This window comes from Ornithodoros turicata, chromosome 10, assembly GCF_037126465.1.
Source record: "Ornithodoros turicata isolate Travis chromosome 10, ASM3712646v1, whole genome shotgun sequence".
Classification (NCBI taxonomy): Eukaryota; Metazoa; Arthropoda; class Arachnida; order Ixodida; family Argasidae; genus Ornithodoros; species Ornithodoros turicata.
Genome location: NC_088210.1, coordinates 21,060,050 through 21,167,762, shown reverse-complemented (window position 1 = coordinate 21,167,762; position 107,713 = coordinate 21,060,050). Strand labels below are relative to the sequence as shown.

General features: G+C 44.8%; 7 protein-coding genes across 17 annotated transcripts; 5 read left to right on the top strand and 2 right to left on the bottom strand.

Moving 5' to 3' along the window:
• Window positions 1–3,730: 3,730 nt before the first annotated feature.
• LOC135370981 (rab GTPase-binding effector protein 1-like) lies at window positions 3,731–25,457 on the top strand. Of its 3 annotated transcripts, none has more exons than XM_064604934.1 (18): window positions 3,731–3,913; window positions 4,501–4,611; window positions 5,175–5,357; window positions 6,246–6,369; window positions 7,596–7,635; window positions 10,468–10,680; window positions 10,771–10,906; window positions 11,574–11,801; window positions 11,876–12,027; window positions 12,285–12,558; window positions 14,187–14,311; window positions 14,792–15,013; window positions 15,077–15,316; window positions 15,919–16,108; window positions 17,878–18,044; window positions 18,101–18,217; window positions 19,485–19,595; window positions 20,740–25,457. In XM_064604934.1, exons 1-18 carry the CDS (start codon window positions 3,859–3,861, stop codon window positions 20,905–20,907), a joined length of 2,856 nt encoding a protein of 951 aa, XP_064461004.1. In that variant the 5' UTR covers window positions 3,731–3,858; the 3' UTR covers window positions 20,908–25,457. The 3 variants fall into 3 exon arrangements, with proteins under 3 accessions (XP_064461004.1, XP_064461003.1, XP_064461005.1); XM_064604933.1 differs by having other exon boundaries at window positions 7,515–7,635; XM_064604935.1 differs by lacking the exons at window positions 17,878–18,044; window positions 18,101–18,217; window positions 19,485–19,595; window positions 20,740–25,457 and adding an exon at window positions 16,461–16,713 and having other exon boundaries at window positions 7,515–7,635.
• A 1,590-nt stretch (window positions 25,458–27,047) lies between these two features.
• LOC135370977 (uncharacterized) lies at window positions 27,048–46,281 on the top strand. 2 transcript variants are annotated; one of them, XM_064604926.1, is made up of 19 exons: window positions 27,048–27,230; window positions 28,375–28,500; window positions 31,097–31,246; window positions 31,309–31,574; window positions 31,909–32,103; window positions 32,267–32,614; window positions 33,209–33,242; window positions 34,107–34,205; window positions 36,215–36,442; window positions 36,507–36,681; window positions 39,137–39,206; window positions 40,730–40,849; window positions 40,921–41,025; window positions 41,447–41,527; window positions 41,650–41,733; window positions 42,075–42,252; window positions 43,165–43,332; window positions 44,404–44,538; window positions 45,884–46,281. In XM_064604926.1, the coding sequence occupies exons 2-19, from the start codon at window positions 28,414–28,416 to the stop codon at window positions 46,046–46,048; spliced, it is 2,688 nt and encodes an 895-aa protein (XP_064460996.1). In that variant the 5' UTR covers window positions 27,048–27,230; window positions 28,375–28,413; the 3' UTR covers window positions 46,049–46,281. The 2 variants fall into 2 exon arrangements, with proteins under 2 accessions (XP_064460996.1, XP_064460997.1); XM_064604927.1 differs by lacking the exon at window positions 41,650–41,733.
• Window positions 46,059–65,313, bottom strand: LOC135370978 (rabphilin-3A-like). 4 transcript variants are annotated; one of them, XM_064604928.1, is made up of 17 exons: window positions 64,960–65,313; window positions 63,375–63,452; window positions 62,465–62,608; window positions 62,271–62,400; window positions 61,643–61,729; window positions 61,436–61,580; window positions 60,893–60,991; window positions 60,688–60,828; window positions 59,940–60,097; window positions 58,223–58,370; window positions 53,519–53,598; window positions 51,755–51,969; window positions 49,919–50,039; window positions 48,723–48,865; window positions 47,995–48,073; window positions 47,442–47,535; window positions 46,059–47,381 (listed from the first exon to the last, which is right to left on the bottom strand). In XM_064604928.1, exons 2-17 carry the CDS (start codon window positions 63,440–63,442, stop codon window positions 47,263–47,265), a joined length of 1,971 nt encoding a protein of 656 aa, XP_064460998.1. In that variant the 5' UTR covers window positions 63,443–63,452; window positions 64,960–65,313; the 3' UTR covers window positions 46,059–47,262. The 4 variants fall into 4 exon arrangements, with proteins under 4 accessions (XP_064460998.1, XP_064460999.1, XP_064461000.1 ...); XM_064604929.1 differs by having other exon boundaries at window positions 65,044–65,313; XM_064604930.1 differs by lacking the exon at window positions 64,960–65,313 and adding an exon at window positions 64,308–64,327.
• Window positions 65,314–65,694: 381 nt separating this feature from the next.
• Window positions 65,695–71,066, top strand: LOC135370980 (leucine-rich repeat-containing protein 47-like). Its single transcript, XM_064604932.1, has 7 exons — window positions 65,695–66,466; window positions 67,056–67,175; window positions 67,333–67,491; window positions 68,358–68,474; window positions 68,554–68,672; window positions 68,759–68,861; window positions 70,337–71,066. Exons 1-7 carry the CDS (start codon window positions 65,759–65,761, stop codon window positions 70,592–70,594), a joined length of 1,584 nt encoding a protein of 527 aa, XP_064461002.1. The 5' UTR covers window positions 65,695–65,758; the 3' UTR covers window positions 70,595–71,066.
• A 3,765-nt stretch (window positions 71,067–74,831) lies between these two features.
• On the bottom strand, window positions 74,832–84,701 carry LOC135370975 (flotillin-2-like). The gene is made up of 9 exons (XM_064604924.1): window positions 84,375–84,701; window positions 80,452–80,533; window positions 79,510–79,724; window positions 78,630–78,862; window positions 78,436–78,555; window positions 77,852–78,066; window positions 76,960–77,143; window positions 76,750–76,896; window positions 74,832–75,957 (listed from the first exon to the last, which is right to left on the bottom strand). Exons 1-9 carry the CDS (start codon window positions 84,421–84,423, stop codon window positions 75,925–75,927), a joined length of 1,278 nt encoding a protein of 425 aa, XP_064460994.1. The 5' UTR covers window positions 84,424–84,701; the 3' UTR covers window positions 74,832–75,924.
• Window positions 84,702–84,832: 131 nt separating this feature from the next.
• LOC135370976 (serine/threonine-protein phosphatase 4 catalytic subunit) lies at window positions 84,833–89,772 on the top strand. The gene is made up of 8 exons (XM_064604925.1): window positions 84,833–85,097; window positions 85,417–85,575; window positions 86,931–87,083; window positions 87,150–87,323; window positions 87,786–87,912; window positions 88,309–88,498; window positions 89,268–89,346; window positions 89,439–89,772. The coding sequence occupies exons 1-8, from the start codon at window positions 85,095–85,097 to the stop codon at window positions 89,487–89,489; spliced, it is 936 nt and encodes a 311-aa protein (XP_064460995.1). The 5' UTR covers window positions 84,833–85,094; the 3' UTR covers window positions 89,490–89,772.
• A 1,711-nt stretch (window positions 89,773–91,483) lies between these two features.
• LOC135370971 (zinc finger protein 628-like) lies at window positions 91,484–107,489 on the top strand. Of its 5 annotated transcripts, none has more exons than XM_064604919.1 (3): window positions 91,484–91,561; window positions 96,203–96,303; window positions 97,962–107,489. In XM_064604919.1, the coding sequence occupies exon 3, from the start codon at window positions 97,997–97,999 to the stop codon at window positions 99,632–99,634; it is 1,638 nt and encodes a 545-aa protein (XP_064460989.1). In that variant the 5' UTR covers window positions 91,484–91,561; window positions 96,203–96,303; window positions 97,962–97,996; the 3' UTR covers window positions 99,635–107,489. The 5 variants fall into 5 exon arrangements, with proteins under 5 accessions (XP_064460989.1, XP_064460991.1, XP_064460987.1 ...); XM_064604921.1 differs by lacking the exon at window positions 91,484–91,561 and adding an exon at window positions 91,568–92,016 and having other exon boundaries at window positions 97,965–107,489; XM_064604917.1 differs by lacking the exon at window positions 91,484–91,561 and adding an exon at window positions 91,568–92,016.
• The last annotated feature ends 224 nt before the right edge of the window (window positions 107,490–107,713 follow it).

Here is a 107,713-nt window from a genome sequence, read left to right as displayed (position 1 = left end):
ATAGTATTTATATATTTATTTATTTATTTATTTATTGCAAAACCCAAGGGACCACTAAGGGTCATTACATGGGTAAACGATAAAGAAAAACCTAACAACAGCCTTTGCACACTTTAGTTTAGAAGGAGAACAAACAAGAATTATAACAGTGATAACAATAGTAATTCAAAGCAATAACGATGATACACTGGCCAGAGTAGACTGGCAAAGAAATCTATGTGACAACAAAGTTATTAATGAAACAAATGGGAAAGTAAATGCCTTGCGGAAGGTTAGGGGATCTGCGATGTCAACAGTGTTCTGTGGGAGTGAGTTCCACTCGGTTTCGGCGAGCAGTATGAAAGAGTGTCTGAAGGACTCGGTGCGAGAGATAGTACGTGATACTTTCTGACTGCGATGAGAAATATACGCCGAATATTTGCCGAGAAATAATGTCGAATATTTCAACACACGTGCGCGTTCAAGTGCTTTTAAAACATGGAACGGCTTTCAACGAGGAATATTTCAAATCCTGCTATCTCGCTTTTGCGCGAAATCCCCTAATGAAAGAGTTAATTAAGGAATTTTAGGTAAGTAGTGACCTTGTAGTTATATACTTTCTTTTCGAGAGAATGTTCGCCTGGTCATACAGGGTGTTCAAAATTAAGCTTTCACGAGCGCCACGCAAACACAGCGATGACCGGAAACCGGATGATAACTTTACGCTACTTGTGTAAGAAACAGGTGCTGCTAATTATGTAGCACCCGTTTCTTACTCAAGGAACAGAAAAAGTAGCACCAGTTGTCTTTTGTTCGCCTATTTATAAAGTGCTAGTGAAAGCTTAATTTTGAACACCCTGTATAACTCAACTGCAAAAAAACGACGGCATCTATTTTGCTCCGCTAGTTTTTTTTAAACAAAAATCCTGTAACGAATAATAATAATAATAATAATAATAATAATAATAATAATAATAATAATAATAATAATAAAACACCCTGTATATGACATACAAACAGGCATAAAGATTGAGACTGAGGACGTATTCCCAAATCAGTTATATTGCAAATGCGGATCCTAAAGTTTTAGTTCGCGTGTTATCCGCCAAATGCGTACGGGTCTCTATGCGACGGCTCCGCAGCCGTTACACCACTGGCGGTCAGTGACACGCGCCGCTAGTTGTTTCACCAGTCCACAGGAATACAATAGCGAACTTGGGCAAAAGCAAATGCATATCTCGTGCAGACATGCACCGACCTCCGGTGACACCGCCACAGCGTGGAAAAAATGACGGCCGTTGTACAGTATGCTTGTTGTGGACCTTTTGCGCATTGCTGGTATAGAATCGTTTAGTTGTGTGATACCTCTACGTGTGTTCCTGCAAAGTGTACACTTTAAGAAAAACCGGCCTGATCCCGAGATCGCGGGTTCGAACCCGGCCGAGGACGCCAGCAACTTGGTGGCGGGGTACAAGTTGTTTAGACACGCCGTCTTCCACGAGGGACGTTAAATACGGGGTGCCGCATGATGAGCTTTCATCGCACGTTAAAGAACCCTCAGGTGGGCAAAAGCAATCCACAGACCAATTAACCGCTGTGGCGTCGCTCACGATCTCAGTTGTCTCGCGACGTAAACCCCCAATTATTATTATTATTATTATTTAAGAAAAAATGGTGTGAAAAGGCGGGAACTTCTACAGTTATCACCTACACTCTTAAAAATGAACTTCACTGCATAGCACGCGCCTAGCCAACCATTATCTCGAATGATATCGTTATCTGCCCTGATTGTTGAAAACACGGGGTGTACGCCTTTCCTGTGACAATTATGAACAGCATAAGTGTCACAGAAATGGCGTACGCCCCCAGTTTTCAACAAATCAGGGCAGATAACGATATCATTAGAGATAATGGTTGGCTAGGAGCGTGCTATGAGGTGAAGTTCATTTTTAAGAGTGTAGGTGAACATACACTCTAAAAACTGAACTTCACCTCATAGCACGCTCTGCGCCAACCATTGCCACGAATGATAGGGTTATCATTTCTGATTCGAAGAGAGAGGGAGGCGTACGCCTTTTTGTGTCAATTTGGATATACGATAATTGACACAAAAAGGCGTGCGCCTCCCTGTCTCCTCGAATCAGAAGCGATAACCCTACCATTCGTGGCAATGGTTGGCGCAGAGCGTGCTATGCGGTGAAGTTCAGTTTTTAGAGTGTAGAGTCGGATAACGGGTGTAAAAGGGTGGTAAAAGCAATTATTCTATATCCAAATTGCTACAAAAAGGCGTACGCTCCCCTCGCTTACCGAATCAGAAGCCGTAACCCTATCATTAGTAGGTAGCAGGTAGAACTTTGCAACCTTTTAGGCACAACATATGCGACAAGTATTACCTCCTAAAAGGTGTAACTGCTCCACCCTTTTTCTAAGAGTGTACATGCGTGCGCTTCGAACTTTGCATGCTTCAGTTGTGCACCAATCCTCAGACCACTGTGGTTTATGATTATTTATTATTATCATAGTATGCCATTCCGGATAAACATTTAGAATCGCAAATACGGGAGCGGGGATTTGTAAAAAATATGGAGGGTCATTATTACAGTTGCGTTGTAATAAATTTATGTATCATAACAGTAACCCTTCTGGACGGGGTGCAAGGGAAAAAGTTTAGGGTGTACTATCTCCAAACATTTGGGAGTTGGGCGGGTGTAGGTGGGGGTGGGGCGTGGGGATCCGAAAATCACTGTGCGGGATTTAGGATACCGGCAGCGGATACGAAGAAGCGCCTACCGCGCAATATTTACGCCGTCAAACACTGCATCGCGAACTGTGGATGGTAAAACTTGTCGTTTGTTTGGTGATTTGATGAAACCGACATTGCACGTGCCAGTGGTGCAAAGCAGTTCGAATGCTTACCAGTAACTTAGTCGAGGCGTCAGGCTTACTAAGTAGCCAGGCTTATACCAGCAACCTGCATAGCTGATTATGAAAATAAACCCTGCGATCTTAGCTTCGTTTTCGAAGCCTCGATTATTGCTCGAAATTTCCGCATGCCATTAAATTCGCCACTTTCTCAGTTCGCAAAAATTGTGGTCTCGGGAACATTTACAGTGGGTTTTACAGTGATGTGGAGTTACTGTTGGAGAATGCCGTGTGCATCACGACCTGTCCGAGGTTCTGTAGGGCAGACACCAGATAGCGTGTTCATGCACTTTCAGAGGTACGACATTGGAAAATATATTGTTTGAAGCGTCTAGCTTTACGTTAACCATACACGTTCATTTATAGTATATGGATTCGCAATGTATTTGTAGTGCATTTCACGGGTCCAAATACAATGTCTGATGCAACCACCCAGCAATATACGATGAATTTTATTCTTTTGAAATGTTCCTGTTCTGTTTTGTTCAATAATCTTCATTAAAATACTGTTTTTGTTTGTTTGTTTCTCTGCCTTATGTGAAAGTGCTATTGCTTACTGTGGAAGATGTATTCACCTCTGCACACGTTATAGTGTAGTATATTTGTTGTAGCAAACAATTCAATTCAATTTTTATTTTATGGTGCGCATGAACACTGGTGATATCGGACAATAACGCAAATAACTGCACATGCATATTTATGGTGTTTAGGTGACATAAATATGCGTTTGCGGTGTTCGAGCCGATGGAGAATGAATGGGTCGTCAAAACGAAACCAGAACTGAAACCACAACGGACATGAGCGGAACTAACGAGCAAGATGGCGCTGGGACTTTTTTTTATTTTGTGCTTTTGATTTCGGCCATGGAGGTTTGTTTAGGCTGGTTTCGGCAAAGAAGAAGTTTCGAAATTGTATTGCGTCAAGTGATTCGCCGATAATGTTAATTTTCTACACATAATGGAAGCGTCCGCGAAAAACACTGATCATGAATCTGCGAACGGAAGCACAGACAGTAAGTGCTGGGCGAACGATTGTGACAGCGACCAGTGAAGGGCTTAGGCTTAAACATACTCTTGTTATTATGATCCAGCACACTGGATCACAATGATCGTGGCGTAATGAATGGGACAAAAGACCCCCTGCACAAACCTGTCCTGTTGTGTCGAAGCACAGGGCAGGCACGGTCTATAGTTTATCTTATTACATAATCTGGCAAGTGACGGGCTATCTTCACACACTCAGCAGTCACTTACCTCACGACGCCGTGCATAGTAATTCCCCACTTGATGTCGAATTATAGGCATCAATAACCCGCACAGAAAATAAGAAATAGTCCGTGCTGTCTTAAGCAAACCCTACAACAGGTTGCTTCGCATGAACATGGGCGTCTGACAGATCCACAGTTGCAGCTCAACGTCTTGGTTTTGTGTTTGCTTGCCAGAGGCGTGTTGAAGTTATATTGCAGGAGTTATCAGCGCACCCCGCTTTCTTTGCATCGTTTCTGCGGAACAATATGTGAAAGCATTTCTGCGCGGGACTATGTTCAGAATAACATTTTGTCAATACAGGCGCGTATTGCTCACTACAAACATATTACAGATGCTCAGGAGGATCAGCTACTCACGCAGCTGCGAAAGGAGAAAGAAAACATGGAAGCCGACTTTGGACAGAAGAGGGCGAGGTTCATGGAACTGTTCATGCAGAAGGAAGGCGAGTGCATACATTATTCATCAGTTCTCCAAGACAATATAGGGGGATACAAGTATGGAGTCTGTAACAAAGACAAAATGATCGAAAAGAGCCGCTTGGGAGCTAAAATATATTGAAGAGCAGCCTAAACTTTGACCACAGCAGTCGACCTTGCTCCCGTGCTGTAGCAGACGATTCTCGGCAGCCAATGAAAGTGCTCGGATGACGTGACATCACAATGGGCCAGCAGCAGCCGGGAGAGTTTTCCGCCGCTATGCACATTCTTATTAGTTTTATTATTATTAGCTTGCCCATAAAACGGCGCGATGGCCTTCTAATATGGTACAATGGTTAGTACAAAACAGTGGAAAATTAATTAGTTAAACATTGTACAATCAAAAACGACAATGTCACTTATGGCTTACGAAGGAAATGTATTCCCGAAGGAGATATTTTGTGTGGCAGTTCCTACATGCAGTGTGTTCATATAGCGTGGTAAAAAAAAATTATATTCGAGAGGCCTTTCATGCTCCTTTAAAGCATATTACGTCGTCGTGTCTTAGTGTTACATGTTTCTTGTGCAGAAGAGCTCAAGGATGAGCAAGAGAAGCGAGAAGCCTTGGAAGAAAGCTTGAGAAGATTGCAAGCGGAGCTTGATGAGGCACGATCTCTGGTCATGGTTGCCGAATGCCAGAGGGAGAATGACCTCGAGGCCGAGAGGCGGAAATGCAACGAGGAAGTCGCCAATCTCCAGCACATCATGAAAGGTGAATTTCTACACCCGATGCTATCCAGAGCGCATGAAGAAGTTTAAAAGTAGAGGAAGAACTTTTATTGGATACAAATTGGTTATCCAGATCACGACCTACCAGCTTATAGCGACCATGTCATAGGAATCCCTTCCCAACGCTGCATTTGGAGGATAGCGGTGGCGCTACTCATCGGCCCGGTTATTGCTTCTTCAATTTCTACAATACTTTGTACTTCATCTTACCCTAGTATTTTTGTACAAGCGGACAATGTACACGGGATATACTTCTTTCTAAAGTTGATTATCATCATCATTGTACGCTTTTTTCTACGAGCTGTTGCTGTCGTCTGCTAAGTACGTCCGCTTCTCCGCGTTCAAAATTCAAATTTCCACTGTCCAATCACGATGTAGATCTCGCGGGCCGATGTGTAGCACTCCTAGCGGATCGTGCGGACGGGCTCCTCATAGGGGTTGCTGATTATGACATGGTTGTTATAATCTAGTGGGTCGTGATCCTGATACAACATTATGTAGTAATTATGAGAGGAATATAGCACTTGTGAACTTTTGTGTCTGCAACAAAAGTGTCTTTATATTCGGCTAAAAAAAGAAAGCTTGCAAAAAATATTGAAAATGCATCCGTGAAAATGCAGAGTGAAAGGTCTCCGCAGACGTTCTCTCCAGGTGGAAACAAAATGCTACACAAGGTGAACTAATTAGGCTTATCTAAATAATTAATTAGGCACGATGGAAAAAGTACTGGTGACTACGATGCAAGACTGGTAGCAACGTGCAGTTGTCTTCATTCACATTGAGCGCTCCGTCTCTCTTTAAATAATGGTTCATGTTGGTTGGCGCACTTTGTACACACCATACGGCTCATTCAAGGTTTTATGCATTGCAGAGCACGTACAAGATGCGACACGGTCGTCAAGTCGGTACGAGAAAGAGATCGCTCGTTACAAGAAGCAGGCTGAGAAACTAGAACAGGAACTCACAGAGCTTAGATCACAGCAGGCTCGGGAAAGGTAGGGAAACCAGCAGAGACCACTCTTGGGCAATACGTTTGTTTGCTTGGTTTTTGGGTGAACCATTTCTCTGCGAGAAGAATTCAGAGACTTGATCTGCGTTGACACTGTGTTGTTTTGTATACACATACGAGCAGCCTTTGGACTAAAATACTTTTCAAGACATAGGGAGTTAAGAAATGTAAATAAAATAAACTTCAGACTGCTTTCCCTAAAAATTTGATTATTCTCAGCAGTTATTATACATACTGCCATGCACGTTGGCAAGAGTGCAGTTATCCAGGGCAGAGCTATGGTACACGGCCCTATTATGTACTGTAGAAGAATGCATAGAAATAATAACGCAGCACCAATGTAACGCCCATTTATGGGCATTTCAGGTATTGTCATAAGTAAATAAATAAATACATAAATAGAGACAGAGAAAGTTTAGAAAAATTCTGCACTGCCTTAACCCACATCCTTTATGCACTGAAGCAGTTAGGTATGTGTCTGAAGTTATACCAACTACCACAGCCATGTAGATACAGCACTTGGAGACATGCATGTTTTTGCTTCTAGAAATATACATAAAAAGTACATCGTTCCCGAAAGATCAAGTAACACTGCTGCGCAGTTGTGCATGGAACATTCTGTTGGGATTGAGATCACTTGGGCCCGAATAAATCACGTAAAATGAAGGACGTGAAAAATATTGGTGCGACATTTGTCGTTCCTTGCTGGCAAGTGATGAGTAACAATATGTGCCAGTCTTTTGAAAAATATTGATGTACATGTGCATGTCAACACCTCTTACAGCTACCTTGTCCAGGACGGCAGCCATAAATGAAAAAGAAATATAAATTTGAATAAAAATCCATGCTGGCAGTGACTGTTACACCTCTTGGCCTTAAATGGCTTCAAAAAATATAATGAATATCATGCTCTACCTGACATTTTATTTCCATAATCCATATATCGCTTGCCTCTCTTATTTTTCCTCCCGTAACACCTTTCACGAGTCTTCTACTTGGCCTATTTGCACATTTACTTTAGACGTACCTTTCTGAAGCTTCCATACCCACTCCTGTATGCCACATGCATGCATGTTCATAGTTTTTTCTCTCTTTCTCTCTTCTCTCCCCATTCTTTTCCCCACTGTAAAGGGAAGGCGTGCTTGCGGTGGTGACGAAGTCCCTAAAGCAGAAAGTGGGCAATCTCTCCCCTAACCCGTTTTCCTCTTCCAGCGACAGCTCCGTTGAAAACCTGGAAGAGAGTATGCGCAAAGTGAGTCACCGCACGAGACGTTAGCTCTACATTTGATGAAGTTGGTTGTGTCATACGCTGTGGCAGGGATATTCCCAGGATTTTCATCTTGGTGGGTGGGGGGCACCCATATTTGCAGCTTTTCTGGCTTTAATGGTCTTTCTGGCGGACAGTTTGGAGGGGTGTTCCAAGATTTTTTGGTGGGTGTAGGGGAGTGCTGGGAAAATCCCTGCGGTGTGGCATGCAGGTCAGTTTTGTGTGCATATGTGTTGACAACCTTATGGCGTATTCCATTGGGAGAGCAGATTTTGCCCGGCGCTGGTTGGGGTTTGAGTGCATGCTCCCGGCGGGGTCAGACGGGTTTGCTTCGTCAGTGGAATGCTACCAATCGTTCGAGGTACGAAGCATGCGCTGTGCATAGCGCGTGAGCCCGTGCTTTCCCAGTTTAGCTTTGGTCTCGTGGACCAAAAACTATTGCTCTTTCGAGCAAAGGTTTTGCCCTTGCTCCGCCAATGAAACATTCAACGTCTGACACGATTCTGCCAATGGGACAGTTTTTGTCCCTTCCCTGGGCAAAAATTTGACTCAGCTCTGCCAGTGGAATGTGCCGTTAGAGTAGAGTGCGCCCTCTTAAAGTGCCACTAGGAACTAAATCTCGTGTCTAGGGAATCTCATCGAATGTACGTCCCTGCAGTGTACACGTGTCGCACTCTACTTCACCAGATTATTGTTTCTCTATGCAACGTGGAAGCATCATAAAGTGAATTTCTAGTTTTGAGAAATGACCTTATGGGGTGCCACATGAGCTGGCAATAAAGTGTAACTCATGCAACTCCTGAATTTTGACGTCGAAATGAACTCATATGCACGCAGACATGTTTTGATCTACTGCATGCAATTAGTAGGGCAGATGTGTAACGTTAACACTACCATCACGAGTCACATCCAGGGATCGGAACCGGAACTGAACCCGAACCGAAAACCGGAAAAAACCGTTATTTTCTGACGAACCCGAACCGAACCGAACCCGAACAATTTTTTTGCTTGTCCTGAGCCGAACCGGAACTGAACCGAAAAAAATTGATACGGTTACCGGTTCGGGAATCGGTTCAGAGGTGAATTAATTGTACTACTGACCGACCTTTTTTTTTTTGCTCACCTGAAACGGTTATCTCACACCTTTCTCTTACAATCGTGTACGGTGAGCATAAGCTTGCTTGCATGTGGCAAAATTACTGCCCGTGGACCGGTTAAACCGAGGCCGAAAACAGTAACTGTTCCAATCCCTGTAAATGCCCCGACCGCTGACAGATTTTTTTTTGTGTCTGTGTATGTGTGTGTGGGGGGGGGGTTCCCCTGAGTCGAACCCGAACCGAACCGAACCGATATACCTGAACCGGTTCAAGCTGATAATTTCGGTTCAGCGGAGCTAAACCCGAACCGAACCAATATGCCTGAACCCGAACCCGAACCGGACCGAAAAAAATACCGGTTCCGATCCCTGGTCACATCCATCATCAGTTACGTGTTTCAGCGTAACCATTACCCAAGCATTGTCTTGCGATGAAAATGATGGCTTTGCATTTTAGATATAGTAATTTCGTTGTAAGGTTAGAATGGATCATTTGCATTGTGAATTAATCACCTATGGCATGACAACTAAAATTGTGTCGTGTGTTCCCTAACAGTGGCCTTGCGTAAGTGTTTTGTGCAGCTTTTATGCGTACTTATAAGTGAACAGCATGTTTCTGTATTATCAGGGTGTCGAACTCGAGCATTTTTCGTTACGCTTTCCAAGACAAGACCAGTTTGTCGAATCTGGCTTGGCTGCAGTTTTCTTTCTTTTTTTTTTTCAGTTTGATACTAAGTAGTAAAAAGCTTTGAACTGTTAACAAACTGCGTGGAAAAAAACTTCAGTTTTCAGATTACGATGTTCTCTTTCATTTTTTCTACCTGTATTAGCAGACAAAGCAGCTATGGAGCACTTCATGATTCTGCAAAAGTGAAAATGGTCATCTGTTCACTGTCACCAGCTCGACATTAGCTTATTTATGTTTTTTTTTTTAATTACATTATTTTTTATTTATGACATTAGCTTATTTTAGATAATTTTTTCGGGCAGGCAAAACCTTTTGCTATGCTTGCAGGGTTATTTATTCACATTCTTGGGCTTTATGGCAGGCGAGACTCCCCGTGTTAGTCCCGCTAGTTAAGCAAAAGCTAAGCAAACTGGGAATAGTGAAACTGGGAACATTAAACAAACTTACCCATATCTGATTTGTGGTTTTTAAGTATACACTGCTACTAAGATTTGTGGAGAAATCACATGCATTTCAAGTGAAGTAAGTGATGAAATGGATAAGTGGGCCTTACTGGTTTTAGTTCACCTCAAAATTGTAAAACCAGAGTTCCATAACAAATGGACTCTGATGACACGTGAACTCGAACAAAATTCAACTTCAAAATTCAACTTCAAAGTTGATACGCCACGTTGCTTTTTGCTGCGACCATTCCAGGTGCCTCAGCTTGAGTTGGTTGAACCATAAAGTGCAAAACTGTTGTTTCTGTGTTGCCTTTTGAATAGGAAGTACCAGAATATTTTGGTTCACACGAAACAGAGAGAGAGAAAAAAAAATTGCGGTTCCAGGCTCAGTTCGACACCCGCTTTATCGTAGCACAAATGAGTGAAGCCGCATTGTGACGTCCTCCAGAAGTTCCATTGCTTCATCACTTGTTTTGTTTTGTTTAAGTTTTATTTATTATTATTATTATTATTTCCGAGTTAGTCATTGACTTCTTATTATATTTCAAAAGTCTGATGCAGAACATCACACGATGCATTTACCCCACTAGGCTCAGGAAGATGCTGAAATGCTTCGGTCTTTAGTGATACCCTTAGAAGAAGAAATCAAAGCCCTTAAAGACAAGTTGCGTTCTACAGATGAGCAGCTGCATGTGTATGAAGCTGCATTTGCGGGCCTCGTGCGAGGGCTTGGTTCAGGAAACCTCAGTGACGCTGTGCGTGGAAAGACTCCCGCTGAAGTGATTGGACACTTGGACGACAAGGTGAGCTCCACACCCGGTGGTGTCTCCAAAAACTAGAGCCGCGCCCTACACTTTGAAAAGCGCTGGTGCAGAAGGCAATAATCCTTTCAGTTCACCAGTCTGTGTCAGGGACTACAAGCTGAAAAGGCATCCCGAAGTGATCTGGAGATGTATGTGGCTGTGCTGAACACTCAGAAGGCTGTGATGCAGGACGATATGGACAAACTGCGTAAAGAACTGCAAGAAGGTATGTTTTGGCGCAGATACAGTAGACTCGCGCCAATTGAAGCTCGTGTATGTCATACTTTCGGTTAATGCAAACACATATCCTTTGTTTAGCCCGCTACCCTTTCGGTGTATTGAAATGTCGCTGAATTCAGGCGGAACTCTCGCCTAGTTTTAACTTGTGGGTCCCTCGTAAAATTTTCCTGACAGCAGAAGAGAGCTCCTGCGTGTTGGTGATGCTGTCTGTTAAGGCTCCCGCCTTTGAACACATTGCTCACTTCCAGAGGTGTTTGTCTGCTGAAGAAAAGTCTACTTGCTTTGGCTGGCATTGAAAATGTTATTTTGAGGACAAATGTATTGAGTAAGCAGTCAACCATAGATAGGTTTCTTTTAAATACCTCCACATTTGTAGACTGTTGAATCAATAAATTTCGTAGCAGGCCTTTACCAATGCTTTGTGTGCGTTCCTACTTAGTCAGGCTTAGGTAGAGAGAAGGTCAGAAAATGTGCTTTGTAGGTGCAGCTGCCCATGTAACAAACCATAATTTTGTCTCGCAACATGTATTTAAATGAATTAATGAATGAGTTTCAATTAGCTAGAGTCGGCTTTACGTATTAGTGTCTCAATGGCAGCCTGGCTAACCGAAGCCTAACGCCCAGCGTATGATTTGTTCCGTGTGGAATGTTAGTCTGCCAGCTGTTGGAGCGTGAAAAACGGGACCATGCCAACTTGAAACGGACGTGGCAGCGGGCAAACGACCAGTTTCTCGAGGCGCAGCAGGCGCATGTGCGCGACTTGGCCCGTCTCCACTCTGTGCTGTCCCCGGAACAGCAGAGACGAGCTCTTGCCATGCAGAAGGAAACTCAACAGGCTCTTCCTCCTCTCCATATACAAGTGGCACATCAGCCATCCAAAGGTGCCCTATTGGTCGCTTATTTCTTTGAAGTGCCACACTTTTCACATTTAATCTTTGCTGTTCATTTTTCACAGAGCAGGAACTTGAAGTGTCCGCAGCACCGCAGCAGCAGAGGCGTTCCATTTCTCCGTTGCAGTCAATTAGCCCTATGATCAGCAAGCGCTTCAAGGCAGTTGAACCACGCTTTGCACGGCTATCCAATCTCCTCGATCATTCTTTACAAAATGTGAGTACTACATAGCAAAAATGCGTACGTATGTGTACCACTCTTGTGAGGCACCTTAAAGAGCATGGAAGAGCTAAAAAAAAATGTCAGGAGAGACAGATAAAAATTACACTTATAGCCTGGTTTCATCGTACATCATAGCCCCGTTTTGTCGTCCTTTTGTTATTTCCACATTCGGATAATTCGGACGCTGGTCCTAGGTACTGTGAGATCCGAATTAACGAGGTTTTAAAATGCAACCTTACTTTCTCTTGCAGAAGATGCATAGTTCCCCAGCACACCTGAACATCAATGACCCTGATGCTGCCCCACTAATGACACGACGGAAACATCATCGATCTCTATCGAGTTCCGACCTACCCTTGGAACGTGACACAGCGGATTCGAATGACGTGGTGGACTGGTGCAACAGAGAGCCCGACACACAGTCGCTGATTGTGGGGATCAACGGAGGAGGTGGAGAAACAGTTGACAGAAGAGCTGCTGAGACGTCGGTGATATTGACAAAAGATCAAGTCAACGCATTATCTGGTAAGCACTTTGGGTGAGGGAAGTATAGACGCATGGATAGGAAAGAGAGAATAAGAAAGCATGAAAGAGAAGAAAGCTGTCACTCAGCAACGTGCACAAAAACGTATGTTTGCTCCATTTGCACTGTTCAAACTCATTCGACGGGCTCGGAATTTCCGGATACTTCTCTCTATGAAATGCCTTCTGTAGTAAAATGCTGTCAAAACAATGCCGGTATTACCTTTCAACCGGCAACTGGTACAACCAACAAATAATCGGCCATGCCGGTTAAATACCCGCTATAACCTTGTGAGATAAGTTTGCCGCTACCAGCCACGGCACGGCTACTACCGCTTTACATGCAGTGTTCTCTGTGCAGTCACTGAGCTTCAAGGTGCCCTGAAACTCTGATAGATAGATATATATATATCTCTATATATATCAATACAGTCGCCGACCGATTTTTCGGACATGCTCGATTATTCCGACTCGTTCGCGGAACGCCCGCGGGTCCCATAGAGTTATGTACAAGAAAGTCCCAAATTTCGGGGCTGCCGTGCAGCCCCGTCACTCGATATTTCGGACTCTGTTTGCCCAACCAGCTAATTTCTCTCTTGGGGCGACGGAAAATATTGGTATCATCCGAAATTCTTATCAGAAGAAATCAACCAACTAAAATATTGAGGGGGAAAAAAAAGAATAGGCAATGATTGTTCATTTTCCATTCCTCTGAGTAGAAGAGGTCTGTTGTAATGCTTTTGCGTCTTCGTGTTTGGCCAACGGCTTGATTAAAAAGGCCCAGCACGTGCTGTCCGCTCGCGGGTAGCGAGAGTAGCGCTGTAAAGAGAGCTTCACCTAAAGCACGCATGCATTAGGTGAAACCGACTTGCGGACTTGATGACGGCGGTGCCTCTGTTAGTTGTAGAGTGACGAAATGTCACTTCGGGAAATAGAAGCTGATGTTATCAGGCAGAGCTGGAAGCGCGCTAGGAAAGCATCGACAAAGTTTTCCAGCCTGCTAGTACTTAGTAAAGTTTTGTTTTGAGGCGGAATTCGTTTTTTCGGACTGCTCGATTATTCGGACTTTAGCGCGATGCCCGACGAGTCCGAAAAATCGGACGGCGACTGCGATTTCTATGTATCGTAGTTTGATGAGATAGATACTCGAAACGTCCGCATCAAGATTTCACATTAGGAATGAGATCCTTGGTCATTGCCATTGGTTCTTGGAAGCATGTGACCTCACCCATGGTTGCCTTACTGCCGTGATGACAGAGCCAGATGATTAGTATTAGTATGATGATGGCAGATTAGTATTCGCTGTGGCAATTTTCTACACGCCAATTACTCCCTTCGCTGTAAAACATGGAATGCAGCTTCACATCAATGCAAAGAACTGTCTTTTACACTTACCCAACACAACTTGGGATCAAGTGTCACTACCCCTTTAAAGGGTCACTAAAGTGCAAAAATTTACCCTTGTGGAATGAAAGATGTCGTTACTTTGACAGAAACACAAAAAAATACAGGATTGGTCTGTTGCGTTGTTCATGATTTAAAAGCAGGTCCCACAGGTCCCACACGGGAGGTGTGGTTCTCAGTTTGCCCGTATTTCTCGCACCATAAACTGTACAGGATGCCGATTTCAGGTTCCACATCAGACATGGAAGCCAGGAAGTCCCTCCTGGACACAGCACGTATGGAACACGAGCAAGGGTACTCCGTTGGCAAACGGGTGGTCAGCGATAAAGAATGGTCGCAGCTGGAAGAGGAGGTGATTTATACTTTCCTTTCACTTTCTGCTCTGAGATTGTATCCTAACCACGACCATGTCATAATCGTCAACCCCTATGAGGAGCCCGTCCGCACGATCCGCTAGGGGGCTCTATTCATCGGCCCGCGCCATCTACATCATGATTGGACAATGGAAATTCGAATTTTGAACGCGCAGAAGCGGACGTACGACTACCGTAGCAGACGACAGCAACTGCTCCTATGAAAACGCGTAGAATTATGACGATAATCAACTTTAGAAAGAAACATCTCCTGTGGGACATGCATCGCTTGTACAAAAACACTAGGGTAAGCTAAAGTACAAAGTATTACAGAAATTGAGGAAGCCATAACCGGGCCGATGAGTGGCGCCACCGCTAGCCTCCAAATGCGGCGCTGGGAAGGGGTGCCTGTGACATGGTCGTTGTAATCTAGTAGGTCGTGATCCTGACTACCCTAACTTGATGATAACTCTCACCAGCTGAGACGGACACGAGAGAGGCTATGCCAGCCCTGCGAGATGTGCCACAACTATGAGCTGCAGCTGCAGCAGGTGCAGCACAATTTGGAATGCTGCAGGAAAGACTTGGCGACAGCACAGCATGAGGCAACCAAGCGCAGTGAGGAGCTCGCAAAAGAGCAAGCCATTTGGCAGGACCACGAGCACCGCTTTACCGATGCGGCCTCCGATGTCAGGCATCAGGTACGAGAGTTTCTTTTGCGCAACTTCGTAAGTTTATCGTTAATTTTCGGCGGCATGTTCTAGGTGTCTGAATTTCAAGATAAGCTAAAGGTAGCGGAGACTGCCCTGGAGGAGTTGAGGTCGCTACATTTGGAGGTTCTAGCAGAAACGAAGGACGAAATCAAGCGCTTGGTTTCCGAAAAGGATCGTCTGAAAGCTGAAGCCTTACGTCTTCAAGACGAGAACCATCGTCTCCTTGGGCGCTACGTAGCGCGGGCGCAGCAAATTCTTGATGAGGCAATTAATCTTCCGGATAATATTGAGGCAAGTATGCCCACTTCTCCAGTATCACAGAATGAGTACTGCAATACTTTGAGAGCCAGTGTGATCGTGTGTCTCAAGGGCCCACGACCCCATTCCATCCCTCCCTAATGCCAGGTGTAGGGAATAAACAGTATGTGTATATAATAGTTAATAGTAATGAAACTAAAAAAAGAAGAGTAAAATTGAGTGTGTCTAAAGCAATAGAAAATTAAGCTTATAAATGCACAACAGGTGTGCAGTGATGCCCCGCTTACCCATATTTAAAGAATTTGATGGATTGATTGAATTAGATTTTTTATCCAAGCTGAGCCTTTAAGTATACGGGCTTGTCATTTATGTTGCATTATACTTTCTATTTTGTGTCGTTCTTTGTTACCCAAACACAGTTGACGACACAATGACTAGCATCACCGACAAAACATTTACAAACAGGTACTAATGTAACCGCGAGCTTATGTAAGAAGGTAATAAGGTAATTTTTAAAAATTTCTTCAGACACAATGGGAAGGGGACAACGAACACTCTTTACAGATTGAACACTCCTCATGAAGCCAGAAAAGATGACTCCCTTGAACTTTGCACTGTGACCACTGTACATGCAGGAGCTTAGGTTTCAGTACCTGAAAATACATGAGGACCTAATCAAGGTGCAGTTGGATAAAGAAAGACAGGAGGAATCTCTACGGAGCGAAATACTGTTCCTTCGAGAGCAAGCCACTTCAGAGCAACACTACAAACGGAAGCTAGAAGAAACGCTTACACAAGAGGCAGACATGCTTCGGCAACAAATAGGTAAGGTGTATCGTAAATCTTGTGTTTCAGGGTTAAGCCCGGCAAAAATCACATTTTTACTCCCTGACGGTGCTCACCTGAAACGCGAGGTGCACTGTTTTACCATTCTCCACATAGTATTGTCCGATTTTACAGCTCCTGCAATAAAACCCAAAAATACAAGGGTCTCTGTACCATCTCTGAAAATTAATGAGACGTAAAATGTCCCACGACGTTTACGAGTTCAGCAGTGAAGCCTGTTGATCATTTTGCATTTTGTGGCTAATGCATCGATTGTGCTCCTCAGCACGTATTCAGGTGATGCACCTTTCCCTCAAAATCATCCTAATCACTTCGTCCTCTTCACGTTTAGACCTTCCGAGTGACTGGTACCTTTGGTCAATATGAAGGCCACAACCTCCCATGAACTGAGTGTGATTGTTGGTGACTGCAGCCATGAGAGACTGAACTGTGCACATGTGGCCTCTAATTGTTTTCATTATTTGTTCACCGTGGAAAGGATACATATATGTCAAGATTGCGTCATGAACGTGACGAGCCTTTGTAATTAGGAGAGCTCTAAGTTACGTTAGTAGAGCACAATAAATGTGCCACTATTACATGCATCTGTGAGAAAAAAAGAAAACCGTTGGTATCATTGATAATGTTTTTGTTACAATACAGGGTTCAGTGCTTACGATACAGGGACAGAATCCATCAGGATGTTCCACTCTACAGTAGTCATGTCTCAACAACTTCATGAGAACACACTATATTTAGTAGGAGGCAACATTTTCCTGCATCTGGGGAGTACGAGGGTTGGGACAGCGAGGGGTTGAGACTCAAACCAGCTATGATGTTTATTCTCGCTTGCATTCTGTCATTATGTTTTACGCTATATTTGTTCTCAACACTTGAGTGTTACTTAACGCATATTATATGTGGACAACAGCAGAAGCAGAGTTCACACAGATATTCGACAAACAATTTGCTACATTCTGGTAGAAAACTTCTGTGTTGCTGTTATTGGTAATGTTGATATCGTTGAGGTAGCTGCTTTCCTGTGCATGTACAGCTCTCGTCGACCTTAATAATAACACTGGAAAAAATATGGTCTCGTTCCCGAACGTGATTACAGCAACCCTTGGGGACGTAAGGAAATCTTAATTGAACAAAATTATTGTGTTAGTTTAACACAAGGATTTTGTTCACTTAATATTCCCCTAGTGCCCCCGGGGTGGCTGCTGTCGCGCTCGGAAATTAGACTGAATTTTTTCCAGTGTTATTATTAAGGTTGACGGGAGCTGTACATGCTCCAACCGGTTAAATCTGAGAAACATAGGTTTCAGTGGTGATAATAGGTAGTATTCCCCTCATATCCTTGTGCTGTAGCAGGAAATTATGTGTGCTGTGCTTGCTAGGCCGGATGTGTCAGACATATTAGTTGCCAATGAAGAAATTTTATCTGAACCAAACAAATAAGGCTGCGTGATGGTAACTGTCGTGTGGTACGATTCAAGAGCTACAGTAACGCACACCAAAAAAATTAAGATTACTGTTTGTCTTTACTTGCTAGGTCAAGTTTGAGGTACCAATCAAAGTTTTCAGTTGTGTTTTTCAAATACGTACTACAATTTCACTCTGCAAGGAGAAGCTTGAAATTTAATATGCATGCTTTGTTTCGAGTTCCATAGTATTCAGCAAACAGTGTCGTAAGTATGAATGAGTGTGCATACTTTCCAATAGATGCCACTTGAGGCACTGATGAAAGAATTCTTATCTCTGGGTAGGAGATATAGAAGAAGTGAGGCAACTGTATGAAGCTGAAAAGAAGGCCCACTGCGAGAAAGACGCTCTGCTGCGGAAAACAGAAATGAGGCTCAGTCACGTCATCAGCGACACTGACGAGAGGATTCATGCGCTCGAGAAGTCAGCGGAGCAGATGTCAAAGTTGAAGGTATGTGTTGCATCGATGGGCTTTTATAGCGTGAGCTCACTAGTGGGACATTACAGAGCAAATTGGAAGAAGAAGTGCAGACATTGAAAGGACGTGTGCAGACACTCCAGGCAGAGCTGGACAACAGTGAAGCTGTCCAGCGGGACTTTGTCAAGCTGTCTCAGTCACTTCAGGTGAGATGGAAATGCAGTTGAAGGCACGACCTACTAGATTATAATGACTATGTCATAGACACCCCTTCCCAGCACCGCAATTGGAAGCTAGCGGTGGCGCTACTCATCAGCCAGGCTATTGCTTCCTCAACTTCTACAATACTTTGTACTTCAGCTTCAGCTAGTATTTTTTGTACAAGCAATGGATGTCCCATGGAAGACGTTTCATTCTAGAGTTGATCATCATCATCATCATTCTACACATTTTCATATGAGCCGTTGCTGTCGTCTGCTACGGTAGTCGTACGTCCGCTTCTGCGCGTTCAAAGTTCAAATTTCCATTGTCCAATCATGATGTAGATCTTGTGGGCCGATGTGTAGCGCTCCTACGGGCTCCTCATAGGGGTTGCTGATTATGACATGGTCGTTATAATCGTAGGTTGTAGGTCATAATAAGTAGGTCGTGGTTAAAGGGGCACTAAAATGCAAAAACAAGTTCACTTCAAATTACATTACACGCAATGTTAATATCGTACTTGTTATCACAATTCGAAACTTTGATTCCATTACGAAGCTACAATCAAAATTATACCGGACTCTTTCTTGCTTCGGCGCTAAGCAGTGTAGTGAACGACGCTTCAGCTTGTGCATTGGTGTTTTTAGTCCATGCTGCGCGTGCCACCGCCACGCCATGGAGCAGCCCCGGTGAAAAACCTAGTGCACGTTGCGAAGCGGACTGGCGTCGCTGTCCGAAGGACGTAAAGATAAATGTTGTCGGTGCAACATTCGCGAGAACTCTTGTAGGCTACAATTCGGTGAATCGGTATTGAAAAATGCAGCAGTGCGCATCATGCCGCGCATATGCGGAACACTTCGATTGGACCCGTTCCAAATCCACAAGCCCACGATAGGTATGCGCGCGCTTCTTCTGCTGTCTCATTGGATGCTGCCAATCTTTGCCTCCTGGGGATCCCATTCGTTGCCGCCAAAGGCGGCTCTGTTTTCATTGTGTTCTTCTTCTAAACAGTAGCGTTGTGTGAACTAATTTTGTTTGAATTGTACTAATTGAAACACACTTGCATTTGAGAGCAAGTTGTTTTTTAATTTTAGTGCCCCTTTAAGGGCCACTAACAGTAGGAATGGTCAAGGCTCCTCTAATGTCACTACTTGATACTGTGTGAAAGACCATGCATCTCATCTATGTCATATTGTGGAAGAGCAATGTTTACTAGTTCTTCTGGTATAGAGTGCAATATCTACATGATTGAGTTTGGCTGTGAACTTGCAGGTGGAACTGGAGAAAATACGACAGTCTGACAGTGAAGTACGGTGGCAGCATGAAGACGACGTCAGTGAGTGCAACACTTGCAAGCGATCCCTCCATGTTAGGAAGGAAAAGGTAAAAATACCACGTCCTAAATCCATGCAAGTATCAGCTATTGTGTACCGTAATTTCACGCGTATAAGCCGCACCGCAGATAAGCCGCAGGTCCCGTTTTTAGGAACGTTTTAAAAATTTTCGGGCAGATAAGCCGCAGGCAATACGACGCGACTGATTTGTGCGACAAAGGAGACGATAGAGAAGGCCATGAGCCCCGTGGTCCATACTCCGGGATCGGCATGGTGTACAGCAAAGGAGGTCATTTCTAGTGTTCTACCAACATCGGATTGTGCCCTTGTTGCGTGTTTTTTGTGGATCGACGGGTCAGTGGCCTTCCAGAAGACACGAATCACTGTCACCACTTTTGTTAAAGCTGCTCGGGGGAAGTCACCAGGAAGGTTAGTCTACTCGAATGTGGACGCGCCCCTGTTACGCACTGTTCGTGCATCGGCAGAGCGGTGCCGTTTCAAAGACACTGTCGGCCCTTTCCTTAAAACCGGTGTGTGGGGAAAATACCAGGGAAAAATACTAGTCATCAGACATGCCGCAGAGTGCTCGTGAGGGAAAAAAAAATCACATATAAGCCGCGGCTAATACCCGTGAAATTACGGTAATACAGTGGACTCTCGTTAATACAAACTGCAGTGGACCACATATTTTCATCTCAGCATATGTTGCGAGACAAAATTAGGGTTTGTTACTTGGGTTGATCCACAAAAAAAAAAAATTACCAGGTTTATTAATTCAATTACCTACGGATGGCAAAGTATTTAACAGAAACTTATCTATGGTTGACTGCTTAGCCTATACATGAGTCAACAACACAAAAAATTACCAGCCTAAAGAAAGCATTTCCTTGTGAGATTCTTCTTTAGCAGACATATGCATCTGGAGATGGTGCCACCAGTGTTTTCTGCAGAAATTTGTTTTACGACGCAGCAGAAAAGTATGAATTAGCCAGTTTTTTCAATGCACTGAAAGCATAGCGGACTAAACAGAATTTTGAAATCTGTTTGAATTATCCTAAAGTACGAAATATCTCAGTTTGAATTAACGAGAGTCTGCTATAATGCCTTTTGTTCAGCAAGGCCCATACTTTGTCCGAGATAAATAAAAGCCAGCTGGATAACAGCAGTACAAGCCGACTGCTTCTGCATTGCAGCACCATTGCAACCACTGTGGTAAAATCTTCTGCGGGGAGTGCCTGAACAAAGTGGTGCGCTCGGGACCCAAGATGCGCCCGTTTCCCGTCTGTAACGTCTGCCACACACTGCTGGACCACGAGACAGCCCCCTACTTCAGCAGCGAACCCCCTCAGAGTCCTAGCTAAGTCCCTCCCCCAATCGCATGGTATTCGTTCTTCCCTCTTGCTTCTAGTCAGGTGTTTTTTGTTTTTTTTTTGTACATTGACCATTTCTGTGCTGCGCTGTGGAGTACATGAAACAGACATGCAGTACACTTTCATACAGGAAACGACACTCTTTGCTATGCTGTACGCTGTACATAGTAGAGGCTGCATGATGTGCAAGCCCCTGTACAGGATCTTTTTTTAAGACTCACTGATGTTGGCACACGCTCGTACATGCTGCTGTGAAACGGGGAGTGTGACGAGAGCTTGAAGTGCACGCCCGTGGTGTTAGTGAGCTCCCCCCGTTTTCTCACCGACATCATTGTACTTATGACTGTACAGTTGATACTTTGTTGCAGGCTGTAGTCTGATATCACGTGATCATTGCCTGATGGTGTGATGTGAGTTATCGTCAGCCTTTGTACTTCGTGTGAATGAAACTGTCCCAGCAAATTTTGCTCTCAAAATATGCAGCATCTAATTCATATCAATTTGGTAAGCGCTGAGGAACGGTAGGACAGTAACGTTTCTTGCAATTTTCTGTAGTTGTGAATTATTTTCCTTTTAATGTGAGCAGTTAGCTTCTTGACAAAAGCATCCGTGCTAAGAAAATGACCATCCATATCTGACACCCCCCTGCATTTTCCCTGTGGATGAAGCTTGTTTTCAAACACAAGCTCTGTGCTGTGCAACCTGGAAATGTTTTACCCTCATGAATTACATACACAATTTAGTCTCAAGTAGCGTTCATTAAATAATGTTCTTAGTCAAACATTGGTACTGTATCCTATCCAAGTGGCAATGAAAGCGAAACAAGCATTGTGGATTCTTGTACATCTTTGAACCGGCTGTGTAGATGGGAGACGGAAGTATTGGTCAACGTTAGTGTTCGTATGTTGAGCGCTGTAATGTATGTCGGCTCGTAAGATACGACCTGCACACACTGTTAACTTAGCCACTGTTGGTGCATGTCGATAGCTGGAGCACGATGAAAAAGTGAGAAAACAAAAGTTTATGCCCGTGTATTTTGTGTTTTTGCTAGACAGGCTTAAAAAACAGTCGAATTTTGTCAAATATGCGGAAGGCATGCAGTTTTACTTGCATTTAACTGCACATCTTCTAGCAGCTTTGTCCATGCCATATCTAACGACTCAGAAGAAATCTTTTAAATTTGACCGGCACCTGTATTCTCTGTGTTGTTATCTATAGGTCAAGGGGGTCCCTTGTCATTTAAATCTTATACAGTCGAACCTTTTTGCTTGTAGAAGGGATCTGTGCCCACTTATCTCTCTTGCAGTCGGTAGCCTTCTAATCTTTTGCAATCCTTTTTAGCTTTGAAATCGATTCACGACTGATTCAACTCAGAAGGTGGTTTCCTCTTGAAAAATCATAGTTTTCTTTTTGATATAGTATAATCAAAGCTGCCTTCAATATCGATGAGTCATTCCAATGCATTTTCAATCACAGCTAGAGCAATGTGTAGCATGTTCATGAAACCGCTTGACCGCTTTACACACTGTTATGCCTTGGTACACCAAGCAAGCATACAAATCCACATTGGTTCCTAGCTGCCTTTTGAAGCTTCAGGGTGGCCGCACATAATCACACATATGAGCTTATATCCCTATGTGCAAATTTTGCATTACCATATGTAAATCATATGGGGAGCTTCAAAAATACATGGCAGATTTTCTAGGCTTTTCTAGCATATACCGCACTATTTATCCAAGTTATTTCTCATCACCATGTACTCTTTCTGTATTCTGCAAGTCCAGAAGAGTTAAAACTGTAATTTGCTGAAACTTCGGGGCTTTTTTTATTTTTTGTTTTTTTGTGGATAGTGCTGTCCTTTGTATATGAACAGCCTCATGCACAGTTAATTAATACTTTGGATATGCCCAGCCTCAAGTGAATGGGCGTGTAGTAACAGTGCTAGAAAAAAAATTGGGTAAGGGTGATGTTATGCTACCATGTACTTTTATCTAATATTTCGTGCACCCTTATTCAATGCCATCTCCTGGGCTCCGAGATCTCGGGCATGGATCCAAGCAGTCTGACCTAATTGTGCTCCGTGATTTTCACTTTCTCTCTGCCACGTGTTGCAGCGTACAATGGCCAGTTACCTACCTAATTATGCCATTGTGTATGCTGCATTTCCGAGCATCTTCCTTCAGCTTGATGTCACTGGTGCATGCGACATTCCCATCCTCACATAAGGAACCAAACCATGGCATCCCTGACATCGCAGATATGCAGGAATTACTTTTCACAACTAACAGTACCCCGCGTTAGGAAAAGTGAGGTACGCTGATATCAATAACCATGTTCTGCCACTTTGTGAACTCACTCGCAGCATTGAGATAACCGCAAAGCTTTCCCACAATATAGTCTGTACGTGTGCGTTCAGAATTGGGTTTCAATTGTCTCAAGTGTCCAGAACAGAATGCTATGGGGATATTTGGTGTAGCAGCACTGCTACTCAGGTATGTGGTCTGGATCGCTGGAATCTGCTTCTAAGCCTTCAGGTTTCCTACTGGCTGACAAATAATCAGCAGCATTTCCGAAGCAAAGCTAGGGAGCCATCTGTTAGCAGACTTGTTGTACCTCAAAAGTACGCTCTTGCAAACAAAACACTGCAAAAATGCTCATTCTTCAGACCTGGTAAAAGATTGTTTCAAAAATGGCTACTGACTACCCCACAGTGTTTTCTGCAAAGCAAAACTAGCTAGGATAAGCAGCCACTTCTGAAAAGCCTACACTGCTATGTGTTTAATAATGTGTTCAACTCTGCTTATGCTAGCTTATTACTTGCTTATACTCAATTCATTTGGCTGAGATTTAGGTCTTACAAGGGTAATGGGAAGAAGCTCTTCCAGCAGTTCAGTGCTGTTTCTGGATATTGTATTGTATTGTCTGGATTGTTTTACTGTATGTGGACCCCTTTTTTTACATGTTTTTATTACATTGAAACAAGCTGTGACTGACAATGATCTGTGATCATGGCAACGTCTTTGGCATGTTTATTGCATGCCCCTGTGTGAAATGGTTTGTTGAAGAACCCATTAGTGTCACTGACACATGGTTTCGAGATACTGAAGTAGTAGGCACCTTGGAAATTAGGCTTTGTGCTTTTTACCTGTGACCTTTTATCAGTGCACAGATGATGCTGACACCTCTTTGTACATTAGGTATGTAGATAAATTTTTTGACAGTGCAAAAGAATCGAGTGGGGACAGCTACCATGGCACTCAATAGATATGCATTTGTGGGATGAGGTATGCGATGGAGTGAGATGCAATGTATTATAAAAGAGTACCGAAGACACCTTGAACAATTCTTTTGCTCTTATCTGCTACTCTTGTGGTGAATTCTGCTGGTATAACGGGAAATTAACAAGACCTGAACGCTGTCACATGATTTGTTGCATGCAAACGTAACAACCCCTGCGTTTACATTTTGTATCCATACTCAATTTAATTGTCGTCTGCTTTAGTAATGGCCCTTTGCTGCTTTCTAGTTCCTCCTTGGTTAATCAGTACCTCGTCACTTATACTTTTAAAGCTGAACAAAAAAAAAAGAAAAATAAATCATGGTAGCTGTCAGGTCCATGCCTCACAGATCTTACGAGGACACTCCATCCTGGGATCATGCAGAAAAGATTGCTTAATGATGCATAGATACACCATTAGTGTGGTATGTAGCAGCTTTGCAGTTGGAGTTCTTTGTCTTCACTGTCTGTTGATTGTATGATAGCCGTCCAATAATTTTGGCAGCTTTTGGTGCGTGATTGTACATGTGTTTTATGCCTTGCTTGTAAATGAGCAAAGGCAATCCTGTATTGGTAAACACGAATATGTACACATGCTGTGCATGTGTTCAAGGCACTAGCATCCACTTTGATTTAGTAAGTCTGGGATACTCGAGGGCAACAGGTAGTATTGCCAGACCCTGTTGGTTTATATAACCACAGCTGCACCGCTCTTCTAAGGAAGGCTCTGAGGTGCTGCATTTTATCATTAAAGTGTTAGCTCTGCTTTCCTTTAGTGAAGGAAGAAAGCTGATATATTATATGATATGGATATGTTGTTAATGATTAGCACAGGAACACATTAATGTTGACGTTATGGGCTTACACATGGGCACGCAAAAGACAAACGGGCAAGTGGTTCTGTTCATCTGGCATGCTTCCTTTCAACAGTGGAACAGCATCAGGAGCATCTATAATACCTGCATTCTGGCTATACAAGCTAAACAATGCATGTGTTACGAATACAAAGTGAAATGGGGGAAGCTGGTTTGTAGTAACGTGGCATCTCACATGGCTCTTGCTCAATGCATATTGGCAGTGTTGCTCTCTAGAGCTGTTAATGTTTTACGAGCATGTGAAAGTGTGCATGGTGCAAAAGTATGAGGTTGTACATAAAAGTCTTGTTATGGAATGTTCCACGCTATGTGAATAGTAAGTTGTCATTCCCCCTTGTGGGACACATGATCCAACAATAAAGTGTCTTCTAGGACAGATGGTGAATTGATATTGGTTTGTGTCTGAGTACCATGTAGGTTTCACTCTCAGACATTTAGGCTTTCCGAAACTGCACAAAATCCAAACAGTGTGTCCGGGATAGGATGAGGTATCTCACGGCGTATGCATCTAAAAGCAATTTGTAAAGGAGCACATAGCATGTAATGAAAAGTTTAAGCTCTTTTTTTTTTCTTTTATAAGGAGAATAATCTGCTGCAGGTTATATGGTAGATCAATTGGTGCATTTCTATCCCCCCAATTAAAGGAACAATGCAAGCCCCTACCAAAAAATTCTTCGTTTTCAGTTGCTATGGATTGTGCAGGATAAATATGCCTTCCTGTGCAAGAACAATGAGGAAAGAAAAATAAAAAACGGTCGGAATTTCTTTTTCATGACATCTTGTTGTACAGTGCAGGTTTCTTTTTCAGAATGCAATGCAATGGCGAAAGCTCGCCGTTGTCATTGTCCAATTGCACTTACATGTTTTTGTTGCAAGTTGTTCATCCGCGGGACACTGTCCAGAACTATTCCACCATATTTGAATCGTCGACTCCAGGCTCAAGGGCAAGCAATCTGCTGCAGTCGAACTGCTTACCAGGTGGAAATTCCGCCGCATCTTATGTTGAGCATTCGCACGGCGGCGCAATATCGGGAGTGGTGTACTGCCGGCACTGCGCGCTTAGCAGATGACACCATCGGCCCTGTCGTCTGCTACCGAATGTCTTGTTTGGTGGTTTGGTCTGGTGGGTCAGCCGCAGGATATACCAGATATACGCCCTGCAAGTAGGTCACGCTTCCGCGCAGCTACTCAGTTCCCCCCTTTCCCTCAGCCTCGGACGTAACCTAACGCGGCACATGATTGGCCGCCCCCCAGCACAACAAACTGGACGCGGAGAGCCCACGTGGGTCGGTTCACGTGGGAAGGTACGAAGGGTGCGTTTTTTTATTCTACTCGGGTAACCCCCGGGTTACGCACCACGTGACCCGAGTGAGATGTCACTCAGATGTCAGATGTCATGTCAGAAATAAACTAAATAAAAATAAATGAAATATTTTTTTTTAGTTATAAGAGCATGAAAAGATATGACGGTGAGTGCTCGCGCGGCAACAGAAAGCGACGTTTTGCGCATCTTCCACTGTACTATTTCAACAGCACATAGATACAGAAAGCCTGATTACTCGTCGTGAAGTAACAAGTACGAGTCAGCCAATTAGGATCGTGTTTTCAACGGCCGTAGCCAATCACGAACGTGCTTTCAGTAGTCCGTAACCATGCAGACGAGCCACCGTGGGCTTCATGCGCAGCAACTGTCGTCTGCGCATAAACGTCCCCGTACTAAATGGGAAAACAAAATGAAGCGCGACATGGTTCCATATTTTTCTCAAGACTGATTAAAGCATGTTGCACTTTTAGTGTACAGGTTCAAATTTGCGAAGTTATCTGCAATCATTTGCGAATTTCGCAGAACAGCGAATCGCAGTAGCCGACGAATTCTGACTTTATATGTCGACGTAGCGAAGGAGGGCGAGGAGGCATTAAAGAGGCCTTCTGTATCTAGGTGGCGCTCGTGTGGAAGAAGAAGAGCGGTATGGTCTGGTGTTCCGCACGTAGTAGTGTGTAGTAGGCCGTGGTTCCGCATCGATAATGTACGCTCTACTTGTCTCACCAATATCTCATTCTGTGTATAATGCCACTGCTTTCGTCTGAGGAGTCCTTTTCAAGTACCAACGCTGCAGATATCAAAAGGTTATATCGCCGGAATCCATCATATTATTCACACCGTAAGTATATGTATAAACATCCAAGCCCCAATCATTCTCAGTCTGGTAACGCCTGTGGAGCAATACGTTTTGGTCACGTACTGTTTGTGGCAGTGTTACTGTCATTGACACTCTTCTAGAAATCAATTCATCACATCACATAATGGTGGGCCTTAATCAGAGCCCATCACACCATACCAATGTCTTCACATATAATTCGACATGAACGGCACAATAACCCTTCCCCAACTTCAACGCCCATTCATTCGACTTCAAATTCCGAGCCCATCATGCAGTTCAAAACCCATTGTTGGACATCAAGTTGATAAATATTGCGTACCGAGACAAGCGCATGCCGAAAATGGCAGAAATTGGCGTGCAAATACAATTATCCTATTTTCATAATTTTGACGAAACATTTATTTCGTCGAATTCGCAACTTCCCCAAATGGTGTCCCTTGTGCAGTGACGACTTATGGTGTCGTCACGTGTTGATGTCCAGTGATGTGCAATGATGGGTTTTGAAGCTCAATACCAATTATGGCTTTGTAATGTATGGTCACTTTCAACGCATGCAGGCTGGAGTAACACAAGAGTAGTTCAATTTCATTTGAAGAGTAACCGATACTGTAATTACATTTCAGTTTCAGTAATGCTTCCTGTAAATTAATTACCTTCAGTGGGTATACACTTGGCGAGCACAGGGAGTAAAATGTAAAAAAACGCAGTCAAGAAAGGTGATTAGTAGTTATACGTACAGTGCTTCCTAAGGATGTCCCCTAGATGTACTTATGGGTCGTTGTTCTACGAAAAATAAAAACCATAAAACATCGTGCGGCTCACTACCTGTCACATATTTTCAGCTTCGCAGAGGTACCACGACACCCGAACGTTGAGGTAGAGATGTTTGAACGACCGGTACACCGTTAGTGCAACATGTACAACTTCACAGATCCGCCACTGACGGATTTTCTAAGTTTTCGCGGACACACGGAAAGATACGAACGTTCCTCAAACGTTCCTTTGTTTCCCAGATTCATTATTATCAACATTATTACTATATTACATTTTCATTCCGCTACAAATAATGGCGAAAGAATCTCATTAACCACTGTGGCTGGTTGCCAATGGCGTGCTAAATAAACGTTGCATGTTCTTTGGACAGCGGTCACGAAGGTCCCTTGGCTGGATCGGCCTTATCAAGATGCGCAAACAAGTTCCAAAGACCCACTACGAATACGTGGCTTTCTTAATGCCCATTTATATGCTGCCAATGCTATATGGTGGGAAGGTAAGCATTCCTTGCATAGTTTCTTGTCCGGCAAGCACCGGTAGGTAGTCGATGAACCTGAAAGTTCCACGCAGTGGTTTATCCAGAATCTCAAGCACGGGGAGGTGTTCAAAAAAATACTGGGGGCGGGGCATTATTACAGTGACGTCATAACAGCTTAAAGGGACGGTTGCATCCGGAAACCCGTATATGAAACCGATACCACTATGTTCGTTGTTATCTACCCCGGTATTTTTTTTTCTTCTGAAAAGTGCTTATATATTAAATAGACGAATTTTAAAGGAGTACAGAGGACGTTAAAAAAAAAATCGGATTAAGACGTCCGGTGAATGTGTGTGTGTCATTTTGCCGAATGCCGCTAAATGTTTTGATGTCTGTAATTTGTTTCCCAGAAAAAAACTCACATAAACATGGGTCCGCGCCTTCACCCTTAACTCGCCACTCCGGGTATTACGAGGAGGAGAAGGTATGATGCCACGTCACCGATGACGGTATAAGGAGAACTTGTTCTGGTTCACCGGTCAGTTGGGGTCAGCGCCTTGTCCCTTTGCCGCCGTAAACCAGTTTTGCCAGTTCTCCCGGAGAATTGAGGATAGAAGGAGCGGCCGAATCATTACCGGGCCAGGAGAAAGGCTTTTTCAGAAGTAGCAGACGACAGAGGAGTAGCAGACAACATTTCTCTAGACCAATCAACGCGCGTTCTCCTTACAGCGTCAGCGCGAGGTTCCAGGCAGATCACAGGCTGGTACTGCTCTTCACTGCCGTTGCGCACGGTCGCTTTCTGCGGCGTACTTTAAATTCAATTTCTGCGATAATTATGACTCTGTGGTGTGAATTACTTCGCGTGGTGCACCTTACTGGCCTACTTAACAGTTTTATGGGAAGAAAACAGGGCGTTAAAAATGACTTCTGTCCCACTTTAAAGATCAGCACTGCTTCTGCGGTCGCAAAAGCTCCGGCGGCGTAACGTCACCCCGTCACGGGATTCTCCCGTGTCCCTTCGTCCCTCAAACTCAAGGATGCTGTCTTCGACTCAATGCGACGCGCGCACAGCCGCGGCATTCCTTTTCTCAAGGTCGCGCCCTCATTGGTCCTTAGGGAGTGACGTTTTCTCGTTTTGCCAGAGTGGGAATTCTGGCATACTCTCAACGTCCGTCGTCTGCTCTTGTTATGTATTCCGCCGAATAACAGTCAATCTAGAACTAGTCAACTGTCTGCGCAGCTCCGCACTTTCCCTCTTTCGCCACGTGCTTGTGGAGCGACCTCATTGGTCCTCCTAAATAAGGAGATAAGGGCACAGCGTGAGACGCATCTGGTATTTCCTGTGAAGCGCATCTTGAAGCGAGACTTACGAGTACCCCCTTATCGCTGCCCTGTTAGTGGACAGACGCTTCATCACGTGGGATCTCCACAATTTACCTCCTCTCATGAGCATATTTTCAGCGGCAAATCATAGCTCATATCCCTGCCACATCACGGTAGCGCTTCGGCCGCGTACCCTCTAGTAGCGATTTATCCAGACCACCTACACCCCCCTAACACCTCCTAAATGTTCAGTGACCCCGCATAACGTTTTCAGCTGTGTATACCCCCTACAGGGGGTGCAGCTTTAGTCACATGTCGGTAATGATATGTTAAGGTATAATGACGTAAATATAATAATGACCCCCTTCCCAGTTTTTTCTAACATCTTGCTTGGGATTCTAAATAAATCACTTCCCACTAGAGTCACTAAATATAGGTACAGAGCATCGCATTCGTTCTCCGCGCCGGAGCCGCCATTCGGTGTCCGCGACTGGGCCGATCGAGTCACGTGATTTCTCCTTCCAAGAACGTGCCGTCCATGTTGAGTCAACCTCCATCCAAAACCGGTTTCCTGGGTTGCAGCTGTCTCGACTGGGCGCTGTTCTCCGGCGGAGAATGGGGAAATTGGCGTCCCGTTGCTAGGCGACGCAGCCGCGCAGGACCCAAGATGGCGTAGTGTAGTGAGTACTACTCTGCTCCCGATTTAGTGACTCTAGCTCCCACATGCGGAGAATGCGCGCGGAAACGCGAGCGCAGCGCGGTAGCGGGGCCGCGTGCGGCATCGCGCATTTGCGATTGCTCAGGGCATTTCTTATGTTGTTTGTTTTGTAATTGATCAATGGTAGAACACCATTCAGCAATATATTTTGCATTGTCGCTGCTGATAGACTGTAGGGCCTGGTGCTATCCTGAATGCCATTTAATAGACTTATCCCTGTTTGTAAACAAATGGTGTCATAGTGTTCCACAGCGCCACCAATTTGGTAGAGTTGAACTACGCTCAAAGCTAGAGGCGAACAAGGGCGCGCCCGAAAGCCTTCGGTCTCGAGGGATTACGATGGCCCCTGGAAAGGACGCGACCTTCGGTCCTACTTTTCTTTCAATAGGAGGCAGCGAACAAGTGTCCATTCGTGGAACCCAGCCCTCCCCTTCCGATTTGTTTCGGTTTCAGTCTGTCTACCAACGTCATGATTACGTTTCTCGGGTAGAAGTCTATTCCTTGGCCCTTTAAAATGTGCATGGAAAATCCCGAGGTACGAACAGTATGACGGTGGTTTGTCTAATGTTGCAGGAAGGAATATGCATCTACTGCGTGATGCTACCTCTTGTTTGGTTCGCATTCAACTGCATCCCTCGACCGCTGGTCGCATTCCTCCACGTCGTCACGCTGCCCGCTTTCAGCATTATGGACCCTGATGTCCTTTCCTCGGCGTTCTTCTCGGTAACGCGGTTCCCGGCTTATATGTATCTTTACACTAACTTGGAAGGGCTGCACACTTTCAGGTGGAGGTACTGACAGTCGTTGTGTTCCTGTGTGTGATGATGGTTGTCTACAGCAGGACAACACTGATACCACGCGCAAGCTTCTACGTGTGTGGCTTCTTTGGCCTGCAGATGCGTTACTTTTTTGTGTGTCTCTTCTTCGTTACCTTCGTGTGCACGCAGTTCATATCCAACGGGTTGTTAGCCATGGGGTTGTTGCTTGCGCTGGAGAACGTCCTGCACTGCATAGAAAAGCAACAGCTGCGCACCCGCAACATTCCTGAACAGTAAGTCTCGTTTGCTTTATTATTAAAGTGCCGCTATGTGCTAAAAATGTGGTTTTCACGCCTACGCCCACCTCCGGCACTGCTGCAAGCGCGCTGCGACCTATAGTCTCAAACCCAGTAGCCAGCTCTACGCGGCGCTGCATTCTGCGCACTTAACGCTGTCGCGCATTATGGTTAAGTCTGACAGCGGCTGTCCCTAGGCGCTTTGGCAAAGAATGCCTGTGCGCCTTGCCCTTCTACAAAAGCGGGATGCGACCACTGAAGTACACATGCTGATCACAGTCTGTATATTTGTGATTGATATATAACTATAACGAATGTTTTGGGCTCGCAGGCCAGACGTGTTGGGTCTGCTTGATGTACAGGACATGATATCTGGAGTTGAAGCCTCACGTAAACGAGACGCGGACGTACTGTTCGAGAAGCTTTCCAGTGCAGTGCATGAGTTCCGAAGGCGGAGCCTACTACCTCCAAATAAGCCTGGTAGCCCGATAGGTGGTGCACCTGAGTTGCCATCTTCTCCATCCGAGTAGGTACTCTGTTTGTAGTTAACTATAGTGTTCATGTGCTCAGACCTCTCCTGAAAACGGGGACCCTACAACCCAGTTACGACAAAGTAATGGGCCTTGGAAACGGCATTTGTACTAATACGCCAAAGCAATCGATACCATTTACAGCACTTCTGTTTATAGTGTCGAGCGACCTGCCTCTACTAGTACACAAAGCAAACAACAAGCGCCGTCTAGGGAGGCAGGAGCTACATCAACTCCACTCAGTGACTGTGTGTCTCAGACTGGCGGCCCACCACGTGGTCTGTCTTCTCCTGATGCACCAGGAAGTGGCAGTGCAACTGCTGGCACACCTTTAGACTCTGACACCAAGAAGCACAATAAGAGAAAGGAGAAGACTGGTACGAGTACTCCACCGACTGCCGTCTCCTATTCAAAGCTGCAAGTATCCAGAGGAGTATCACTCGAAAACGAAAACAAAAAGCGCAGAAGAGAGGCAACTAGACAATACTACGAAGCCTCTTCTCCTAGGTTCGTCTTTCTTTCACGTTTTCTAGTGTAGGTTGTGTTTCGTGGAACCTCATCATCGCTCCTTCTGTCATACACTTCCCCACACACCCTCATTTCCCTTCTCTCACATTCGCGTCTGGATGGCACCCACAGCCTCATCTCCCTCATACCCTTCCCTCATATTCGCATCTGGAGGATATCCACATCCCCATCTCCCTCTATACCGTTCCCTCACATTCACGTCTTGAGGACATCGGTACCCCATTTCCCTCATACTTTCCCCTCGCATTCTCATCGCTGGAGGGCATCCACACTCTCATTCCCCTCTACCGCTCCCTCACATTCACGTCTGGAGGACATCGATACCCCCCTTTCCCTCATTATACTTTTTCCTCACATTCTCATCGCTGAGGGCATCCACACCCTCATTTCCCTCATACCGTTACCTCACATTCATGTCTTGAGGACAGCGATACTCCATTTCCCCACTCTTCCCTCATATTCGTGTCTGGAGGACATCCGCGATGTCACTTTGGTTATACGCTTCCTCCACGAGACACACCTCTATAAGCCATAAAGGAATTCCAATTTCCATGGTCATGTTGTTCTTCACAGCTCAAGACGTGCCTCCAGGGCCTCCATATCAAGAGTGAGTACACTCCATTGTCGTCGTAAAAATTACAATTGAAAGGAACATGGATGGAAGTGACATTTAGCTCTGCTCAAAAACTTGCGTCATTCATCAATAAGTCCATCAGGAGTGACCATGTGACCAACCATCATCATCAGGACCAAGCGTCAAAAGTGCGAAAAAAAATAAATAAAACCTAATACCTGAAAAGCAGCCATGAGCGGTGCAGCTCCACTTTGGAGGCCCGGCCCGATCCCTTCGGGTGACGTAATCAAATCCGTGTGACGTAAAGCATCAGCATTGCGACCAACCGCGCGAATGTCTCATTTCTCACAGAACATTCCTCAGCTGTGGAAAGCGCGGGTCACTATATACACTATAGTGACTATAGTCATAGTGTATATATGACTATAGTGTAGTGTATAGTATGACTATAGTGTATGTAGTCACTATATACACTATATACACAAGAAAAGAGATTATAGGTTTAGTCCTTTTCGATACTATTTGTCACAATCGTTAGTCCCTTCCGAGACACAACGCACGTAAGTTTATGCGAGGAATATACTGAGGAGTGAATGTCAAGGCCGGGGGAATCTAAAATAGGGAGTAATTGAAACCTAGGGGAGTAGAAGCTGTAATTTCTCCTTAATACTGTATACCTTTTTTTTTAGAGTGCATTGCGAGGGGATTTCTCACATCATTGAGTGACGTCAGCACCACTCTAGCTCTCTGAAGGAGTTGAGTGGTTTGCTACAGGTCAGCTAGGATAATCGCAAGAGCAAATGCTATTTGTATCGCACTATGCCGTAGCCCATAAAGAAAAATTGATGGACGAACCTTCACTGCTCCTTTAATGTGCGTTGCCCATAATATGTGCAGGGGAGGAGACGTTCCGTTCTCTTCGCTCAAAAGCCTCTTCACTCTGAACGGCAGAGCGAACCCCAAGACAAGGAATATAAAGCAGAGCAAGCGTACAAGGTGAGGATAGCTCTCAGGGCGACTCGCTCTTGGTGTGCAAGAATGATACATAAGATTGGGTCTATAGTGCTAAAGATGTATTAGATGCAGTTTCAGTATTGGTGTGAGCATCACGATACGGCGAAAGCTGTAATGTACAAAGTTTATATAATAAGGAAAATTCGAACAAGGCACCCTAACACCAATGCACTTTAAAGGGGGACTTCGGAACCAAATGGATTTCAAGCTTGCGGTATTCTCACAATCATTTACACGAACTGAACACAGTTGTGAAATATCTAACTTGAAAACGAAGGTCGAATCATAAAAAACGACTTTCGAAATTTGAAAAAGTCTGGCTCCCACCGAACGTCCCCGATGGAAGTACTACTATACCTTCCTTTCTCTTCCCGGCCAACGTCGTCGTGCATTAGTCATACCATTCCTGCGCTGTTTTCTGACTCCCAGGGAAGCAGGTGACCGCTGTTTCTTTCCATCTGTGTCTGAGTGGTCTGATCCCCAATCTTCGTTCATTGTTTTGTTCCGGGAATGCAACGCAGCGGCTACGAACGGCGTGGTATACTACTTGTCCGCTCCATGCAGGGTGACGTAACGCGTTGGCCTTCGGAAGGGGAAGTTTTTGATACTCCTGTCCACATTCCTGTTTCGGTTTGATTGCTCGCTTATTTGAGGCATCATTCGACACACGAGAAAGAAACAAAGTTGATGGCAGGTATACTGTGGATGTTACGCACCAACTACGATGAGCAGCAATTTTTTTTCACCGATCGTTCCGAGGTACCCCTTTAACGAGGCAGCATACGGGGTAACTTATATTATATCCAACTGCTTGAACCTATGTGGCGCTGCTGGATAGATTATTTCACACAGCGAAGTTGATGTCGATGACGGAGGCAACTCGCACAGCGGTGGGCTCAATGTCCATTGCTACCAAATGGAGTACAAACCAGAACGAAGCAATGTGCCACAGGCATGTGCGCCAGCCGCTTTGTAATCAGACGCTAATGGGTGAGGAGTTTCGGCTGCAAGGTATCAGCGACGATTCCAAGTCTGTTCTACTCACTCAGCCTCAAGATGACAGCACACCACGGGCGAAGCACCTGGCACAACTATCAGCCGAGGACCAGAACAATGAGCTCACATTCAGTTGGGGACTAATTAACCAGGGGCACCGTCGTGAGACACATGGGACACATCATGGAGTGTAGTCATCGTGGGGTCGCTAACCTGGAACTGTTTCGGTACCCATAGATTACTTGTGGACGTGGGGTGTCAGGCTAGAGGTGCTGTTCCACATACATACTTCTAAAACGGCCTATACTCAGAAACGGACACGAAAGATGCTTGCGTTCATGTACAAGGGGTGCATGGATACGTGCTATTAATTGCGGTGGGACAGTGACCGGGTTGAGGTGGTCTAGTGCTAGAACAGTAGGAGTATAGTGGAGTCTATTTTTTCGGCATTCCTCGGACCCTTGACGCTTATATTATAATGAACCGCAGTTCAAAAGAGAAACTCCTGAAGAGTTCATGGACCCCAACGATATTTTCCATCTGTGCTCAGTTCCTCGTTATGTCCAATGCTCAGTTATGCTCAATCAAACCGGCTGGCAGAGAGGGTCGCACACATCATTGCAATTAGCATCAAGGAAAACTTCAAGGGAACCGTTTTGCTTGCTTAATCCTTGGAGAGAGCCCTCCGCGACTAGGCAATGCCCTCACAGGGTGACACCCCGCTTGTAGCAAAACCGTCTGGATGCGTAGCATGGAGACTAGCTGTATCAAATCTTAGCACGCCGAAGAAGAATTGCCGACGGACCTTGGGTCGTGCCTTGGGTCGTACCTTGGGTCGTGCGGGCTCCTGCTGTGGCGGGGGACCCTGCTGTGGCGGGGGCCCCGGCTGCCCCCTCGCCGTCCCTGGTCTGTGTACCATAACTATACCCTGTCACTAGAATATTATGTCTGTTTATGCTATTCCCAAAGTTCTCTGGTTCACTTTCTGATTTCAGAATTGCCGTTTTTCGGAGATCGCACTAGTTGCCGACCATAAGGTCTCTGTTGAGGAGAGCGAGAAGCGCGTGAGCCCAAAGCCAGGTAAAGACGGAAATGAACCGAAAGCCAAGAAGAGGAAATTGGAAGCAGCTAAGAAGGTGCAAGGATCACTGCGGCGACCATCTATTCTTATAACTCGCGCAACAAGCACAGCTTTACCAGACCATCTACCTGAAGAGCTTGAGGTCAAACTGAGTTTTTCGTCTTTGCCTTTCAACGTATACTGAAGGTATAACGCGCTTTGTCTAGGTGGTGGACGTTGGCAACATCTCTTGTCACATCTCTGGCGACTCTAGACGTAAGCACCGTGCTCTAGAGGGATTCAAGAAGCATATCAAGGAGTCGTGGGGAGGTGGCAAGCGTTTCTCTGCAGGGCACATCGCTTTTAAAGACGGGAAAGCAGCACTGAGATCGCCCCCTCCGTGTAAGCAAACCTTATATGGTCTATAGGCCTCTAGGGGCTTCAGTGCACTGATGTCCGGTGCGTTATAGCCAATGGCTGTGAGCAAGGTGGATGATATTGGTCTAGTTGGTACACATTCATACCAGAGCAGCGCAAAAGGACGAGGACAAGACCAGACAATGACGAGTGCTAACTCGCTCGAAGTTAGCGCTAGTCTTTTTGCGTTTCTCTGGTGTGGCTGTGAGGAGGGAAAGGTGTGACCCTTCGTTCATCCTGCAGAGACGAATGCTCTTCTTCATAGCAAGTATGTAATAACCAGGAGGACGGCGGGCTATAAAGGCCGTGCTTTCAGGACAGGACTGTGCCAGCACTAGTGCGTGACGTGTGCCTGGTGCGTCGTATCTTCTCTGACATTCGCGTACCGTTACAGCCTTACAGCGTTACAGCCTTTCAGCAAAAATTAAAATTCGGAAATAGCTTCATTGTGTTCAGTGATTTATCCAGGTCCCCCCTAACCCTTCTAGCTACACATCATTGTTGGTGGATTAATGCAATACTTTATACACGTCCTCATAGAAGGCAAATAGCGCTCTATGAAGTTGTGGTACCCAGAGCCCCGTTTGCCAGACTCGTCGTTATACGGACGAGCCCGTTGCCCGGCTCCCACCACGAGGAGGTGGGGTTAGGTGCCACTTATGGGAGCCTGTACCCGCGATGGGCTAAATCCGAAGTCAGAAGTCTATGGACGTTCAGTCAAAATGTATTCGACAGTCCGATTTCGAGAGAATCACTCCAGGTTTCGCCACGGGACCTCGATGGTACCCTTAGGCATTGGTGCGCCACCGTCCGATAGGAGGATTGCTCGGACGGTGATTGGAATGGTGCGAATGGCATCAGCACGTCCCAGGTGGGCGTGGTACTTGCGTACAACGTGTCCAAGGCACTCGAACAGTTCTTGGCGCACATCGACGCACGTTACCTCGAGGGCGTCGCACAGCACGCCAATCACACCCGAGACATAACCTTCCGCCTTATGGAAGCGTTTGAGGTCCTCGCGGGTGACCTCAAACGTACCTGGTAAGCGTGACAAAGCACCTCATATAAGAACGATCATCTGAAAGGGCACGACATCAGGCCGGAGCCTTCTGCTAAACATCAATGCCGTCAGGAGTGCCATCAGGCGACCCATACTTAAGAGAGCTTTCTTCTCACTGTCAGCGAGACAAGGAAGGTGTCGGACTCAATGACTTAACCGGCAAGAAGCCATCCTGAAGCGTTTTGTTATTTACATTTTTTATTATTGATTCATTTATTTCATTAGTGTGCTTCCGTTCGTGATTGTACTAACACAGGAACACGATTGAAATTATAATGTAAAAACTGTTACCTATAAATCTTGCCCAGGCACACTGTCCTCTTTGGGGGGTGTCAATGGGACAGTGTAGCTGTCAATTAGTTGTTGTGTTGGAACTACAAGTTATCCATGTCCCAAATTTCATAGCTCAGAGGATCCTAGTAAAAAAAAAAAGAGACAGAAAAGAATGAGCAGCATGTCCACATCCGGTTCAGGTTTCATGATGACGTAAGCGTTAGCTACCGTACCATGGCGGACATCACAAGGGAAGGGTGACCGAGATATGGAGGGTTGAGAACTGTTTTGAGATATCGTAAGACGTAATCAGCTAAGTTTTTCCCAAATCCGTGAATTTACTGCTTGGCATGATAGCAGAACCAGAAGTTACCGACAGTGGCGCCACCGCACCGAAGGCGCGGGCTATATACATTAGATTATAAATAAATGGACGAGAATGTAACTGCATTACTTTGCGCGCTGTCTCTTATTATGTCTTTTTCCTTGTGTAAGTATCTTATATCTTGTATTGCTATGCAAGTAGGTCAGCTGTCTGCGCAGCTCTTCAGTTTCCTACTCTATTTTTGATGGAGCTCACTGTTTGGTCCCTCTCCCAAATAAGGGGGTAACAACAAATAGCTCATAGTTGCGAGGCACATGAGCCTTCTTCTGTGGACACATGCGAAGGACCACGCGGCCTTCTGCTTTTGTCTTCCAGCTTCCAGCTTCTGCTTTTGTCTGCGGAGTTGCTGCCTTCTTAGTGGACAGACACCTTGTCACGTGGTTTCTGCAAACTTTGCCGTCTCCACTGGGCAGAGGCAAAAACGCCACAGCCTAATACTACTGCCTATTTTCGTAGACTTTTTTTGGTGCTTTGCCCGTTTCGTTCTTCATAGACGTTTCAAGAATACACCATTCTATTTTCTGTTTTCTTGTGTTTTGGTCCGTTGTACTCCGCTGCACATTATGCTAGTACATGCAGGATCGCACTGGTGTCGGACGTTGAACATATCGCACATTTTGCAAACCTGGTTTACTTCGAGAGAATGAGAAGTGTTCCATACTTTCGAATATGCCGCGAGAGCGAGAATCACGTATATTGGGTTCCTCGTTGTACTTTTGCAGTTGCATCCGCACTTGGAGAACTAGCCATGCTACCACCTTTACAGGAAGACGAACAGCTCAGAAGACTCAGGTAAAGTCGGTGACGATCCAGACACTCGCTGTGTGTAGGTGTGTTTGTGTGTGGGGGGAGAGGGGTGTCAAAGCGCGTAACTAGGAAGGGGGAGGGAGAAAACTGATGTAAAACATAGCGTTCTGAACAGGGGCGATCGCACAATCGCCCCCACCTCTCGGATCCGTCACTGGGTAAAGTAGGTTAAACCACCTGGACATAAATTTGCTTGGTCGTAGTTCGTCATATGAGTGTTTGTACTGCTTGCGACACACTTGTCTGAGATCTTCATTCTCAAGTACTGCAGCCCGTGTTGGAATTCCCTATTCGATACGAACTTGGATCAATATTCGACGATACACATATACCAAATTAGATTATCGATGTACAGGCTTTCCTGCACACGGAAACTTTCATGGTAAGAAAGTAACCAGGACCAGCATTAGAACAAAGTATTCCAGTTTCCCTTGGAGGCAAATGTCGCAGCGAGATTAGTACGTCATAGCGGCGCAGTCCCATCGCACGAGGGACAGAGCCAACACCACCTACATACCCTAGCGTATATGAAGCGACGTACCCTGTTACTGAAGTAGTGCAATGTACGAGCAACGCAGCCCTAGACCTGCCTTTTACTCTTATTGAGCTGGATGCTGCACTAGGTGCGTCACCACAGCATACCTCACCAGGGGCGGACCAGATACCGTACGTTTGCCTCATACGTTTCGCTACGTGTTCGTAGGTTTGCTTGAGTTTTTCGGGGAGTGCAAGGAACGTCTTTGAAATCAAATGTATTGGTGAGGCAACCTACATACTGTCAGGCTTACCCTAGATAAAGACTGCTTACTCGTCGCCATGACGAAACAATGAGTCAGCCAATGAGGATCGTGTTTTCAACGGCCGTAGCCAATCACGAAAGTGCTTTCAGTGCAGCGGCCGATCTAGGATTTTCCCGAGGGCCGGGGGGCTCCGCTATGGACAAGTGCCACGTGCATGCTGGGATTGGTCCATTGAACCCTATGTTCAAGTCTGAAATTGAGGGGTGTACGGACCCCTGGATCCCCCCCCCCCCCCACTAGATCCGCGCCTTGAACGTACCCGCGTACTAAACGGGAAAACTTGGAAATACAGCGCAAAAAGGTCTCAATCTTTCTATAAAACTGATTTTCTGGGGAACGTCTCGCACTTTGTGTCTAAATATTTAGGTCTGCAGGTTCCAGGTGAGCTGCAATCGTTTTCGAGTTCTTGAATTCCCAGAACGGTGAATCGCAGTAGCAGACGAATTCTAACTCTTAATCGAAGGAGGGAGGGGAGGCAATGAGCTGGCCTTGAGGCGCAACGTCACTCTGTCGCGAGGAGTATACGTCACATAGGGGTGGAGTCCAGTGAGGGGGGCAATATTGGGAGCAATATCCGGAAATAAGGCAGGAACCACTTGTTGGGTGCAAGTCCTGTCCTATAGTCATCCGAGGTGTATGTTTTCTTCGAGTGGTACGTACAGCATTCTGGAAGCATTTCAGATATTGATGTTGCTCTGATTTCTTCAGGAAACAAGAGTCCCGAAGGACTGTCTTTCTAGTTACATCAACGCTTGTCACGGTCACTGGCAGCTTAGCAAGTCTGTGGACCATTCCAGCACGAGACGCTTTGCATAAACATTTTCCAAGGTGCGGCCGCTTAGTGACATATTCTGGTGTTGATCCGATGTTCTCTAATGCTATAATGTACCCTACGACAGGGATGGAATCACAATATTCACGTGGATGGCAGTGGCTTTTCCCACTTCCTTTCTCGCCTCACTGGCCTGCTGCATTCCACTATTCCTTATACACCTCAGGGAAAGGTACAGCTCTCTTACAAATACAGCTTGCTGCAACGTTAACTTCAACGCGGCAACGGCTGGCGGAGCAGTTGGAGAGCCACCCTATCGGCGCTAAGTAGGAGTGGGATAGCCCGCAACCGCAACCACCGCAACGCTCGACGCTCAGAGAGGGCGTTGTGGGCTATCCCACTCGTGCTTGGGAGTGTTTGTCAGAGAAGCCTCCTCCTCCTTCGCGCATTCGGAGCGAACCGTCTGTTTCTCAACAAACACCCCCAAGAACGAGTGGGACAGCCCACAACGCCCTTTCCCTTTTGTTCTACTTAACGCCGATAGGGTGGCTCTCCAACTGCTCCGCCAGCCGTCGCCGCGTTCAAGTTCACGTTGTAGCAAGCTGTACAAAGACGTGTTGTACACGCAGCAGTCTGAATATCCTTCTTTGTAGTGATGTTCCCGATGAAGATGAAGACCAGCGCGAGGTCTGCACAATAGCTATTACTAAGCTGAACAACCTGGGTCCCTACAGGTCAGCAGCTCTTGGATGATTGAAGAGGCCCCTTACATTTGTTCCCCTTCAACGCGAACCATTGACTTCCTATGCTAAAGCACTTCCCATGTAGGTCGTGCACTTACTGAATGCCTTTGCAGGATTTGGGATTTGATTTTTGTTCTCATCGTTGCATTCTACGTCTTCTCTGTGTTGCCTACATACTCCAGCAGCTACCACCCGAGGTAAAAAAAAATTAAAAATTGAGGGCGATAAATGTAATTAATGCGATGACAAAGCGTCAGCATTAGACGAGACACGTCTTAAGACGTGTCAGTTGCGCCGCGCAACTGACGACGGCTGCGCCTCCTAGCGGCTCCGCTTCACGGACTCAGATTGGCTCCGCAAGCTGATTCGCTGTTCTCCGTCACGTGCCGCGCGCCGCTCCCTGCCGTGTATGGACACCACACTCACCACGCTGCGGCGCCGCCTTTTCTTCAAAATGGGGCTTCTAATGCTAACGCATTAATACATCCAATCGTGGTTCGCAATGATTCGTTAAATAACGTTGGCCATCCGAATTCAGGATCGTTACGCTGGTCTACCTATGCTTTCTGATGATCGCCTGTGCCGTGGTCCCTCCGGACGTGAAGCAGCCACTTGCTCAGAGCAGACATCTCCATTGGCGCAACTTTATCCATAACCTTCCGTGGGAAGTGATCTTAATCTACGGCAGCATGCAGGTCTCTAGCAAGGCCGTTGAGGTACGTAAAGTGTCTTCACATGTCTCACGCTGCATTATTAATTAATTTCTAATTTATAGAAGTATGGCGTCATAACCTGCACAGCAGTAGCGCACAACAACTTAGCCAATAGTACAAACTACAAAGTACAAAGTAAAATTTTCAGCTAGAATGACGCTGTTTTAAGAGAGAGGGGAGCGTACGCCTTTTTTGTGTCAGTTATCATACATTCAAATTGACACAAAAAGGCGTACGCCTTCCTCTCTCTTCGAATCAGAAGTGATAACCTTATCATTCGTAGCGACGGTTTGCGCAGAGTGTGCTATGCGGTGAAGCTCTGTTTTTAGAGTGCATCGCTGAATTTCGCTATGCAAATGAGCCGAAGTAAGAACTACGTACTCTTCAAGCACAGAAAGAGCCACAGGCAACCCACGTGAGAGGGCCACATGCTTTGGAGCGACGCAGCTGATTGGTGTAGGAGCTGATCTGTTGGCCAGACAGACAGGTCTTCGACCCAGATGAGGCGAAGGTCGCGCCATTTCTGCGCTCGAAAAGTGCGTAGTTCTTGTTTGGGCTCATTTGCATAGAGAAACTCAGCGATGAATATTTCAACGCACGTGCGCGTTAAAGGATTTTTTAAACATGGAATGGCTTTCAACGAGGAGCACCTCCCGTCGTCGCTTTTGCGCGAAATCCCTTAATTAAAGAGTTAATTAATTTTGGGGTAATTAGTGATCTTATAGTCATATACTTTCTTCGCCTGGCCATATAGCTCAACTGCAAAAAACGGCATCTATTTTGCTCTGCTAGTTTTTAAATAAAATTCTGTAACGAATTTTTAAAGAAAACACCGTGTATAGTAGCTGTGTTTTGAACCGAACCTTAATCGCAGCTGCTTTGCCTTGGTTTCTTTGCATGTATGTTTGTTTGCAGGCAACCCGCTTGCTACCTGCCCTATTTGAAAGCATGGGAAACAATTTTTGGCTGTTGAACTCTCCCCTCAGCAATCAGATAGCTCTTGCTGTGTTCGGTTGTGTCCTGGCCGAGATCATGAACAATGCCGTGCTTTGCCACCTTGTGGTTCCTATTGTACTTGAACTCGTAAGTACCACTATACAAAGATCGCGCAAAAGTGCGTACCCAATGTCTGTGTTGCGGTGTTGATGGCAATGCTCCCTTCTTTGTATTTGTTAGCGCCGGCAAAGTATTTTCACTGACCCGTGCCTTATCACTGCGTAATTGAATCATTGTGAAAAATGATTAACACTCGGCAAAACTTTGGAGATCCGATCCTGCTGCCATGACGTCCGGGGAAGATGAGCTCTCATTGGCCACTCAAAATCCGTCTGTTAAGGAGACGGCACGGTGCTGACCACATATTTTCCTCCCGCTTCGCCTGAGCCGGTTGACATCGCGTCACGAGTCACTTGATTGGCACTCCCACAAGCGTCAACGTAGTTTGGAATGTAGGTGGTATTCGCCCCGAGATCGAACGGTGACGGCGTGCTGCGGAGAAACGATGAACTATCGTAGTGTGGGTAGCTTCCTGGCGTCGCCTGCTTTTACACGTTTATTTTCCGCGTTCATTGTGCAGTGGGTGGGGAATCGGAACAGTATCGTACCATAGCGCCACAAGTGATCTTCCGGTGAATATACACAAGAATTACAGGAAATAACCATCAACTCCTCCGAACATCGGCCGGCGTGTTATCCACACTAGAAAAGTGACGGGGTCGCCCCCTATAGCGTACAAAGCGTTAAATCCGTTATGTGTCTGTATTTTTTCTTTCTGTACTGTCACTGATGCTGTATCTCGACCCTTGCGAAGCAAGATCTTGACTTTCAGATTTACTTTCTGGGTCGGTTGTCAAACATTCCACTTTTAGCCCTCAATTTGACACAGCATTATGTATCATCTCTGGCAAAAAAAAAAAGAAAAAAAAGAAAAAACGAAAAACAAAAAATAACATCCCTCCATCAAATGTGGCCCACGGGCTAACTCGCTTTATAGGAATACGTGTATCCACACTCAAGTGGTTGTGTAGCAATTTTTTGACAGGTTCAGTTAGTTACTATGTAGTTTGTCGTCTTTGGAGCTGTAATGGGAGTAATGAGGGTATTTAAATACTGCATTTCTATCTACCGTTCCCAGCAAAAGTATTTTTTCTTCAGGCATATCAAACCAAGACTGCCCCCTTGACTTACGCAATTCCTGCTGTAGTGGCGTCTTCTTCCAACATCATCCTTCCCATTTCGCTGCCTCTGGTGCTTATGCATCAGACGCTGCATGTGGACATGTTACACCTGGTGAGTAGTAAGGTCCTATCAGACGACATGACCACCCAAGCAGCACAATGTACTGAAAGTCGAGTGCAATAGGGGTGGACGGGTAGGTGGAAGGCCTTGAACAGGCTCGTGAAGCTAAAGAGCGCTGATAAGACACATACCGACAACCCCTATTGCACTCTACTTTCAGTGCATTGTGCTGCTTGGGCACCGTCCGTGTCGTCTGTACCATATCTGCTACGGAACGCCTCATGGTTAAGCCACAGGATGTTCCTATGGTGATAAGTAGAGCACGGAATGACATGACGTATTTTGTCACGTCTTCTGCTGGAATATTCTGGGGAATATCGCTCGTGTGAATACACTAGTGTCGTCTGTCGAAAAGGACGGCTGAGAATTGTACCACTAATGAAGTCTACGACGCCCTTGTTTTGTGCTGGTTCATTTTATACAGAGCGTTTCAATTAACGCTCCGGGCTAAATAATTCGCGAACGGGTGCACCAATCGAAGAACTTTCTTCTTTACGAGTATCAGTCCGATACGACCTAAAGATGCGCACAGTGTGAATGAGTGGGGGGCGCTCATTATTTAAAGAAAAATTCAAACGAGTTTCGCGAAATAACGTCCATTTCTAAAGCAGTCTTTCTACTACCCCTTTTGGGACCTTCAGTGGACACCCTTTAGAGAAAAATCTGCCAGCGAAGCGAGTCATCTGTTGAAGTAATTAATTGGTTTCGGTTTTCATAGTCTTGTCGCGGTGAACGCAAAAGGACGTAATTCATTGGTGGATAAGGGAGTGGATAAGAGGGGGTGGATAAGAGCGTCCTTTTGCGCTTCACCGCGACCAGCCGCGACAAAAATATGTAAACCGAAACCAATTAATTACTGCCGATTTTTGTCGCGGCTGGTCGCGGTGAAGCGCAAAAGGACGCTCTTCAACTCCCTTATCCAACAATGAATTATGTCCTTACACTAATGAATTACGTCCTTTTGCGGTTCGCCGCGACAAAAATATGGAAACCGAAACCAATTCATTATTGCAACAAATGATCCGCTTCGGAGGCAAATTTTTCTCTAAAAGGTGTCCACTGAAGGTCCCAAAAAGGGTAGTACCCATTTTAATGCCGACGGCGCCCTGCTTTAGAAGTTATGTTTTTTCACGAAACTCATTTGAATTTTTATTTAAATAAATTACCGCCTCCCACTCATTCACACGGTGCGCAGCTTGTAGGTGGAATCGGATAGATACTCGTAAAAAAAGTTCGGCCCGTTCAAGAATTATTTAGCCCGGGGATTTAACTGAAACACCCTGTAGACCGTTTCCCACCCTATGCGCCATTGTGATGATTTATCGATTTCTCGCAGCTCATGATCGGTTTTATGGCTAAAGTCATAATCGTGGTCACCATCATAACATCAGTGAACACCACTGGCAAGTTCTTCTTTGGCATTTCTGCACGCAACACCAGCACGTCTGCACAGCCCACAATGCTGGCTCTCCGTGGGGCCGGCCATCTTACTATATCATGAATAGCTGTAGTGATCTCGTATAATTTTATTACACGACATTCAAAGCAAACTTTATGGTTGTATAAACAGTAGTTGAATAGGCAAGCCACACAGCAGGTCATATGCAACAATGTTACTAAAAATAAATATGTAACTTCAACGCTTTTAAGAGAGTTTGTATCCCATTGTAGTCTGTAACTGTGTGTGATTGTACATGGCACTGCAGCGTCAGTGTTTGTGATCTTTGTTGCGGTTGACACACGCACTTGAGGTTCTGTGTAACGAAGTAAAGAAAAATTCTCAAAATATATTAAAGGGCACTGTAGTAGCACTGATGTAGCACTGTAGTAACATATTCTTGATATACCGGTACCTTGAAACCAAGACAAAAAGAAAGCGATTCGTCCGTGATTGATTTATGCTTTCCCTCTCTCTTCAAGAACGCTGACAATGCGGAGCGGGCTGCCATTGGTCTGCTCAAACGACCTGTCCAATCATCGGGTGTTGTAGGAGACCAATCCGACGCCGCCTCTCATTGTTCAAAGACTCGTACGCAAAACGTAAATGCTGTCAGTGAGCACTACCAAAGCCACCTAGCTACAGAAGGCCTGCCCTAATTCTTCCTCACACTCCTTCGCACGTAGACGTACAATGTCCGCCAATCCTAGCAGTCAGCCAATCGTCGCAGACGATTTCGAGACACAGGCTTTCCCTGGCTTCCAGTGGCTCCCAACGCGGCTAATGACGGTTCGTTTCCATAGCTACGGCCAGTGAAAGCGACGTCGTTATTGGCGGGCCCTCCAGTTGTTACATCACGTCGCTCAAGCGACGCGCTTCCACAGAGATCGAAAGAACCCGCAATACTCGGTAGTTTCGGATTTTCCGACAGTAGATGACGTCACCATGCTCTCGAGCGTCTGTATCCTAGCGACCAGCTCACGCACCTTCCCGTTCTCCGCTCTCCACTCCACGACGGAGCCTCGATGGAATTTTTAATACCGTTGGGTTCATATCTACTACTTTCTTTTGTTGAAACTGGCCTCTAGGATGTTCAGTGGCACTTTCTGTGCCTTGACATTTCGTCCACTTGTACAAACGACACTTTGTCGTACAGCATCCGAGACAGTATAACTGTATATAAACACGCACATACACACACACATGTATATACTGTAGACAGCTATAAGTATACCCAAGAAAAATGCATGTTGGCGAGTAAGGCAAGTTCTGTTGTATCACGGGGGTACCGAAGCGAGCGTATGCCATCGCTCGAACCGCTGCTCGGGATATTGTACCACGTCGAGCCAATGCTGTAGCTGCTCTCCCTTACAGTGGACACCCAGTTCAAGTCCACCTGGGGATATAGGAGACGCACTGAATGCACTGGAACGAAACTACAAAGTGGGATATATACCTATGTATTCGTCCATTCTGCCGTAATCCCATACAGACACCTGCAGGAACCTTTTCTCCAGTGTAAGATCGTTTCCCAGTTTGAACGCGAATTCCTGAAGATGATGAGACGGGCGAGAAGTCAGGCATGTTGGGATCACGACCTACTCGATTATAACGACCATGTCATAGGCACCCCTTCCCAGCGCTACATTTGGAAGCTAGCGGCGGCGCTACTCATCGGCCCGGTTATTGTTTCCTCAACTTCTACAATACTTTGTACTTCAGCTTACGTAAGTATTTTTGTACAAACGGTGGATATCCCACGGCAGATATTTCATTCTACGCGTTTTCATAGGAGCTGTTGCTGTCGTCTGCTACAGTAGTCGTACGCCCGCTTCTGCGCGTTCAAAATTCAAATTTCCATTGTCCAATCATGGTGTAGATCTCGCGGGCCGATGAGTAGCACCCCTAGCGGATCGTGCGGACGGGCTCCTCATAGGGGTTGCAGATTATGACATGGTCCTTATAATCTAGTAGGTCGTGGTTGGCATACGCCGTAATGAATACGTTACCTCGTTGAATTCTGGGTTTAGGGTTTTCCTCTTAATCGATGTCTTGTGCTTCATCGGAGGAATGTCTGGCTTCAAGCATCTAACAGAAGAGAAGGCACTTTACAGGTACGTTCACTGGCAGTATATGGTTTATTTCCATGACGTCACTTGCATGGACGCGTCACAGTGGCTAGCGGGTTTGCCGCCACGATGTATAGCGGTCCTGCTGACCCTCTGCTCGCATTCGCGTTTCATTTGGTATTCCTAGGTGTTCCTAAGTTCAGGTACCGTGTGAAATTTATTCGTGCAATACCCCTGTAATTTTCATCTCTCCGACATTAAAAGGGTTTTGACACGACTGATGTTGTTTCATTGTGCCCTGCAAGTATCGTACAACACGTCGGAGTACGTAGGAAAAAATTGTCTACCATTCCCATTGGTTGTCGAAATCACGTGACCCTGCCCACGGCCGCCTCATTGGCGGAGACGCCTGCCGTGACGTCAGAATCGTACGAGTTTCGATTTTCGGTACTAGTCGTGTCCACTCGTCTATTTCCCCTTGTGCTGTAAAACTTGACATGCAGGTTCAATAGACCCGCTTTAACCCCTATAACCCCTTCTGAATAACGCATGGCAGTGAACGGAAAACGAAACCAAATCTCGCGGGGTCCGTCCACATGATGGAGGCAGTCTCGCCTTCTCGGCGCCAGTGACGTTCCGAGACCTTGTACTGAACGAAGGGTACTAACATTTTCACGAAGGGGTCCGAGTTGCGATCCTTCTCCGGCAGATTAACACATCTTACGATCCCAACAAAGAGCATGTTCCCTTGGCACGAGTGTAAGAGGGAAAGGAGGATGCGTGGTTTCTCGCAGTATAACAGTTCTTCGTCCTGAAATGCAGAATTTTTTTCAGTGATTGCAGCTATATAGGACGGTCTTATATGTGCACTGTTGAACCATACCTACACCATGGGGCAACTACAATCGCGAACGATGCCACAATTTATTTCGCCAAGGGTCCTTTAAAGGGGCAGTTCTGTCCCCGAGCATCAATTCGTATACAGGGTGTCCCAGAAAACTGGGTTTCCAACCTCCTTTCGTCGGACTGACAATCATTTCGCTGAAAAATTCGTCGCGCGCTATCCTCTGCGAACTCCGTAGACCATGATTTTCGGCTATTTTTTCCCGATACGATAGCTCCTCAATAATCCTGTCAATTATCATTAATTTGAATAAATTCGGCACGCTCTTCACATGGGTTGGCAAAGTTCCGAGTTCGGTCCGCAAAAATTTACGTAATTAAACTTAGGTTACATGACATGCACATCAGTATTAGGCAAAAACCTAGTAAGAACAAATGCCGTTGACCGCATGATTCTATGTGGTGTAGTTTTTTTTATTAAAATTCAATGGCACGTTTTCTGTGGACCCTGTATATCTTCCTTTCCACGGGTAGGGCATTCCCTAATTTACCGAATCTCGGCTTCAAATTTGCCGACGTTACAAATCATTGGAATACACATGCTTTGAAATTCTCACGCAGAGCGGCGACGTGCGCGACGTCGGTGTGACGACATTGTGACGACATGAGGGCGTTCCCCTTTGCGTCGTTCTCACGTGATCTCATCTCAACTGCGGGAATGATTTGTTTCGGGCGCTCCTGTTACAGAATTCTTCGCGTCCCGCTGCGGGGAATAGAGGAGGAGGCACGGGCGAGGAGACTCACACGTGACCATTCTTGCGATGACGTCACGGAAACGTCACGAGGGCTGATGAGGAGGTTCTTCTGCTTGCTCCTCTCCGTGGGCACGGGCCTGCTGCCGACTTCACAGCAAAGTGAGTCAATTTCGAGCGAAAGTGTTCCCAGCTGAGTATTTTGGGGTCAAACCGAGCGCACCTTCCCTTTAATGTGAGCTGAAGTCAAACGTGAAAGTGATACGTACTGAACATTTCTCGAGCTGCACACTGAATTGTCCCATGTGATTTGGTCTGAGTAACCTTAACGGAATCACGACCTCGCCGAGAAAGCAGTTCCCGAAATGGTACTCGTCGAAGATCGTCAATCTGTAACAACACGTTATGGACGTTACGGCCACTAAACAGGTGCAAAATACGCATGTACTGATGAGACCAAAATGTGCTGAAAGAAAGAAGAGATATCCACCGAGCAACATTTATCTTCAGTAGTGGATGCAAGAAATATTGTCCAAATCCTATTCACGTTAACTTGTCCAAAATCTGTTTGCACAGTTTTGTTTGAAGAGCGGTAATTCCGGAGGCAATGTGCAGCCCTTCTGGCATCGCAGGATGCCGAGCGCTGCCGCAATTTTTGCGTTTTTACGCTTTTACCTTTGGTGCGAGGGTTTACGCATCCTGTCTACGTTTGCCGTGCTCAACAAAAAAAAAAAAAAGAAATACCCAGAAGAAACTTTTGTGTGTTTTAGTGAACCACTTCACGGAACGAGGTCACGAATAGCAGGGAGACACATTCAGCCCCCGAAGAGGCGAAGTTCCAAGAGAAGGATGAGATGATAAGATAAAACAGGATAGAGAGGCTCATATACAGGGTGTTTCACCTAACGTAAAAAAAAATCGTATTAAAAAATCTGCTCTAATCTATAAAAAAATCTACTACTATGGGGTCAACGCTGTTTATCTCGGGGGAGATTTAGCCATCACTTCTGAGCACATTTATCAAATTTAATTCACGAGAAATTGCATTTTCTCAAATGATCTCTGAAATTTGCCAAGTCAACACCACGTTATTATTTTTACAGAAACAGAAAGCGCACGTCGGATTTACTCCATTGCATTGTAAATTACATTCCCTTCTGGCTCAGTAATGGCTGAAAAAACTCGCAAAACACGTCGTTTCGAGGCGCGCAGATTGTCGGCCGAGCTCAGTTCTCCATCAAATTAATGCAAGATGCGGCGGAAGAAACATTGTCACCCGTCCCTTCCTGTTTCCTTCTCGCTCTTCTTTCAGATAACTTTGCGTTGCAACCACATGAAAAAGGGAAAGTGAAAGGGCAGGTACATGGCCTCCTCGCATCGTTTCTTTCGGAGATCTGAGCGCGGCCAGCAATTTGTGCGCTCCGAAACGACGCAATTCCCCCCCCCCCCGGCTATTATCATTGTAGTAGTGAAAGTACTTTGCAACAGAATTTGGTAAATTTTGGTAAATTTATTTTTGGTAAATTTTGGTAAAACATTTGGTAAATTTGGCATGCGCTTTCTGTTTCCGTTAAAAAAAAAAAAAGAAAACGTGAGGGTAACCTGGCAAATTTCGGAGCTGAATTGGGAAAATTCATTTCTCGCGAAATAAATTTGATAAACGTGCTCAGAAGTCATGGCAAAATCTCCCTCGAGATATATCTTTGATACCGTACTGTTCAGACAAGTAGATTATTTAACACATTTTTTTTTCTCGTTAGGTGAAACGCCCCACTAAGTTACTTTCGGAACGCTGGTAGCGCCCCCTCCCGTGGAGGCCGTTTCCAACTGGGTAGGTGGTTGACACATGGTGATTGGTGACAATGTGGGGCAATTATAACTCTTATCTATGCTTATCTTGTCACCTACGTGAAAAGACAAAAGAGAACGGGATTTATTTCAAAGTGGCGGGTACTGTTTATACAGTAAAAGTACCTCACTTCTTACCTACTACTAGAAGCTAGTATACTTTACTGGAACACACGACATTAGGCCCCAAGGTCTGCTCAACACTAATTCAAAACGGCAACACTCGGAGCAATATATGCGCCATGCGTGCACTGTACCTTAGTGTTCGTTTACTGAGGTCTTCCTCCTTCTGGAATGTCAGTGTTTCATTAAATTCCGGGTTCACCGTCCTGTGAACCGTCTTCGTTCGCATAACATCCTCCTCTACACAATGCACGCAGGTCGTGTCTTCGTGCGCTTTTCTTGAGCATGGCAGCAACTCGAGACTTACAAAGGGATCTGCCAAGCCATCAAGGTCTGTACCACGTAAATGCTGCAAGGTCAATGACGTTCCATTAATTCGCCATGTAAGTCTATACCAGATTGTGCTTATACCTGCCACAAGAAAACGAAAAGACTCGATACATCTCCATGGATAATTTTCGGAAAAAGAGGCCTGGCTCAGATATTGTTTCTTTTTTTGCATGCCTTGGATACCCTAGTGGTGTGAGCTATATCCTCACCTCAACGCCTTCCGTTCCGCTTACGTAGTACGTTTGCGTAGAGCCAACACCACCTAGATAGAGAAAGCGGGCGCATTGCCTCCTCTCCCCAGAGGAGCAGGAGCATGTGTTCAAAGAGCGGATGACATAAAACGTGGGGTGTGCTGACCCGCCTGACCGGATTATCACTGTGCTGATAGCGCATAGGAGGTGAACAAACACGTCAAAATGTGAGAAGTATTACTGGAGTATTATAGTATGTAATACAAATCCAAAATGTGTTACAGTAATACTTCAAAGCATTGTTTGTATTACATGTCCAGCCCTGAGTACAGAAGGCCTGCTCATTGCCTCCTTTCCCTCCTTCAATTAAGAGTCAGGATTCGTCTGCTACTGTGATTCACCGTTCTGCGAATTGAAGAACACGCAAATGATTGCAGCTCACCTGGAACCTGCAGACCTAAATATTTAGACACAAAGTGCAAGACGCTTTCCAGAAAATTAGTTTTGAGAAAGATTGAGACCTTTTTGCGCTTTATTTCCCAAGTTTTCCCATTGAGTACGTGGGGACGTTCAATCACAACTCGCAGACGACGGTGGTTCGACTTTATGGCCACGACCGCTGAAAGCACGTTCGTGATTCGCTACGGCCGTTGAAAACACATTGGCTGACTCTTAATTGTTACGCCACGTCGACGAGCGCGCAGGCTTTCTGTATCTAGGTGGGGCTGGTAGAGCGGGGCTCTGTTACCATGGCGACGATTCGCCGTAACAAAGCGCAACCGCAAACGCAACAGTGTGAACCAGCCATAAGTAGAGGCCATTTCCAGAGGCCATCTCCGTAACGAACCAGAAGTTCTGCGTCGGCAGGTGCACTGCGTTTGAATGCGTACGTACAAGGCCAGACATGCGGTCATCGCAAGTCTCAGCCAATGACCACCATGCGTCACGTCCCCGCTCCCCAAGCGAAGATGGCCTCAGGGCGCATGCCCCGGACACAACATTATGATTGGTTCTCCGCTGGCGGGTGCGTGCGTCTGAAAAAGTTCAGCTCGGGCGCGTTTTGCTGCGGAAGGTCCCGCACGCGTCTGCTGCCACGGTAACCAACGCTCGCCCGGCGCCCACACGCAATGCAACGGGCCCATCTGTGGAACAGATACTGCTATGTTCCGCATCAGCGACAATCTACCAAGCTAACTTTTTTTTTTTGTCCGAAAAGTGCTTAGATTTGCTTCCGCGGCCGCAGAAGCTCCGGCGGCGTGACATTAGTCTCTAAGCGGAGAGTGAGAGCGTGACACTCAGATGAGAAAAGGCGCCATGCGTCCAAACAGTTCATACAAGATCTCCTTTTGTCGACATTCACATATGGTGGCAGTGTACCTTAGCTCTGTGTATGGTGCACTTGAGGGCTTGGCCTGAGTTCAGGAGCAGCAGAGAGAATTCCAGAGTGCCTATGGGGCCTAGGGCAGAGAATCAGATGTTTTCCCAACATTCTTCCATACTCTGCAGTAAAAGCTCTTAGTATGCTCTGAGTGGCATTGTATATACAGAGTGTGAATCATAATCACATAATAAAGTAGTAAAGTAGTAGTTTATTCAGAGTTTGCCAACCAAAAAATAAAGAGAGATTCAAAGTATGCAACGAAAATGAAGCACGACAGGCCATTTCAAATAAATAGGTCTTTAATGCGTAAAACAGCCAGAAAAAAACAACAAAAAGAACAATGCAACAGAAACAACACAGTAGGGTCATTTCAATAAGGTGTGCTGCTTGTTGTCCTTGGATTCTTGTGAAAAAGATTTTGACGAGTTTTGATGATCAAAGTATGGAGTAACAACAATACTTCCCCAAGCACGGGCGTTTTTGTAAACTAATGAATATGAAAATCCAAACGAAAAAAGAAAAAACATCGCTTATTTCTTTCCCATATTTGCCTGCTCTTAGGAGATGCAAGTTACAGTGGTATGTTTGTCTGCCAGCCTTGGCTTGATTACTTTTGTTGGTAGGGTCTTTCTAAATGCAGAGAAGATTGCTCGTGGTTTAGGTTGAAAGCCAAATAAATTAATTTTGAATACATTAAATCCTGTAAATTAATACCTGTTAATTAATAGCCTCTAAACTAAGTACCTGTAAGTATTTTTCAAGCACATTCTCAAGTACGTATGTCAGCCAATTGCATACTTCAAGGGATTCTTTCTTTTTTTCCTCGTTCAAATAGCTTGTGAAGCCAGCTTCGTACAAGACTGGTAGCATGATTTCCGATATAACCTAAGAGTGGAGCAGAATGTACACATCAAAGTTTTTTGTCACAAAAAATCCTAGGAAGTGAGCAATACACCTTGATCAACATTACTGTAATGACCCAGCAACAAGCATAAATAAACTTGCAGCACAGCACTGACAGTAGTAATAAAGCATAATAGAGAATGCAAGCAATATGCCATTCACCACAGATGATGTCACGCATCACCATGTGTTACAGAAAACTTGCAAGTACCCCTTTCACAGTGAGACAGTAGCTAAACAGTGAGCACTTTCAGTGGGCTTGCGGTGCATATATCTGAGATGCTAGAATCAAAATGACTCGCACAATTTTTGCTGTCAGGTGTACACGTAGCATGACCTGGTTGATTTTTCTACCTATCTGTGACAGCTGGGAGGGCAGCGTCTGCTATGCCACCTTTTTCGAGAGGCTAGCTGAGGTGCTGAGTAGCGAGAGATTGCATCATTGGGAATAACTTGCGTCAAACCAGATACCAGAAAAGAAAATGGGTATAATCACTGCAAATGCACCGCAATTTGTCAGCGAGCAGCAATGGGCAAGCAAGGAAATACTAATTATAGGATACAGTATTGTATCGTGCACATGGAACACAGATACATGTATATAATTCAGTTGCCTGTGCAGGTAGCTAGTACAATGTTTGACGACATGTGCGCAGTATACACGTGTATTGCAGTACCCTGTTCACACTGGGGACATCCATAAATGACATGTTCGAATGCTTTTCAGCTCTGATAACATGTTCAAGCCCACTCCGAAGAATTTATCGTAATAACATTGTGCTGATGGTAAGAAGGGCTGTTCCCTTTGGTTTGGCATCAACACAATCAAGCAGGGGAATTGTGTGTGGTCATTATAGGTGAGGCAGCATTTGAGCACGTCATCATCGTTGAAGAAGGAATTGCTAATATTCTTTCTGCTCCAGAAATTTCCATTATCAATACGTAAAAGCTGGTGTCTTTCCTATATATTAGGTTATATCACGATATGAAAGCATCGAATTGCTCACTTCAGTGAATTCCTATGCCACATGCTAGTCTGATTAGAGTATGATATGATATGATATGATAAAAATTGCAACCTTCATCATATTTTACTGCATGAAATCTGATATTATTTATAAAATTAACCCATTAGGTTATTGACTTTTATTGGTAGTTGCAAGTTTAGGGGGGATAGCATGGTGGCTGTTATTTAGTTGCCTCCGTTTCCTAGACTAAAATTTTACAATTAATTAATGAATCGAAAATTAACAATTGCTGTCCCATTTCAGCAGGGCAGCTGCCTCCTTGTATCAGAAACCAGACAAGTCAGGCGTTTTGAGCTGTTACGTGGGAACAGATGTATCACGGTAGAATCATTTCATTGCTTGTACCAGTGATCATTTATCTGAGTAAATTACAAACTCGTTAAGCAGAACATCCACATGTTAATAAAGAACTGAAGCCAATTGTTGCATGCTACATAAACGTGAATGCAAGCAATGCATGCGAATGGGCTAGTGTGACAAGAACATATTTTGGGGGAACTGCTAAGAGACAAAATCCTTCAGTGTGACAAAGTGTGCAAAATGTGCACAGGGGATATAGCATGGGTGCCAGCTATGAAATTAGTTCTTTTGCTGTTCCCATTGCAAACTGCACCCAGACAGTGGTGCAGTGGTGACTAGAATGGTATTTGTACTTCCTTTAGGAACAATTTGCTAACAGGAGCATGTGCCTTGTGGGATGCATATTGTTCACACCAACAGTAGGCCTAACAAAGAAGCAGACCGCTGGACAATTCAACCGCAAAGGTTCAAGTCTTGCAGCTTGTCAAATGTGGGAAACTATCTACCAGAGTCTGCTTTGAAGCCCTCTCTCACAGCAGACCTGGGGACCCGTTCTCATTCTTCCTCCCTACGGGCTATTTGAGATCTAAGCACTTAAATCAGTCTTCAGTGAGAAATGTTATGTTGCATATGCATGTGTGTTGTAAATACGTTTCAAGAAGCATAACCTGGCCTGTCACTGATAGAATGAAAAATGCGGGACAACTGTAGCCCTTGCATTAATAGTTCAATGATCAGTATGTAATAGCCATATCTGGAAATGCTGGGTGTACAAGTCGTTCCCCACCATTTCCAGTTCCCCTCCATTTCTACGTCCTAAAGGATTCGTGTTATCCGCGGTGTGTTGGATCATTCAAGTGTGAGACCAGCGACTGACTAGAAAGGAATACCCGTGTGACAGGAGTATAATAAAATTTAGTACCTACGGAAGAAAGGAAATTACGTATAAATAAACATAATGAAATGGCATTTTGTTTCGAGAATCAGGGCTTCTCGAGGCTCAGGGAAGGACGCATTCTCAGGAACATTAAAGGAGCAACAAAATGCAGGCAAGCTGGAAACACATGCTTGCAAAAATGAATTGGTAAGTGCATAACATAAAACATGAACGACATCAAAACAAGGATGAGTTTGGTCAACACCTGTGTCATCAGACGGGCAAAAGAGCTGACGCGAGCTCCACCTGGGGATAAACGCAACACATAGATCCTCCACATAGCGCCCCATACCTGGCGCTGGCACTCATTGGCTTTTTTTTTTGCGAACTACTTGTCGATCCTCGTCGTGCGGTCCATTTAACATTCATTTTCCCAAAGATATTTTGCATGTCAGGGTTGCAAGAACACTGGAATGCACCTACTTTCAAGCACTTTCTGGAGAAAAAAAAAGAAAAGAAAAGGAAAAACAACAGAAATTTTGATCGAGTTAGGTTGAGCCAAGAAATTAGTCACCAAACTGGTAAGTCCATCCCACCAATCAGTAGTCAACTCCCCGAGGGTGACAGCAATAGGTACCCAAGTGACAATCTGACACAGAAATTTGTAACAGACCTAGCATGGTAGTGGAAATGACAACATCATACAGTTTCCAGTACATTAACGTATCGATTTTCGGCTAAAAATCATTGCTTGCAGGTGCACAGAAAAAGTGGCCCAATCATCATTGACCACATGCTCTTTTTCAAAAGATTCATTGTGTTCTGTATTCTAAAGCCACAAGCCAAGTTGTTTGATTATGAGTGCTGTCTTCTACGCAGTCGTTTCCTATCACTACCAGGACTATGAGTAGCGGAGTAAAGTGGAGTGGAACAAAGCGAGTCGAATAAAATAATAGTTCCAGCACTCTTGTACGCTACGTTGTGCTACAAACACATTTTTGGAAAATGTTGCGCAAGGCACTCATCACATACTGGTGACATCCACCACATCTATGGCGCAACAGAAAATGAGTCCCTAAATCATATGTAGAGCACTTGAGTAGCATAATGAGTAATATTGTTTCCACAGTTATGACCGTGCATGTGGAGAGGAGAGGGGGTTGAATCCCCTCACAAAAATCTGGAATAAATTTATAATTTTTCAGGTTTCACCCCTTCCTCCATCACAAAAAAAATGCCTGAGCGTTAGCCTCAAGTAAGACACACATCTCATCAGGGAGTCTATTATTTATCAGCTTGCCTGCACTTATGAGTTGCATGCTTTTATCTCTCACTTATCTGCCCCCCCCCCCCCCCCCCAACCCCCTTTTCTATGCAACTACTGCCTTCCGAGTGCGTGCTTATGACTGTGCCCGTAATTACCAACATACCTGCAGTGCAAACATGTAAGAGGAAACTCCTAATACATACTGAGCATGTGCTCCGAGATATCTGGAAGACACGTCAACAAGAGGAACATATGCAACAAAGAACTGAGTCCTATCTCTGCACGTTTCTCAACCTGCGTATGAAGCTGGCGGTTTTCCCCTTACTTGAATCCCCGGAGTATCGGCGGTCGTCTTCGTAAACTGAGCCAAAAGCGGAGTCGTCGAACGGATCGTTTTTTCCGTTTCGTGGCGGGTGTGCCGTGACATATCGGCCCGTTGTTCCGATGCTGCTGATGCTATCTGCAGACCGATCCTGCATTTTGTCAACAAAGATGACTGTTATTTGTGAGCTGCTTGAGACGAGGGTCTGGTGACTTCTCTTTCTGTGCTCAAATACTCAGCTGTACTCAATGTATACATATGTGGTAGCAAATTCTTCTCTGGGACAGAGAAACTCGTTTGCAGTACGCACATGCAACTTACGTGAAATCCCTTGTTGGCGTTCCGTTCGACCTTCCAAAATTATTCCGGCAACGTGCTATAAGCAGGGTCCGAGGTTTTCGGGAAATATTTTTTGCCAAATTCGGGTGGTAAAATTCCGATGTAAAATTTCTGGTATTGTATATGATACAGGTAAAAATTGGGTTTATTGGGCTTGTTACACATATCACAAATGTAGAAAGAAAACAGCTTTCAAACTAAGTAATAACACTGTCTATGACAAAATGAGGACTGTGTTAAAAGGTCTACGGCAATTCAAGCCAGCATCGAACGGAATGGTACTTCAAATCTGCATGGTATTGCAAACCTGCACTACTACTAAAGTACTGCAGTCAAACTCCTCCTTCTACAGTCAGACTCCTTTACAACGAAACTCAGGGGACAGCAAAAAAAAATTGCAGTAAAGGTATTTTCGTTAAAAAGGATGTCTATTATTGGACCTATAGGCTCCAGCGGGACCGCAAAAAAAATTTGCTGTAGTGGTATTTTCGTTAAAAAGGTGTTCGCTATAAAGGAGTTTGACTGTACTTCGCTTAACGTGAGAAGCACTTTCGTTTTGGTGCCCGCGTCGAAGTAGGAGAAATGATTCCGACTTAGATAGTTGGAATTCCGTTACATTCGGCGATTCATCGGCAGTTCTGCTTATTTTGGCTCCTGACTCCTCGTTTCTTTTTTCTTTTTTAGGAACTATCTAAGTTACTGGGCGCTGGGTCTTGTTTAGGCCGCGGGGCAGTACAGCCATCTCAAACGGGCGCGACACACCCGGCGGAAGCCACGCGCACTTCTCAAATGATTTCTCGACGCGCGCATGCTCGGCGAGCGTGTGACCTCAAAAAAACAAATTTTTTAACACACGCAGAGACTTTACGCCGGAATCTGTCGACTCCCGATATTCGTGCGTGAACGCTTGTGGTCAACAAACGTGGCAACATTGGCGCGCGTCACTCGCTCTCTTCGTGCCGCATGCGTTACGGGTGGCACCCTCTAGGTTGCCCTCTAGGCTGTGGTGTCACCTCTTTCTGTCTGTGATCCCTACCTCTCTTCCACTACTGCAGTTCTGCAGTAGTGCACACACTACTTCTGCGCCGCGTTCTGCGGCGCGTGACAAAAGGACCCCGGTTTGGGTAGAAATTGGGTTTTTAACCCGAATCACTAAATGTGCGATTCAGGGGGCAAGTACGGGGAAAAAATGGGTAGAAAACCCCAAAACTTCAGACACTAGCTCGAAGTATGTCATGTCAGTTATGTTCCAGCAACATGTCAGAAAAAGTAAGCGTTAAAGAAAGAACAGAATGTGGGTCCTGAAAAAAGTTACTGGAAGATGCCTTATCAGACAAAATCCAAGAAGTCATAACCGAAAAATAGGGAAGCTTGTGCAAACCTCCGAGATGTAAAGGGCGTGCCTTTTCTTCTCGCTATCCAGTTGCTCTTCCTCGGAATCCGTTTTGGAAGCTTCATTTTGTCTCCTTTGCAACCATGGTGCCACCTCAGAATGCCGACTAGCTGGGCTCTTTGAAGAATCTGACATGCATATTAGCTCTGCAATATAATATATTGCCGTCATCAACAGCGCATCAAACAGAGGCAGAGGAAGAACTGAAGAAGGATTGTCTATCATGCAGGACAGGAACATTTTGTTCCATTCACGTGAAAGCTATGTAACAACCCCAACAACACTGAATGTCGTCTGGATGAACGAATAATGTCCGAACGCATTCGTACGTCCGATACCTGAGGGATATCGATCGGACGTAAGAATTCGTTAGGACATTATTCATACATCCAGAGGATATATGGTGTTGTTGGGGAACAAGCAGGCTTCTAGTGTCATTTAATTATCCAACAATGAATTTTTAAATGGGCCTTTACTCGGATGCTCTCAAAGGCCACGTCAAATTAACTAAAGGATGGGAGTTGACGTAAAGTCAGGAAGTGCCGGTGGCAGGACACTAACACCTTGCTGGTAAGGACTCCTGTCCTTAAGACCATTACTTGGGCGTTTGTGAGGCTTAAACACTGCGTGTTAGTCGTAACTGTTCTTTCAGCCCTAGCTTACTCCACAAAGTGTTACAATGATGTGTGTGCCATTGCCTTTCGAGTTCTCTCCAATGCAAGCGTGATATATGTACCGTTATAAAAGCTGGTGAGGTCGCCCTCTGTGCTGCACTGCAAAGCCGAAGCGGTGTCACGTGATGACGCCCCTTGCTCGAACCTCTCGGGAGATGAAGGGAAGGCAACCTTGTTGCTGGTCGAAGAATCACTGCTGTCTGCTACGATTGGACAGAAAGGTGTCACAACCAGCTTCATTCGTACGAGACTTCTCCGGGGACCTACTTGAGTCATACAGTGCTTTTCGTGAAATGACCCTCCGGTTCACCTTGTTCCCTCTCATTTCATCGTCAGAACTGTCCGTAGACTCTTTTTCTGCTTGTCCTGCATCGTACAAAAGGGGCTCCATATTAGTTGTAACAAGAACCACAATCATTAACGAAGCATGTTGGGCTAGTTGGTACATAGCTGGCATGTAGAAACTAGCAAAGAGACGGAAACACACGGAAAAGGAGTAGACAGGACAACCGCTGGCATCACAAGTGTCGGTGACGACTTCGACACAGTGGTGCCTGAAAAAAAACTATGAGCGTCATTGGGACGAAAATTTTGACGTTCGAACACTGAGGGCTCAGACTATCGAACAGACACATTTTTTACTGCGTTACATTACCCTTAAGCAATTCCGTGTAACGCTTGGCTATAAATCACTAAAATTAATTCATAAAACTTCATTAAATGTCACCAGAGCAAATTCAATGCCCAGAACCTCGCGGCCTCCTCCAACAGGGAGAGTCCCCCTTCATTTTTTTAGAAATCACGCGTCACCTTTATGCCACGATTTTGTTGCGTGGGCGGACACCCCGCTGCCGTTGCCTTTGCTGCAGGCAAATTTGGTACCGGCGTCCTTCTTCTCCGGGGGAATGTAGTTTGGCATGCCATGGTAGAACCAAGCTCCAGATTTCTTCCACATCTGGAGATGAGGTGCCAATAAGGCATAAGAAACAGGAGACCCATAGGAAGGGCTGCACTAACCTCTCTAGTCTCCGAGCAGATCATACAGAGCCATATTTGTTCTTTGCAGACGCTGAATGTATCCACACAGCATTTTGAGCACACGGCCTAGAGTAGGATTACAATTAAAACTTCAGCAGCAAATTGCTACAAAAATTCTTCACAGCATAGTGGCAACATCAGTTGACTTATTGTCTTCGGTTATTAATTTTCCTAAAAAAAAAAAATGCAACAAAAATATGGAAATATGTATTCAAGGGGTATTAGAGAAATCAAAAACGGACTAGTAGAGTATGACGACGAGAGATCTATGCTCGCAGTAACCTGGGAACATGCCTGAACTCCTGCTGCAAAAGCATCACAGAAATTTGCCGAATACCTTAAAAATGCCACTATAAAACGACAAAAAGGTTCCAAAAATTCCAAGGGTAACTTCAAGTGTACCACAAGCTACTTGCAAAAGTAATTAAGTTACACTTACAATTACATAGTACTGAAAGTAGTCTTGCAAGTAATCAATCATTGATAACGCAATTAATTACAGAAGTCGGGTTGCTTGTTAGTCAAATTACTCTACTTGTCTCGTTATCCACTACCTACTTGCACACTCCTAATCATTCAGAGCTGTGATTCAGAACACTGGCCCCACCTTTCTGCAGTCGTTGCAAATCATCGGTGAGCTGCTCAACAGCCCAAACTCTTCGGCACACAGGAGGCACTGCGTTGTCCCATTGCCAAGCGCATTCCTCTTCATATTTTCTACCCGTTCGACTAGTCGCCTGCATTGTATGGTTCACTGCTGTTAGCGAACGATGCCGCTGCAAAATTAGTGACCCCACGTACCCAACACGGTGTTGTTCGATGCGTTCAAGCATGTCTGCCCGCTTTATGACATCCACAATGACTTCTTGGTCTGTGTCGCTCATCTGCTCTACCTTCGAAAATGAGTTGATGCCTCCTGTTTTGACAGACCAGCCTGTATGCAGCCTGTTTGTGCAGATGACGTAGGTTATTTTAATTACGTACAAGACGGAAACGGTGTTGGAAGGCAACGAAATGTTCGACTTAAAGTTTGCAAAATCGTTCCCCCCTGTTTTCTCACTTCCTTTTTTGTCTTTTGAACTACTTAGCCCCGCACTGGAGGTCGTGGTAGACCAACCATGAGTCATCAAAATGTGTGCCGAAGAACATGCACAAGAGCTAACAACAGCTTAAAGGGAGACTTTGCAAGGATTCGAAAAAGATTAGGTGAGCATCATACTGAACACAACATTTGCATTCATTTTGCGCGAGTAATTACTTAGTAAATGATGACAATAGCAAACCTAAACTGAAATGCGAAGAGCTGAAAACAGAGCTCCATACTACGGCGGTTCACCCAGCATTGTCGCCTGCTTCCAAACCTGCATCCTCCCTTGCGTTTTGAAGAAAAGCAAAAAAGGACGTCCCACATAGTTGCAGTTTCCATTACAGTCATAATGACGCCGCCTACAATGGGACAGAAGTGAGCACGCTTTGGAAAAAGGTTGTATCCTTCCAAAACACAAGCAGGTCGAATAGAGCAGCGCCCAGAAATGATGCCGGATGATGTCAGCAGTGTGTTGCTTCCAGTGCCCTCTCGCTTCACAGAGGTGAAGCGCTCGCTTCGTAATTAATTTGTTTGAATAAAATCTGCACAGTCTTGGAACGAGATATTTTGTACACGTGTTCCTGACATCTCAAACGTTACGTCATGTTAGCTGCCACTACTTACTTTGCTCGCAATGCCAACTCTCGGTCATTGGGACAAACCCACTTGTCTCGTTCGCTGTAGTCAGTCATGCTTCAGCTCCTTGAAAAAAAAATAGAAAATTTGTCGCATCACAAAAAGGGTGGCAAAATGCACCTCAACCTAAATTGTTCAATATTTATGCCAAGAAGAGAAACTCAATGTATATTTACATTCAGCACAAAAAAGATATGGCATGCGCCGTCTTAGAACCTCAACTCGCAAAGTCAAACACCTTTTAAAGGCCGCTTAAAATATAAATACTACATAATTTTAAATAACAGCCATTGAAATGATAATACAATATAAGATTATAATTTGTATTCGAAATATAGGTCATGCTTCCATCGTATTTTCGGCTGCAATGGCATATGAAGGCCTGACGCCAGACACACAGCAAGAGCGTACTACTAGTGGAGTTAAGTATTGTATTGTATTGTAGTAAAATTGATGTGCATCATTTCTGTTTCCCTGTTTTCGATTATTTAGTTTACCCGTGCATTAGCCAAGGGCAGACCTAGGGGGTGGTCCAGATGTCTTGACCCCCTCAATACATGATGATTTCAGAAAATCCCAGTGCTCCTTGCACACACATTGCATCCTGGGTGCTTACTGAGTGGGGGAACGAAAAATAATCTTTCACGTTTTGCTTTCGCTGACCTTGACACGTTGTGGACAATAGACTGATATGGGAGAAATCGAAACAGTTTGGAGGCCACCCGTTTCTTTCGTATTAGTAAGCTCCCAGAGTTCAAAGCGGTGCTAAGCACTCTGGGATTTTCTGAAGTCATCTATTTCTGTTGTCACTGAGTGCTTCAATTGATCCTATCAAGTGTATGTAGCATGCTTATAGGGTTCTTCGTTTTCGGGTTTTATGATTTTTTTTAATTCGGGAGGGAAAAATCGGGTGCTACTTACACACGAGAATTCAGGGAGAAATCGGCGAAATGTGTGTCTCCCTCTCGTCCGTGCGTGTTGCGCCTTAAGATGCATCAGTATTACCAACTAGCTCAACTATTGTTGTTGTTAGAAACTTATTCTTTTTTTCTTTAATGTGATGTTCTTTAATGTGGAGGAAAATTAAAAATGTGACCCCACGTAGGCGCGTTCATGTGGAATACCCAGACTATCTGATGAAAATCTATTTCTAGGGTGCTCACAATCGATTTCCTCCGTAAGCCATTGGCTTACCGTACCGCCGCCAATTGTGAAAAATAACAAAAGGTAGAACACATAAATGAAACAACTTTTTGTGTCTCAACAAAGTGTTCAATTTGTTCTTCGCACTGAAGTTTCCGGCACAAATAATGACAGCTCTTAATCTTGCTATTTACAAGTAAAATGCGGAGACGCTGCGTGAAAGCCTCATGTAACCTACATCATACCAAGCATGTGTGATCGGTTAAAGAACCAGATGAGCCTATCCATTAACGTTGGCGTGCCTTGTCTGCATACAACTCAATATGATTGTACTACTAACGAGCGCGTACCATCAGATCACAGATGGACAGCTGGCTCATTATGCGACTGCTTCCTAAATGAGTTTATGAACCTCTCTCACTTACATTACCTTATAAACGTCTCCTGACGCTGCAGACGTGCCAGTCACATGGTTTTATGCCTCAAAATTGACAGGTGTGAGATACGAACGTACCGAACATTCGCTATTTCACAGCCGTTCACAGGCATCCGTCCGCGCATTCGACGCATTCGCAACTTGTTGCGCCACCTGTGATGTATGCGCCGTTGCTCCGTTCCAGCTTCCGAGATTTTTCCCTTCGTGTCATGCGCACCCACGGTTTTGCATAAATGTCATTGTGCTGAATGAGAGATTGAGCTCGTTCGCGCTGTCTTTGTGATGCCACTTCCCACCACCCGCAGCATCACAGAAACCGTAAGAAAACGAAAGTGAAAGAACCAGAACATAAGGTTGGCAAGAGAGCAGTGGAAAAAGGAAAGCGAAAAATAACGCGATTCACTCTCTCACACGTTCAACCTCGGAGGCCGCCATGATGCGTACGACCATTATGAATGCATCGCTGTGTCTTGTTTGCCGCTAAAGCTAGCGGAATTCGCTAATAACAGCAATGATTTGCATTTCCAGTGCCCAGCACTGGATGTAGAGCCAAGAGAATGGGAAAAGAAGGAACCAGCAGTTTGTTTTTTCAACGCTTTTCATACATTTACCTCATGACCTCAGGGCTCACGCAGCCACGCAACTGAAATCCAGCGACAAAACTGAGATCGGCGCACATCTCTTCATGTGGTTTTGAACATTCCCCCATTTCAGTTCAAAATCGTTTCTGAAATTCATTCCGTGGCGTCGTCACTGTCGTCACCACCGCCACCACTATTGCAGCAGAAGGAACATGGCGCCTGCTTGGCAAGAGGTGCAGCATGCCAAAGTTGAAAAACGCTGCGAGCTTGTTCTATCAGGGCCACCAATATCTAAACGAATCGAAGAAGAAGGTCACTTTGACGCTTCTGTATTTGCTCTTACCCACTTGAATTTTCTGGAAGTGAGCCACACTTGCCTTTCGACGCTCCCCGACGGCATTGCTCGGCTCGTCAACCTCACAAGACTTGTTCTCAGCGCAAACCAGCTCACTCAGGTACCAGCTGAGTTGGGGAGTTTGAAGAAATTGAAATTCCTCGACATTTCAAACAACGGACTTGAGTCAATTCCCCCTGAGCTTTCTAGGCTCTCCGAGCTTCAGTCCTTTAACGTGTCTTTCAACAAGTTATCTTTCCTTCCTGACGATTTTAAATCGCTGTCGCACTTGATCGTTTTGAACTTTGCCTGCAACGAAATAGTAGATTTTCCTACATTTCTTACCGAAGGAAAATTCGATTTTCTAACTGAAGTAGTTGGAAACAAAAATTGTATAGCGTCGTTACCACGAGGATTAGAAGGATCACTGCCGGCATTAAAAGTCTTGGACGTCTCAGCAAACAACATAAAAGAAGTTCCTGGTGAAATTGGAGATTGCCTCAAGTTGAAGGAAATACACTTGAAGGACAATCCGATTAGCGACAAGAGACTTCGGAAACTGGTTGACCAGTGTCACTACAAACAGGTATGTAGCTTTAATGCTGCTATAATACGCACATTGCTGGATCTACAACGGTGGGGGGCCCACCTGCATGACCAGTGCTGTGCGCGGTGGTTCATATCGATGAAGGAAAGTCGGGTTGTAAAGTAATTTTAACTTGAGCATGACCTACCTGTTATGAGATATAAAATGTTGACGATATCAAATTCAATATGCTGTACCTGATTCTTTTGTCAACTCACTGTTAGCAGAAATACTGATTCACTTATTTCAACAAACGCCAAATTTAAAAACAACAGCGTTTCCCACCGTGTAGTCGTCTGCTGTCATAATGTTGAGACACTCACCACAGTACGAGTACTGTTGGTTACGCACTTTTTTTAAATTTTACAGTAGCCCAAATATTGTGTTGTATAAAAATTCTGACTGGATATAAGTGATTTCTGTTAGGATAAAAAAAACACACAAAAAGCTGATATCCGAAGGTTTGGGGGGGGGGGGCTTAATTTCGGCACTGAATACAGAGCTTGATCAAACGTATAGAAACATACTTTTGTGTCTAAATTGATTCGGAGGGAGCGCTGCCAGAAATATTTTCTTTCACTCATCACAGGTACTAGAATACATCAAGAATCACGGGCCACGTGATGTTGAGGTTACACAAGACAAAGGGGGTAAAAAGGGAAAGAAGAAGAAGGGCGGTGCCGCAGCCAATGCAACAGACGTTCAAGCGGTGAGTAGGTCTCGGCTGCTGGATCGAAAAAAAAAAAAAAAACGACGTCCCGTAGTGACAACATGGACCACATTTTCTTCACTTACTAGCTGTTCCGCAGCCCGCTTCTCCGCCTTGACGCTAATAACTTGTATTTCTTTCGTAAACCATGGAACAGGTTGCGAACAAGTTTGAAATCCTGCAGTTGCAAGATACGAGCCCCGTTGTGGTCGCAACTGATGAAGTGCACGACGTACGACCGTACGTGGTCTGCTGCATCCTGCGGAAAGTGCAGCTCGACAAAGAGGGCATGCTACGAAAGTTCCTCACACTGCAGGTAAGTTCTGCCCTGCTGGACTAACCACGCGGCTGACAATCAATGAATGTGCGACAAACTGTTTGAAAGCTATTTGTGTGCCTGGAAGAAAAACTTAAATCAGCTAACAGGGATCAGGTTACAGTCATGTCCTCCGCAAACTTCTTCCAGCAGCAGGAGCAGCAGCAGGAGGTGGCAAGAACTCCCAGCACTTAATTTAAAGGGTCAATAAAGAATAAAGTACAAAGATTCCATTCCCTGTGCATTGCTATCAAGGTAACAGCAGCTTTCTTCAGGCAAGGGCACATTTTCCCACTTTAACGCCCCTTTAAACAAGCAGTGATGTAATCATGGACAAGGAACACAGCAAGGACTGAACCAAACCTGTACCAGGACAGACTATGAGGAATGAAATCCAGGTCACAGTCGAACTTGCATGACTGATACACAGACAAATGATCAGTGCAGAAAATTATTCTTCCATGGAACTGCCATACTGTTCACCTACCACATTTTAATGTGTTAGCATTAGAACCCCCAAGTTGGAAAATAGTGACCGTCTGCCTGTCGGGTGTGTGTATGTGAAGCCTCCAGTTGAGACATAGGGTGTTCGATATGAGAAGAGAAGTAGATAGATTTAGATAGTAGGTGCAGTAGTAGATAGTTTGTAGATAGCAGTAATGTAGTGGCGATAGTAGTGATAATTAGTGATAATTGGTGATTAATGAGTACTGATGATAGCAATTAGTGACGAGTTGTAATTTTACTAGTGCAGACAGTAAAAAAAAAAGCATAATCCTGAAAAGTTTAGGACTAGCTGTTTCCGAAAGGCGGCCTCTTTTGTATGAACTAATTAACCAGCGTTATATTTTTATTAATCCTTGCAGAATAAGCTGCACGACACATTATGTGCAAAGAGAACGGAAGCAACCATTGCCACACACGATCTCTCCAAACTGTCTGGAAAGGTCACCTACAGTGCCAAACCCCCGGAACAAATAAAGGTTAGCGTAATCTGTGCCTTGTGTGCCTCAGTGCAAGCGACTGCCTTCTAGTTTTTTACAACCTGGTCTGTATATGCAGCTCACTCCGCTTGGGAGGACGAAAGAGATGACGGCACTCGAACTATATCAGCAGTTAGCGGAAGAAGCGGATGCTCTTAGGAAAGAAAAGAAACGAAGCACTTACCCCGGGATCTACAAGTTAGTCTGTTTGAAAGCAGTACCTTCAGTACATTTAGAAGTATGTTTGATTCTGACGTCTAAACTGTATGGCAACGTACTTCCAGGTACTTGTACCTTTTGAAGGACAAGCAAAGGTACCCATACCTTGCCGATGACTCTGGTCAAGTTCTGTCCTTCCCGCCAATCACAAACAGTCAGGGTACACGGGTAAGACTATTGTTTCGTCTCCTCACGGTGCGCGGGTACAATACACAAGTGTAGACAGGTTGCAAAATATGAAACAATTAAAGGTGGGGGAAACTAGACATTTCATTTTGTATAGTACAGCAGGAGTGCCATCCTTGGCACATTTTGCGTAAATGTTTTGGATATTTATTCGCTGAACTTGTTCGCCCCTAACGCATTGCTTAGCGACTTCGATTGGGTTTATGTTAGACAGTCTACATTGTTTACCATTAAGCACTATTGATTGTTTTATTTTTTTTTCATGCAATATTTGCTGAGACAAGGCAAAAATTATCAGCTCGCTTGTCACCCTGGCTGTAATCAAGTATCGTGCAACACTTATGCTAAGTTGCAATTACTTCCCTAAGGTTTGTGAGACAGAACAACATGTAGGCTACAATGAAAGGCTACGCTTCTCTGTGCTACAAGTGTTTGAGATAAAAAAAACACACACATAAGGATGAAGTTTCTGCACATCAATGGCCAGCAATTTTTGATGGTGTTTGAGTCACCAGCATCTGACTGCTATGTGCACCTCTAAAAACAATAACAAATGGTGCACGAATGAGAAGCACTGCCAAACTGATATTGCAGCAGCAGGAGTCTCGTGCAAGACGACCCACAGAGCGCATCAGTGCTTTAAAGCAGCTAAAACATCGAGGACACGGTAACAGTTTTAGGGGCTGCAGAATTTACCGTCGTTAACTCAGTATTGTGTGCGTGATACAGTTGGCCCAAATCTAGATTCGCTTAATTTCTCAGCAGCCCACACGGAAGCAGAGCAACAGCAACAATTTTTGTACTGCGAAACTGTAGGTGTTATTAGCAGCTATTAGTACGTGAGTGTTGGTATAAAATTATGGCATTGTCATGCCTGTTGAAAAACAGAAAAGTGGGAATTCCCCTTTTCCCGTTGTATCAAAATAAAGGCCTGCTCCGACCAGTGGCGGATCGAGACCCTCGGTGCTTTTGTCGAAGGGGGAAGGGGAGAGACAGGGAAATCCAGTGTATAAACCAATGTGTTTTGGGGGCGATCGCCCCACCTCCCCTGGATCTGGCACTGGTTCCGACAAATAGCAATGCGCTATATAGCGCTAGCCCGAGTTGAGCACATGCAAACTTTTTCAGCGCGAACGTTTGCACAACATTCATGTTGGCCAATGAGGAGGCCCTTCAGCAATGTCGTCGTGCAGCTGTTATTGCTTCCGCATTTCACGGCACGGCGACCGCATTGGAACTGGCGAGTCTGTCATCTAAAATGTTTTGCAATTTTTCGTTGAGTCAGTTTATCGAACCCCAAAGGTGCCATGATGGGAAAGGCCGGAAACGACCGCCAAACTTCCGCTAAACTATAGTGCTAGCGCTGCTCTATATGTCGTGCTGCTACATGTCGGGACAGGCCTTGACAGCATCCTGTGGTCAGCATGTAAACTTGGTACACATGTTGAACGTTTCAGATTTCCGAGGAAACGAGGGACGTCTTTGTTGAAGTGACTGGCAATAGCCTGCCCTTTTGCAAGAAGGTTATGGATGTCCTGCTCATCGAATCTCTCAAACTTGGACTGGGTTGTGACGGTGGTGAAGATGCCCCCCTCCATTCCTTGGTTGTCGAGAAGGTGAAAATTGTGGACAAAGAGGGCTCCTTAAGGGTTGTCTACCCTTCAAAAACTGACCTTGTCTGCGAAGGGATTGCTTTGGAAGTGCACACCACGTAGAACCTTCTGTGCAACTCGGGTTATTATTGTAATGTGTGGGGCCAGTGGCCCTTAGTTGTCATTTGCAAATTGAAGTGTGTAATAATTTTTTTGTTTTTTGTGCATTGAAGGCTCGGGGGAAAAATTACAAAATGCCACCATGCCATCTCTTATGTTCGTGAATACTTTGCGCTGGAACATTTTTAAGGATGTCTGTCACATCTTTGTGGTCAAGCACTAGCAAAGAGATGTCAGTTGTAATTAATAGTGATCGCATTGAATGGAAAGGACGATGCGTCGAAAGGACATGTCATGTGGCAGACTTCTAGGACAATATTCTGGCAATGCATCAAGAAACGTAGGGATGGATGTTCTTGTCCTATGTAATGTACCCCAGTGAGGATGCAGGCTTCGTATGTACCACAAAAGCTGCAAAAATCGTGTTTTATTGGTTGTCCAGCTTCTGCACAGAAGAATACGACATTACAAAATGCCTTTGCGCACGAGTCACATTACCACCGAGGTGTCTTTCCAGTCGCACAACACACAGCAAGCCAAAGAACATTCACCTGTTTCCTCTCAGAACAGCAGCTTCATTAGCATGGGAGTTAACACAATAGCAGACCTATTTTGGCATATACAGGGTGTTTCAGTTAAATCATCGGACTAAATAATTCGCGAACCGGTGCACCAATCGAAGCACTTTCTTTTTCACAAGTATCTGTCCGATACCGCCTACAGGCTGCACACTGTGTGAATGAGTGGGAGGCGGTCATTATTTCAATAAAAATTCGAACGAGTTTCATGAAAAAACGTAACTTCCAAAGCAGGGCGCATGTCGGCAATAAAATGGGTACTACCCCTTTTCGGAACCTCAGTGGACACCTTTTAGAGAAAAATCTGCCACAAGAGCGGGTCATTTGTTGCAGTAATTAATTGGTTTCAGTTTACATATTTTTGTCACGACTGGTCGCGGTGAAGCGCAAAAGGACTCTCTTCCACTCCCTTATTCACCAATGAATAATGTCCTTTTGCGCTTCGCCACGACCAGCAGTGACAAAAATATGCAAACCGAAACAAATTAATTACTGCAACAAATGACCCGCTCTTGTGGCAGATTTTTCTCTAAAAGGTGTCCACTGAAGGGCCCAAAAGGGGTAATACCCAATTTATGCCGACGGCGCCCTGCTTTAGAAGTTACGTTTTTTCACGAAACTCATTTGAATTTGTATCTAAATAATGAGCTCTTCCCACTCGGTGTGCAGCTTGTACCTGGTATCTGACAGATGTAAAAAAAAGGAAGGTCTTCGATTGGTGTACCTGTTCGCGAATTATTTAGCCCGGGGGTTTAACTGAAACACCCTGTATCAAATCAACCCTGCATATTGTGAATCTGATGTCTCAAAGGGGCACTCAAGTGCAAAAATTTCTTTCCGTAGTATGAAAGACTGAGTTACCTTGACAGCAATACAAAAGGAATGAGATTCTCTCGTTAGTGATTTGAGCTCGTAGAAAACGGCAATTTGCGCTTTCCCTCCTCCTCCTCAGGGTGCCACTCCCACTGGTGCCCACAAACAATTTCCCGCCATCCTTGGACACCCTACCTGCACATCCGTGTCGTGCCTCTTGGGGAGGGGATAAAAGGGAAAGTGCAAATTGCGCCTTCCCTTGCACTTACATCACACAACATAACAGACGAATCCTGTTACTTTTGTATTACTGTCGAAGTAACGACATTTTTCATTCCACATGGATAAATTTTGGCACTTTAGTGCACTCTTAAACCTTTGTTTTAAAACATTTTGTATTGGAGGTCTCACTTACCAGTGTTTGATAACAAAGCTGGTACGGTGATGGATAAAGGTTTATGGAACACAAAGCAATGTCACGTGAACTTCCTGGATTGCCCTCATTGCATTGAGGTCGTTACTACAGCCTTCGAGGACATAACTGGTGCACCCTTATGAACAGGAGCATGTACCCGCTTCCGTCCGCGCTCTGTGTTTCGTAAGTTTTTGTCCAGCACTGTACATAAAATAGTATTACGATCTTACTTCTGCAGAATACTTCTCTTCGGCCTACACCATTTCCTCTTCATTTGATTTTTTTTAAAGTATGTAAAGTATGGGACATTTTTTTTTATCCAACACCACTATAAAATCGGCCAATAGTGATTGTATTGAGATGGCATGTTCTTGCATAGAATGTGGAATTATTGTTATGATAAAGTACAGTTCGCAGATTTATTTAGAGTGCAATTACAAGAACTGAATATACAAGGGAGGAATAACTCTTTTGGCATGATATAGCTTCTTATCGGTTGTTTCCGGCAAAACTTGCTCGTGGGACCCTGCATAACTGTTTTATTGAAAATAAATGACGCTGCAGCTGTGTGGTGTGTCGAGTTCTGAGCAGCCTGGTCATGAGCACTTTCATTTGGGACTTTTAAAATATTGCCGCTAGAAGAAAGAAAACCACACTTCTCCTATCAAAGACTAGTCATTAAGAGTCCACCAATCACAACCGTGCCTTCTGTGACTGCAGCTATGGAGACGAGCCACCATGAGCCGCATGGGCGGCCACTAGCAGTCGCAGAAAGCCTGTTCGGAAATAGTCTGCGGCTGAAGCAGACGACATCGCAACCTTATATGTCCACGTGGCAGAGGGGGGAGAGGAGGCATTAAAGAGGCCATCTGTATCTAGGGGACGCTGACACTGCTCAGATTGCAAATACAATTATTTTGTGAGAAAACCACTCTCTCTACACCATTTACCAGGTTACCTATGCAATATTTGTGTGCACTGTAAAAGTACCCGTAAGGTCAGCATATTTTCTTTTCCAGTAGCCACATTTCACGAGACACTGCAGCACACTTTCCTGAATGATATTTGCAGAAAGAGGTTCACAATTCACATTTGCTGCGTTTATCTCCCAGGATACTTCATTCAGTGAGCCGTTTATTCAAACATCATTGTGACATAGCGCATGAAAACGGAAATGAGTTAGCAATGAGGATGAAACTGGAAGAAAGCAAAAGGGACAAGAAGCAGAAGAACAAAACAGAGAAAACCCATCAACATGCAAAGTTTGCCCTTAAATTTTTTTAGTGTATACAATCTGCTTAACTTTGGTATAGCTAAATTTTAAAACAGCATTATTGCTGAATGAGCTCATCCGTGCCCACGTGCCTGTACGGCTAAGTATGCGAAGAGTAAAACATCGAAACTGTCAGTAAGTGTTTTTCCTTGGGCCAGTTTTTACTAAAGTCCCTGTTTTGGGGACTCGTGGAAAAGTGCAGAAAAATGCCTCCTGGATATCCTCGTCAAAATTCAGCGTATTCAAAAAAATTTCAAATTTTGTCTCGATATGTGTGACAAAAAGCAAAAATATTGGTACTTCCTGCTAAAAGGCCTTCCAGGGCCACACATTTCCAGGCATGCAGTGCATATAGCAACAGCATGTTCATACTGCATTAGCTCGTAAGCACTTGTGAGCTGTGAATCTTACTTGATATTTCCTACATTCTTGCGGAACTTTTACGACTGTGGTTCTCACATTTCTCAATCATAAGTCAAAGCAGGTTTCCCTTTAACTGGTGCTCCTCTGCTTTACTGAGGTTTATGATCCAAAAAGAGTCATGACAAAGTCATGACATACAGTGCCACCACTGGTTATACCAGGTGCAGTGGTTGCGGTCGTTTTCCCTGTATTCGAACACTGGCAAATGCTCCCGTACGTCAGCTAAGCACCAATCGAGTGTACGATTAATCGCAGGTCGCTTTAGCGGCCACATCTGACCCACAACAGACAATGTGGATCAGCTTCAGCTTTCAATACTAATGCAGTAAAAAATGACAATGGAGTTCCACAAAATAGGCAGTCGTCTAGTACGAGCTGCCTCAGGAGCACTGGAAAGGTACACCCGAGATATCCCAACTGCTTTCCAAGGGAACGACCTACGTGAATGAATGGTGTGGAAAAGTTGGCAGTGCATAATTTCGAAGCTACAGAAAGCAAGAAAAAAACAAAACAAAAAAACACGGGACTAGAAGCAATCTTTCAGGATGTAAAAAAAAAAAAGAAAATGAGCAGCTCTCGATGTTGTGTGTAGAAAGTGCTACATACAGTGGTATCCGTGTGGTGAGAATGGCAGTACATTTGCTCTCTATTTCAGCATGACTTTGAACAGAAAAGCGTGCAACGTCAAAAACATAAAACCGCAGCAGCGAGATAATTGTAAATAAAATTATTCTCTCGAAAAAATTAAATGTGCTTTAATACTGTAAACATAATGCCAATGCTTGTCTGAGAAGCCATCGTAGGATAAATTGCAAAAATATATAGTATACTCGAAACGCACATCGATTACAAAAGCTTCTCAAACTCTAAAAGCACTACTTGTGCAGAGACCATACACTCCATCTTTTCTGTCAGAATGCTATCGCCTCAAACCGCACCCGAGGTCTTAGTTTTGCATATCTCCAATTTGGTAGGGGGAACGGTTACATGAAGGTATCGGGTGTACAGCAGAACGGCAGCTTGCGCCGCATGAAAAACCTATGCACGTCCACAGACCTCATAATAGGTAATACTAAAGCTCCATGTGCTTCCATGAAGGCTGAGGCCATAAATGCGATAGCAGAGAAAACATTGGGTAGGTTTGGAGGCACTAAATGGCTCAAATTTTCCAGACAATTTCAAAGTGCAAGCAGTATATATGGCAGTTTTCACAGTGGATTTTTCACATCTGTGCAAAGTCTTCTATACCACCATGGTTCCATATCTACTCACATGTAACTGGGTGCCTTGATTTAGGTCTTGCAACAAAAGTTGAAAGTGTTTTGGTATGCTTTTTTGCACAATTATGCGGAAGTGCCTGGCATTTCTTGCGCATCAGGGGTGTACAAGGTCTCAGCGGAACTGGATCTGTTACTAAAACACGCGTTCCATGCGTCCACCCATTGCGTGAGAAGTCGAGCATCGGGACAATGTTTTTAATGAGTATGCAGCAATACTTTAGGCTTGGCGTGGCAAGCCTTCAAAGCACTGCACAGAATGTTGATCCTGTGATCGTGTGAAAGGAACATCCCCAACGTGCGTATGAGTGATAGTTTGTGGAACTTTAAAATTCGTGGAACGCTGCCACTTGTTAAAAAAAACTGCAACAATTCAGCTTTGAGAAATGACGGCACCGGTTATATGCGAATCAATATGGCATATGCAAGGTACCAGATCTGGATGATGTCTAGACCTGTCGCACCATACACTAAGCAGACATATGCTTACGTGGACACCGCACACAGACAAAGGCCCCCTTCAGCTATACAACTAAGTCCTCTGAGATTTTTTGTTACTTTGCAGTGCCAGGAATCTTGGTGAGCATCTGCAAGGAAGAAAGTGTTTGCTAGAGAACCCACATTTCGTATACCGTAATTTCACATGTATTAGCCGTGGCTTATGCGCGATTTTTTTTCTTTCTCATGGCCGCTCTGCGGCTTATCTGATTACTCTTTTTCCCTGGTATTTTTCCCATACGCCAGTTATAACGAAGGGGCCGACAGCGTCTCTGGAAAAGCAGCGCCATGCCAATGCACGAACAATGCGGAACAGGGGCGCGTCCATATTAGAGTATGTACCTGGTGCGAGTGCTCGTGCCTTCCCCTATGCAGCTTTAACGAAAATGATGACAGTGATTCATGCCTTCTGGGAGGCCACTGACCTGTCGATCCATGAAAAACATGCAACAAGGGCACAATCCTATCTTGGTAGAACTGACCTCCTCTGTTGTACACTACGCTACACTAAGTTTTTGGGAATTATTTTTTTCTAAATTCAGATGGTAAAAATCGGGTAAATAAACATGTGCTCTAAATTCGTGCGAATTCGGGGAAACAACTTCCAGTATGCTAAATTCGGGGAGAAATCGGGCTCAGTTACTCAAACTAACTGTAGTGATTTGGTACAAACGGTGATGTAACTGCATTTGCTGCCAAACAAGTTAGTGTACCTTCCTACAGACATTTCAGTGAGGGCAATTTGCTGAGTAAAAATCGGGTTTCACCCCGAAGAGGCAACCTTCAATTCGTGGTGCAAATTCGGGGAAAGAATCGGGTTAAACCCTAAAATTTCAGGCTCTACTTATGACACGGTTCACTTCAGAAACTTGTGTACTTGCCTTGGTGAGGTCGATACCAGTGAGCGCCTGCACCGTGGGAGGAATCTGGCTCACCAACTTGGTTACCTCTGACGTTGTCCTGTCTTCTCCGCTAAGCATAATGATTTCATCCGTACGAGCCAGAGGTGCAGCAACTTCTGCCGCAATCTGTAACGGACACCATCAGCACTTCTTTCGACAGGAACGGGACGCTCAGGCTCGTTTTCTCACCTTAGGAAGCGTGTCGAGCACCAGACTCAGGATAGCGGCTTCTCCAAACTGCTTGTAAGCAGCAGCCTTGGTACGCATGCGTTCTGCATCAGCTTTTCCAACTGCTTCAATGGCATAACCCTCTGCTGCGCCCATCATTTTTATGCGCTCTGCCTCTGCTCTGGCTGTTTCAACAGTTTGGGTCCTTCAGAGAGACGTAGAAATTAGCGACAGACAATACAGAATCTGCTCAGCTACGCGCATTTCCACGCAGTTGCCTGCTGAGTAACACATTTTACTCATTTGTGCTCTCAGTACAGTGATACACTAATTACATTTTACTCTTGGAGATTTAGCTGAAAGCTTCATGAAGGCTTGCTTTTTTTTTAAGAACTGAGGACAAATAATTTTTGGGTTACGCATGGTTCCTCATCTATGTGTCACACGAAAGACATCTCCTAGACACTAAGGTTGACAAGGTGGTGACAAATCCCACTAACACTGTCCGTGTTTCACAGCATTAACACTTCACGCATTAAACACATACTGTGCGTCTGATCCAGCGACATCCCCACAGAATATTCTAGTGCAAGAAAAATCACAAAAACTAGCTCACGAGGTAGAATATTGGGGGGTGGCATATTGCACGCGAAGCAGACGACGGCGTCGGCCCTGTCGTCTGCTATGGAATATCTTGTGGCTGAGCCGCGGGATATTCCCCATTGTTAGAACAGCACGAAGAGACATGCTGTTGGGCCCTCACGCTCACGTTGCAGCAGAAGGCCATGACATGTTGTGCATCTTCCACTGGAGTATTCCAGGGAACGTCACCCGTGTGAACACGCGGTTAGTGTCATCGTTTGTGCCCGTGTGGCATGGGTATAAACGCTGTCAGTATTTAGCCATACCATACCTCTTTCCTTGTGCGATCATCTCTAGACGAAACGCTTCAGACTCCGCCGGTAAGCGAACATTTGATGTCAGCTCCTTCTCCTTCCGCAGGATCTCCTTTTCTTCCACTGCTATCTGTTTCCGCCGTTCAACGACTTCAATTTCGATCTCTTCGTTACGGATCTTCTGCTTCATTTTTGCAGCCTGTAGCTCATATGCGAGCTGTGCTTCTGCTTTCTGAAAGTTGGGAAAGTGTGCTGGAATCATAGCCGTCATCGCACTGTAATATGCATCCCAGTAAATTTACACATGAAACGTGTCATTTGTCCTAACATGTGGCGTACAAATGGCACCGCGCGAATTTCGACACTGCGTTCAAGGAAGCGCTGCGACGTATTTAACCGAGTCGTCTTTCAAGACCGAGCTTCCCTTTCTTGCCATTTTTCTTTTCTGGATCAACAACTAGTAAATCAACGAGTAATTCACGAAAAACCCAATGAGTGCCAGCGTCAGGACCTTGGAGGCTATATCTGTTGTGTATGTCCCTAGGTGGCGCTCGCCTCGGCTCGTTTGCCTAACTAGTAAACATTGGTTTCGAACACTTACTCTCGCGTTTACTTCTCCATCAAAATTGGCCTTCTGGAGCTGGAACATACGGTGAGAGTCTTCCACTTTGGTGTTGGCACTGTACTTAACATCCATTGCAGATTTCTCACACTCTGCCTCCTGCAAACAGATGCAACGTACAAGATGAATGCCTCTCTGCAACTGGGTCTGGAGCTTCAGTGTAAGAGACCCACCCTTATACCGGCATCCCGCTCCGCTTGTGCCACGCCAATGTCTGCATCTCGTTTCACAGCGGCGGTGCGTGCTTTTCCAAGTGACGTCAGGTATTCGACACGATCGAAGACATCCTTGATTGTAAAACTGAGTATTTCGATTCCCATGCGTCCTACGTCGGGAGCAGCCACCTCCCGTACCAGAGATGCAAATTGGTCTCTGTCTCGATAGACCTCCTCCACTGTCAACGTACCTGCACGAAAGATTAATAATGATAATTTTTCTCGCCGGACAGTTTTGATACAGCGCAGTTTGTGGCTAAACCGCGACCTACTAGATTATAAGGACCATGTCATAATCGGCAACCCCCATGAGGAGCCCGTCCGCACGATCCGCTAGGGGTGCTACTCATCGGCCCGCGAGATCTACATCATGATTGAACAACGGAAATTTGAATTTTGAACGAGCAGAAGCGGACGTACGACTACCGTAGCAGACGACAGCAACAGCTCCTATGAAAACGCGTAGAGTGATGATGATAATCAACTTTAGAAACAAGCATCTCCCGTGGGACACCCACAGTTTGTACAAAAATACTGAGGTAAGCTGAAGTACAAAGTATTGCAGAAATTGAGGAAGCAATAACAGGGCCGATGAGTAGCGCCACCGCTAGCTTCCAAATGCGGCGCTGGGAAGGGGTGCCTATGACACGGTCGTTATAATCTAGTATGTCGCGGGCTAAACATATGGCTGGCCCAATTCTATTGACTCGATGTGTGAATGGAGTTATTCATAGTATACATACTAAAATAGACCAAAAATAACTTTACACCATTTAGGGAGAAAAAAAGAAAATCATGCTATGGTGCAGCCATAGTGTGAAAGATTGTAGAAGCATACCGAGGATGGCCCGTAAGTGCCCTTCGAGTGTCTGCAGTATAACAGACTTGATGTGGTCGACATCCTTTCCCAGGAACTGTTCGGCTGCAGTGGAGAGGAACTCTTTCTCTGTCATCACCTTGCACTGTGCAACTCCTGTCACAGTCAGCGGTACACCCTGGGACGTTTCCACATGTTCACACCGTGGTGTCAATGTCATCACCTCCAGTGACAGCCTGCAATGCACAAACACAGGCACAAAATACTGTTATTATGCATGGGAGTTATGGTGACACATTACGATGCTCTGTATGTGCCTTTTGTCACAGATAGGCAAAACTTTTCTACACTAGAAACATCACTTTAGATGCATGCAAAAGAACCAGACTGCATGTAACATAAAAAATAAAATAAAGAACAGGCAAAAACAAAACTTGCTTCAGAAAAAAATGTTGCCACACAGCACAATACGTCCTGAGCACTGTCCTCATGAACAAACCAATTCCTGTAAAGATGCGATATTCAGCAATAATATTTTAAACAAAATTTTATAGCATGTTTTGATAGATTACTATAGAAAATTTTGCAACCATATATCGTCACAAAACCTAAACATACGAGGTTACATTTTCGTAAATGGAACAGCATCATTGTCAATGTGTAGGGGTGTGCCTGTGGTTAATTGTAATTTTTCCAGTGCCTCATTTTTTTGCAACTCTAAGAGGAACCTTCTGAGTAAGACATTAAGTGTAACTTTCCTTACTGAACTAGCATAAACGAAATGCATGTCAGAAGTCACCGGAAGCTAAATACGAGAAGCTGGTTACATGCGTAATTCTTTAGTAGCCTACACGTGACATTTCATAGCCCGCCACTCTACCTTGTCACCTTCCTTCAAGTATCACGTCAAACAGTAAATATTTACCGTAGGCCCATGCAGATCAATCAATCAACCAGACCCACCTCTGAACATCTGTCACAAGCCACCATGCCCACGCCCAGCCTCCGACAACCATCTTCTTGCCGGCATTGCCACAGCAGCCACCTGCACCAGGAGAGAAGAAACACAAAATGAAATGCATCTAAGTATGCGCCAACGTACAGTCATATAGAAATCGTAATTAGCTTTGCCATCGCAACAATGCACACAGCAACACGCCTAGTGCAGCTCTTCTGAGGCTGAACGCAACATTGCTCTGCTCAACCATTTTTGTTGCAACAACAGTACGAGGAGCTGTGTGCACATAGCATTTGATAAGGACTGTCAGTCCAAGTAGCCATACAACGTGCATAAAAGTCACATGTGGATAAGGTTTAAGAGGCCAGCAAAGAAACTGTATTTAAAAAAAAATGGTGGCCAAATTGGTTTGTTTACTTTTATTTTCTTATATGTCTATTTGATATATTTATTTTATTTTGATGATGTCACACATGCATGCATTCCATGAACTGGTTAGGTGATCCTCCTGGCACAAGCAGAGTTCCGCCTGGCCAGCCCTCGGATTGAGTACAGATTACCATCGTGCAAATGACAACACCGCCCCATTCTGAAACTCTCAGAGCCCTCCTTTCACCAGACCGTAAGGTGCCATAAATCAACAAGCAAGCAGCTTACTTGTTTGATGTCATTTAAGAGCTTGCTGCCTATAAATCCCTCGCAACATATAGCGCACGTGTGATATGCCACTCTGATAACTTGCAATTTGTAGTCAAAACTGCGATAAAATCGGTCAAGGAGACGTGCGGTGTGAGACTACCCTCAGTTTAGCGAGCAACAGTGGCGGTCGTGCACCCAAGTAGTTTTTGTGATTTTGGTTTCCACAAGGCGTGCCGTAGACATGGCTGCATTGGACCCAGTGTTACGTGCATAGAATCTAGTTTTGCTGCCGTACTTGACGGGCAATGAGAAGTTGGTGTCTACTTGGACACAGTGTTGCCCAAATTTTCAATTTTGATTTTCTTTCAGTGTGACTGGAATGAAAATTGTGACATTAGAGCAGCTATTGAATGAACTCATTTTATGAGATTGCACCTCAACTAATTTATGGCACATTTAAATGCAGCACTCTTATTGTTTGCTCAAAATCTGCATTGACGTGCATCTTTCTGTGTTTGAGTCACAAACACCAATTACTAGTTGGTTTGATTTCTAGTGGAAAGTCCCACAGCGAATTAATATTCCATAATGTCCCACAGAATTAATATTCTTAATATCATGATGGAACAAAGCTTCACAGCAAATTTTACATCGTACTACAAGCAAACAGGTACGCTCATTAACTGGACCTTCTTAGCCATAGACTGGAAATTTCCAAAGCGTAACTGACATTGCATTCAAAAATAAAACCTTTTAGCATTAGACAATCATATGATGACAGCTCTCACTTGAGGTTTACCTGCAAACTTAATAGCGAGTGTTAGCAGACTGCTACCGGTAGCCCGGTAGGCTACCGTGTCTACCGCGCCCTATGAACAGATAAGATGCTGAGTCACGCTCTCTGTCATTGGTACCAGTAGGCACGGTAGGTTAACGGTGATGTCTACTATGCTCTATTAACACTCTCTAATGCCAGAGAACTGCTTGTCTTTCCTTCTGTCAACTGAAGGTCAACTTGTCTTTTGGAGAACAATAGTAGGTATATTACCTACATGTATTAGTGTCATGTCCAATCAGCAGGGTTCTTACGCTTGAGAAATTTCTACAGTGACATCAGTCCATGCAAGCAATGTTTCAGCTTCCATTGTCAGTAACATATGGATCATCCAATCCATCAGTGTGACAGTTGTCACATTTGGGGTCTGATTTCTATGCTTTCTCCATCCATGAAATATACGGAAAATTGATTTTTCATATTTCTATTATCACAACTACTGGAAGTGGGAATAGAAAGGGCATATCCTTTATTGCACTTTCTCCTGGACGGACCCTGATCGGGAAAACAACTTTATTCCGAGATGATGAACAGGGAGTTTCATAGCCAGGGGTGATACTCTACCCCATTGCTGGTGGTGATGCGGGGAATGAAATCAATCAATCACTGATCAGGAAAGTGGGAATGACTATTACCAAATGTGGACCACTGAGCACATATATCTTATGTAATGAACTCTAGTAATACGATATCTTCTATGATTTTATCACATGTTTTCACTGGTGTACGTTAACACGTTGAGGTCTAGGAATAAGTGCTGACATAAGTGCGAGATAACAGAACGGGGAATATTCCTCGTTGAAAGCCATTCCATGTTTTAAAAACCCTTAAAAGCGCACGTGTGTTGAAATATCCATCGCTGAATTTCGCTATGTAAATAAGCCGAAACAAGAATTACACACTTTCCGAATGCAGAAAGAGCGACAGGCAATCGATGTGGGAGGGTCATGTGCTTTGAAGCGATAGAGCTGATTGATGTAGGAGCTAATCTTTTGGCCAGACAGACCACTCTCCGACCCAGGTAAGGCGAAGGTCGCGTCATTTCTGCGCTAGCAAAATGCGTAGTTCTTGCTTCGGCTCATTTGCGTAGTGAAATTCTGCGATGGATATTTCAACACACGAGCGGGTTTAACGGTTTTTAAACATGGAATGGCTTTCAACAAGGAGTATCTCCCGTTCTGCTACCATCGCTTTGCACGAAATCCCCTAATTAAAGAGTTAACTAATTTTAGGTAATTAATGGTCTTGTACTTACATACTTGCTTCGAGAGAATGTTCGCCTGGCCATATAACTCAAACTGCAAAACCGGTATCTATTTCGCTCTGTTAGTTTAATAAAAATTCTGTAACGAACAAACAAACAAAAAAAACGACAACTTGTATAGTATACTATTTATTATGATGCTACATTTTATAACCACTATTGTATGTATTGGTGAGGATGATTCACACACAGAGAGCAGTAAAGTGGAACTGTACTCGTAAGTTCAGCAATCCTTATTGTCCTTTGCAAATTTTGCTTCACCACAGAGTTAGGTATCGTGGCTTCTCTTAGCTGATTTGGCATCATGCAACAGACCTCCCCCTGTTTGTAAACAAATGACGTCATAGTGAAGGCTGGAACCGGAGACGAGAAAATTTCTGCCAGTATTCCAGCCTTTAGTATGCATCAGCTTGTCTGCGCCCTCTCTCTTTTGTCGACGTCATAGTATTCTGTAGCGCCACCAATTTGGTAGAGTTGAACTACGCTCGAAGCTTTGCGCGAACATGGTCGCGCCCGAAAGCCACGGTCTTGATCGGATTACGATGGTCCCTGAAAGGGACGCGACCTTCGGTTCTACATTTCTTTCAATAGGAGGCAGCGAACAAGTGCCCATTCGTGGAACCCAGCCCTCCCCTTCCGATTTCTTTCGGTTTCAGTCTGTCTACAAACGTCATGATGACGTTTCTCGGGAAGAGGTCTATTTTATAAGACGCAATCGCGGAATTCCTAGCTGCTATATGTGGACAGCCGATAGAGCACCGGTGCCTTTCTCGCTGATACGCGTTAAAGGTACGCGTGTTTGGAGACGCAGCATACTGCAAGGCCTCAAGAAAACTACATTGATATGCCTGATAAAACGTATGCATGTTGTCGCCCACCTCCGACGGCACGTGCCGACCTTCGCGCTCTCTAGTTCCCTCGCTTTCCTGTTTGAGAAAGTAGAAAGAGAGGGAAGCGGTTTTCGTCTGCTCCGTTTCGATTTTGGTAATTCTTTCACTAATAACTGCAATGCAAGTATCTGGAAGGGAACAAAACTGTGCGCGTTGTTACGTTCGCTTGGCAAACAAGATTTGCACAACATAGCACCGTGTAGTAGGCCTAGACGACACCGGCCACGGCATCGTTCACAAAGATACCGCTATGCCGATACCGGATAGGTCAGATTTATTAAATGTTTACAAGAAACATACCTGACACTATCAAGGCCTCATTGGGTCCTACTGTCTGTATGTTGCCCATGACTCAAACCCTACGGAGATGTTGGATTCAGAATTCGGCGAGAGACGTCGGATTCACACAATAGACGAGCTCAAGCTACAGCGATACATGCCGCGGTCGCAGGGCTCCGTTCGAAGCGTCGCCATCGAGTAGTGCGAGATATGTTTGCTGCTCACAAATAACGTAGTCTCCAAAATGAAGTTTTCACAGGATTGGGCGTTGCACTGTTCGAAGGCTCAACAGAAGGCTTTGGCTTTGGGAAGGGCAAAGGGAAAGCAGGAAAGGATGCGCCCCACTACTCACACTCCTCATCCAAAAACCCAAAAACCCGGACGTATGCTCGGACGTAATGTGCCGTGTCCCGTAGCAACGGTCGTCAAGGCAGAGAACGAAGCAGTGCATCGTGTTTCATGGTCTGCAACAAAAGAATAGAAGAATTGGGTTCTATTTATTAAACGAACGCCTGTAGTAATGCAGTATCTGATCTACACTTGGTAATATCGTAATATCTATGTACCGCTTTCTTTGTATTCGCACCGCTGCTGAATTCAATCACGTGTCGGGTTTTCTCTGTGTTTGCAATCTTCGGGATGGCGGAGGAGCGGCGATGATTCAATCTGATAGTTTATGAAGATTTCTTTTTGTTTGTATGCGTTTGTGTATAACCTCAAGAACAACGGAACTTTCGCACGATGGTAAGGCATACGAGCTGCTCTTTGTTATGTGTACCGTCTGCTGTGTTCGCCTGAGTGAGATTGCAAACTCTTTGGGACTTGCCAGCTTCGGATACTGTCAGTGCACCGTTGTAAGCTAGCTATTCAATATTGAAAGCGAAAAACCGTGTACATAATGCGTAGAAACGCGTTGTGTTTGTGTGAGTATTGACGTACGTTGTTTACGGAAACACGTAATGTCCTAAGTTTTCGTGAACCAATGTGTCATTCATCTGTAACGTGTGGCATCTTTCTGGTACCCTGAGCTAGTAGTAAGTAAATGTGCTGTTGTCTTCCGTAGGATGGAGGAATGGGAGATTGTAGCGACCTGGACAGGCAAATCGAACAATTACGGCGTTGTGAAATAATAAAAGAGTCCGAAGTCAAGGCGCTATGTGCGAAAGCACGAGAAATCCTTGTGGAGGAGAGCAACGTCCAGAGGGTGGATTCACCGGTGACGGTAAGCATTAGCATATTTACAGCATGAAGATTTATACCTCGTGAAGCTTCGTGACAATTAGTGAAATGTATTCGTCATATGCTCAGTGCCGTGGCTCACTGTTTGAGCAGTCCACGCATACTGAGGCATGAGCCCTAAGATCACTTTGGGAGCGCTCTGTTTTGAGCTGAGCTCACTCAAAACACACCCTGCCTCGTAAACAAGAACAAAGAGGTCGATCCGTCAATCCGTACCCTGCAGCACATATGAAAACGACGGGGTGAAATCAGGGGAGTCCCCAAGACATTGTAGTGTTAAACAAAGCAAATATGTACCCGATACTAGGCCAATGAATTGGCCTAAAACACAAACAAAGAAACAGATGTTATATGCTACGCCATTGGGCATTTCAGACAGAAAGATTTTCTGCAGTCAAATTAGGACAAAGAAACAAAGTGTTAGTTCACTACTTACAGGCCTCGTTGACACCAGTCGTCAGCTGTGGATAGATCACGCACCACTAATGACTGCTACTAACCACTGCCACCTGGACTGAGGACCTCCAAAGACCTGGCTTACTCTAATCGCTTCAAGAAAGCTACCTCCCTCGTCAAAATCTCTTGCATGACTCCCCTGCTCTTGGGGTTGTTTCTTTTTTTCAATATAGGTATTAGTCAAATCTATTAGAAAATACATACATATTTACATACAGGTGGAGAACCCAGTAGGAAACAAAATCCCTGTTAAAGGGTTCTCCATAGTGATTAACAGATACATCAAAGACAGTTCACCAAGCATTAACATACATTAATTCGGCATTACACTTCTAGAAGGCTTCTGAAGACTGGTTAGAAGATACTAACAGTAGCAGTAAGAGAGCTAAATATACACAAAAAGAGATCCGTATAACAACTCATTACATAGGTAAAGAGGATAGTAAGAAGTAACTTAACTCTCAACAGTACACTATCCTTACATCGTTGACATTTCACTGAAGACCAAATGCGACAAAAAGTACACAATGACAACAGTATTTTAGCTAAACACAACATCTTTATAAAAAAAACTCAAATTTATGGTTTTCCTCTGTTTGTGACACATACCTGGGAAAGAAAAGGCTAGGTTGGGAAACCTTACACATTGCCGGCAACTGTAACTATGTCCTCTAGGTTGCTCTCGACAACCGAAGGTTGGAACAGGGGTGCCATTTTTCAGTTATTCCCACCTTGGAATTGAACTTGAATTCCATTCCATTGAATTCCATTCCAACTTGAGTTCCATTGAATGGAACTTGCAGCAGTATACACATAAAAAATTAGACAGTGTGACACTAACAAAAAACCAAAGAGTAACAGTTTTTAAAAAACATCTCTCAGGTGTGCGGTGACATCCATGGACAGTTCTACGACCTAAAGGAGCTCTTCAAAGTTGGAGGCGATGTTCCCGACACAAACTACCTTTTCATGGGCGACTTCGTCGACCGAGGTTTCTACAGCGTGGAAACGTTTCTCTTACTCCTTGCTCTGAAGGTACAGGAAATATTGTCGTCCCTTTTGGTTGATAGTGGGTTTCATGCTCTCTTGTTTTCCTCCCAGGTACGATATCCAGACCGCATCACGCTAATCCGCGGCAATCACGAAAGCCGTCAGATCACGCAGGTGTACGGCTTCTACGATGAGTGCCTCCGTAAATACGGCTCTATTACAGTTTGGAGGTATTGCACAGAGATCTTCGACTACCTGTCTCTCTCTGCGGTCATCGATGGAAAGGTGCGCCCGTGGTTTGTCAGCTATTGGAAGCTGCATAAGCGATGCGTACGGAACGCAGCGTATAAGCTGCAATATAGTCAATCCCATGTATAAGTCATCCCCATTTTTTGAAGAGGAAATGAAGGAAAAAATATCGCCCATTTTTATGTGATGAGGGCAGTTTCTCATGCCTAGATTTAAAAAAAAAAACTCATTAAAAAAACTCGACCTACAGTCCGGCTTATACGATGCATTTGTAAAGGCTCAATTAATTTTGTTGCAAATTAATATTCTTCAGCTGGAAATGCAATGGGACTCCATTTTGAAAAAAAAAAAAAAGAAAGAAAAGAGCATAAACAAGTGTTTGTTTATGGGGAAGCATAGTTCTGATCACAATTGCTCCCAGGTTGTGATAATTGCTAATTGGAAGTAGCGTTTGGCTTTGTTAGCCCTTTAACACATATATTTCAAATGTCCACGTAGATCTTCTGTGTCCACGGTGGGCTTTCTCCGTCAATCCAGACACTGGACCAAATTCGGACCATTGACCGCAAGCAGGAGGTGCCACACGATGGCCCAATGTGTGACCTTCTATGGTCTGACCCTGAAGGTAATTTTCTGCCCATTTGACCCGGGTAATATGTTACGGACGTAACCCCTCATCACGAACACACATGTTCCTGGCAGATGCCACTCATAGAGCAAGTTATTTATCGTGGGAGAATAAATCTCATGAAATGGGAAGCTATTTCCACTTTGCTACAAACAGAGACTCTGTCTGCAGCTTCAGCACACTGTGAAGAGTCAATCAGTTCTCTCTGAAGGTTTGTGTGTATACCACACTTTTAAAAAGAGAGGGACAGGTGTGGTTGATTTTTTCCAGAATTAAGGTTCGACTTCGCACCTTTAGTGGAGCCCAAGAGCCTCAGTTGGTTCTGTAAATTGATCACCTTAGAATACTCTGGGCTTGTATTTTTTCCTTTATTAATTGTTGTTATTATTTCAGATACACAAGGCTGGGGTGTGAGTCCAAGAGGTGCAGGTTACTTGTTTGGCAGTGACGTGGTTTCCCAGTTTAACTCTACCAACGACATCGACATGATCTGCCGTGCCCACCAGTTGGTCATGGAGGGCTACAAGTGGCACTTCAATGAGACTGTACTCACTGTGTGGTCAGCACCAAACTACTGCTACAGGTAATACTTTTCTCTCATTTGGGCCACTGGTACTTTTAGTCATTTCTGAGCGTAAGTTAGTCGGCTGACGCCAACACAAAAGGAACGTGATTCATCGGTTGCGTCGTTCGTGATTTATGAGCCCCTCCCATTCTCAAGACACTGCGTGACACTGCGGAGGGACCTCGGATTGCCTTATTCGAACTGTTCTGGTGTGTTGTCACGCCGCACATTGTGTATGGGCCATGATGGGACCCTGTGTTTTAGGGTAAAACCTGTTTTTAACCCCCCGATTTGCATCTCATCATCACTTAGGCACAAACCCGAAAAACCACAAAAACGAACTTTGCAAAGCACAAATTCAGCCACCAATGCATAGGGCCCTGTGTATATGGGTAAAACCCAGTAAGACCCAATTTTATCCCCGATTTGATCATCATCACTTAGGGTAAAACCCGAAGAAAAAAACAAAAACAAACTTGGAAAGTGCCAATTCAGCCACCAATACGGGCATTGGAGAATGCTAAGCATTGGACACTCAGCTGTTCCCCATCTCATGTTCATCTGAAATGCAAAAGTTTTTCTTTTATATGTTTTTTTTTTTTTTTCGCTCGAAAATCTGCTTTTCCACCCAATATCGCCCGATTTTACCCTGTTTTACGGCTCCTGAAATAAAACCAGATTTTTACCCCCCAGATTTTCAAAAAACATAAAACCCGAAAACACAGGGCCCTATCAGTATGGAATGGAGTTGATGTACATGTTTCTTTGTAATTTTTATAATGCACAGGTGTGGGAATGTTGCTGCCATCTTAGAGTTGGACGAACACTTGCAGAGGGACTTTACGATCTTCGAAGCCGCACCTCAAGTGGGTACATTATGCATCTGTGAAAATGCATTGTTTATTTATAATTATTTTGCGAGTACATAATACTAAACCGGTTATGTATTACTTTTCAGGAAAGCAGAGGAATTCCAACCAAAAAGCCACAACCAGATTATTTCTTGTAATGACATCTCTCCCCCCTTTTTTCTTCTTTTTTTTTTTTTTTTAAGGATGTCGAAGTTCCTTAACTTCACTCATTCATTGGGCAAACATTGTCATGAAAAGAATTCCCTGTTTTGCCGTCTGTACTCCTTTTTTTAAGTCGGCTACCCCACCACACTATTTTGAGAAGCCTTTTCAAAGCCAGTAGTTGTACAGTTTAGTTGAAGGTTATTGGTTACATGTCTCAAGTTTTACATTGCACTTCTTTAATTGAGCAACTGAAATAAACAGAGGTTTAATAAAATTCATACTCACATTCATTTTACAAAGTATTGGCACACACATTTCACACAAAGGGTTAAAACTTGGGTGGTTGGTTGGCAACTGATACTTAATAGCGATAAAACCCTCAGTGCAAGGACAAAAGACGGACAAACACACTTTTGTGTTCGTCATTCATCTTCTGTCCCTGCACTGAGGGTTTTATCACTTTTAAGTAAAATAATTAATGGCTTCAGATTTTGTGTACTGACGATTTAGGAGTGGTGCGGATTGCAGTTTACCTGAGAAACGTAACATGAACATGCAAAACATGCAATAAAACTAGCTTCCAACATAATTTTCCCTCCTATGCCTGTTAGCTCCCAGAACTTATGGCATGTGTTTTGCATTATAAGTGCTTGACTAATTGCGCACCATAAAACAAAAAACGCAAAGAACTACATCTCCTCTTTAATATTATGAGGACAATGAGTCATACCTGCATTTTACCATTGGATCATGCAGAGTTTCTCAAAAATCAATTCTTTCCACAAAATTTTGTAGGCACAAGATATTCATAGCTTTTATAATGTCTTTTTTTTAACTAGGAAAATGTTCAGTCACAGTCTTAACAGTGTATTTGGCACAAGATGGAAGAAAACGAAGTTTAGGGATGTAGCAGAGCTTAATGCCAATACGTTAGTAGTATCCTAGCAGGATGTTTGTGTGGAAGGACCCTGGATTTGTGAGACTTAGCTATGTTATTGCTTGTGAAGGTGATTTGAAGTAGAATATACAGCCTTCCAATCATTTATGCAGCTAGTGCTTATGAATCTCATGTAACGTTTTGGTGTTAGTTTGGTGTAGGGTTAAATTAATAAAATAATTAATCCGATTAAAAGTCACCAGTGCAAATTCTACAACCAAAACATAGTGGACCTCTCCAACGGCGAGAGACCCCAAAATTTATTAAATTCTGCATAAATTGTGGTTTTTCGGGAATTGCACTTTGCGTATAGGTGGCGTGTACGTGACGTCACAGCATAGCAATTACACATGCTTTTCCCTATCGCACCCCACCTATATCTAAGACAAGAGGGAATAATTGAAGATTATTGTTGTTAGCACCAATACTAATTTGCTGTTTCTGTTACCAACAGCACCATTTGGCATTATGCACAACATGGCTCAGCAGCTGCCACAGCTCTGATTGGTGCAGGATTTACATTCTTTCATAACTTAAAAACCCGAGACGGGGGGACAAAATATCTATACCATCTATATACCATATCTATCTATCTAGACCACCAGGGGATCTATACCGTCAGCTCGCGTGCCACCTCTCTATCCTCTCGTTACATTATTTCCTCATGTTTATCCAGAATCGCAAGTGCGGGGAGGGGGGGGTCAGCTTTTTGTATGTCACTGCCGACATGTGTCTAAAGCTGTCCCTTCGTGTTCCCTAGTCTCGGGGGTTTTTACATTATGCAACTCTAGTGGGTGCACGGGGAAAAGATATGGTGGGAGGGGGGGTTCTGGACAAATCACTGTGGTAGAAAGCTCTGATGGCTGCGAACAGCAGCGCAATCTGAGCAGTTAAAGGTTGCGCAATCGTTTCCTGAATGTTGCTGCTCGCAGCTTTTTGTCGAACTTCGAAGATTCAACCTTTGGCTCGACGGGTTCGGCCAACGTTCGCTTCGGCAACGCGCGGCGTATGCGGCATAGGCGGCGCCAGCGGCGCTAAGAGCGCGGGAGCGTTGCCACTGCGTCGAGGATGTAACGTGGTTGTGGTTGGCTCATGTCAACGAAAAAAATTCCGTTTTCTGCAGTTTCTGTAAGTTTTGGATACACGTATGCTCATTTTCTCAGTGCCCAAGCCGTTTCAAGAGGAATCGAAAATGTGACAGATATTTAGGCATGGATGATCGTGTTGAGAGGCTACCAACGTGTTTCCCCGGCAATGCTGTCTGCGGAGCTAGGAAAGAATGGCGCTTTTTTTGTGCGACCCGAGTTTTTCTTTCAGCTCAACGAATGATTAAAACTAGGGTGAATAGGCCTATCGCGCGCAGTTTTGCCCGACTCTGTGATTTCATCTGTCAACGTGCGAACTCGCCGACAGTTTCGATGGTGAAAAAACGGTGCCGCAACGCGAGGTGAACGCTTCACCGTGCTCCGTCCGAGTCAGACAACAACAAAAAGATCCAGACAGCAGCTTCAGTTCCCACACTCTGTCTTTCAACGGTGACAAAATTGTGTATGCGGAAACATCATTGCCAGAGAGCACGACAGGTGAGCTTCAGTATCATTCTAGAAGCCTCGACTTTTTGATCGTTCGTTATTTTTTAAGTATATTTGAGGAAACCAGCATGTCGTGTCCTTGCTAGTTAAACAGCGGTGAACAAACGTAGCACCGCTGACAGTGACTTTCTGGCTGTGGCATGCATTTCGCTGCGGACAAAAGTTTACGTGCGACCGTGGTACCGTGAAGCATTGTTGTAATTAGTTAAAAATGTTCATTTGAACGGACTTGCTTTTACACATCTGTCACAAACTTTTCGCGCGTCACAGCAAGGCCATCGGCAAGTACCAACTACAGGAAGTCAAGCCGGCTACGAGACTTAAATATCAAGTGGGTCAGACAGAATAAAAACAGTAACATAACAGGTATTCTTGTTGTGCCCGCCACGTTCGAAATTTCTCCCCGCATTCATTGACGCGGAAAGAACACCCAACAAACCCAAAAGGTCTTTTTGTTGTGTCATTGCAGATAAGAAATTTGTGTCCGCTGCTACCGAACAAGTTCGAGCCTTTCTTTTTTGAATTTTTTGTGCTTTTTTTCTTCGTAAATTCGCGAAATGTTTGCTTCCGTTTCTGTCCAACCCTTTCATGACGTAATGACAAGCGCCTGGCCAATCCGATCAAGCCGGCTTGTCTCGATCGGACGTCTCTAATCGAATAGGGAAACCTGCCCTTGTGTTAGGCCTCCGCGTTAGGCCTAAACGTGAGGCCTAAGTCTCCCCACTCCCTCCCTTTTATTTTTTTAAACGGACCCCTCTAGCACTAGGAAGATTTAGGCTTAGCGGCTCGTGCGTGTGCTTGCGAGCGTGCCTCTTTCAAAGAATGGCGTGGCATTCTGTGCTCCGAAACAAAGACACCATCGAGGCAAACCCAACGACAGCGTTCACCGGCGGCACGGTTCCCTGTGCTTGACGGCAGCGTTGTGTCCATCAGCGATCGTGTGCCTCCGCTTCTGCTGCCGCGAGCAATTGTCGCAGACGATCGGTTTCCCCCGCTCCGTCCGATCTTCCGACGCCGATACGTGTATATAAGCTCAGGTTTGTTTTTATTCTCTTCGTTGGTAGCGCCATATGCGCGCCTTCTTTCTCTTTTTTTTATTGCCGCCGCCGCTGTCTTGTTTTTGTTCGCTTTTTTTCCACTCCTCCCCCGTCTGTCTAGCCGCGCTTTCTTTTTGTTTCGTCGACGGTCTTGTTTGTTTATGAATGATATGGCGGCGGCGAGCGCTTGTATTGCTATGCTGGATATAGTAATTCTCTTATCGCGCTTGTTTGAGAAGCGATTGTGCAAGTGTGCTTGTGTTATTCTTGGCTCTACAGATAATACTTTTTCCTTCTTCTTTTCAAAAAGGAATTTGAAGCGACTGTACTGTGACGTGCCAAAAACGAGATGAGGCGCGTACCTGAGCGCGTCTGTACGCGCATTTCATATTTCGTTCTTGATTCGTGTGTTCGTGTTGCTTTTTTTTTAGTAAATTGTGTAGACCTGTCTTATTTTTATTTGGTTGCAAATGTCTGTCACGGAATTGTGTAACTTGCTAATTTTTGTCGCAAGCCGTCACAGCACGTCGATAATCGCGAGGAGTGCAATATATACAATGAAAACTTGCATGAATTGCGTGCGAACTGAGGACAATCATTCCAAGATGGCGTAAACGCCCGCAATTTTTTTTAAAAACTTAAACTTTTGCAGTGGCTTGCTGGCTCGCTGTTGCAGCGGTGGGAATGGGCTTAGCCTTTCACGGGGTTTACACGGTTCACAAGGACCCCTTCCCCGATGCGTTGTGAATGGGGGGGTTCTGAACGGTCGTGCATCTGTACCGATTTTAATTATCGATTAAAACAGGAGACGTTAAGCCTAAGGAGAGAAAGAAGAAAAAAAACGCGCTGGCACGACGTTTCGTAGGTTCGCGCGCCCCCTTTTGTTTTTCGATATGCACGCGGGCGCACACGTAGTGGCTACACTGTGGGTACCTACGTAGTGTGTGAAAGAAGCGAATCATCGAAATGACAAAGACGGTGTATTTTCTGTTCTTCCCGTCATCGTAACATTTTTTTTTGTTGTTGAGGAGGAGGAGCATCCTTTCACGAAATCGTTATAAAGCTCCTACCATGTTACGTAGGAACCCGGGTAAAGCGAGCGTTGTGATATGCATTTTTTTGCTGGTACCTACTTTTCGCACTCGGTAGAAAATAAAAGCCCAGACATTGGGGTGCGAAGAGCAGGGGAGAATCAAGGGGGGAGAGGTTTGGAAAATATTGATTTTTAGGAAAGGGGGCAGCCGTCTATCGTGTTCTCCCTGTTTTCTTTCCAAAAGGGCTTGCTCCGAAGGAAGTCGTGATGCGATGGAACATGAATTTTTCTTCGATGTTTCCCAGCTGCTTCGTCAGATGGTTACATAAACGGATAATACTTTGTATGCGAGAAAGAAAAAAGGAAGAGGGAGAGAATGGGACTCCCTTGCCCTGTGTACCTGTCAGACATTGATACAATTCAGATCTACTGAGGTGATCGTGAAATTGGTTCGGCAGTGCGGCTCTCCGGAGCGGAGAGCAGCTATTGTTGCTGTATCGCTATCTCATGCACCCTAATATTCAAATCGTGTAAGGTACTAAGCATGCCATCTGCTACCTACACAAACACAGCATTGCGTCGTCGGGCTACCTGTCAGTGTAAATCAACACAGTGCACCTAGATGTCAGCACAGATCACAGGATTTATTTATTTTGATTTAGTTGATGAAAAGTCAGCTGCCGTATTTCAGATCATTGCTTGGGTGTTGGTATGGCTTAAATGTGGTGTTGTACTAATTGTTCGTTAGCAACATTTATTCGCACTCTGGTGGAAAGCCTCACCAGACCACAATGGAAGTTGTAAAAGTTGTGTCATTGCATACCACCATAATCCTCACCATAATCCTCACCATAATCATTGCTGTTGAATGAAGAATGTACCCCAGATTTTATGCCAGGCATTGTGGCTGTAAAAGTTGCACAGCGATACACAGCAAATGCAAGAGCAACAGATACGCACATCATACGCATGTAATCCCCAGCAGGTACGAAGGTTTGTTGCTGGACCAACACCACCTAGATCGAGGGTGGGCAGTAATACTATTTTTTCATATTATAATACTAATACATAATACTCAACAAACACGTGTATTATAATACTAATAAAAATACTTTTTGAAAATGTATATTATAATACATAATACTAATACTGTAGTATTATAATATGTTACGGTAATAAATGAATACATAATTTTTTGGAAAGCCCAGGGCATACACAATATTCATTTCCCAATTAACAGTGCCTGTTGTATGCAATAATAGATGCATTACTGATTATTTAGCTTTAATAACATTTTCTCAAATTCAATTTTTGAGTCTGTGGTGGATCCAGGGAGGGGGAATTGCTGCCCCCCAAAAAGGTCAGTTTATACATTGGATTTCCCTCTCTGCCCTCCCCCACGACTCACAACGACAAATAACTGAATACAGAAGGCCTGCTCATTGCTGCCTCTCCCTCCTTCGATTAAGAGTCAGAATTCGTCTGCTAATGTGATTCACCCGCAAATAATTGTAGCTCACCTGAAACCTGCAGACCTAAATATTTAGACAAAAAGTGCAAGATGCTTTCCAGAAAATCAGTTTTGAGGAAGGTGGAGACCTTTTTGCGCTTCATTTAAAAGTTTTCCCATTTAGTCCGCGGGGACGTTCACGTTGTGATTTAACTCGCAGACGACGGTGGTTCGTCTTCATGGCCAACACCCCCGAAAGCACGTTCGTGATTGGCTACGGCCGTTGAAAACACGATCCTCATTGGCTGACTCGTAATTGTTACGTCATGGCGACGAGTAAGCGGGCTTTCTCTATCTGGGTGGTGTTGGCTGGACAGGATATCTTGGCACTTTTGCACATATACCTTCTCAGATACACCTTCTCCGTTCTCTACGTCTGGCTCCACTCAGCTCAGCAACTGAAGTACAGTTCCAGGCACATAGGTTCTCGCAGCCTATTAGAATCATTTGCAGTGCTTGCGTAACCAGGTGTCTTCGATGCCATTGCTTATTGTCCACGGTCCCCGAGCACCTGCCTCCTTAGATAATTTCGTTTGGCTCTGAATATTATGACACCAAGAAATGAAGAAGTAACTGGCATGTGTTCCATTCTCGCAGGTGTGACTGTTGTCTACGTGCCACTTGGGGTGGGGGAAGACCACAGTGATGTGCACTTCAGTGAAGAACGGGCGGCTCCATCGTTGGCTGCTGAGGAGGAGGCAAGTGTAGCATGTACTGCATTGTTGGATTGTCCTTTCTTTTCTCTCTATCTCTTTTTGACGTAGAATTTACGCCTTTCCGATCGTCTACATAGCTGGCACTTCAGAAAGTTCATGTAGTATATTTGTGTTACAGTTTGGTGTAGGGTTTAAAAAATTGAAATAATTAATTGTTAATTGAGTTAAAAGTCGCCACAGTAAATTCCACGCCCGTAGCCTCGTGGACGTCTCCGACAGGGAGAGCTCCACAATTGTCTTTGTTTTTTGAAAATTTTGTAGCCACTTCGCAGGCAAAAACTAGGTAAGCTAGTCTTTCAAGTTCCCAAGCAAGTTTTCGTCACAAACTGCCAGCCTCACGAGATACCTTTGTGCATGTACCTACTGAGACAAACGAGCAATACTGCTCGTGCCAAAACGAACGGAAGTGAAGAGCGACCGTATTGTTTAAAGGCTCAGTATGGGGTCTTCGACTGTTTTGATATGGGAGCTACGTTCGAACGTACGCTACGTGCAGATGCCATACGCAAAATTTAATCCAGGACAACGTTCTAGTTTTTTAGATAAACGTCCAGTTGGCATTATCTACAGTGCCTTGGCAGACGTCACGAAGACGTCTGACCGAGATAAGGGTAACTGAAGGCTGTTTTAACACGTGATAAAACGTAATCAGCGAGTTTCTGCGTGGAATTGCCGGCTTCCAAGACGAAAACGAGAAGTTCGTGAAAGCTACTGGCTTTACGATTCAATTATAAATAATTGGCTCTGGGTTTTAATTGAAATATACTGCACAATCACTCAGAGCATCATGAGAAAATGCGACAGCATTTGTTCAGCCTTGGTCTGGGTCTGAACTGTCATCTTAACACTTCATTTCTCCACAATGTTGACAAGTGTGACGAAATTAAACGAAATCCACAACTGGATTGGGCATGATGCGGAATGACCAAGTGTTGTATCTGGTGTTATGCTTGCACAGTGTTGCACAGATCAGCACCAACATTTTCTAAGCGCTGCTGTGCCGACAGCATTTGAAATGGAAGTCTATCCCGTTTTAACTATCACACTAAGTAGCAGCGGTATAATAGCATTTGATATAATTCACTAATCAGGAGATTTTAACTTTTGTGTGCGTGCGCTTCCCAGAAGTGAGTCCCTCAGGAGATAACATTAGGGCATGCTCAGTGCATAGGAATGTGTGCATTCCATTTCATCAGCATTGCTGTCATGTCGAAGATGCAACATCAAAGCAAGCAGAAGGCTTTCATTCAATTGTTTCATTTCTGTTTTGCACCGCTATTAACTAGCTCAGGACCCTGAACGTAGGCGACACAGTAAATACAGTCTCGAGAGGGAAAAGGAAAGTTTGAATTATCAGTCACTCTACTCAGTTTTTCACTACGCTGGCCCTACCTCTAAGTTTGACCTGCAGGTATGGCCTGCGCTTTGCTGCTCTAAAATGTACAACACTGGAGGAGATCATCATATTTTAAGAGTGATGTGTTCAAGTGACAATACTGTGGCAGACTAATGGGCGTCTGTGTCCCTTGAATAGCGTTCTGCTTTTCTCTTGTTGCACAAATGCCCCATGAAGAAAGTAACACGCCAATGTTGCCAAAGTAACTGCAAGTAAAACGTTTCCTGTGTACATCCTCTTGCAGCAGCACTCTGCCCTTCTTGTGAGCAGCCTGCCACCATGTCCCTGAGCACAAGTCATCCCCTGCAGCCATCTGCAGGTCCCGACTGCTATGGGACCCCTGTGAGCTCTGGAGCTGGCGGGGCGATGCAGAATGGGGGCTCCACCTATTCGTGGGTGGGGCCACCACCTGCCCTGTCGCAGAAGAGTTGGCCACCGGGCTATCAGGCCAGTCTCACCAACCTCTTCCTCAAAAAGAATCCTTTACACTTTGGTACAGGCATCTCTCAGCTGGCAGCAGCATCGAGCTACTTGGAAAAAATGTCCAACCTCGGTTCCGCAGACCATGCCCACCACAAGTGTCCCCACCCTGACGCCAAGGATAAGCCCTATCCATGTGATGTCTGCCACAAGTACCTGACGCTTTGCAACAGCCTGCGGGCCGATGCGAGAGCATCTTCTGGGTCGTCACCACCAGAGCGCAAAGCACTGCCTGTTCTGCAGTCCGGTGGATCATCTGGAATACCGCCATCTATCCCGCAGGGCCCCCCGTCTATGGGACCTCAAGGGGGGCCACCTTCTGCGGCGGCCATCTTGGAGCGGGCCAACGGCCACGGTCCCAGACCCAGACCACCACCCACAAAGCAGTTCATGTGTCCTGTGTGCCACAAGTACTTTACGCAGAAGGGGAACCTGAAAACGCACATGATGATTCACACTGGAGAGAAACCATACTCATGCCAGGTGTGTGGAAAAAGTTTCACACAAAAGGGCAACGTGGATACGCACATGAAGATCCACACAGGAGAGAAGGACTTTGGCTGCGAGGCCTGCGGGAAACGCTTTACCCAGAAAGGAAACCTGAAAACCCACGTGCGGAGTGTGCACACGAAGGAGAAGCCCTTTGCGTGCGGCGTCTGCGGCAAGTGCTTCTCGCAGAAGGGCAACATGCAGACCCACATGCGCACGCACAACAAGGAGGACCGTTTTCCGTGCACTCTCTGCGGCAAAACGTTCTCGCAGAAGGGCAACCTCAAGACCCACATGCAGCGGCACGCGGGCCAGTTGCCCCCCCGGCGCTACGGCTCGCGTGGCTCGCGGGGGGCCAACGCCATCACGGGGGGGCTCCTGCACCGCCCGCACCTTGCCGCCTTTGCCCTGGCCTCGACCTCTGCTCAGCAACATCAGCAGCAGCAACATCAACATCAGTCTCAGCAGCCCAGCTCACCAAAGCCCGACAAAAGTCCTCCGCAGGGTAGTGGACCTCCGACACCACTCAGTCCAGAGCCCCTGCTTCGTCATCAATCGACGGAAGACTCCTCCCCCGTCGGAGGGCCCGATCCTCGTCCCTTCTATTCTGCCCCACCCACACCTGCCCCTCCTCACTCCCCCCGATGGCTGGTGCACCCTGGGAGTAGGCATTATGACGGCTTCCAGGCTCCGCCTTACCCTGGTCTTCACCCGCCACATGCACTCTCTCGGCTGGCACTGCTTGGAGCCGGGTCGTCGCCACAGCAGCATGCGACATCCCACCAGGTGGCATCTGAAAGTGGAGCTCCTTCACCGCCCGACAACAAGGCGTCTCCCATGGGTGGGGCACAGCATCAACAACAGCAGCAGCAGCAGCAGCATGGTGGCCATATCGGAGAATCTTTTCACTCACCGAGCAATCCAGACTTTTCTCAACTCCTCGAATGAAATTGGGAGGGGTTAGGTTTCTCAGAAAGACTATTTGGCAGTGCTCGGAGCAGACCCCACCTGACATCTGGATGTCTTACATGAGAGTAAACACTGTGCCTGCTGGCTAACTGTATAGGAAAGAATATTGAACTAGCTGGAGGAGACGATGTACACTAACGCAACACGACAGTTGCCGCACGGCTCAGCCGGAGAGGCTGCATAGCTGACACAGCTCCGTAGCACCACCAGTCACGACTGCAAGGAGTGGTTGATACCTGTTGGTGCTCAAGTGTCTCTAAGCTGCATGGGTCCCCTGGACCTCGGACAAGTAACTCAACAGTGTGTGTTGGAAGGCCCTCAAGTTTGTGCCAAAAGGGCACAAGGTCACCTGTGACGAATAGTCCGAGACTTTGGAAAGGAGGGCAAAACCAACCGCCAAGGCTGACTAGCAATACATCTGAGACAGGGTGAGTTGTACTGAGGGGCAGGCTCTGGGGGCTGGCCCCTATTGGAACACGTGGGGTCGAAGACCTTTGTCCTCTTCTGTTTATTAACCTACAAGATATGTGTAAGATATGTGTGCTTGCATTTACACACTACGGTGCCAGTTTCATCTGTGAGAGGCAGCTTAGCAGGTACATTCATTTTTGTTACAATTTGTGTACAGCGAGAGGTGTGGAATACCCTGAATAGCCTTTGTTGTTCACTGCACAGTCAATTTCACCTGGTTCGGGAGTGAAGGGCAACATCGGGTGGTGTAAATTGCATCATTCTTTTACCTTTCTTTTGTGATAAGTCATGCTTCACCGGACTCCCTTGTACTGTCCACGTCATTCTGTTTCATAGTGCAAGGGTACGTTTTGTTTCTGTTCTTGTCATCAAACGAACACGACAATCTCGTTTGTTTCATTTTCTTCCTTTCAAACCATCTCATAGCGGCAATGGGGGAAGGTTGTTCATGGCAGAAGTCGTGAATGAAAGTCTGTGATCTGCTCATTTTTGTTTGTCCATTTACATTCAGTCTGTTACTGATGCCCAGGTGTTTTAAAACCTGAGAGTTACAAGATAGTAGGTAGTATATTGGGCATGCTGTAGTTTGTTTTCTCTCGGCTTCAGAAGGGAATACCTAAGACATTTCCTCGTTTCTTTGAGACAGCATTTCAGAGTTAGGTAACAGATCTCAGATTTCTTTCTGTCTCTTGCACACTTTCTGAACTGAGTAGTTTTTTTTTTTTTTTACTCCCGCTAACACGCCAATGCAAACTATGGGTTTTATGCCTTCAGCGCTGCCTCGAGGGTTTGGAACCACTGATTGAAAGCCGTCTGCTCGACGCTCACCCTCATCTGCGACGTCAAATGGGACACCCTGGGCGATTGAATCCGGCCAGCAAAAGTAGCTCTACAGGAATGCCCCCTACAGAAACCGAGGGATATCTGTGAAATATTGGGGGAGGGCAATATATCTGGTACTGCCAACACCTCCTAGATACAGAAGGCCTGCTCAATGCCTCCTCTCCCTCCTTTGCTACGTGGTGTCGTAAAGTAAAAATTCGTCTACCACCGTGATTCACCATGCTGCAAATTCAAGAACTCGCAAATGTTTGCAAATTTGAACCTGTAGACTAAAAGTGCAACACGCTTTCCATGAAATTAGTCTCGAGAAAAATGTGGGACAGTATTGCGCTGTATTTTGTTTTACCATTTAATATGCAGGGACATTCACTGCTCGCAGACGACAGTGGCTGCCCCTGCGGCTGACGGCGGCTCGTCTCCGTGGCTACGGCCGTTGAAAACACGATCCTAATTGGCTGACTCTCAGTTGTTATGTCACGTCGACGAATAAGCAGGCTTTCTTTCTCTCTAGGTGGTGTTGGTACTGGTCCACCAACAACAAAGGTGATGAAACTTTCCCTTTTTTTTTTTCTGCGACTTTTCTGCGACTTTGGTGGACCTGTTTTGAGTTATAGTTCACACCTGATATTTTACACACATCTCGCGGCGTTACATGGGCTTTACATCGGCTTTACATCGGGCAGCTCTGAAAATGGTTTATGGGGAAAGAGCATACGGAGCTCTGTCACACATAAAAGGCACACTTACGGCCTGCCACGTAGGTTGGTCGATAGAGTACACGGGCAGCTCCCAGCTCAGTAACATTTCACACTGTCAGTTCAGCAATTCCACGCCTTGGAGCTACCAATAGATATTGATAGGTGATGGTGTCACATTTATCATTCGGAACTCACACTCGAAGCTCATTTTGTACAGATAGTGATATTTGAGACAATACTCACGTCTCCAGCAAACAAAACAATACTCCTATGCTCCAAAGATTTCCTTTTTTTTTTTTTTATCATTTCCTCCTCTCTGCTGACTGGGGCCGCTTCAAGGATGTAGGCGTCATCAAGAAGCGTAGTGAGTCTTAATAATTTTTCAGCCAAATTTAGCGGTGCAGCGAAGCAGTTGCTGCCTTTGATTTTTGAACTGGGTGCTACAGCTACTGACGCGCAATACACACAGGGTTTTCACCATGATTGACGCCACAGTATTTTTTCAAGGCAGTCACAAAGGCTCATTGTCATTTACAACGGTACACTTAGGATGTATACTTCTACGTAGGCGTTCGTATATCCCTTTGAAGTATTTTATTCGAATTGTATTATTCTTTTTTTGTACAGCTTGAGAAAATGCTTCCTCGCACACTTCACATTTCTTCCGTTTTTTTTTTCTTTTTTAGGTTTTACAAAAATCGAAACGCATTACTGCTCCCTTTAAAAAAAAAGCTTACTGCTTCTCTGTCTCGGTAATAGTGTTGCTTGTGCACTCGTTGAAGCCTCAAAGGTTCTGTAAGCTTCTAAACACACTCTTGTGGGCACAGCACACCTCAGTGCAAGAACTGCTTTGATATGCATGTAGCACATGTGGCTTTTACCCATGTCCTTAACTCACATTTCGTCTTGGGTTCCGCTGTTTAGATTTTCTCTTCAGTTGAACTCTAAAAGACAAACATATCTCAACACTCAACTTCCGAGCCAAACATGGATGTGAATAAAAAAAGTTAATAGGCTCTTTCGCTCGAACATCTGAAAAGATGTCATAGTGAATGACATAGTAGGACTTGCACTGGGGTTGCTGCCTGCTAACGTTTAAAATAATCTTGCAATCATTCTAAGCCTCTTTCCTGTCCTTAATGTCAGCATTGTGCTTCCGCTTATATTTTTTTAAGCATGCGCTTGCAAGCATTTCTTCCTTGCTTTGTGAAGGCAGGCAGTGTATAAAACTTGGACTGCGATACCTAAAGTCAACAGTGACACGGGCGATGCGTGATATTTCCGTGAGCTGGTTGTATTCTTTACTTTAAAAGCGTTGAAGGTCTGTGGCAAGTGACAATTATGGAGCAAATCTCAAATTGCAGCAGATATGTGTATGTATGTAAACAGTATAGATTTTTGTGTTCTGTTTGTGATCCTGTCTTCTGCTATATTGTAGTCTTAAGTTTTGTTGGTGATGCAAGAGCTACGACGTGAACAGCTTGCGTTTTGTGTCTCACCCAGTGTCTGAAGGAAGAACTTTTAGTATTGTCAAGAGTGGACATAAATCAAAAGTGGTGCCAATATGGCCAATATGGTCCCCTTGTTACAAGTTCTGTTGTCAAGAGCATGGCAGTGGAGTATACTTGTTTGTCGAGTTTTAACTTGCTAGTCAAAGTTTGTGACTAGCAGATGCAATGGTCCCGCATGTTAATGTAAGTAAATCAAAAGGTAGATTGAGCACAAGGTCATGAGCATTCTCGTCTCCCAGACAAACATAGAAGTGTTGTACATCGAAGAAACTTTCAGCTGCTATTCTCTTTTTAGTTTTTAAGCCTTGTGTGAGATGCTTTCTTTGTTGCTTCAGTAAAGTATAACCCTGTTCTACAGTGGCCTTTTCGTGCGTTTCCTGCAACAGTGGGGATGGCATCCCGTATGGCGTATCGCAGAAAAATAACACGTTTTTCCTCTCATGCTGATAGAGCTTTTGGATTTTTCAAATTTCTATTCTGAGCTTGTCTTGTTGCAGCATTGCAATGGGTTGCCAAGATGCTAAAATGCAAACATAGTACGCAAGCAGGACAGTGCTGTTTGCATTCTCTAATGCATTGCACGAAAAGAAGGGAGGGATATGCGCCCAGTTTTTTTTTTTTTTTTAATTGGCAGTATTCTGCACATCTCATTTACTTTGTCTTAAAGAAAATGTTAGGTATATTAGAAAATGCACACTTTTCTCTGTTTTTTTTTTTTTCTTTTTTTTCCTGTTGCTTTCTGTATCTGGATTTGTGAGGTACTGGTTCACATGCATTTATGCTCTGTGTGTTCAACTTCCACAGTGTTGCAAGATATGGCTAGGGTTTAAAGTTTCTGGAAAGTCTTATTTTCTACAGCGATTCTAGCACTTTTCCTAGAAGTCTGTAAGCTGCCACAATTTTCTGTATCTCGCAAAGCCCATAAGCCTCTTCTTTGAAAGAGCGTTGCGATAACTTGGCATTTAGAAATTGTCTACTTCATCGTTCTATATGTTGTTGCTACTGTCACCGCCTCTCGCTTTAAATTACAGATTAAATTTACAGGTACTAATGTTAACCACATTAGAATAGTGTTTTTCTCAGCCTGCTGTTCCGAGACTACTGGAATGTCCCAGGGGGTCCGTTGCCAACACTATACTTTCTATTCGTTGCATTTGGCGCGCACCGCGTGGCCCAAACTTTGCTGGGTTTCGTTGGAAGACCATATTTTGATGTTTGGATATTGGAATTGGACAGTGTTCAAGTTCATTGCCTCTTAGCTGTCACAAACGTTTGTTTGCTTACATTTAATGACAGTCAGCAGCCCCAACTTTTTTCGGAATCTGGAATGGTGAGCGTTGTGTCAGAGTGGTTCTAGAACCTTTCGTTTAAGCCTGGAGTTATGGGCCCTGCACATTTTTATGCCCTGTCTCTCAAAAGAATGGGATTTCTGCTATGGTGGCTTTCAAGTAAAGACTTTTGCGTTGTGCAGACGCAGCTCATGTGGGCCCTGAAAATGTCTAAGTATCATCCAGTCTTGTGATTATCGAGACAGACAACACCCTAGCCATGTCCCAGAGTGTACGATTACAAATGATTACATTGGGCCCTTGATTAAAAGAGCACCATGCAGCACATCGTGTAGAGGGTTCTTTTTATTTCACTACCCGTACCTGCAGGCAACGGTGTGCTGCGGCCAACCAGCCTCCTCTCTCTCTTCTTTTCTCCCCCCCCCCCCCCCATACGTTGAGAGCTTTGGTGACGCACTTACGGAAAGCACCGTAAGAATTTTGGCTGATGTCCGTATGGTTATGTATTGTTGAGTACTCCATTTAGCATCGTTCCTAGTAAGACTAGGACGTTTGTTCTCTGTTCCCTAAATTCTGGCCCGTGAGGAGAGTGTGTCCGTACTAGTGTCCGTAGGCTCCAAAGGATGTCTTGCGTGGTGTAACCAAGTGCCAAGTCATGCTGAAGGTGGGGGGCCGTTTGGTCAGTGTTGTTGGTTCGTGTGACTTCCACATGTGGCATGCTTCTTTGAGAAAGAAGGGAATGTCAGTGCTGTAGTTTATTTCTTCTCTCTTTTTTTTTTTTTCTCCTCTGTTGTTTGCCATCAGCGTGATGACATTTTCTCGTGTCTTCAGCTATTGACTGTGAGAGAACTTGGGCGGGGTTGGTGATGCAGCGTGTGTGTTTTCATGAACGTCCAACGCAAATTTAACACTCTTCTGTTTTGCTCGAAAATGAATGTTGCCAATTGTTTGAGCTTTGTGACAATGTGGATATATATATATATATATCTTCTGTTTTGTTCCTTTCTCTTTTTTTTTTTTTTTTTCATTAGAGTGAGGAGATATGTTCTAACCAAATATTTTTTATGATTCTGGGTAGACATGTGACAGCTTCGAAAGGGTACAGTTTTTTTTAATTCCTATGTACTGATGCATGTGACCAGTCTGCCTAATGTTTCTGTGATAACTTATTGGATTTTTTCCTCCTTTTTTTTTTTCTGAAGTTATTGTTAGGAGTTCATTCCAAGCTTTATAATTTTTTGTTTGTTTGTTTTGTGGCTGGACGTTACTATGCAGGGTATGGATGATGATGATGATGGTGGTGATGATGGGATCTGGAAACTTTTGATGTTGTCGAGGTGTCTAGTCGAAGCTCATGTGTTATGAGTGCAAATGTATCCCAGGCACGGTTACTCAGTGGTGAAGGCTAATTTGGAGACCGTTGCAATACTATTGGAAAGCTCATTGAGTTTAGCCTGCATGCCCACAGAATGTTGGCGTCACTCTTCCCATCATTGTCGAAATTAGAAAATGAATAGGTTCGTGCCAGTTAACCATGTTTCGTAGTTCGTTACTCATGCTGAAGTGTAATGGAGTTTTGATGAAGCATTAGCTGTCTTCGATTGAGTTCCCGCATTCGATTCAGCGGAGGTGCAGCCTATGTAGTACACTCAACCATTCGATTGGAAAACTGCTACAGGAGTGCAGCACGAGTCCACGAGAGTGCTGCACCTCCTCCATCATGCAAAGTTTCATGCACTGCAGAGCAGACGACATGAATAGAGTAGTGTCTTATCATCGATCCGGTGTACACTAGTGATCACATTTGTTGAGATAGGCCGGTCCTTGCTCCTCAAGTCAATTAACACCACAAGAGTCGCTCAAAAAATTGTTATGCAATGCAGATGTCTGTGACACAGGATCTGAGGCTTACACTTTTCTGTTCGAAAATGACGTGTAGTGTACTTTGCATGAGGGCAGCACCTGTCGTGTACTTTTTTTACACTGCTCGGTGCACTTTTTGTCAGATCGAAGACTGCTATTGTAAGCTAAACAGTGGAACATCGCACTGATTGTGAAATTTTTCTCCCTCTTAAATTGTATCGGAATTGTGTAATTCTTGATAATTTTGCAATGCAAAAGTTGCAATATACAATATGTATTGCAGAGCAGACTGTGTACTACTTTGTCGTGGTTCTTTTTCGTTTCTCTGGAGATCAAAATCTGCCTGACCGACTGTAGTGTCCGGTGCCTTGCAGTGTGAATGTGTTGTATGACATGAGCAGACCAAAAAGATGTAGATCTCAAAGTAAAGAAGTACAGCTATGACAACTGAGAGAGAGAGAGAGAGAAAAAAAAGGGCAACAGAAGGTAGGATGAGGTTGCCTTCAGTTGCTGTTATTGCAAGAGAGACTGTGATGCATTGTGCTGAAACGCTTGGAAAAGAGAACGGAAGGGGTGGACTTCTCACAAGTGTTGCGGCCTAGCCGCTGTTTTATAATTTCGAGCAGAAGAGTTTGTCTGTGTTATTTGTACGTGTTTTATCATATTGTGAAGCAGCTGTCTTCAAAGTAAGCAGTGTTTTCTCTATCTTCCCGGTGTCAGTGTGTTCATTTTGGCTCGTTTTATCGCAGATTGTGTGTGTGTGTGTGAATACGGTGTTGAAGAAATGCTGTGAATCGCTAAGTGAACAGTTGTGTGTTCAGACAGGATGATGCCAACAGTTTTCTCATTCAAACATGCTGCTGTATTGTTTGCACAAGGTCTTTTCTTTTTCCATGCGTGTTTGTGCTGTTAATATCGAAGCTTGTTATGAAATTTAAGAAATTTCCTCTAGTTTTCTGGACAGTGAAAACACGTTTTTAAAATTTTTGTCGCTGCCGCTGTGATTCTTGAGGATGGAGAGTGAGAGAGTGTACTGAAAAGGAAAGCGCTTTTGCTGTATGTGTCGTTTGATGTTGCTCTGCTTCTCCCCTTTTGCCCCATACTCCATGCTTTCTTCCCCCAATTGAGAATTTTTTTAAAAATAAATTTTTGAGTTGCAGACTGTTGTTTGCAGTTACTCAGAACACTTGCAAGATTCGCTAGGCATAACCATTTCGGTGCGCGCACCTTTTCTTGACGAGGCTGCCGTTCCGCGCAGCAGATGGAAGCAAACATTGGGTCTGGTGAACTGCTCCCTGAGTTACATTTTGTTGAATTACATGATACAAATAGAGAATATTACAGAGACAGGCGTGGGATGCTCCAGGAAGATTATATTAGCCC

Coding starts and splice junctions, on each gene's coding strand:
- LOC135370981 (XM_064604933.1), top strand. CDS start 3,859: ATGGAAGCGTCCGCGAAAAACACTGATCATGAATCTGCGAACGGAAGC. Junction 7,636..10,467: donor TGGAAGAGAGTATGCGCAAA/GTGAGTCACCGC, acceptor TTACCCCACTAG/GCTCAGGAAGATGCTGAAAT. Junction 15,317..15,918: donor ATCTTCCGGATAATATTGAG/GCAAGTATGCCC, acceptor CTGTACATGCAG/GAGCTTAGGTTTCAGTACCT.
- LOC135370977 (XM_064604926.1), top strand. CDS start 28,414: ATGCGCAAACAAGTTCCAAAGACCCACTACGAATACGTGGCTTTCTTA. Junction 36,443..36,506: donor ATCTACCTGAAGAGCTTGAG/GTCAAACTGAGT, acceptor CGCTTTGTCTAG/GTGGTGGACGTTGGCAACAT. Junction 42,253..43,164: donor TCTCTAGCAAGGCCGTTGAG/GTACGTAAAGTG, acceptor GTTTGTTTGCAG/GCAACCCGCTTGCTACCTGC.
- LOC135370978 (XM_064604928.1), bottom strand. CDS start 63,442: ATGACTGACTACAGCGAACGAGACAAGTGGGTTTGTCCCAATGACCGA. Junction 61,581..61,642: donor TCTGCTCGGAGACTAGAGAG/GTTAGTGCAGCC, acceptor CCTCATCTCCAG/ATGTGGAAGAAATCTGGAGC. Junction 60,992..61,435: donor AACAAAATCGTGGCATAAAG/GTGACGCGTGAT, acceptor TGTACGATGCAG/GACAAGCAGAAAAAGAGTCT.
- LOC135370980 (XM_064604932.1), top strand. CDS start 65,759: ATGGCGCCTGCTTGGCAAGAGGTGCAGCATGCCAAAGTTGAAAAACGC. Junction 67,176..67,332: donor ATGCAACAGACGTTCAAGCG/GTGAGTAGGTCT, acceptor ACCATGGAACAG/GTTGCGAACAAGTTTGAAAT. Junction 67,492..68,357: donor GAAAGTTCCTCACACTGCAG/GTAAGTTCTGCC, acceptor TAATCCTTGCAG/AATAAGCTGCACGACACATT.
- LOC135370975 (XM_064604924.1), bottom strand. CDS start 84,423: ATGGGCAACATACAGACAGTAGGACCCAATGAGGCCTTGATAGTGTCA. Junction 76,897..76,959: donor TGCTCGACACGCTTCCTAAG/GTGAGAAAACGA, acceptor TGTCCGTTACAG/ATTGCGGCAGAAGTTGCTGC. Junction 75,958..76,749: donor CTGGTATCGACCTCACCAAG/GCAAGTACACAA, acceptor TCTTCCTTGCAG/ATGCTCACCAAGATTCCTGG.
- LOC135370976 (XM_064604925.1), top strand. Junction 87,084..87,149: donor TCTTACTCCTTGCTCTGAAG/GTACAGGAAATA, acceptor TTTTCCTCCCAG/GTACGATATCCAGACCGCAT. Junction 88,499..89,267: donor GCACCAAACTACTGCTACAG/GTAATACTTTTC, acceptor TATAATGCACAG/GTGTGGGAATGTTGCTGCCA.
- LOC135370971 (XM_064604919.1), top strand. CDS start 97,997: ATGTCCCTGAGCACAAGTCATCCCCTGCAGCCATCTGCAGGTCCCGAC.